The following is a 117651-nucleotide window of genomic DNA, read 5'->3' as shown; positions in this document are numbered from 1 at the left end:
GGAGATGATCTGCAGCCATATCCCCCCCCCCCTTAGGCACTCTCGAAATAACTACGATAGTTTAAACATTAAAACGAGGAATATTTTAGAAAGTTTGTTTTTATGAATAAAATTACATTAAATAGGTACATAGTTCTTCGATATTTTTAAATATTATTATATTGCTATTGTTCACTAACTAGATACGTAAACTATTATATAGCTATTTAATAATAATATCAGTTAATTATATAAAATAGGTATTTTATTATTTGTGAGACAGATTGCCACAGCGGCTGACGATAGAGCTGGCAATTCTCAAATGGCTGACCAGATCTTCATCAAACATAGCTAAGGATCATCGCGGTTAAACTTACTTGCTCTCCCCTTTTCAATTAAAGTAAATTATTAACTATGTTAAAATAAAAGTTAAAACATTTTTTTCTATTACCCATAAATATCAAAAACTTCGCACTTGCGCTTCATCCGTTTATTTTCCGATTTGATTTCCATATTCTAGACATAGTGATTACTAATTTGGTAGGTAGTTTCCGTAGAATTAAAAACAGGCCAGTAATTTTTCAGCAAAAATGGAAACCTAAAACCCTAACTATCAATCTTATCAACCGATAGACATCCACCGCTGGGCATAGGTCTTTTGTAGAGATTTCCCCGCGGTCTTGCACCGCCGCTATCCAGCGACTCGTTTGATGTCGTCTGTCCGCATATGGGGTCAACTTTATGACGCTGCACTTTCCGGTACAAGGTCGCCATTCTAGCACCTTAGGAACCAAACGTCTCGGTTTTTCGGACTATGTGCCCTGCCCATTACCAGTTCAGCTTTGCAACCCGTTGAACTATGTCAATTACTCTGATTCTCCTACCGATCCTCCTCATTTCTGGTTTGACCACGATACAACAAAAATATACACACTCACACATAATTCTTTAATACCAAACGCGTATCGTTTCTGTTCCGTGATAACAAATACCTAAATGTCCTAAGCAATCGCGATTCACAAAGCATCGTCACAATCTGGCGGCTGATTCGCCAATTTCGTCGCCATAGCGGTCAGTATATCAGTTAACCTTGCAAACCTTTGATTAGGACCTGTAAGAGCACCTCTTTCACCCCACAGGAAATTTATATGAAACTCTGTTTGGAACAACTCCAATAATATTGGATCCAGCATTGGTCCAAGCGATGACATCTCCTGGACGACCGTGCGCGCGTTTCTTTTGAACATTTCTATTTGTTGAGGAAAGTGTCTCGCCGCCTCGAGGTGAGCGGCTGTGGCGTTGAAGTCGAACTCTAAGCTGCTCATCAGACTGCTTGGAAACGTCTCGTCTGGCTGTAATAGGCCTCCACCTTCGCCATCTGTGAAATATCAAATACTTACTTCATCATTTCACATGCTCACTTCTGAGCACGGGTCTCAGAATGAGAAGGGTTTGGCCATAGTCCACATCGCTGCCCAAGAGTGGATTGCAGACCACACACCTGAGAGCACTCTCAGTGCTGTAGGTTTCCACGTATGATGTTTTCCTTCAACGTTAAAGTAAGTGGTATTTAATTGTTTTAAACGCACACAACTCCGAAAAGTTAAGAGGTTCCGGGATTGAATTTCCGATCCCTCGAACAGGAGGCCGACTAGGCTATCATCGTTCTTGATATATTGAGAGTGAGAACGTTGATTGCAATAAAACGATTACAATCACTGGGTTGATAGTTACTATTAGCGTAAATGTATTGTTGCAAGTTGCAACCAGAATACTATTGTAGGTTACACGCATATTTAAAAATAAATGTTCAAAAAAAAAATCTTCACTCAATATAGTCAAGACTTTTTGTTTATGTTGTAAGAAAAATAAAAACTAATTTTTACGAAGGAACTCGTGTCGTTTAATTATTTCATCATCAACGCACGGAGGATTCCTTATTGGGTCAATTCGCCATATCTGGAATAACCAGCGATGCCACAAAGTTCAATCACGTCGGGGTCACCAATACTATAAAGTCAGCCAATCACCACAATTTAGATTGCAGCGATGTGACAATCACAGCTTTCGTGATTTTTTCATGCTTATAGGATGATGAGGCTTCGTGTTCTTTAAACGATGGGAACTGCTGGAACGAAGAATGATTTGAAAAAGAACTCGACAAACAAACTGGCGGCTCTCGGGAGGAGTGGCCTGGTCTCCTAATTATTTGCTTTTGAAACATGGCCGTAGTTTATTCTAGAACATGTTCTGTTGACAATAGTAGCTCACCAAATAAATGGAAGCAGAGCACTGGTGGTATGACATATGGAGTGGTGGTGTTGGGAGGCAAAGGATTGGTCCCCTCATTCATGCTCTTGAAGCAAGGCCGTAGTTTGGCTTCAAACATGAACGCGTTGTCTGTGTACACGCGCCTTAAGATATTCCAAGCATTCTCCAAACACTCCACCTAGGAAGAGAGCAAAAAATATTATTTTTGAAAGGTTAGGCAAGTACAGGCGTCATTTTTAAATACTTTTCGAAGTGTACACGTGGTGTACCGTTAGGAAGTGTAACGATAAAGCCAGCGAGATTCCGGATGTTTGCAAGAATCCAGAGCGGCCAATTCATAAAAAAACAACATGATCACAATCATAATTCTTTAGCTGCGTTTTAATAGGGTTCCATGCCTCAAAAGGAAAATGGAACCCTTACAGGATTACTTTGTTGTCTGTCTGTTCATCTGTCCATCTGACGTGTCTGTCAAGAAAACCTATAGGGTGCTTCCCGTTGACCAAGAATCATCAGGTAGGTAGGTCTAATAGCACATTTGTGGTTCCTGTGGTAAGATAACTATACCAAGTGGGATATCATATGAAAGGGCTTTACATTCTAAAACAGGTTTTTAATTATTTTTATGCATAATAGTTTTCTCATCGTCAATACCTCAATGCCTGAAAACAAAAGTCTTTAACCAGTGTGTCCTTCCCGTCCTCACCTATGGTGCTGAAACGTGGACACTGACAAACGGCCTTGTCCACAAATTCAAAGTTGCTCAGCGAGCTATGGAGAGGGCTATGTTAGGAGTTTCCTTGAGGGATAAGATCCGAAATGAGGAGATCCGCAGGAGAACCAAGGTCACTGACATAGCCCAAACTATTATCAAGCTGAAGTCGCAGTGGGCAGGCCATGCCTGTCGTAGAGGCGATGGCCGTTGGAGCCGGAAAGTCCTTGAGTGGATACCGCGTTTAAGCAAACGTAGTGTGGGACGCCCTCCAGCACGATGGACCGATGATATTAAGCGGCTGGCGGGAAGTGGCTGGATGAGGAAGGCTGAGGACCGGGTGTGGTGGCGCTCTTTAGGGAAGGCCTATGTCCAGCAGTGGACGTCCACAGGCTGATGATGATGATAATAGTTTTTGATATATCATGCAAAATATTGTGGCCGGGGTTTTTTTAATTGCTCACTAATTCTACAGTATGATTTTACATTTTATACATTTCTTAGGAACATTTTGGTACTGTATAGAGTGCCTAGGAAATGTATAGATTGCATATTTCATACTTTGCCAAAACGAGCCTGGTATTTCAAGGAATGACTAGGTATTCTATAGAATCACTGAGTTGTATAACCGGTTAAATATATAAGAATAAGAAGATGGGTAGCGATAAGTATATAGATAAATCCAAGGCGAGGTACCTGAGGCATGCACAATCCAAACATGATTGCAGAAAATCCATAGAGGTTTCCCAGAGCTGTTTTGGTTTCGATGGCTAGGAGTATCCAATCGTTTATAGTATCGGCTCTCTGTCTGTCCGTTTGACATGTGAGGACAGTCACAGCTACCAGAAGACGAAATGTTTCCACCCTGCAAACGTTCAGCATCATTACCATCGCCGGACCACTACCGCCATGCTGGTCCAGTGTGGGTTGGTAGACTTCACACACCTTTGAGAACATCATGGACATGTCTCAGGCATGCAGGTTTGAACCCTTCAAAGTTAAGGCAAGCCATATTTAATTGCTTAAAACGCACATAACTCTGAAAAGCTAAAAGTGGAAGTCCGGGATCGATTCCCCAACCTCCAGATAGCAGGCGAATATCTTAATCACTAAGCTATCTATTATATAATATTAGGGATATATGATGACAACATCATTTTCAAAATCTAGCACCAAACTGTGATAGCAATCAATATACAAGTTCACTTGATAGCTGTTCAATAACTTAAGTGACTGCCAACTCCATTGAACTTATGATTGGCAAGGTCTTATATGTATTTGAAAAACTATGTAGAAAAAGCACAAATTCAAATTGTGATAACAACTAAGTTCCTACAATCCATACTTAATAATACTTAATATTACTTAATAATAATATTATAAATGCGAAAGTGTGTCTGTCTGTCTGTCTGCTACCTTTTCACGGCCCAGCAGTGTAAAAGATTCTGACAAAATTTGGTACAAAGTTAGCTTATATCCCGGGGACGGACATAGGCTACTTTTTATCCCGGAAAATCAAAGAGTTCCCACGGGATTCCTAAAGACCCATCCGCTTAACCGATTTGTATGAAATCTATGAAATTTGGTACTGAGTTAGTTTGCGTCCCTGTAACTGACATAGGCAACTTTTTATCCTGGAAACCCAAACGGTTCCCACGGGATCTTTAAACACCTAAACCCACGCGGACGAAGTCGCGGGCATCCTCTAGTTATTTATACCCATACAAATTGTCGTGGTATGCAGCTAAGCGCCAAATGTACAAGCATTTTATATGAAGACTAGCTTATGCCTGCAACTTCCTCTGCGTGGACTACAAACATTTTAATCTCCTATTTTACCCCTTTGAGGGTTGAATTAGCAAAAAATAAGAAATAATTATCACAAGTTAGGTGCTTTAAGAAGGTACCTCTCAATGACATCCAAACGTAACGAGCGTCCTTGGGGTAGAAAACACAATTCAATACCCGAAGCTGTTTTGTCCAGCCTCTCGATTTGTATGGAATCGTCGAACAGAAAATGGAGGTCTATTTTTGTAAGATGGTTCGCCAAGATACGGGGTCCTGAGGTGCGCAACAATAATTTGATAGTATGCAACGTCTCTGATTCCAACGGCTTGGTGAGAGACGCTGCTATGATTTGCGACTGGAACATTTCCAAATTGATCCTTGACTCCACAGTGTAGTCCAGATTTTCAAGTTGCAACAGCTTCGCTTCCGTCAGTTCATAATCGAATTGTTGTTTTATTGTCGGTGTGTTAATTAAATTGTAATCGGAGTCGTTTCTTGATTTATTTGGGTCACTGTGGGCAGAACTCTGAGTGGAATCTCCTGAACCGTTTCCTGAATCGGAGCCAGAGACGTGGTAAAGTCTGTGCAGTTCTAATCGCCTATCATCTGCTTTTGGTCCGTCATATCTCGCTGGTTTCGCGGGAGGGCTTGTCGGTAAATTCGCGTCCCAAGTATTGGAGCCCGAATTCGATTCACTGGAGAAGATCTTGGGGTGTTTGCTCGTTTGGCTTTGGATCACTCCGTCGGCGCTGGCGCTCTTCCCATGCGTCACATGCTGCGTCATATCTATGGGGGTGAGAGAGTGAGATCGTTGCTTTTTAAAAGGCACTCGTAGTTGAGCTCCAGGTTTCGCTACGAAGTGGCTGTACAAACTATACGCATTTCCATAATGACTCTCTCCGTTTGGGGACACCATAGTGCCCACTTCGTCACCTGATATGAAATTGGACAGAGGCACGGCTCGGTTCGCCGGGTACTGTATTCGGGCACCCGATGCGGCGGATATCGGTTTTCCCGAACCCACGTAGGAGGTGATGAGGTCTGCGACAGTATCGTAAGCCTCGTCCTCGAATTGATATTGGAATCTTTCGAAAACTGTTTCGGGATGCACGACTATCTAGAAGTACAAAAAATAGTTCAAACACTACCAATGGAATATTCTGTGAACTATGAATGGACTAAGAGCCAGCGCGTGGCAGATCTTCGTTATTTTATAAAAGCCTAAAGTTTACTGCGTGTTGTCCCCAGCACAGGGAGGAAACGATCAGCGACTATGAAGTTTGGATCATGGCGGTTTCGGGAGATAATAAAGGTATAAAAAAAATCTTACGTCACGCGCTGGCTCTCTTTCTAGAAGTGTTAAGGTCAACGCACTTGCAGACGGAGATTTTAAAGTAAATCCTTAAGTCCGTGTAAGTTTAAAATAACATAAAACATTGCGTAAAAATACGCAAATCTGCAAAACAACCGATACAGATAGTAAATATTTTCTAGAAAATTGTCCACAAAATTACATTTGGTTTGATTTGTTAGTATTCAATTGAGAAACCAAACTACGTTTGTATGGAGCGAGTGATGGAGAGTCCTCTGTTATTAGACTCATTACAACTGCGATTGTTTGCTGCTCACTACGAACACGTACAACACAAGACTTACCCTCTGTATAACGAAGTGCAGGTGCTGCCCATTGGACCGACAACTGAGAACGTAGTTATCGGGCTGCGACGAAGAGTCTCGCACGAGGAACTGTCTGTCCTGCTGCAGCAGACTTTCCGCAGCGCCTCTGCTCAGGGCCCCGTGGTACCAGCCGTGGGATATGATCTGTTCCGATGACAATGACAGCTCCCACTCCAGCAACCCAGATGTTGTCATGGTACTGGTCTCCTTTAAATGAATAAAACCAGTCAAATGCGAGTAGGACTTGTAGATGGAGGGTTCCGTACCAAAGTACGAGAATACTGAGTAGCTAAGAGTTTAAAAATTTTCATTCATGGCAGCCATTTTGAAATTCGCTGTCTTGATTTTCGGGGTTCCGTACCCGAAGAAAGCCAACGGGCCCTATTACTAAGTCTCCGCTGTCCGTTCGTCCGTCTGGCCGTCTGTCCGTCAGCGGGTGTAGGTAGGTACCTATCTAATGAATCGTAATAGGTGGAAAGTTGAATTTTTACAGAATATGTAATTCTGTTGTTACTCCACATTGGCACCGACTCCAAAAAATGTTATTATAGAACTACACTAACTCTTGTATACGTAATATATTGGTTTTGAATTAAATTATTTTTTTACTTTTTAGTGTTTGTGGTTATTGAAATCGGTTTTTTTTATCTTATTTTTTTTTCTATTGTTGGGGTCGTTAGATAGTTGTTTCAAAACTATTGCGGGTGTACAAAACTGTTATTGATTCAAGGATCCGTTTGCAAAATATTAAGCTTTAAAGTGGTACCTAATTCTAATTTTTGCTAGATACAAGTGTCGTACCGCCTGTCAGCTAAAATGATGGTTTTAGATATAGTAGTAGCTAATAGGTAATAGGTAATATAAGATCACAGAATAAAATCATCCCGAGTAAGCTTTACAAGTCAACGAGTACCTAATAGTCGACCACCTTACAAAATGTACTTGATCGAAGACTTGGAGTCATATAAATTGAAAATTCTTAGATAAGTAGTTAGTTATGTAAAACGGCTAGTATCCTGTGACGGGTGGCTACGGAACCCTGCCCTGGAAGTGGCCCGACACACACTTGACCGGTTTTATTTATTTAATCACTTTGTTTATTTATCAATCTATCTTATTCAAACAGTACCTACTACCTAAATAGCTTATATCATAACATAATAATATTGTCGTCCTATGCAGTCTTATTAGTCTTCCTTGTACTTACCATTGTCTTATCAAGGTATTTTCTGTTATTGTCTTCACTTAGTAATTTGTTAATATGGATTTCATTGAAATTGTTAGAGCACGTAACGCCGCCAAGCGAAGGGTAGGACCGATCGATATACACACCCTATTTTCTTATGTTGGTAATAAGGGATGAAGTTCGCGCTATGCTAGCACGCATGCGTGAATAACTCTGGCTAGAAAATTTGCCGAATGTCGAACTTCCGTAAAATTCGCCCGAACTCGAAACATTTTTATTTTTATTCATAACTAGCTGATGCCCGCGACTTCGCCCGCGTGGATTTAGGTTTTTTGAAATCCCGTGGGAACTCCTTGATTTTCCGGGACAAAAAGTAGTCTATGTGCTAATCCAGGGTATAATCTATCTTCATTCTAAATTTCAGCCCAATCCGTTCAGTAGTTTTTGCGTGAAGGAGTAACAAACATACACACACACACACACACACACACACACACACACACACACACACACACACACACATACAAACTTTCTCCTTTATAATATTAGTGTGATGTGACTAGATGATGCCCGTGACTCCGTCCGCGTGGATTTAAGTTTTTTTAAAACTCTTTGATTTTCCAGGATTAAAAGTTGCCGAAGTCAATTTCCGGGGCGTTAGCTAGGTACCTCTGTACCAACTACCAATTTCATATAGATCGGTTAAACGGATAGACCCTTAAGAATCCCGTAAGAACTCTTTAATTTTTAGATGGAAGCGGGCTAACCTGGAAGGGAAATTTCAGCCCTATCCGTTCAGATGTTCTAGCTGTGCGTTGATAGCTCATTAATTCAAACATTCACCTTTTTTCCTTTTATATATTTAGAATTTAGATGCGAAATTGTGTCAAGCGATTAGCGGACCCGAGAAAATCGAAAAACCCCGAAAAAAGGTAGGTTTAATAATACTGCCATGCCTATACCACGTTAGCCCGCTACCATCTCATACTGCATCATCATCACTTATAAAGGTGAGATCGCACCTGGTTAACTTGCACCTATAGGAATAAAAAAAAAACATTGATTACTATCTACAAAGTTGTTATTGTTACACATAGGCAGTTAAACAAGTAAGTACCTATAGATCAAACAAAATGAAACTACAATTCATGAAATATAATCCTTTATTGATGGTTCCTTCTATAAACATCCCCTTGTCATGTGAAACTTCCAATGTTCTGCCTCAGTTCGCTGCCGTGTGATCATTAGTGATAATATAGGTACTGAATGAATCATGAATGTCCGAGTGAAGGGAAAATTTTGGAGCATTACATTTTTTATAATATTCATAACAATTTTTGAAAATGAATGTTACGAAAAAAGTAATACAGAGGATTTTGTGAAAAGTTAGCTTACTGAAGTTCAATAGTTGGAGACGTCAATAATCTAACTTATTTTACAGCGTTGCGGAAAATTGTGCGCAACCAATCAAAAATGGTGCAAAGGCCGTTCAGTGAGTCTGGCAATGATTTTAAGAATCTGAAACTAAATAATAAGGTAATTTACCCAGGGTATGCGCAAAAAAAATCAACTGTTCATAAAATGCAGAGACTGAAAATGCCTACCATCTTAACTAATGAAATCGTGCATCCATTCGACCTTCGGACAGCACGGAATGCTATTAACTTGTTCCGGCGAAGAGAAGAGAGTTCCATTCTACCAGGAGCGATTTCGAATGAATTCCTTAATACAAGTAATGTGGCTATACCTACGTCAATTTTTTTCCCCCCGGCCGAGGAAAAGGTTCCGTCTAGCTCAGAACAAGACAGCTCGATGAAATATAACGTGGTAACTTCCGATAAATCTGCTATCAACGACAAGCTTCTGGCAAAAAGTGTTATTTCTAGTACAGAAACAACCAACGATGGAGAATTTGAAGCCAATGCAATTGAACTAAACTTGACATATTACGATACAGGTGTTAAAAAGGCTGATTTCTTTTCCAACAAAGGTTCAGCAAAAGTGACTATAAGCAATAATAAATCTTGGCATATACCATTTAGTTGCACAGAATTTCACGAATTTAAAGCAGATATTGACGCCCAAGAAAAATTTAACGAGTTTAACATTGAGGTAAGTTGAGTCATTAGTCAGCTGAAGTGGCAGTGGGCAGGCCACGTCTGCCGCAGAACTGATGGCCGCTGGGGCAGACGTATTCTGGAGTGGAGACCGCGTATCAGCAAGCGCAGTGTGCGACGACCTCCGACCCGCTGGACTGACAACCTTAAGAGGATAGCGGGAAGTGGGTGGATGAGGAAGGTGGAGGATCGTGTGTGGTGGCGCGCTCTCGGGGAGGCCTATGTCCAGCAGTGGACGCAAACAGGCTGATTGATTGATTGAACATTGAAGTAAGTACCATCCATTAGACATCCACAACAGGACATAGGCGAGTCTCTTGTAGGGTCTTCCACACACGGCTGACTTGCGCCGCTACCATCCAGTGGTTCTCTGTGACTCGTTCGGTCTAGGTCTTCCAACGCTGGAGTCCCAAGGTGCTAGATCTGATAGTTTATCGGTTTTTAGAGTTCCGGACCTCAAAAGGAAAAAGGAACCCGTATAATATGATCACTTCGTTGTCTGTCTGTTGTGTCTGTCAAGAAACCTATAGGGTACTTCCTGTGGACCATGAACCTATGGGTTTCCTCATTTCTGATTTGATCACGTATAGAAACTCCAAGCATAGTTTTCTCCATCATCGCCCTCTGAGTGGCTCTATGCATTCTTATGAAGCCCATAGTTAGCGACAACGCCTCGGATCCACGGATCTCGGATCGGTAAGTATGTGTGTTTAAGTTGTCAGATCATTTAGAGTTTTTGATAAAATAATTATTTATATCGAATTTTGTTTTTGTTTCAGCCATCATGGATTGGCAACAAACATTTTTGGAATCTTGTTTACGAAGGTCGCTATGAGGCTCTTATGAGGGACGCCCAGTGGCCTGCATTGAAAGTAATGCATTTTCCTTATCTTTACTTAATCTAGAATTAACAGATTCAAAAATTTGACCTACAAACTAACCCATATCCATAATAATGAGAAACTCTGCAAAAAAATGGGTAACCCACAAAACGCTTAAGGAATAAAAGATTTTCGCTGAATATAAGCATGATTTTTTAGAGTCTGCCTTTGCCTTGGTTTCCCTTATCTTATATCATTCAAACCTTCATTCAACCTTCTTATAACTAAAATTATCAAAATCTATTAATATATAGATTTTGATAATTTTAGTTGTTGTTAGAAGAGTGTTGAAACTCTCGACATATATGTCAAATGGGCTAGGGTCAAAACTTATTATTTCATTCATGAATAATTGGCATGAGTACTTGTGAGAAGAGGAGTCAAAATGAAGATGATTGTGATGATGCTGTAATGCTTTTTGCAGGTAATATTAGTGCCACGGTCGCACGTCGACACAATTTGGAAACAACCCTTTGAAAACCTCCATAAGAACGCAGCGCGTAAGATTATATCGAACATAGTGAAAAAGCTTCAATTTTACTCCAATCTAACGTTCTCTTGGAATGAGGTGTCGCATTTGAGTCAGTGGTGGCAAAATGCTCGACAAAAGAGTCGAACGGTAATCTATTTTATATGACTTAAACAGTTTTTTGTGGATTCAGAACTGTGGCTAAGTGAATCCCCGTAAGCAGTGCTATTGACTACATTTACTTTTGATTTGTTGGAAAAAGAGGTACATTTTTTTGGAAAAAAAAAAATATACACCAACTCGAATCTGTGAGAAACATTAGTAGTGGCCGAGCGTTACGTGACTATCATATTAACAGAGCGACGCGGCAGGGTACTACTACTGGTCCGCGAATTCTTCCAAACAATAATTTTTTTAAGACTTGGATCAATATTATAATATATAGTCCATACAAAATAAAAACTCACTTACCATGTCAAATCTATGTTATGTCAAAAGTACAGTATAGCACACTACATTGATATTTTTTGGAAAATAGCTACTGTAAATCAATGATAAAGTTTAAGTTTTGACGACCGAAGTCAATCTTTAAACTCCACTACTGGATTATACCTATAGGTCTCTATATAAGTCTCTACATATTCTTTTGAAATCCGCGCGAAGCCGGGGCGACCTGATGAATAATTTCCTAAAACAGATTATCATTTTTTAAGGCTCTGCGTAGACTAGTTGAGGAAGGACGACTAGAAATCACAACAGGTGGATGGGTACAAACTGATGAGGCCACATCACATTTATTCGGGATCCTACATCAATTAATTGAGGGTAACAATTACAAAATTACAAATCCAATTAAGTATTAAATGAACTTGGTTGGCAGATTAATTGAATAGGTTTTAATATTTTTACAGGTCACCAATGGTTATTGTATAATTTAAACTATTCGCCAGTGGTGGCTTGGCTGACCAACAGTGTGACACACAGCCCTACCCTGCCTTATATTCTATCAGCATCGGGAATCTCCAACCTAGTTTTAACAAATATGCATTTCTCCTGGCAACAATACCTCACCGAGTACCAGTACACTGACTTCGTATGGGTTCAAAATTGGGACACAGATAAAACTGCTCACACAAACCTCAACGAAGCTTTGAACAGGATTGGCAACGATCGTTATCCAAAGCATTCTGTTATCACCCACTATTTGCCATTCAATTCTGATGGATTTAAAGCTTGCGGTCCGGAAGGTGAACCAATATGTGACATGGAATTTAATTTTATCGATTCTTCTACCCAAGATTTAAATACATTTAACCTCAAAGTGAAGGCTGAGAAATTGTTAGAGCAGTATTCAAAAGCGGGCACGATATCGTCACACAATGTGATTATTTCGCCGTTAGGAGGTGACCATCATTACGAATCTCAAACGGAATTTGACTTTCAGTACAATAACTATCAAAAAATTGCGGATTACGTAAATCTTAATCATGATATTTATAAGGCTACGATCAAATTTGGGACGAGTAAAGATTATTTCAAAAACATACTGTCGAAGCAAAACAGTTTCCCCAGTTTGAAAGGCGACTTCCTAAATTTTGCTGACATCAGGGACGGCAGACCTGCATATTGGACAGGATATTTTTCTACGCGATCTTTGTTAAAAATTATCTTGAGACGTCTTCACTCAACGTTACGAAGTACCGAAATACTGTTTTCTTTCGCTCTCAATTTCAACGCTTTCAATTCATACAAAGTATCAACGTTATATGAACGTTTGCTGAACGCTCGTGAGTCTGTCGCTCGTCTTCAAGACCGAAATGTTGTAAGTGGCACATTGACGGTTAATGCACTTAGGTATGTCCAACAACAAGTGATTAAGACTTCTAGAGATTGCTGGTCCATTCAAGAGACTGCCGCTAGCTTAATCAGTTCGAAACCAGCTCAAAATGAGACGTATCTCGAAAAATATATTTACAGGGAAGGAGAATTTATAACTTCTTATAAATCAGTGACACCCGGTGACCAAATATATATATTTAATTCCCTAAATCATGAGAGAATCGAAATCGTGGAACTCCTAACCAGACACCCAAATGTAAGAATCATAGATCACATTGAAAATGAAGTGCAAATACAAATTAACCCTGTATGGAAATTTGGTTTGGAGAAAAGAGTTAGAATTTCGAGCCATTTTTTTAAGATGACTTTTATAGCCAAAGTCCCACCGCTAGCGTTCGTGTTGTTTAAAATAGAAAGGATTCTTCATGTCACACACAATGCTGCTACGATTTATTGTACGTCTTGCGTTGTCGATAGATTTGATGATGCATCTGACTTTGTTTTCAACGTGCGTCCTTTAGAAACAGGTGACATTCAACTGGAAAGTTACAGGTATCGAATTGTTATCGATGAACATACAGGATTTTTAAAAACTGTAACTCAAAAATTGTCTATTGAACAACCTGTTGTTGTAGATTTTGGAGCATTTACTAGTGCTAGTGTAAATTCTGGCATGTTTTTGTTTAATACGAATACCTCTAAACCTATGGAAGACATACTATCACCGTTCAGACAAAGCGTTGAATCGAGAGCTATTATAATTGTTTCGGGTCAAATTACTACTGAATTGACATCGCTTTACGGAAATGTTCTGCAACATACTGTTAAAATATTCAATGTAATGAAAAATCCTCTCGCTGATATTATAAAGCTGGAGACGAAAATAAATTACGACGTAGCACCTAACAGAGACACGGAAATGTTTCTATCTCTTCAAACGGTCATCGGGAACGGCAATCCTCCAGAAATCTTCATTGATAATAACGGCTTCCAATACACAGCACGAAACATTAACGTCAGTAGAAGCATAGAATCAAATGTGTATCCTTTTACAAGTATGGCTTACATACAGGACCAAAAAACTAGGTTGACAATCCTTAGTGACCACGCTCAAGCTGTGACAGCTTTACAAGAGGGTCAATTGGTGCTTATGCTGGATAGGAGGGTGCATTATGATGATAATCAAAGGCCAAATGAAGGAACCGCTGAAAACAGTATGACCACACACACTCACTACCTGCTACTAGAGAATTTCATTGAGAATAAGAATAGCTTCGACGAAGTCTTTTCTAAAACTGATTTAAAATTGCCCAGTCATACAGCGCTATACTTGGCGGACACTCTTAATTACAACTTAGATATTTACTTCATCGATGCAAATAGAACTCATTTATGCCACTACACGTATCTGCCTTTGATTAAAACATCTTTCCCATGCGACGTTGCCTTGATAAATTACAGGGCAGTTTTGAATAGGGGTACTCCAGAAAAATTTAAGCCGAATGCCGCTTTGATGACGCTACACAGGCAGAGATTCTGTTGTCGAATAGAGAGTGATGCTAGCATGCAGTGCAGCAGAGAGAGTTCTTTCAAATTGGACAATGTACTTCGTAAAATCAGAGCGGTTTATCTGACCAACTTAGTAGGTACGACTGAAGGCGTTCCTGTAACTGTGTTGAATAAAATTAATTTTCCATCCATGGAGCTGACGACGTTGCGTATATATTTTTAATAAGTGCCACTTTTGAGACAAACGATAATTAAAATATCTAACTACTATGTATACTAAATATTTTTAAATTATTCTGTTTAAAACCTATATCGGCTATCTTGGAATTCTCCTTTGTACAGATCCATTGCACTCCTTTATCTTAACTCCTTATCATTTTCATATTTTAATTATTTTTAGAGTCCTGTATCTCCAGAGAATAAGAAACCCTTATGAATAGTTAATTAAATGTAATAGCTCATTGTAAGATAAGTTATACCTGTAGAAAAATGATAGTAAGTAAATGTGTCTACTAAAAGTCATGTTTGAACTAACTAGTTATGTCTAAATGATTTGAACGATTTACGGGAACGGGTTTTTTGCGGGAACACGCAGGCAAGCGGCGAGCTTCCTACATCGATAAGCACCGAGGGGAGCTAGAGTTGTTCTAAGTGTGTAAAGCTATTCTTGATAAACAACAAAAGAAAAATAAAACCGACGTCAAAAACCACAAGCACTATTTAGCCTGCAAAATATCGAAAAAATACTCGAGTACGGAACCTTGGGTGCGCGAGTCTGACTCGCACTTGACTGGTTTTATAACGGAGGCGCGAAACAACGTTTCCACTGTGGTCTAGCAACATGGCGTACTAGCTCATAGGCACGGTAATATTATCTATTACATAATATTACATATAATTACCGTGTCATAGGCGTTCAAAGTAATCTGTTAATCATCTGTTGTAACTTGCATCGTTATTATAATTCTCAGTTTAAAAATAATGATGAAGTCTTCGCAAGCTTATATCATACAGCGCCACCTGTTGATGAGTAATGTCTGCTACGGCCTGTCGGAATTTTATAGAGAATGAGTAGCTACAGTACGCGACAGGTTGAAATGGCAACCGGGATGGTGCCCCGCGCTAACCCGATGCGAGTGAGCGCGGGTGACGTGCGGGTGTGCGGGGCATCTCCCCGCCTTATACCCCCGATTGCCAACTGTTGCCTACTACAGTTTATAAAGGAACTAATTGGCATTATGTTGAAGTCGGTTTTATTTTTCTTTTGAAAATTTTTTATTTCACAATTTTTAGTGGCTCCACTGTACTATAATATGCTATGCCCAGTTAAAACCCTACTGTTTACTAGGCTATTACCCTGACCGCGAGCAATTTGCTCTTATCCATTGAGGAGTTCTGTTCTCCATCTCCGAAGATATTCATCAGATCTTCACCTTTATATGGGACCACACTTGCACAGTATACCCTTTCAAACAAAAAAAAATTTCAAATCGGAATTCTGACGAATTGAGAACCTCCTCCTTTTTTGGAAGTCGGTTAAAAAGACACCGAAATGAGAGAACTTATTGCATGTTAGTTGGTGTACCTATAGCTGGACCAACTAATATGCACTAATACCTACCTATCGTCGTTTTTAAGGTTTCACATGAACTATTAATATAAAATACGAATACTACATATATTAATGTTTTTCAAAATAAAATTAACTATGACAATAATTTATATCGAGTATTTTAGTATCGATAATGCAAACCCTAAAACTCAGGTTCCGGCTCCATTTTGTTGATCCCGGGGGCTTCAAATCAAAGATGTTACAAGTCCCCTTACCTTTATACACGTCTGTGGGTTTTTATGCCTGACAATAAAAACTGGTATTATACTATAAGTGGTAACACTGGTTGTCACTCTGGGCTAATATTTAATATTCTGTGGTTGTCACCATGTTGTCACTGTGTGACAGGTCTGGATGTGACGTGTGTGAATATGACTAAATGATTATGATTAGAGTACAGTACATACATAGCTACTAAAATTATATGAAAATGAAAATCATTTTTTTACTTTTGTGAATCGGATAATATTTTGTTACAGTGGAGAGCATTAAATCGGCAATCTTGAAATTATCAGTGAAACTGAGTTAGTTTGATTTGAAAGTGCGCCACTGTACCTTTATCTTGACCCAGATCTCAACAGGTGTTCTGTCGAAAAGAAATGAATTTACGCGTAACATATTTTTTGATATTTCCTGTATAAAAAAGCTTCAGTGATAATGTTTGTGGGGAAAATATAGCCAAATATTGTAAATATCGTGATGAACTGGAAAAATAAACATATAGGGGGGATATTTTGACACTACGTATGACTACATTATTTTGTTGACGATGTGGTTTAATTAATCACTAATAAGTGACTAATATTATCTACAATGGGCCTGCTTATATCAAAAATTTGGAGCTTGTTCGGGAACGAAGGTAAGAAATCTTCTAGATATTACCTAATTGTTCATTTAGATCACAATATCTTTGATGTCGTAACATGCCAAGATAATGAGCTCATAACACTACAGCATGCAGTGTGAACTAAAGCGTTAAGACATGTAATATGTTCTTCACGATAGTAATTATACTGTTAGTTTCATGTAGAGAAGGTTTACATATATAAAAGGTTTATATATAAAATAATGGAAACTGTTTAGCCATATACACTATGCTGGCCAAACATAGAATGGCAAACTTCACACAGCTTGGAGATTATTCTGAAGAACTTTCAGGCATGCAGGCTTCCTCATAGTATTTTCTTTCTCTGTTAAAGCAACTGATATAATTAATTGCTTAAAAACACATAACTCCAAAAAGATTGAGACTCAGAGGTAAGCGCCCCAAGCAGCGATCAAAACTTGAACCCCCAAACATAAGGCAAAAGTCTTAGGTTGAAATCTATAGAGGTTGATTTGACTTTGCTTAGACTTAAGTTTCAGTTAAAACAAGACAGATTTATGCCAGCGGTATAACACTGTCTCGTTTTAGCAGAGTCTTAACATATAGGGCCTGAAAGAGTGTTTTAGTATTCAGTTAAGTAAACTCAGACCAAAGCCCATTTCGACTTTGGTACCCTCATAGCTTAAGTTTTAAGTTTACAAAGTTACTATCACCATTACATTAATTATGCCTTATTTAACCATCATTTAGTTACATTCTTTTTAACCCCCGACCCAAAAAGAGGGGTGTTATAAGTTTGACGTGTGTATCTGTGTATCTGTGTATCTGTGTATCTGTCTGTGGCATCGTAGCGCCTAAACGAATGAACCGATTTTAATTTAGTTTTTTTTATTTGAAAGGTGGCTTGATCGAGAGTGTTCTTAGCTATAATCTAAAAAAATTGGTTCAGCCGTTTAAGAGTTATCAGCTCTTTTCTAGTATTCTTGTAGAAAAGAAGGTTAGATAACCGTTAGGTTCATAATATTGTGTCAATTGACAAATGTCAAGCTGTCAAGATGGACGTTGCCTAAATACATAATTATTTATTTGAAAATGATGTTTTGGAAAACTCAGATACTTTGGATCGTCGGGGGTGTTATAAATTTTTAATTTACACTTGTTATCTCTCCTTTTTGAAAATTGTGTGTTATGTATCTGAGAAAAGGCAAGAGCACAACAATGCTAAAGGGGGGGTTAACAACGTGATGAAATTAGACCTTGAATCTTACAAATTCAACTATTTGTATCACAATTACAATCAAACAATGGTACCTGTATTGAATAAATAAGATTTTTACTTTGACAACTAATAATTGGTTAATTCCTTATTTCCTCAGAACACAAGCTGGTACTAGTGGGACTAGATAATGCTGGTAAAACCACAATTTTGTACCAACTGCTACTGGGTGAAGCTGTTCATACACGGCCAACCATTGGCTCCAACGTTGAGGAGGTTGTGTGGAGGAACCTCCGCTTTGTCATGTGGGACCTTGGGGGCCAACAGAGCTTGAGATCTGCGTGGAACACTTACTATACCAACAGTGAAGTAAATATCTTATTATCTACTAGCTATGCGCTATATAAATTAAATTTATTTAAAAAATCCAGACCTATTTGTAGTCTATATTATACCTCTATGCAAAATTTCAGATTTCGTCAACTGTTTTTTGCTTGCGATTGGATATTCAGTGTCAAACTAATTTTGACAACTTCATAGTACTTACATAGTTTTGTAATATAGCTGCATAATAGCTGTTCCAAAAGATTTTACACAAAGACCACAAAAATACACTTGCACAGATAAAAAAAATGTGGTTAAATTTCTAATTTAAGAGTGTAAGATATTATGCTGGATAATTAACTTATTAACTTGTTATAAATCTATATAAATAAAAATGAATAGCCAAAATGTATGTATCCGCATAACTTCCAAATGACTGCACCAAAGATAATTCTTAGTTCAGCAACTAGTTGTTAATAAATTGTAAATTATTATATTGAGCATTGCATAGTGGAATCTAAGCATCCATCTGTAATCTGTCAATAAGTTTGTTGTTTTTGAGAAATAACAACGTTGCTAACGTTGTTGAGTGTTGAAACAGGGTAATAGTATATTAGTATAGTATATATATCTTTGCAATTAGACATTGTGAGGTCTACATCTGAGGATGCTTCGGTGTCGGGGCAAAATGCGCGTCGAGTGGTGTTGGAATTTGTGTGGTGCTGCGTACCATACAGATTTCGTTGGTTTGGCGGATTATAGCAAATTAAGCTTTTATATCATCCTTGTATATGTATATATATATATATATATATATATATATATATATATATATATATATATATATATATATATATATAATAGTTTATACATCAACCCTTAGAAAGCAATTTTAGCTTTGTAGTGTTGTCTCTGACACTTACAGCTATGTACCGTTTTGTCGGGCTTAGCGACAGAGACAATGCTCTAAGAAACCACTATTGATTTATATTTTTCCAGAAACCTTCCAGTAAACTGTTCATAGCTTTAACTCAATCCAATGATTACAACACATAAATAATGAACAGACAGACAAGTAAACAATTTTTTTATTATAATTACTTATAATATTTAGCATAGGTACATAGTTATAGTTCATATTTATTGTTTGGAAATAGCTAATGCCTCAAATGCTTCTCGCGAACTACCTGATGTAATTTGACTACATTTGGTATGTCAGAAACCTCCTCGCATGTCCCAACAACAATTGTACAGAGTTTAAACTCAAGCGAAATAATATGCGTGCAAGGCTAACGAACAGGCTGATAAAAAAATTATTTTATGTATAAGAAAATATACTTTATTTATTTATTCAATAAATGTAGTGTTTAGTTGAAGTATAAAATATCTTTTGAATTAATTAATCTAATTATTCATTAATTTACAGTCACATACAACATGCAATGCAATATATTAATATATAAATTTTTCATACTATTGTGTACAATTAAGTGTATATGTATATAGTATATACATTATACATAGAATTAATGTCATTAAATTTAGTAAATAAAGGCGTATATTATTATTAAGTAGATATGTATATTTTTTAATTACTTATTATTTTACTATATATTTATATTATTACATTATAAAACACATTAATGTCTGTCTGTCTGTCAGTGGTTTGTATCTCGTATAGGAGTGAAATTTTCACAGTATGTATATATGGATTTCTATTGTCGCTATAACAACAAATAATAACAAATTCAAATGGCCGCCACGAAAAAAGTTAAAGGCTATTTCTTGAATGATGGCACAGAACCTTTAGTGTGCTAGTCCGACTTGCATTTGAGCGGTTTTTTACATGTTAATGCAGGGCGACAAGTAAAGGAAAGTTCTTATATTGGCGCGTGGCCAGTCTTGTCCGTCTGTCTGTTCGCTCGTTCGTCCATCCGTCAGTCTGTCGTCGAAATTTGGTAGGTAGGTGGGTCTTATAGCACAAGTAAAGGAGTAAATCCGAAAACTGAGAATTTGTGGTTAAGTCATAGTCATTGATATTTTCAACATATTCCCTAAACTTGAGTAGATTTTATTGCTGGCAGCCTTTGTTCTACAACTACGCCCCCTGTCAATGTCATTCAAGTGCCAAAAAAGATCCTTGTTGGACTGTATTGTATTATGTCAATAATTAAACGTCAAAATTATAATTGTAACTAGCCGATGCCCGCGACTTCGCCCGCGTGGATGTAGGTTTTTCGAAATCCCGTGGGAACTCTTTGATTTTCCGCGATAAAAAGTAGCCTATGTGCTAATCCAGGATATTATCTATCTGCATTCCGAATTTCAGCCAAATCCGTCCAGTAGTTTTTGCGTGAAGAAGTAACAAACACACACACATACACACAAACTTTCGCCTTTATAATATTAGTGTGATTTTAATTTGTTTTTGATTGCTGTGTTCCAGTTCGTCATAATGGTGATCGACTCCACCGACCGACAGAGGCTGGGCATCAGCCGGGAAGAGCTGCATCGGATGCTGACCCACGAAGAGCTGAGCAGGGCATGCCTCCTCGTGTTCGCTAACAAACAGGTCTCTATCTTCTTGTGGGGAAACAGTACAGAAGCACTAAAACTATCCATACTAATATTATATGTTATATAGTGGTAGATGCTTTTGACGATTCAAAAGACTAACTTGTAAAAGTCTAATTGAATAAAAATATTTTGAATTTTTATACAAATGCGAAAGTGTGTCTGTCTGTCTTTCTGTCTGCTACCTTTTCACGGCCCAACAGTTTAACCGATTCTGACGAAATTTGGTACAGGGTTAGCTTATATCACGGGGATGGACATAGGCTACTTTTTATCCCGGAAAATCAAAATTCCCAAGGGATCTTTAAAATCCTAAATCCACGCGGACGAAGTCGCCGGCATCCTCTAGTTTATTATAAATGTAGCTAAATAACGGATTGATTCGCCCGGCGGCCATCATACCGCTACACATTTCTTAATTTCTCAAAGGCTCTCAGTAGAATTTGCTTTCCGAATCGGCAGATGAATCTTGACATATGGCTGTGGTTTTATTGACACATAGGCCATATTAGTAGCTTTAAGTTTACGAAATTAATTATCACCACCACGTTGTATTGCAAATTCAGCAATTGATAATCAGAAAGCGTACAATTTTAATAAATGATTTGACTATGATTTCCCTATTTATTAAGAACCTGTTTCATCGTAGCGACGACTCGTTGGCGCATGGAACCATAGATAACGGAAATAATGTTATTATTATGCATGTCACCCTTTCCTACTAACTGCATCTCACCCCGAGGGAGGCCAGGTGAATGAATTTTGCTTGAGATTCAACATTTTTTAGTCAAAAGCGGTAACGTGATAAATTGCTAATCGACGTTTAGAATTACGCCTACTTTGGCAAAAGAAAACATTTTTTTTCCACAAACTAAAGACATTTGAAATTATTATGAAGTAAAGCGTGACATGAAGTTGTTAATTTTTCAATTTTCTAGTTTTTTTATATTGTTTATTTACGCACGAAGTTGTCTCAAAATTTGCCCTAAAAAGGAGATTTTTCAAGGGCGATAACTTTAAAAATAAATACTTTTTCACTATATTAATTGTTTTAAGGCACAGATAATTGAGAGATAAATCGATATATGGATTACTTATAGATATAAAACAACAAAGGATTTCGTCTGTGGTGGCGTTTGCTGGCGCGCGTGTTGTGCCTTTTTGGAGTGTTTTTTTGTTAGAAGTGGCCGGTTTTTGTGTTCTGCTGGTGTTTATTGGTGGTGGAACTGACTGGGAAGCGCTCGAAAGGGGCGTCGCGTGTATGTCGGCGGGCGCCGGCACAGACGAAGTCCATACTTATACATATAGTTTTCCTAACTTGTAAATACTATAAACTTGACATTGGCTAATCAGTGTAAAGCCAGACGAGAGAGAAAAAAAAACAACAAATAGAATAATAGGCGCAATACATTTGTATGGCGAAGCGCGTAAGAGGCGTACACTTAACAGTCGTTGTTCTCATTACAGGACGTGAAGGGGTCGATGACTGCTGCGGAGATATCGGAACAGCTGGACCTGACGTCTATCAAGCAACACCCGTGGCACATCCAGGCTTGCTGCGCGCTCACTGGCGAAGGGTGGGCAATATCTCTATTCTCTTTATACTAACACTATAGATCGTTTCAACGAATAGTTCCTATGGCGTTATATTGGCTCCCCTGAGAGTGTGTCCATAATATTAGTATTTTTATACGTCACTTTCTACAATTTTTAATGCTAATGTTTGTGAATGAAGTTTCACTCAAAAGCGTGAAATTAGTAATCGCCTTCCTCAAAAATTATTATTTGAATAATATTTTGTAATAAAATTAATATTTTATTTCCAATAATCTATTAAGAAGGGATTGATCTTTAATATTTTACATTTTTCTTTGTTATAATCGTTATATCTGATGCAATACGGTCTTCAATAATTCCTAAAAAATCGAAAATTGGGAAGACGGCCTCTTAAGTTGACATGGCCAGATAGTCAATTGTAAACGGTAATTATAATATTTATTAAAAATGTTAGAAATATATGTAATATATTATTTTTGTAATACTTACCGAAAAAAGGATATTCCATTCTTTTTTTAGTCACGTTTTTATCGGAATTAGAACACTTTTTTACAACACAACTCGGCATTTTGGCAATGCAAAGCAACATCTGCTCGCGTTTGAAGTCCAGACGTCACTGAGCTCGTCACGGTGCTCTATGGCCATCCTAGCTCCAGTCGAAGTCCAGTTCAGTCGAAGTTGAGTCCAGTTCCATACGAAGTAATATATATAATCTATGTGTCCATTGGATTTTCAATTGAGCAGCTGCTGAATTACTTGCTAGTTATTCTTACGTTAATTATTTCTATTCTATGTTTTGCAGATTACATTTGGGTCTGGAATGGATCGCGAGCCGGATTAAGAAGAAATGACACTGAACAAAACAGATCACTATACTGACCTTTTTACATAACAATGATGGAGTATATTTTCATAAGCAATTTAAAAATTACGTACAAGTGTGGCCAAAAGTATTGAACACCCGTTAGTATAACCAAGGACACTGAAACACTTTTAAAATTTATATTTATGTATTTTAAATCGGACTTTTGATCTCTGTGTTAAGCGGCATGACACGGGTCTGCCCGCGAAATTCAAATTTAATTTGGTTTTTCACAATTTGTAAACTAATACGACAAAGTAGGCTTATGGTATTCTAATTCCGCAAATGGCAGTATCATCTGCACAGGTTTACATAAAGATCTTTACTTGAAAGTGTTCAGTTTAAGAAATTAGTCAAAATAATCTATTTGACGTGAGTTACTCACAAATTAGTCGATGCTATAACTAATTTCATAAACTAAACACTTTCAAGTAAAGATTTTTATGTTAACCTGTTAAAGATTTTTATGTTACTGCCATTGGCGGAATTAGAATACCATAAGCCTACTTTGTTACAAAATCTGAAAAACCAAATTGAATTGTATTTCGCGGGCAGACCCGTGTCGTGCACCTTAACATTAATTTTATATTATTGACGAACGCAAGTTATACAGACATACAATTCAAAGATCATGCGCTACTCGTAAGCTCTCAATTAATATTATTACACAGAATCAAATCACATAATAATAATTAATCTCAATAATAAGCATACGACCCTAGCATAATTTTAACATATCCATGATATCAGTTGTTATTTATTTAATAATATTCACCTGAATATTAGTAATATTCACATTATTATAGAAATTAATCCAATAAATAAACCAAAAGTCGATGAAATGGGTTGTACACGACTACATAAACACATGAAACCTTTGTCTCTTTTGTTTGAGTTCATTATAATAGGAAGTTAAAACATTATTATCCCAGTATAGTACCTATCAATGAAAAGATAATATGTATGTTACAATAAAATGAACATTTGTAGCTTAGTATCAATAATATTGATATCACTATGATGGATTTTCAACATTGTTGCAGCCCTATTAATGTCACTCTCATATCTGTTAAAGGATTCAAGTTATATTTTCATAGTACACAATTTATGACGGCTCTGCTATCCAAGAAAACTTAAACTTGTAAGGTCAATGGTGATTTGAATTTTTTGTGTACAAATTGACCATGGTTCATGATTGGAGACACATTTTAAGCCCATCATTTGCTATCTTTATTTATTTAGGGACTTTAAGCCCATATTTTGAATGTTTATTCTTTTACCGTGCGGGAGCGGTGTCGTTTAAGTGAGTTATGACCTTATCTGAGTAGGTTCGGGAGGGGGGTGATGACGTAACGCGATCTCAGTGACGTCAACTTACCACCAACCGTCAACCAACCACTACCGCAGGAGCCTAGGTACTCAGTTAGGCGCTGTATCTATAGTTGGAATTGTTAGCGTTTTTAAATTCAGTATACTTAATAGGTGACATTTCAGTATCGCCTTGAATATTTCTACATGCATCATATATTGTGATGTTTTAATTAAATTATAAGGCGGTTCAAATGTGAAAACCATCACCAGATTTGACGTTTCTCCTCAATATTTCTGTTAGGTTGGTTTCAGAACTGAATTCAAGGTTTGCTACGAAATATTATTTTTGTACCTCTCAGTGATGCAGCAGTGTAGAACTAAACAATGTGGAATGAGGGTTGGCTTTGATTTAGTGGAGAAAAAAACTAATGAAAGTATTAGTTGCTGGTCAAGTTAAGAGCGTTGTTGCTGATAATATTCGCATTTGAAGCGCACTTTTTCTTTACTAGTGTTCAGTACTTGTGACCAATACAACACAACCTTATTCTTAGCAACTCTATCACCCGTATTCACAAACGTTACTATGAGGTCTAACAGTGCGATCGATCGCACAGTGTAGGTTCCACCAATCAGATGACTGTGTCACGTCAATTTACAATGATCTGATTGGTGGAACCTACACTATGCGTTCGAGCGCACTGTGACACCTCATAGTAATGATTGTGAGTACGGCCGCAAGTTTGATACGCACGATATCGGACCTGGTGACGTCACTACAATGTGGCATTTCCCCATGTAAAGGAGTATCCGCATCTTTTTCTTTTGATATCGTTAAAAAAGAACGGAAATGAATTTTAAATTAACAACTAAGGCCTCATTTATACGAGAGCTTTTTTTTTAACGTCTGTTAAAGAGCGTCCAAATACATCAAATGTAATGAGGCAATACTTGCCTCGATAGCTCAGCTCAACGGTTGAGGAGCGGACTGAATTCCGAAAGGTCGGCGGTTCAACCCCCACCCGTTGCACTATTGTCGTACCCACTCCTGGCACAAACTTTACGCTTAATTGGAGGGGAAAGGGGAGTATTAGTCATGATTAGCATGGCTAATATTCTTTTAATAAAAAAAGTATATGTTCATTGTTCACACGTGAACGCTTTTTTACGTGTGAACAGATACTTGGGAATAAATTTGTTCTATTTGGACGCTATTTTAACGGACGTTAAAAAAAGCTCTCGTGTAAATGAGGCCGTACAGTGCTACTTTTGCTCAAGACTTGCACCAAAAGTCACAGGGTTTGACAATTTAAATTTAAATAAGAAGTTTGCCTGTCCTGTTTTATTAAATATGAAGAAGATGCGAATACTCAAATGTCTAAAAAGTATAACAACGGCAGTGCAAAAATCAAGGAATAAATAATATTTTAGATTTTAACAACAGGGGCCTAGTCTCTTTTTATTGTGCTATTTTATTGTATTATGTGTTTTAAAATTCCATTCCAAATGGCTGACTGTTTTAACGTAATAAAACTATGTTCTTGTAATTTTATCAATCATTTTATTTTTAACTACACAGTTAATTCTCGAACAAAAAGTGTAACGCATTATTTTTTATTAAAATTAGTACAATTGATCTCGGTGACTTTCTTTTTACAAATTCTAAAGTAACAGTGATCATACAAAACTAATCTTAATTTTATTACATATAGTGCGTACATTTTGAGGTCTCACTCGCCATCTTAAGAGGGGTCTCTCCGTCAATCGCTTCATACAAACGTAGTTCCAATTTCATTTGAATATTAAGCATCTAAAGTCCATCAAATTTTACAGACATATTCTAGAATCTAATATCTATGTCTGTGGTTTTCCAGATTTCTGTTAAAATATTCGGTTTCAAAGTTACACGGTCTTAAAAATTTACATACAAATCTTTGAGCCCCTGTATTTTTAAAACTACATATTTTTAGAAAAATCTAAAACACCACAGACACAGATATTAGTTTCTAGAATTTCTAGAATATGTCTGCAAAATTTCATGGACTTTGGTTGCTTAATATTGAAATGAAATTGCAACTACGATTGTATGAAGCGAGTGACGGAGAGAGCCCCGTTACCATGTGTCAGCTACCTTAATTAAAAACTAAAACCGTACTTTTATCATGACAGTTGACACCAAGCTAAAATGGCGAGTGAGATCTCAAAATGTATGCATTATAATTCAATATATCAGCTTTTATTTATTTATACATAGTCTGAGGAAAATCTTAAATCGCATCCACCAGTAAATATTTTCGTTCTTTTCATCACGTTAGATAATATACGTTACATCCCGGTTAGCTGAGCTTAGAACTGAAGTGTAGATGTACCAAAAAAACAATCAGTGATACTCGTGGGAGATAAGAGTTAAAGAATTTGTCTAAAACTCCAATGTGACAACCCTGCAAGCTGCTGATCGCGGAAATGAACTCGTAGAAAACAACTGTAAACTCGAAGGACCGCGTATGAAATTTGTCAAATATAAGTAGTGGCAACGAAATAATCTATGGCACTATTTGGGTACTGCATATCTTATTTGTCATGTTATATGACACAGATTCTGGTAAGCATTGTTTAAGATTTCCCCAACTTGTTACAAATAAATAAAACACGTATACTATATTAGTAAAATTAATTTACAACAGCAAATTATCACAAATAGTCAACTTATAAATATAAATATATATTTAGTTCATTTATAAAAGGTACAAAACGAGTATGTACTTTGGTTGATTGTGTTTATTAGGTGAAAATACTAAAATGTACTAAAAAACACTACATTATGTAATATGTCTTCGACAAAAATACATTAATTTACACCAGTACGATAAGAATAGCGTAAATGATTTAGTATTGATCTTTATTTTATACGCAAAAGATTAAGATAAAATCAATGGTACTATGAAAAATATCGATCAAGTGTGATATGTATCGAAATAACCCTAAATTTTATAGTTCACGAAAAGGGTACAGCCCGCTGACAGACAGACGGAGGGACGAACAGCTAAAGCTTAGTGATAAGGTTCCGTTGGCACCTTTTTTTGTTTGGTGGGTGGCTTCGGCCATGACTATTTAGCACCCTACCGGCAAAGCGATTTAGCGTTTCGGAACGATGCCATGTTGAAACCAAAGGGGTATGGATTTAATGATTGCTATGGATTAAATATGGATTTAATTTATGTCATACCACTTCTAGGTTAGCCCGCTTCCATTTTAGACTTCATCATCGCTTACCACCAGGGGAGATTGCAGGATTGAAATGCCAGAACATTTCTGACAAATATCCCCATCATAGAATTATTGTTTCTATTTCAAATGTATGGTATCGTTCATCTACTCTATTCAATATTATCGTAGGGCATTATGTATTTTTTAAACAATTTTAATCCGAAATACGTTTTACATAAACAAGGAAATATTAGGTATCATTACCTACATAAATATAACCAATTTTGCACTAAGAAGGTATTAAATAAAAATGGATTCACAGGAATTAATAGAATCTGCTTAAAAATAATCACAAAATACAATAATGGCTAATTCTGTAGTACACAATCTATTGACAGTTCTAAATCTTATGCTATCCGTTTCCGCAGGGAGCAGTGTGAAAAGAATAGCAATAAAATTAGACCTGGCGTTAGTTACAAGAGAATTAGCCATAATGTCACATAAATAAAATAAATTAGGGCTATTTTAGAGTATATTATAATAATTTATTACACAACCAAAAATTTATTATTTATATGAATCGTAGACCTAGGACTGAGCGCAAAGAGCCGCGCACCACAATAACCGTTGGCTGGCGCATTTTTGCAGCAGCTGTGTTTTCGAAAGTCGCCGTATTTTATGAGTCGCTCTCTGCTATACAGTGTCACGATGGACTGCGAGGCCGAAATGTTGCTCGAACTACTAACTGCCACTGTTACGAAGCAGTGGACATAATCGTCGCCTCTATTGGGTACACCACGGCAGCAGCGCGTCTCAGCGAGTATCAGCGTGGTAGCGGCTTCAAATGGCGAGTCACGGACTGTAGCGCGTGACTACCACCAACCACACGTGCGGCGTGTCCTTACAAAATTGTATAAAAAACCGGCCAAGTGCGAGGCAGACTCGCGCACTGAGGGTTCCGTACTCGGGTATTTTTTCCAATATTTTGCACGATAAATCAAAAACCATTATGCATAAAAATCTGTTTTAGTATGTACATGTAAAGCCCTTTCATATGATACCCCACTTGGTATAATCTTACTTTGAAAATTGAAACACATTTTTTTTTTAATGATGTAACCACAAATTCGCGGTTTTCAGATTTATTCCTGTACTTGTGCCATAAGAGCTACCTACCTGCCAAATTTTATGATTCAAGATCAACGGGAAGTACCCTATAGGTTTCTTGACAGACAGACAGACAACAAAGTGATCCTATAAGGGTTCCGTTTTTCCTTTTGAGGTATGGAACCCTAAAAAGGGTGTGAACAGTTTGTCGCAGGCCACCGGTGACTGTGGTTCGTTTGCGCAGAGTCTAAAGGTAAACAAGGGCTGTACGCGCCTTACGCTGTTGTTTAAATTACTAGTTGACGCGCCCCGGCTTCACCCAGGCGGCATTTCTTATCTTTTGGCAATGGAAGTACATATATGTATTGTATAAGCGTATACTATAATCTCACATTGCTGAACTCCGTTGATATGTCTTGGACTTAGAAGTTCGGGATCGTTCGTGCGTGTTCGCACGAGTCAAATTCCTACGAAGACGCACCCAAAGTGCGATCAGCCTTACACTTTTTTTTACTGTAAATTAAAAGTGTTTAAATGCGTTCGGCGCGTACTGTTCGAAACTTAACCACTTATAAACTACGAAATAAACTTTAAACAAATGCTGAATATAATTGAGGGTGCAGTTATTAGGGTAGGTAAGTAAAATTTAGAAAAGTCAAAAGTGTAGTCTGATGTTATCTATACTTAATACTAGGTATATTTTATTACATACTAACAAATGCCCGTGTTTTAGTAGGATGAATTACTTAAACCAAAAAGGTTCTAGAATGTCACATTTCCAACCCCCTCATAATAAGGCTAAGGGACAAATCTAGTCGAGAAAAGGGGGCGTGATTTTTTCTCTGTAGTAAATTGTCAATATGCTATGTCTTAAAATTCTTCTTAAAGCTCCTTAGAGGATGTTTGTTAAGGTGTTCTATTCCTGTGTGTAAAGGCATCTACTAAATATTTTAATCACATATAGTATAGAGTATACTTCAGTTTTCCTTAGTTTGCTTAAAAGGTACACAAATCCAACCAAACTCTGCATTCGTACACTTAACAATGAATGAATTGAACAATTGAATTATTCTAATTTATTGATTATTCGATTCAGTCGATTGTTTTTTTTTTTTTTTTTTGCAACGATCGTCCATCACTAGTGTAGAGTTTGTATGTCTGTCTTATTACCAATTAATTTTCTACGAGAGATTCTTTTCTTTCTTTTCTGAGATTCAAATAGATTACCGGTATTGAAGAATTGTTTATTCATTAATATCAAAATTTGGTCCTGAGGTAGATTCAACTAAATAATTATGCTTTTTCATATAATTAAAACGTCTCACCTTCGCAGGCTTATTGAAGTATTGTACTCATATTATTATTAATATTATATTAAAAAATTGTAAATCGCATATAAAATGTTAAACTTAGTAATTCTTTTGGAGTTTTATGTTAGAGCAAATGATTAATGTTACAGTGGTACTGATTCTGTTGGCGACTAAATTTTAGAGTATTTGTATCCTCTTCTTACTGATGTAATATGAAAAGGACAGACCTTTAGACGTAGTTCGACAGTTTTAATAGTTAATTATTAACATAGTTAAACTATTAACATAGTTCGAGAAAGACAACAGAATCGGCTTCGCTATCGCACTATAAAGCATAAAACAAACTATGGGACGCGTCCGTTAGCCGCGACTGATAGGTCTGTACAGTCGAATGAAACGCGGCTTGCGAGATATCTCTCGGACGTCGAAGGTTACGTCCGCGACTTCCGTCTGGTAGTGTGCACAGTTCATGTATTATCCTGATACCTATACCTCAGTCGCGGATGACGGCCGCATCCAATAATAATTTGTTTCCGCCTTAACGCCTTTACCGCTCATACTCATTTTGCATGCGGGTTAATGTCAACCTTAACGTTAAAGTTATAATTTATAACGCTTAGCAGTTCAACGCACGTGGCGCGGCGTAGCGACACGATTAAGAGAAATGTCCCTAGCACGCCCGTTTAAAACATTCCATACCTAGTTAGGTTCTCATTTGAAATTGTCTACAAAAATTCACTGAGTTTGATTAATTAGTATTCAAATGAGAAGCAAACTATGTTTGTATGGAGCTCGCTACGAATAAACTCCTCTTAACGTTTTAATGTGCCTTTGATGCAAAACTAATAAACGGTGCAAGCTTTCCTGCATCTAGCCATATCATTATAGCTCGTGTAAATTGTTACATAGCATTGTTATATAGCTCTTTTGGCGAGGTTTAAAGCTGAAGTATGGTTCCTATTTAAATATAAAAGGGTAGCAAATAAAGTCAGGTCTAAGCGCGCGCTAATTTTAAAACTTCATGAGCCTTAACGCGATCAAATCGCACATATAAAATGTTTTATGGGGCACCAGTAAACCCAGTTACTGGCAAGCGGTTAGGGCATGTAGCCCTTAGGTACTAGTGGCGTCCTAGAGTATCACACAATGCGAACGTCCTTTAACTAAAAAACTGTTAACTGCAAAAAATACTTATCGCCAAAAATATGGGATTTTAGAACAACTGATTTTTTTAAAAATTAGCTACAAGTACTAAGTACCATTTTTAAAAATTCGCTTGCGCAGAAAAGCGAAACCTACTGCTGACTAAAACCTAATGTAGGTACATCAATGTAATACACATCTTATTGCTTGAGGTTAAGATTTTAAACACAAAAACAACAAAGACTCATGGTATATCCCTCACGATTCGCGCGTAGGCAACAACCAATAGCGGACGGACGCGCGCTATGATTGGCCGAGATATTTTTGCGCCAAAAATAAGATTTCTGCGCAGGTACATTGTATAATTGCACATACGATCAAACAAAAACGAACTTAAAACCATACTTTTACGTAGCATTACTTTTAAAAAATGTAAGTTTAAAAAAATTCTTACTTTTTGGCGATAATTTAAAGACTATTTTTTGCATTCAACGGCCTCTTAATTAACGGACGGCAGAGCGGGCGCGATGACGCCTTCACTAAGATGGTAAACCATCGAGCATACAACCATATGTAACATACAAATTGTCTACATTTATCCTAACAGTCTTCAAAACCGAATCCTATAGGTCTTCACCTCGAGGGGAGCCAGTTCGATGTCTTCCAAACTGGTGAGCGTTTTGTAGTGCTTGAGGCCCGTCAAGCTTACGGCCGTAATGTTGGTGACGCGTAGGCCGTTGAACGCGGTCTTTGGCGAGAAGCGAGTGTAGGAATGCTGCGAGGATTCACCCACGAAGCAGCTCGTGCCGGGCCGATGCAGCACTAAGAAAGCTTCGCGACTCGGGAACTGTTCGAGAGCTTCGTCAGTTATAGTACGCAAATTGAGCAAGTGGATGTCCGGTGGGAAATTGTGGAGGAAGGTCTGCTGCGACTTGACCGCTATCTCCCCGACCTCACTCGTGTCTACCAAGTAAACGTTTATAGGGTAGTTGAGGGATCGGCTGAGGTAGTCGGCGGTTCGCGATGGCAGCTCGTAGTTGGTGGAGACTTGATCCGGGATGAAGTGCCGCTCGTTGAAACTGGAGCTGTGTTCGCTCGTGTCTCTCTTGTCTCTCGCGCCGGGCTCGGGCGCTACGGGTTCGATCAGCAACCAGTTTTGGAATATAGTAGGCTTATTGTCGACCACCCCTTCCCCTACGCCGCGGTGGTCGTCGTACAACGTTCGTCGGTCCAACATCACCTCCAAACGGCCAGGCTCGAACGCCGATGCGCCTTGCGCGTGGTTCGTTATAAACGTCAGTCGCGTCTCCTCGTCCTGGAGCCAAGCCATCGTCGTGATAGGGTAGTAGTTCCCCTCTATTCCCAGTTTATTCACTTTAATTCTCTTCTGATACTGAAAACCGTTTTGGTCGGTGTAAAATTCTGGGACTTCCCCGTTTTGTATATTCGTCTGGATTCGCATGAACAATTCGGTCTCTCTGTTCTTGGGCGGATCCTCGAAGTCGACTATATTATCGATCTGCACTCCGTGTTCGAGCAGAGAATTTTTGACAGTGTAGATCCTGACCGTGTGGACCAGAAACGGCAGGTACATAGTGGTGATCTCGGTGGAGACGGGCCCCGCAACGATGACGATGTTGTCGTCCATATGCTGCATGGAATCCTGCCCGTTTCCATTCATGTAGTTATTGAGAATGTCTTTTCGTTCGGGATCGTCGTAGTCCGGCATGAACAAGTAGGCCCCCGAGTGGCGTTGCGCGCTCCGGTACGCTCCGAACTGTACTTCGACTACGCTTCTACGCCGCGTATTTTTTCTTTTCACCTGTCTCAAAAGTCCAGTATTCCTGTCGATCAGGAGTTTCAGTACTGAGTTCTCCAGCTGGATGTCGCCGGGCTTCATTTTCTTGATAGGAAAGTGTTCTGTTTTGTCTGAATCTGTTTGTTTTCCGCCGCAATTGTTGCAGTAGACCGTGCAATGGTGCGAGGTATTCGTGTGCTCTTCCAGATTGAACGTCACTGTGCTTAAGGCGGGGAGGGTAGCAACGAACGAGATGTCGAAATTGACATCGCTCAAAACGTATTTTCCGTTGTCGCGGATGTCAATATTCGGCGTGATCTGGTAGGGCACGTACTCTCGCTTGCGCGTGTCGTATATTCTGATGTTGGTCGCGTTCGACCTCAGGGTCACGACGTCCGTTCGTTCTTCGGCGAGAGAGTTGAACAAGATCACTTTCTTTTTGTCGACGAGTGATACTTGGAGTTGCCGCGGTTGTTTCCCGTAGGTCTCCCACTCCATTTGACTTTGCAAAATGTTCTGTGAAGCGTGCGCTTGGTCCGGTAGCATGAGAGTGGCGAGTGCAGTTTCCTGGAGACGAATGCAGTGGTAGATGCTCGTGATGAGCTTAGTCCCGTAGTCGTTCATCACGCTCGCTTTAGACGTGCCGGTTATGGCGTCGTGGTGTTGGAAGAGACCTAAATTTCTGCGAGCATTTATTAGTTGCTCGTAGAACTTTTCTAGCCTTTTATCGGAGGGAATCAACTGCCGGTTATTAGATTGCTTGATGTTATTCGAGACTAGTGTAAAAATAATCTCGGCTGTTCTGAGTTGGTGCTCGAATTGTCGCGCCAGAATTTTGAGGTAGGGACGGGTGGTGTAGTACCCGGACCAGTATGCCGGTTTGCCTTCACTGAAAATGTCGGAGTACACAAAGAAATCTCCCTTCAGCGTCGGTATGTTGGTATGCCTTTGTTTCATCGCATTGAAGTAGTCGAGGGGAGTGCCGAATGAAACGTCCGCGTTGAACAGTTCTCTGTGCTTGTTGATATAGGTGAACATTTTCATGTAGTTGGTGTACTGCGCGTCGAACTCGATGCCGTATTCGTAGCGGAAGTCGTCTCCGAGCGGTACGAGGATGACGTTGTGGGGAGTGAGGGAACCGATGCGGTCGTATTGCTCGAGCAAAGTCTTCGACTTGCTCGGAAGATTCTGGTCGGTGATCTCCTCGTATTTAGCCGTGTACTCGGAGTACTCGCCAGGGATTTTCCTGAAATCGAACCCCGTGCAGACGGAAGGGTGCGGCCCGCAGGTGGATTTGATGGAGTAGATGTCGAAGGGCATGTTGTGGACGACCATGGACGGCTTGTGTTTGGCCCAGCCGGTGATCCAGTAGAACTCTTCCATTTGTCGCTGAGCTAGCCACTGCTTCCACGCGTAATGGATCCTTTGGATGATGGTGCCTTCGAGACCGCTCTGCTCTAGCAGATACGGTACCGTAGGACCGTGCCCGAAGGGGTCGATAGACCACCCAGTCTTAGGAGCTATGCCTAGATTCGTTTTCACCCAGTTGTGGCCTGAAAGAAAAATAATCATGTAATACAGTTTGAGATTTTTTTAATGAAAACATCTTTAGGTTCGACTTAAGAGTAATTTTTGACGGTTTGAGTAGGTACAAGTAAAGGAAAAAATTTGTGGTAACATCACAAAATAATGATTAAAATGTGTTTCAATTTTTAAAGTAAGATAACTATACCAAGTGAGATATACATATGAAAAAACTTTATCTGTACATTCTAAAACAGATTTTTATTTATTTTTATGCGTAATAGTTTTTGATTTATTATGCAAAATGTCATAAAAGTACGAAACCCTCGGTGCACGAGTCTGACTCGCACTTGGCCAGTGTTTTTTTTAGTTATACGCACCTTCAATAAACTGATCGACGAGAGCATAGATGTGTGTGCAGGCTTCATCCGGCATGACCCACCCACCGGCCGTTATCTCAAGCCTTCCTTCTTTGATCAACTTTTTAAGAGCCTGAAAACCGATAAATCATTAGTTCCATAGATTAGGCTAAGGAGGCCCAAAGCAGGCACCGTAAGGTTAAGTAAGAGAAAAAAGTGTATTATTTGACTATGACAGCCTCTCTGGCGCTGTGGTCTTATTGGTAAGAAGTCCCGGGTTCGATTCCCGGCAGGGGTTTGGAATTTTTTTAATTTCTAAATTTCTAGTCTGGTATGGTGGGAGACTTCGGCCGTGACACCATACTGCAAAGAGATAGCGCTGCTTGTAAAATATATCGCTGGAGAAAATAGCTGAATTATAGGTATCTGAACGAACTGACGAAGATATGAACCAAATCAATATAACGAACGATTTGCGCCATCTGGTGTTAAATAGTTAAAAATTATGGATTAGAGAAAAAAAAAATTACTTTATTTAATTTAATTACAGATTTATATTATATAAGTAAAGATACGCATGTATCTTTACTTATATAATATAAATCTGTACAGATTTATATTATATAAGTAAAGATACGCATGTATCTTTACTTATATAATATAAATCTGAACATGTACTATTTCTGTACAGATCTGTTTGTTGTAGTAGTGTCAGCAGGTAGTAATTATTTTTTTTTTTTCAAAAATCGCAAACATTTGAAATGAAGGCCAAAAAAATTGACCTTGAGTTTGAAAAGTTTTTTAAAAATCATTATGAGATTTCTTTAGCAGTTTCTCGAAAATATTAATGTTAAATTAAAATTATAAATTGGTCAAGTGCGGGACGGCTCCCATCCAAGTTTTCCGTAGTCCGTACCATCGTACAAGAAATAATACTTTCATTATTTTTTAATTTTTTCGGTACCGTTTTGAAATTTTTATTATATTTTGTTATTGTTATAGTATATATGTTAAGTAAATAAAAATAGACATTCTGTGACAATTCCAACTCTCTATTACGGTTCCCGAGATAGAGCCCACTGACGGACCGACAGCGGAGGCTTACGGGTCCCTTACTCCCTTTGGCGCCCTTCTGGTACGGAACTCTAAAGTTTTCAGCAAATAGATTTTTACCTGACTGCGGCAAAGCCAAAAGGAAGGGATATGATTTTAGCAGTCTATGTAGGTATGTATGTATGTATGTTTGTATCCAGATTCTGTGTGTTCCACCGTAGCACCTAAACTACTGGGCCTAATTTGATGAATGAGGTGTCAATTGATTCGTTTTGAAGGCCCGGGTGGCGTGAGCTATACTTTATAAAAAAACCGGCCAAGTGCGAGTCAGACTCGCGCACTGAGGGTTCCGTACTCGGGTATTTTTTCCAACATTTTGCACGATAAATCAAAAACTAATACACAAAAATAAATAAAAACCTGTATTAGGAGGTACAGGTAAAGCCCTTCCATATGATACCCCACTTGTTATACTTATGTTATTTTGTAAATTGAAACACATTTTTTTTTAAATGATGTAACCACAAATTCATGGTTTTCAAATTAATTTCTGTACTTGTGCTATAAGACCTACCTACCTACCGAATTCCATGAATAGGTCAACGGGAAATACCCGTGACAGACGGACAGACAGACAGGCAACAAAGTGATTCTAAAAGGGTTCCGTTTTTCCTTTTGAGGTACGGAACTCTAAAAATTGACCTAACGGATCTTACATTAAAACAAGTGGGGGGTCCCCAAAAATTACTTTTTGCTATTGTATCGAGTGTGATGTGAAAGAATAGAAAATTTTGAGTTCATAAGTATAAATGTACAACAACCATTTTACTCTAATATTTCAGCGTTTATTGAGACGATCGCAGTCGGGTTTTAGTTTTCAACTTTATCTTGTTTGTATAAAAATGTCGAAATAAGATTTTTCCACATAGCATTGTACCGTTACGCTAAATGGGTTGGTGGCACGGTTTTGCCGGCAGTGGTAAACTAGCCACGAACCAAGCCTCCCACTAGAAAGCTTTACCTTTTGTTTGACGGGATGCGTACGCTCCCACCAGGCATTGAGGAAAGATATCTCCGTCCAGATGAAGGTCATGTTGGGATGCTGGTTTAGCTTTTGCACGATGTTGTTGATAATGTTCTTGGTTTTCAGCTCGAAGTACTGTTCGAACGTCTTAAGCCAGCCGGGATCATTGTGTGAGTGCGGGACCACGATTACCTGCAAGTTTGGACCATAAATAAAATTTATTTATGAAATACTAGCTGATGCCCGCGAGTTCGTTCGCGTGGATGTAGGTTTTTTAAAATTCCCGTGGGAACTCTTTGATTTTCCGGGATAAAAAGTAGCCTATGTGCTAATCCAAGGTATAATCTATCTCCATTCTAAATTTCAGCCCAATCCGTCCAGTAGTTTTCGCGTGAAGGAGTAACAAACATACACACACACACATAAATACAAACTTTCTCCTTTATAATATCAGTGTGATCATGATCATCAAGACTCAAGAGATACAATAACATGGCTCTTTCACGAAACTGAGCCGATCGCCATAAAAAAACTTGAGTTAATTTCATTTATTTTCATGGACAACTCACCTTTGACCAAAAAATTGACTACCTATGCCAAAATTATTTTCCCAAAAAAAAAGGCCTGAAGATTTCTAAGCTAGTTTCATATCTTCTATGGTTATGGATTTCCCCATACTGTTAAATTAATAAAATTAACAAAAGGACTCACGAACCTCAGTAATACGAATAGCTACCCAGGAATACGACTACAAAGACGAACATCGACTGACCTTGAGCCTCGGTCGTCTGGAGTCGTTCTTGAGCTTCTCGTAGCGATCCTCGAATGATTTGTCCCAAAACTCTTTTGTCCGCAACCAGCTCGGCTGTAAACAAAGTCAAAGTCATTATTGTTCACACATTAATCATCTAAAATACATAATGTACACTTTTTGATTTAAAAGGAACCAAAAGCTCAATTACGTCACACTAATAATAATATTAGTGTGATAACAGACAAAGACCCCCAGTTCCCGGCAGCCCTGCTATTCCCGACTACGGTAGCGGTCGCGGCCACGGCAGGGCAGGGGTCTAACAATCACCGGGCTACGGATGGCTACCATACCAAACGACTATATTTGGCAACATACAACACCAGGACACTGAGATCGGATGAAAGCCTAGCCGAACTTGAGGTAAAGTTGTTTGTTCATCAAGTGGCATGTTCTAGGATTGTCAGAAGTCCGTAGAGAGGGCGAGAATACTCTGACATTAAAATCGGGTTACGTACTCTGTTAACAAGAAGGCGAGCAGACATCCTAAGGTGGAGTAGCATTTCTGATCAAAGTTCTCGCAAATAACATCGTGGAGATTAGTGGTGTGTCGACGAGGGTAGCATATGTTATATTTAAATTAAACCACCGATATTACCTCAAAATATTGCAGGTCTATGCGCCCACATCGACATACTCCGATGAAGAAGTAGAGGCCGTATACGAAGACATCGTTGAGGCTATGGATAAGACTACCAGATCCTACTTCACGGTTGTTATGGGGGACTTCAACGCAAAGGTGGGAGTACAAGAATGCAACGAATCGAGGATCGAACCTCATGGAGTTGGTGACAGGAGTTACACGGGGCAAATGCTGGTCAACTTCCTAGAAAGGAAAGGCCTGTTCTTAATGAACTCATTTTTCAAGAAAATGCCCATAGGAAATGGACTTGGCAGAGCCCCGATAACATGATCAACAACGAGATTGACTTCATCATGACGGATCGTAGGGATATATTCAGAGATGTCTCCGTGATCAACAGATTTAATACTGAAAGTGATCACCGACTCAGAGACGACGTCTGATGGGGTCAACTCTTCGCCCGAGACCACGCCAACCCATAATTACAACAGAAAAGTTTCAATTAGAACTTAGGAACCGATTCTAATTGCTGGAAACCACCGACGAGGTTGATCAGAAATATGGCGATCTTGTGGATGTCGTTCGGGAAGTGGGTAATTGCCGAAAAGAAGGCAAAACCTTTTCATCCAAGATCTCTAGCGAGACCCTGGATTTGATGCAGCAAAGACGGGAAATGTCCTCAACTTCGTCAGAGAGGCGGTTTCTAAACAAGCTCATTAAAAAGCGATTTCGGAGAAGGGTGAAGAGCACGCTTAAGGTATTGAAGATAGGTGGGGGGCACTCGAGCGAATGTCAATCAAAACGTCATCCGATTGGCAGAGAGTTGAAAAAAAATTCAAAATGGCGAAAAAAGATGGCCATACAAATTTTGTCGGTGTCTATATCGGAGAGTATAAACGATGGAAGAGTGGTTTCTTAGCAAAAGATGATCAGGTTCCAAAGTTCTACTCGATAAATAGAAAAAAAGTCTTTTTCTTCACCACATGTAGGGGGCTCGCTCATGGGCTCTTGGAAGGCCTGCAGACGCCCAAGTCCGACGCGTTCAAATTCGGCTTTTGCCGCGTTGAATTTGTCGGGTCGGGTGCGAGCATAAAGTGGAGGTCCCGTTGTCTCAATGTGGTGGACTACGTCGTGCTTCGCTGGCTGCTTCAGCGACATTGGGCGTAGGACATCCGGATACTTCTTTAAGATGTCGTGGTACTGTAGGTCTGAGCTGACGATGCGGATGGATTCGGCAGTTGTTGTAACTTCAATCGCGTCGATAGTGAGTTTCGTGACGTCATCAATCAGCAGACGGGCCTGTCCGCGAAATTCAAATTTAATTTGGTTTTTCGCAATTTGTAAACTAATACGACAACGTTTACCAAAAAAAAAAATGGCTTTGCAATGCCATAAGTGCCGGTCGTTTCTCCCGTCATGCTTCCCTGAACGGAGTCATACGTAGGTCTCTTGTCACGGCTAAAGATTCAGCCACTGCTTCAGGTCAGGTGAAGAAGACGGCAAAGACACCTCCTGTTCTTAAAACTGCGGCGGTCACTATCACTTTGACTGAAGCTGAAGCAGTCAACTACGCTACCGCCATGGGAACTGCCAAGCAGCGGGTAAGTTTAGTGGAGTGCGGAATATTGCAGGTCCGTCAAAAAAATGCTATTGCAGGGGGTCTTAATCTCGAAATTCCCGGGCCCGACAGTACCAAATGGCTGACGCTCTAGAGTCTGGCAGAACAACTTCTTACGGCTCTCGCGGACATGGGTGTTGGAATGGCACGGCCAGTCGAAACGGGAAAGATAAGGGCAATGGGCATGGACGAATCCATCGCAAAACAGGACGTTGCCTCTGGAAGGCCTATGTCTAGCAGTGGACGCATACAGGCTGATGGAATGGAAAAAAATATCTCTCACCTGAAAGTCAAAGGAGGGGTATATGGTCTTGGTGTCGATGTCCGCACCGTTCTCTCGAATCACTGGACATTGCTCGACGTGATCCTGTGGGCGAAATATTTTATTCTATACTATTATTCCCACTTTGTACTCGCTTTGGTCACGCAGGTTTGGATGATGCTTTAGATTATAATAATATCTCACTTTCTCTTGCCGTGGAGACATGCGGTAGTATTGGGTCTTGACCTCATCAACTTCTCTCATTATATTACCTGCAACAGAAAAGAGCATTTAGAGAATCATTATCCTCAATAGCCTATATCAGTCCACTGCTGGGCCCTCCCGTTTGCAGAAGCCTTTTAGTCCAGCAGTTTTGCCCATAATCACCACGCTGGGCAGACGGATTGGTGGTCGCTGTAGATGGTAGTAGTAGCACGGAGGACGCTGCTGCCCGTTCTTCGTTATTATTCCCTTAGTCACCTCGTACGACACCCGCGGCAAGAGGAGGGACGGTGAGGTTATAATATTATTATGGACTGAACACTTGAAAAGAGCAACCGCCGAGATTCTTGCTGGTTCTTGTCGGTACCACTGAAAATTTCGGGAATCAAGGAAGTGACACAACATTACTATTTAAAAATGTATTTATTGTGGCCACCATTTTTTTTGCAACACTTCGTGAACGAACAATTTTTGTTGGCTTTAACTCATTTTCGAACACCCAAACTCGTGACTGGTTTTTGTTTCGGGTTCGTACGCGTATATCCAGGATTCGTCACCTGATACGATGTTGTATACAGCATTTGAGGATCCTGCGTGGAATCTTTCGAGAGTTCTGATGCACCAAGTAACGCGAGCCGCTTTTTGCTCTTCACAGAGCAAATGCGGTATCCATCGGGAAAACAACTTTTTTACACCTAATTGTTCATGCAAGAATATTTGTATTTGACTCATGCCAATGTCTAAAGTTGCCTGAATTTCGCGGTATGTCACATGTCGATCTTCCTCAATCAGCTTCTTACGCACAGCATCAACGTTTTCTTGGGTGACTGCAGTTTTTGGACGACCTTTACGGGGATCAGCACTGAGCTTGACACGTCCACGTTGAAATTCAGCAAACCAGCGATAAATTGTGGTTTTGGATGGGGCTTCATCACCAAATGCAGAAATCATCCGGTCAACACACTATTTTTGTGTTAAACCACTTCGAAAGTCATAATAAATCATCGCTCTAGAATTTTCTCGAGTCAATTCCATTTTCTCAATGACTAAACAAGTTTGACAAGACATTGTGAAAAGGCCGAGAATCTTTTTTAAAATAAATAAATGGTATTCGATTTTTAAAACCAAGGAGTTTTCAATTAAAAAGATTTTAATATGACAGGGACAGTGGAAATATTCCATTCCCGATACTTTTAGTGCAGCCTATGTAGGAACGGCATTTCGAACCAGTGCTAAATTTGTTTGATGATTCCAAAGCACTTTCTATTGTTTTTTTTTTCATTCAGATACAATTGCTTGATCGCAATCTCACCTGGTGGTAAGTGGTGATGCAGTCTAAGATGGAAGCGGGCTGACCTGGAAGGGGTATGGCAGTTTTCATGATACTCCTTTGGTTTCTACACGGCATCGTACCGGAATGCTAAACCGCTGGGCGGTACGGTTTTGCCGGTAGGGTGGTATCTGACGAAGGCTCCCATTAAACCACACCAGTTTAACTATTCTCACAAATTAGTCGATACTAGAATTAATTTCTTAAACCGGACCCTTTCAAGTAAAGATTTTTTATATGAACCTGTGAGGATGACACTGCCATTGTCACATATAAAATTCCATAAGCCTACGTTCTCGTATTAGTTTACAAATTGTGAAAAACCAAATTAAATTTGAATTTCGCGGGCAGGCCCGTCTCGTGCCCCTTAAGTTAGGTTATTATTTGGAATGGAGGCGCCACTGTAAATATCAACTCCGTAAAAATAATTAAGAAAACACAGTAAAAGTGCATTTTGATTAATATGTTTTATATTAGGCAAGACTAAGTGCTCCGACAAGTGTAAATTAAAAATTTATAACACCCCCAACGATCCAAAGTATCTGAGTTTTCAAAACATCATTTTCAAATAAATAATTATGTATTTAGGCAACGTCCATCTTGACAGCTTGACATTTGTCTATTGACATAATATTATGAACCTAACGGTTATCTAACCTTCTTTTCTACAAGAAAACTAGAAAAGAGCTGATAACTCTTAAACGGCTGAACCAATTTTTTTAGATTATAGCTAAGAACACTCTCGATCAAGCCACCTTTCAAACAAAAAAAACTAAATTAAAATCGGTTCATTCGTTTAGGCGCTACGATGCCACAGACAGATACACAGATACACAGAAACACAGATATACAGACACACAGATACACACGTCAAACTTATAACACCCCTCTTTTTGGGTTCGGGGGTTAAAAATTAGTGTTAATATAAAACAGTGAAAAACAAACGTCAAAACCTGTAAAACTAGTTTTGTACAAATGCAAATCACCTACCAACTTTACGAACCGGTGGAATCCTCACGCTTTTTCAGGATGTAAAATTCAAAATAAATAAAAAGAACAAAGTACAACACTCTGATACACCAGTCAAAAGGTCAAACAGCATCTCCAAGGGAGTTGTAAAACCGGGCATTTCCTTGTCAATCGAAATATGACTAATACAACACTACCAGTACCTAGTCAAGACAAGAAAACATAGTACCTAACTCAGACCCTCCTCCAACACAAATCCAAAAAACAAACTGAACCAAAAAAAGAAAAAAACACAAAATCTTCCAACCCGGCTGGTCACCGTGGAAGATTATGACCATAACCCTCTGAAGAAAAATTACTACATAATATTGCAACATAAAATGACAAATCTGTATTAAAGTTATTACATGAATCAATAAAAGAACACAAGACATGTCACTTAAGACACACCTCAGTAAAATGGACATCTTCAGAGGAGGCCTTTACCCAACTTGGGGTTCTTACATAAATAATAATAACTAATAATAATTACTTAACAATTAAGGCAGTGGTTCTTGAGATGGCACGCATTGTGAGGAGGTTCCTCACTCTGGAGCCCTGACCACTGGCGTCTTGGGTCCAACCCACCCTGTTGCCAGTGGGATCCATTTTATCATATTTTTATTCAATGTTTTTTTTTTCCGTTACTTTAGTTTTTTGTTGTTTATGTTATTTTATTTCTCTTTTGTTTCTGTTATTTATTGATTTTGTTGTTGATGTTATTTTATTTTTTGTTGTTTCTGTTATTTTTTCTGCGTTTCTGTTATTTTTTCTATGTTTCTGTTATTTTTTCTGTGTTTCTGTTATTTTTTCTGTTGTTTCTGTTATTTTTTCTGTGTTTCTGTTATTTTTTCTGTTGTTTCTGTTATTTTTTCTGTGTTTCTGTTATTTTTCTGTTGTTTTTGTTATTTTATTATTTGTTGTTTAAAAATAGGATAAAACGGGAAAAATAAATAAATGAGAGAAACTTAACAACTAATTTATAAGTTGAACTAGCTCATTAGATGACTAATAATTAACTAACAATATTAACAACTAAATTATAAGTTTAACTAGTATATTTAAATATACTATTATGTTTAAATAATAAATCATCTCACTGAACTTAACATCTTTTATTTTACTTATTAGTTACACACATTACAAGAAAATCTATACTTCGCAGCCATCACTCATTCTTTCCTTAAAAACTAGCACAGACTAAAAACCGTAGACAGAATCACCACAGACAATGCATAGTGAAGGTTGCCATTTAACACAGACCCGTGTAATGCACCTTGCATTCAGTATATAAGTATACCTAACGCTGATGTGTTGAAAAACGTTTATACATACTATTTGTTGGACTTTTTGATCGAGTTTCTGTGTACTGTGCACATTTGTCTTTATTTTCAATTAATTTCTGCAGATAATCATTTTCTATTTTTAATTTCATGACATCATTTTTTACCTAATGTTCAACTATCTAGTTAATTGGCTTTTCAAATACCTTATATCCTCACTAGCCGTTGCCCACGACTTCGCCCGCGTGGATTTAGGTTTTTTGAAATCCCATGGGGAACTCTTTGATTTTCCGGGATAAAAAGTAGCCTATGTGCTAATCCAGGATATTATCTATCTCCATTCTTAATTTCAGCCAAATCCGTCTAGTAGTTTTTGCGTGAAGGAGTAACAAACATACACACACACACACACACACACACACACACACACACACATACAAACTTTCGCCTTTATAATATTAGTGTGATTACAAGAGAAAGACACCTCTGGTGTTTTGTTTAAGATTGTTGGTTCATGTAAACCATCTTGAGATGACATAGAAGCAAATGATAATTCTGACTCTGACTCGTACTGTTTCTGATTTTTCGCACAGTCACATTATCCATTGTGATTATAGTTTATTTCATCCGATGATTAATAAACATAGGTTATTATATTTAAATATGAGAGAGCCAAAACGTTAAAAACAATTAACAAAGTTCCTCAGTAGGTATTGACTTCAAAATTCGAATGCTATGCGGCAAAATTACGATAGCGCTATGTCCACACAAGATAAAGTTGAAAACTAAAACCCGACTGCGATCGTCTTAATAAGCGCTGAAATCTATACTAATATTATAAAGAGGAAACCTTTGTATTTTTGTATGTTTGTATTGAATAGGCTCAAAAACTACTGGACCGATTTCAAAATTTCTTTTACCATTACTTAGAGGGATTCTTCCGAATCCGTATAGGCTATATTTTATCCCGGAAAATAGGAAAATTAAAAAATAAATGTCCACCCGTGCGAAGCCGGGGCGGGTCGCTAGTATTATACTAAAATTGTTTCTCTGTTTCTTGGTATATTTTAATGTTGTAGTACATTTATATTTACGAACTCAGAATTTTATCCTCTTTCATTTGACACCCAACTCGATACAATAGCAACAAAAAAAATTTTGGAGACCACCACTTATTTTCATGTAACATCCGTTAGGTCAATTTTTTTCATATAAAGTGTAGCCTATGTCACCCGTACCTTTACAACGAATCGATTGACACCTTATTCATCAAAATCGGCCCAGTAGTTTAGGCGATACGGTGGAACATACATACATACATACATAGACTGCTAAAATCATAACCCTTCCTTTTGGCTTTGCCGCAGTTGGGTAAAAATACGCCGAGTAAGTAGGTTGTCGTATCGTTGCATTTAGTCGAGTTACCCCGGTTACTTTTTATCCCGGAAAATCAAAGAGTTCCCACAGGATTCTTAAAGGCTCATCCGTTTATCCAATTTACGAGTATATGGGTACAGAGGTAGTTTGCGACCCGGAAATTGACAAGGGCAACTTTAAAAAAAAATCTATTCACTTTTCTTTATTTCTTTCTATTCGAAGATAGGCCTGCGTTTTTGGCGCGATGCAGGATCATCGGGGGTTTTTGATTGCTCCTACGATACTCAAAGTAGGTGGCGGCGCGCGGGGGTCGCGCCCTCGATATATCCCCCTCGACTCGGCCGAAGCGCGTGTCATATTAAGATAATTTTATGATGCTAGAGTCTATATTTATTATGCTAAAATTGACCCAATCATAAACTTGGATTCTGAATTAATATTTTAAACGGAAACATTATTATTCCGCGACAGTTTTACTGCCAATGTGCTGCCATCTAACAGGAGTATGATATTGTTATAATGTCTTTTATTATTCATCATAGTTTAATTTGGTATCTAGGAATATGACAATATGTAAAATATTAAGATGCAAATTACCAATACATATCCCTAGTTAATTTATTGTAAAATAAATACTGTCAATATACTAAGATTGACATGATACTACTGGATTTAACATTTATCATACAGTAGTCAATAGTTATTATGAAAAATAAGGAATAAGAGAATATCTAAAATATTATGATGTTAATTATCGATACATGTCACTAATTATTAATTGTAAATTAAATATTGTCACTATACAGGGTTGACATGATACCGCTGGATTTAATATACAGTTGTCAATAGTTATTATGTGAAATAATATGTAAACCATCAATTTATTATGTAATTAATTATTATTGTCAAATTAACAATATGTAAACCATAAATATGTGTTACTAATAATATTATTATGTTAAATTAAATATTGTGTTAGGTTGGTACATTGTACCAACCTTCAAATAAATATTAAGATGGACGTCACAATGGATTCCCGCCTTGTTTGCGATGGCAGAGTTTATAAAAGTACCCTTACCTCGACGGAGGGGGTCATTCTTGTGTAGTAATTCAGTCTACGACATTCTTGTGTAATAATTCAGTCTACGTCATTCTTGTGTTATAATTCAAATAGTAAAGTCAGTCTGGTTCAAACGGTGAAGTTCTTGACGCCAGAGCAAACAAGGGCGGCAGGCTATACCAAAGTTAAGTATTCTTATATTTTATTATAATTAATATAATTAACAAATATCTACTATTTATTGTATGTTGTAATGGTTTTTAAAGGACGTGTGTCGTGGAGTTTCTTTGCCCTTTCTTCTCCACGACTAAACACCTTTGCGAAACGGGCGGTAGAGTCATCTTTAAATAAATAGATCTATGCTGAACAATACAATAAAATACAGATAGATCTATAAAGATTAAAGTGAGAAAGATATCTGAATAAACGACTAATTATTATTATTCAGCTTGGTTTGTTTTACTTATGTGTTTACTACCTACCCTCTCTTGGTAGTTAATTAACTTTATCTATTGTAGTGAAAGTATTGATTAGGTTTTTAACTTATTTAATTTTAGAAAACAGTTTAGGATTCTTACTTTTACTAAATAATACAGTAGTTGCTTTGCTTGATTTTAATTGTTAAATGATTTAACATTTAGGCTTTACCTGACAAAATCATAGCTACCTACAAGTTTAAATATAAAATAGATGATAACTTTTACTAATCATCATCATTTAAGCCCACTCTATAACCTAAAATCTAACACGCGCTCCTTGCTGTACCGCTGCCAAGGTGGCAAGGTCCTGCCACCGCCCGCCTGCGTACCTACGCCGCCCGCAGACGATGTAAGTGTGAACTTATTTCTATCGAACAAGACGTGCTACGGCTGCAACATGGGGCGGCCGCCGCAGCACGTCACCGTAGCACGCCGGACGATCGCTTCAATGGCATAATATAATGGTGTTCTTGTCAATCGTGAAGCGCGAATCATGGCTGTGAAGCGCGGCGGGACACCTAAACGACTCCTAAAAGAGAGGCCCCCCCAAGAGGAGGCGCAAGCCCCCCCCCCCCCCCCACCCATCACAACAGAACGCTCGCAACTTAACCGAGATACGCATCTTCCACAAGGTATCACTTTCCTCGGTTCTCAAAACTATCAATTTCAGCTGAATCATTGTTCTTTAGACCCTAAAATCCCCCACGAATGCCTGACAGTAACTGACAGTATTCTGAGTATAAAGTTACACTAAGGTACTCCTCTTACTACTTATAAATCGGTTAGACCTTCTGTCAATAATAATTATTCGAGAGTGTTTCTTAAGCAAATAAATGTCACTTGCGTGAAGGAAAACATCGCGAGCGGTCTTGCACGTTTGACACTTTTCTGTAATGGTCTTAAAGGTGTGCGAAGTCTTTCAATCTGCACTTGGCCACCGTGGCTCACTATGGCTTCTCTTTCTGAGAAGAGACCTGCTCAGTAGGGGGCCGGCGATGGGATGAGATGACGAGAATGCTTTTATCTGTTGTCGGCAGCTCAAAAACAATGAAATCACTAAAAAGTTCTCAAAGATTAACACATAACACCAATTTCCTTTTATTCTATTTCCAGGTATTGACTGAAAGGGATACGGAACGGAGTAGGAAACGCAGAAAAGGGGATAAGGCTGAAAATGCGAAGAAAGACGCGGCCACAGCCCGCGTCTCGCTCCAGGAGGAAGCAAAAGAAGGAGGTGCAAAATTTATATAATTTAGGATAGCTGGAATGGATATACTACTTAATGCGGATGGAAATATATTATAATTTAGGATAGTTTGGTCAAAAATAAGCGTTCGTTATTTGACAGTTTTGTTTCGTTACACAAGTGTGCAACTCGATGGAGTGTTATTAGATCTGTTGGAAGCCAGAGCCTAAAGTGAACGCACCTTGTCTACGACAACCTTGTTTATTGTGGATCTATCAATGTCAATCTATACTCAAATGTCTTATGTCATCTTAAAAATTGTATTTTGCGTTGTGAATACACTCCAAGTTTATTTTTAATCTAAAGTCTTTTTTATTTACTAAATTCACAAAATAATAAGTAAATTTAATTCCAACATGGTAGCAGAGCGTATATATATTTTATTTTCAGCACGAAGTGTAAAGATTACAAAGATTCAAAAAGATAAAAATTTTTGCCAACGTGATTTTGTACACGGCACAAAGTAATTATTTTTCGAAATGTCGTTGATAAGTAATCCGTATACACCAGAGCAAAATGGGAGAGCAGAACGAATGAATAGAACACTTATAGAAAGGGCTAAATGTATGTTGTTTAACGCATGTTTACAGAAGGAGTACTGGGCAGAAGCAATCTTAACTGCAGCATACCTAACAAATCGCTCTCCGTCTCGTGCACTTGCAGGCATAACTCCCTATGAAAAATGGACAGGATTTAAGCCAGATATTAGCCATTTACGGGTCTTTGGTTGCAAGGCAATGGTACATATACCGAAGGAGCGCAGGTTGAAATGGGATTCAAAATCCAGTGAAATGATCTTTGTCGGCTACAGCAATACAACTAAAGGTTACAGGTTATATAATCCTAAAGCTAAGCGTGTGATAATGAGTAGAGATGTTGTGTTTATTGAAAGCTTGGCTAAGGTATCTGAGAGTGTAAAACCTATTGAAAAGAATTATAATAAGGTTGATATCATACTTACATCTGAATCTCCAAACTTACCGTCCACTTCAACTGCCTCAGAAGCTGCAGAGCCCAACTTATCCACTAGCTATGATGACTCCAAAGATGATGAGTACAACCCTGACTTTACTGACTGTACGTCTGATAGTAGCATATCACCCATCCCATCCATGAGTCGTGTAACAGTCCGGACTCGCAGGCAAAAGCAGAATGATGACAGCCCCTTATCACTTATGTGTTTTAATAATGAAATGGCTATGAGTGTTTTAGATAGTGACCCACAAAGTTCTGAAGAAGCATTGCAGAGCAACCAGGCTGCACAATGGAAGAATGCCATGGACGTTGAATATGAATCTTTAATAAAGAATAATACATGGGTACTTGCGGACGTTCCAGTGGGAAAGAAAGCCATACCATGTAAGTGGATTTTTAAAACTAAAACTAATGAAAATGGGGAAATAACAAGATATAAAGCAAGGCTTGTTATAAAAGGCTATAAACAGAGGAAAAACATAGATTATCAAGAAGTATTTGCTCCAGTTATTCGCTATTCCTCCCTCCGATATTTAATGAGCATGGCTGTTAAATATGAGCTAAAAATTCATCAAATGGATGCTGTTACAGCCTTTTTGCAAGGTGATGTAGAAGAGGAAATTTATATGTGTCAGCCACCTCTGTATGAACAAGAAGGTAACAAAGTATGTCATTTAATTAAATCAATCTATGGACTCAAGCAAGCCAGCATGCAATGGAACAAAAAATTGAATAACGTGTTGATTGATATTGGACTTTTAAGAAGCAAAGTGGATCCTTGCATTTATTATTTGGTAAAAAGAGATAATGATATATTTTACATAGCAGTGTATGTAGATGACCTGCTATGTTTTTATAATTGTGAAGAAACTCTACATTTTATAAGAAGTAAATTAACTGAAACGTTCAGCATGAAGGATATAGGTGAGGCTAAACATTGCATTGGTTTAAGGATTCATAGAGATAAACAAAAATTACAATTAGATCAGTCCTTATACATTGAAAAAATGTTACAAAGATTTTGCATGTCGGACTGCAAACCAGTGAATACCCCATGTGATACAAGCTCAAAATTGATACCTGCAAAGGATGACAGTGAAATACTCACTAATATACCTTATCATGAAGCAGTGGGGTGCTTATTGTATTTATCTCAAGGTACAAGACCAGATATAAGTTATGCTGTGAACACACTGAGTCGTTTCAATAATAAGCCTACTAAAGAACACTGGATAGCACTTAAAAGAGTGATGCGATATTTGAAAGGCTCTATAAACATGAAGTTAAATTAGGTTTAGGTTTAAAGAGTTTATTTCTCAGAAGAACAATGTTCACTTATATGAGAATAATTCTAAATATAAATATAGATAAAAACATAATTTTTAAAGGTACGGTGACTTTATACATTGTATAAAGTCATACAATAATAATATTTCAAAACATGCTATATCCTAAGTTAACAAACTAAAATATATATCTATCTATCTATCAATCTATTGTCTGACAGTACTTTTTTAACTCGGTTTTAATTTTTGGAAAAGATTTTTCCTCCAATATGTGTTTTGGCAAGTCATTATATAGTAGCGCTCCCTCAAACTGTATAGTTTTGGTACCGTAATTAGCCCGAGCTTTAGTTAATTGTAGCTTGTGCTTGTTACGTGTATACCATATTTATGAGATTATGTTTTAAAAGTGATTTGTGTATGTACGGAGTCCAAAAGTATTTTTCTAACTAGTAAACATATTTTGTATTTGTATAATTGACTTATAGATAGTTCATCAGTTTTCTTATATAATTCTTTAGTCGGGAAGCGATAGTCTAGATGAAACAGAACTTTTAACAATTTGTTTTGAGATATTTGAAGATCCTTTAAATTAGTTTTATATGCACATCCCCAAATCTCTATTAAGTATTCCAGTAAAGGCTTGGCTAATGAGTTATAAATGATACTTCGGACTTTATGCGGTATACAGCGTGCAGATTTACGCAACGCTCCAGTCAATGATGTAATTTTTGTCTGCAGGTAATCTAAATGAGCTCGCCATGTTAATTTAGAATCCAGTACAAGACCAAGATATTTTTCTGCTTCTGACTGTTTCAGTTCTTGTCTAAATTACATTAAATCAAACGAAGATTATATCACAGGGTACTGTGATGCAGACTGGGCATCGAACCCAGAAGACAGAAGATCTTGTACCGGCTATGTCTTCTTATTTCAGGGTTCAGCGGTTACTTGGAACTCAAAAAGACAACTAACCGTTGCATTGTCATCGACAGAGGCTGAATACATGTCATTGACCTCAGCCATTCAAGAGGGCCTATGGCTCAAACAGTTGGATGCTGAATTGCGGTCCTTCATAGCAATTCAACCTCTTATAATTTATTGTGATAATCAAAGCACCATTAGAATTTCAGGTAATGACGTTTATCACTCCAGGAGCAAGCATATTGATGTGAGGTACCACTTCATAAGGGAAAAGGTGTCCAGTGGCGAGGTTACCATCAACTACAAGGGCACTGATGCAATGCTCGCTGATGTACTAACCAAAGGGCTGCCTCGCACCAAGCATACCTTCTGCTCCTCAGCTATGGGTGTGCGTTCAGGACAGGATGTTGGAAGCCAGAGCCTAAAGTGAACGCACCTTGTCTACGACAACCTTGTTTATTGTGGATCTATCAATGTCAATCTATTGTGTCAAATGTCATCTTAAAAATTGTATTTTTCATTGTGAATACACTCCAAGTTTAAAGTCTTTTTTATTTACTAAATTCACAAAATAATAAGTAAATTTAATTCCTACAAGATCGTTGATTCGGAACCGGAAGGTTATCGTTCTAAAAGCAGTATGTTCGTGTCCAGGACGCGAGCGTGCGTCGCGTCAAGGCGCGTCGTGCCTGGTGAGCGTCCCTTTGTCACGCCTGCGGCCGGACACGCTGCGCCGACTGCGACGCCACGGCAAGGAGGCCGTGTCATCCTTCGCCACTGCGCCTACACCACCCCCCGACCGGGTAAGTGTGTCACTGACTTCTGATTTTGATTTGAATTTTTGAGAATGCTTTTATCTGCTGTAGGCAGCTCAAAAACAACGAAATCACTAAAAAGTTCTCAAATTTAAAGATTAACCCATAACACCAATCTCCTTTTATTCTATTTCCAGGTATTGTCTGAAAGGGATACGGAACAGAGTAGGAAACGCGGAAAAGGGGATAAAGCTAAAAATGCGAAGAAAGACGCGGCCACAGCCCACGTCTCGCTCCAGGAGGAAGCAAAAGAAGGAGGTGCAAAATTTATATAATTTAGGATAGCTGGAATGGATATACTACTTAATGCGGATGGAAATATATTATAATTTAGGATAGTTTGGTCAAAAATAAGCGTTCGTTATTTGACAGTTTTGTTTCGTTACACAAGTGTGCAAATCGATGGAGTGTTATTAGATCGTTGATTCGGAACCGGAAGGTTATCGTTCTAAAAGCAGTATGTTCGTGTCCAGGACACGAGCGTGCGTCGCGTCAAGGCGCGTCGTGCCTGGTGAGCGTCCCTTTGTCACGCCTGCGGCCGGACACGCTGCGCCGACTGCGACGCCACGGCAAGGAGGCCGTGTCATCCTTCGCCACTGCGTCTACACCACCCCCCGACCGGGTAAGTGTGTCACTGACTTCTGATTTTGATTTGAATTTTTGAGAATGCTTTTATCTGCTGTAGGCAGCTCAAAAACAACGAAATCACTAAAAAGTTCTCAAAGATTAACCCATAACACCAATCTCCTTTTATTCTATTTCCAGGTATTGTCTGAAAGGGATACGGAACAGAGTAGGAAACGCGGAAAAGGGGATAAAGCTAAAAATGCGAAGAAAGACGCGGCCACAGCCCACGTCTCGCTCCAGGAGGAAGCAAAAGAAGGAGGTGCAAAATTTATATAATTTAGGATAGCTGGAATGGATATACTACTTAATGCGGATGGAAATATATTATAATTTAGGATAGTTTGGTCAAAAATAAGCGTTCGTTATTTGACAGTTTTGTTTCGTTACACAAGTGTGCAAATCGATGGAGTGTTATTAGATCGTTGATTCGGAACCGGAAGGTTATCGTTCTAAAAGCAGTATGTTCGTGTCCAGGACACGAGCGTGCGTCGCGTCAAGGCGCGTCGTGCCTGGTGAGCGTCCCTTTGTCACGCCTGCGGCCGGACACGCTGCGCCGACTGCGACGCCACGGCAAGGAGGCCGTGTCATCCTTCGCCACTGCGCCTACACCACCCCCCGACCGGGTAAGTGTGTCACTGACTTCTGATTTTGATTTGAATTTTTGAGAATGCTTTTATCTGTTGTCGGCAGCTCAAAAACAACGAAATCACTAAAAAGTTCTCAAAGATTAACCCATAACACCAATCTCCTTTTATTCTATTTCCAGGTATTGTCTGAAAGGGATACGGAACAGAGTAGGAAACGCGGAAAAGGGGATAAAGCTAAAAATGCGAAGAAAGACGCGGCCACAGCCCACGTCTCGCTCCAGGAGGAAGCAAAAGAAGGAGGTGCAAAATTTATATAATTTAGGATAGCTGGAATGGATATACTACTTAATGCGGATGGAAATATATTATAATTTAGGATAGTTTGGTCAAAAATAAGCGTTCGTTATTTGACAGTTTTGTTTCGTTACACAAGTGTGCAAATCGATGGAGTGTTATTAGATCGTTGATTCGGAACCGGAAGGTTATCGTTCTAAAAGCAGTATGTTCGTGTCCAGGACGCGAGCGTGCGTCGCGTCAAGGCGCGTCGTGCCTGGTGAGCGTCCCTTTGTCACGCCTGCGGCCGGACACGCTGCGCCGACTGCGACGCCACGGCAAGGAGGCCGTGTCATCCTTCGCCACTGCGTCTACACCACCCCCCGACCGGGTAAGTGTGTCACTGACTTCTGATTTTGATTTGAATTTTTGAGAATGCTTTTATCTGTTGTCGGCAGCTCAAAAACAACGAAATCACTAAAAAGTTCTCAAAGATTAACCCATAACACCAATCTCCTTTTATTCTATTTCCAGGTATTGTCTGAAAGGGATACGGAACAGAGTAGGAAACGCGGAAAAGGGGATAAAGCTAAAAATGCGAAGAAAGACGCGGCCACAGCCCACGTCTCGCTCCAGGAGGAAGCAAAAGAAGGAGGTGCAAAATTTATATAATTTAGGATAGCTGGAATGGATATACTACTTAATGCGGATGGAAATATATTATAATTTAGGATAGTTTGGTCAAAAATAAGCGTTCGTTATTTGACAGTTTTGTTTCGTTACACAAGTGTGCAAATCGATGGAGTGTTATTAGATCGTTGATTCGGAACCGGAAGGTTATCGTTCTAAAAGCAGTATGTTCGTGTCCAGGACACGAGCGTGCGTCGCGTCAAGGCGCGTCGTGCCTGGTGAGCGTCCCTTTGTCACGCCTGCGGCCGGACACGCTGCGCCGACTGCGACGCCACGGCAAGGAGGCCGTGTCATCCTTCGCCACTGCGCCTACACCACCCCCCGACCGGGTAAGTGTGTCACTGACTTCTGATTTTGATTTGAATTTTTGAGAATGCTTTTATCTGTTGTCGGCAGCTCAAAAACAACGAAATCACTAAAAAGTTCTCAAAGATTAACCCATAACACCAATCTCCTTTTATTCTATTTCCAGGTATTGTCTGAAAGGGATACGGAACAGAGTAGGAAACGCGGAAAAGGGGATAAAGCTAAAAATGCGAAGAAAGACGCGGCCACAGCCCACGTCTCGCTCCAGGAGGAAGCAAAAGAAGGAGGTGCAAAATTTATATAATTTAGGATAGCTGGAATGGATATACTACTTAATGCGGATGGAAATATATTATAATTTAGGATAGTTTGGTCAAAAATAAGCGTTCGTTATTTGACAGTTTTGTTTCGTTACACAAGTGTGCAAATCGATGGAGTGTTATTAGATCGTTGATTCGGAACCGGAAGGTTATCGTTCTAAAAGCAGTATGTTCGTGTCCAGGACGCGAGCGTGCGTCGCGTCAAGGCGCGTCGTGCCTGGTGAGCGTCCCTTTGTCACGCCTGCGGCCGGACACGCTGCGCCGACTGCGACGCCACGGCAAGGAGGCCGTGTCATCCTTCGCCACTGCGTCTACACCACCCCCCGACCGGGTAAGTGTGTCACTGACTTCTGATTTTGATTTGAATTTTTGAGAATGCTTTTATCTGTTGTCGGCAGCTCAAAAACAACGAAATCACTAAAAAGTTCTCAAAGATTAACCCATAACACCAATCTCCTTTTATTCTATTTCCAGGTATTGTCTGAAAGGGATACGGAACAGAGTAGGAAACGCGGAAAAGGGGATAAAGCTAAAAATGCGAAGAAAGACGCGGCCACAGCCCACGTCTCGCTCCAGGAGGAAGCAAAAGAAGGAGGTGCAAAATTTATATAATTTAGGATAGCTGGAATGGATATACTACTTAATGCGGATGGAAATATATTATAATTTAGGATAGTTTGGTCAAAAATAAGCGTTCGTTATTTGACAGTTTTGTTTCGTTACACAAGTGTGCAAATCGATGGAGTGTTATTAGATCGTTGATTCGGAACCGGAAGGTTATCGTTCTAAAAGCAGTATGTTCGTGTCCAGGACACGAGCGTGCGTCGCGTCAAGGCGCGTCGTGCCTGGTGAGCGTCCCTTTGTCACGCCTGCGGCCGGACACGCTGCGCCGACTGCGACGCCACGGCAAGGAGGCCGTGTCATCCTTCGCCACTGCGCCTACACCACCCCCCGACCGGGTAAGTGTGTCACTGACTTCTGTTGGGAAACAACGGTCTGCTGCAGCTACGTGGGATGGCTGCCGCAACCAAAGCGCTCCCAGTAAGTTATTACTAAGGCCGCTTACTGATTAGTCGGCACAGCAGCGGTGCGACATCAGCACGCTCGGATGTCGAGAGCATACCGCGCCGCCCCCGCTTTCGCACATGCCTGCAAAAAGCTGTGCAGAGGCGCTTGTGCCGTCGTGAAATAATGACGTCTTCGAGTTCGAGTGTGTCATGTTGGTAACACCATCGCTTAGAGACGCAGCTGTCTGTCTCCTTCCCACCTACTGCGCAACGGGTGCGCTGTCGCATGTGTAATCCCGAGTCGGCAAGCAGTCGGAGCAGGAAGTTTAGCAAATTAAAGAAATGTGAAGGTATAGTTGCTCCACGTTTTCCATGTTGGTTTATATCTTGCCCCTGGTGCGAAGGTATGCTCGCCCAGGTGGGGGTTCGATTTTTCGACCCCTCTTCAACATCCTGCTTGGCTCACCATAAATCAAAAACACAAACGGGTCTTAGAAAGCACGCGTCTTAGAAAACTTAGTAACAATCCATACTAGTAGTATTATAAATGCGAAAGTGTGTCTGTCTGTCTGCTAACTTTTCGCGGCCCAGCAGTTAAACTGATTCTGACGAAAGGTACAGATTTGGCTTATATCCCGGGGACGGACATAGGCTATTTTTTATCCCGGAAAATTAAAGATTTCCCACAGGCTTCTATTTCTCCTATTCTAACGACCAATCTGCTTAAATCGATTTATATGAGTACCGAGGTAGCTTCCGTCGCTGTTGACTTGACACAGGGAACTTTTTAACCCGGAAAATCAAACAGTTCCCACAGTATCTTTGAAAACCTAAATCCACGCGGACATTACATTAGTACTAGTAAGTAATAAATAAACCCTAAAATCATTCTACTCCTGTTTTCCTGCATACTCTGCAAGTTTCTGAAGGCTTCACATACCGCGTGTGAGCTACATACAGATTTTATATTATTTTATTTTTATCTATTGTTTCAGGTACTTTTTGGAACGAACCCTACAGACAACCAACTGAATAAAGATTAGATTTTTTCATGAATTTGTTTTATTCAGGTAAAACTCCGTCTATCTTATAGGCATCAAAATTGAATTTAGGGGATGATTGGCCTCTTGGATCGCTCTATCTTCTTGTAAAAGGTTTTAAAATAGTAATTGTCTGGTAGACATATATAAAAATGGAGCATCAGAATTTACGTGAAGTTAAGTAATTATTATTTTGGGAGCTTTAAAGCGTCTGCAAGGCAATACGGCAGGCGGAAATTGTCTGGGAGAATTGGCGACTTATTTTTAAGGATATTGCTTAAGATATACGTAAAAATCATGATGGAGAATTTACGTGAGGTAAGTAATATTTTTTAACCCCCGACCCAAAAAGAGGGGTGTTATAAGTTTGACGTGTGTATCTGTGTGTCTGTGTATCTGTGTATCTGTCTGTGGCATCGTAGCGCCTAAACGAATGAACCGATTTTAATTTAGTTTTTTTTGTTTGAAAGGTGGCTTGATCGAGAGTGTTCTTAGCTATAATCTAAAAAAATTGGTTCAGCCGTTTAAGAGTTATCAGCTCTTTTCTAGTTTTCTTGTAGAAAAGAAGGTTAGATAACGGTTAGGTTCATAATATTATGTCAATAGACAAATGTCAGGCTGTCAAGATGGACGTTGCCTAAATACATAATTATTTATTTGAAAATGATGTTTTGGAAAACTCAAATACTTTGGATCGTCGGGGGTGTTATAAATTTTTAATTTACACTTGTATGTACCTTGATTACCTGATACGTTTGTGTTAAGCATGTATCCAAACGGAAATGCAAAATGGACGTAATTGTACAGACACACATGCTCATTTCTAGCACGAAGGCATGCTTTTTTCGACCAAATGCTAGGAGGTACCTAGTAGCATGTGTGTGTACATGCCTTACTAAAAATAAGCATGCTGTAATTACTCTCATTTATTTATTTTTCACATTTTACTCTATTTTTAAAAAATGTTCAAAAGTCAAAGAAATAACAAAAAATTAAATAACAGAAACAACTAACAATAAAATAACAAAAACAACAGAAAAAATAACAGAAACACAGAAAGAACAAAAAATAAAATAACAGCAAAAAACAAGACTGGTTGCTTAATATTCAAATGAAATTGAAAGAAAGAAAGAAAATTAGTTTATTCATCTTGTGTGTGCATCAACAAGTATAGACAAACTTAGGTTAGTAATGGGTTAGGAGTAGATTTTAATAAGTACTTAATAATAACTAATTCTACTGAAATTGGACGTTTGTATGAAGCGAGTGACGGAGAGACCTCTCTTAATAAATTGTTAAAGTTAATAAAGTGCTGTAAAATTACCGTACTTATACTTCGGAAAACAACAATTCATAAAGTAGTTTGTAAGCTGTGACCAAAACATAATAATGTGTACGGAACTCTAAAGAACGAGGTTCGACTCGCACTTGGCGCAGACACAATATTCAGCGCAAGTTTTACTTTAGATAAACACTTCTTTCATCAGCGTTTTTCCTGCTGGGTTTTGCCTTTCGCATTCGCTTGCTGACAAAACAAACAGGGGTCACGGCTAAACGATAAGATAGTCCAGTGTTTTTAGTACGAGTAGCACATCTCGACAAAGTTGATATATTTCGACGATCGAAACAGAATTCGTCAGCGGGTCTTCTTCGATTGGTCGGAACGGCCAAGCGGAGGTGCGGGCCTCGAGGCATGGCCTCCTCACCCGGTGCAGGGCTACTCGGTGCCATGGTGTTTTTCTTCTAGCTGGGGTTCCACCGGCTAGAACATGTCATTATGTCAGTATGTCGTCTGTTTGTGAGCGCTGCGGACACCGATTCAGCCGCGCGGACATGTTTTCAGTCCGTGGTTGGTATCCGGGCGATTGCGCACTAGGTTCGCTGTTCATATCCAACGTCCATTTTAGTTTAACGCTGAATTGCTCCAAAACTCAAAAACTCAAAATCATTTATTCAAAGTAGGTAGGTACTATAATACCTATACCTTTTGATAGTCAGATTTGTTAGATTTGTAAGATGATATAGTGGTGATAAATAATATAATTAATTACGTAAACTTAAACCTAAAGCTGCGAGGGTTCCAAACGCGCCCAGGTCTAACTCTCCAGGCCCGACGCGCGAATTCTATCAACGCTGGTGACACGTAAAATCTCATACTAAGCTCACAGGAGATAACGTGCGTCTTATGTACCTACCTACTAATAATAATATAATATCGGGATTTACAAAAATGTAAACTGTGGCCACGTTACGAAGCAAAACAAATTATTTGCCGTTCATAGCTCGGCCATATTTTAAGAAATTAGGCATAACCAACCCTACCCAGCTTACTCATTTTAAATGTGGCCAACTTACGAGTATGTGTCGAAGAGTCTTTCTATAGCTGTAATGAATTTCTACTTGGGAAGATCCAAATTGTTTATTAAAGTATTTTATTTTATTTTATATTTTTAAAATAAAAGTAAAAAAATTCACGGAACCCTAAAAAGTATATTGAATTGGAAAAGTTCTACATCGCAATAGTAAATTTTTTCTTAAAACTTCCGAGATTGATATCGCGGCATCCGTGTCTAGGTATTTCGTTGAAACATGCCAGCTGCACGATGTTAGGGTTTATTTCTAAGAAAACTATAGGTAAAGTTACCAAACTAACGGAAGTTCCCCGCCGCACGGCAGTAGACAATTTGACGCCTTTTTGATCTTTTTTAGCTCACTGTGCAACGCATAGGTGCTAGTCTGTCCTGGATTTATTATCTAAATGTATGAAAGGAAAAGGTAACTGACTGACTGATCGAGCAACATTGATCTGATCAGGCTTTTGGTATGCAAATGGCTATTATGACGTAAAAATCTGCTAAGGAAGGATTTTTGAAAACCTCTAAGGAGAGAACCTCTAAACGTTCTCAAAGGTGTGTGAAGTCTGCCAATCCGCATTTGGGCAGCGTGGCGGACTATGACCTGAATCCTTCTTACTCTGAGAGGAGACCCGTGCTCAGTAGTGGGCCGGCGGCGATGGTTTGATCATAATGATGACGGTAGATCGTAGAGAGCTCTCCACTCGAAATTGTAGACGAATATGCACTAGGAATACCTACCTATCCAGCTATGTAAGTCCAATGTCGAGAAACAGGTCAGCCGCCCAATTCGATTCGGCTGGGCAGCGTTCTGGAAATTTTGAGAAGTCTTCTCTTCCTTGAAGACCAAAGTGCCAAAGACCAACGAAGAAAATTGCGTCTTATCAGTGATGACATTGAATATGAGGCATGGTGGCTAGCTATGGACCCCATAAGAAAGCTTAGACTTAAGATGACGCTAATCTTTTTGTCAGCGGACGAAGGAGAGAGCTATATGTGGAGTTTCTCTTTGCGATCAAGTGAGGAATGTGGAGATCCGTAGGTGAACCAAAGTAAGAAGCTGAAGTGACAATGACACATAATTCGAAAATACAATAAATGTTAGAGACGTAATTAAGAGGATCATTGTCAACAATCCCCCGTCGATTTCCTACGTATGATATTATTGTTCTCATCTCTATCTGCCCTGGTTCGTGTATTCTCGGTTCCTAGATCGGTGCATTTGTGATAACCAATTCTAATTGCTGTGATTGGCTGAATTTACCATGTTCTTGCTGCGACAGTGAGTTTGAGCCACTAGCGGAACAATGTTAGCCGGTCAGAAATGATTGCAATTAGTCAACCTGTATGACGTCCGTGTTCTGTTTTTGATTACAAAAAAGAAAAAATTGTTGTTGCAATCATCAATTTTAGCAAATAGTGAAAGAGAGTCGACCAATCAGAGGTCACAACTACCGTCACACTTTCTGTGAAACTATGGCAGTAGGCTTACCGAGTAATGAAAACAATTTTTCATTCTGTAATGTCATGTGGCAAGTAGGGTTGCCACCTGCCTCTTTTTGATTTACAGGCTACCACCATCAAAAATACGGGGTTTAGATTTGAAGAAATTTAAAAATTTGAAGTATTTGAAGAAATAGGCGGTGGTTCTCTCTGAAATGCATGGAAAGCCTATTTAGATATTTCAGTTTATTTGTAAGTTTTGTATTTTTTCTCTGTATGTTGCCGTGTCTTGATTGGTGAACTGTGTTTGCAATGTGATTTTAAATAAAAGATTTATTTATTTAAATAGCTTTTAAAAACTCTAGTTTTGTAAAGCAAAATGTTATACATTTCATGCATACAATCTTTGCATTTTAACTTAAATTTACATTTAACTTGTGATTCCACCTTCACAGTATCAATACTATGGCCGTAGCCAGGAATCGATTTCGGGAGAGGTTTTATCAGGGCCGGAACTGAATCCTGTCATGAGGAAAATAACATTCGCTCAACTTTATGGGCTAATTACCTGGTTAGTGGAATTTCGCCTTTCAATTTGACAGTGAGATAAAATACAACAATAAAAAAGCGCGAGCGCAGTGAGCGTAAGTGTTTTTGGTTCAATTACAGAAAGAATTAAAGTGAAAGGGAAACGAGTTTAGCCATAGCAAGATTTTATTTTTAAAGCTCCCTATCCATACTAATATTACAAATACGACAGTATATCTATTTGCCTATCTATTTGTTACCCTTTCACGGCCCATCTTCTTTACCAAAATTTTGGTACTTACTATTCAGAGGTAACTTGCATCCCAGACATAAACTTTTTAGCCCGGAAAATCCCCCACGGAATTTTTAAAACTCTAAATTCATGCAAACGAAATTGCGGGGCTTACACCAAGTAATACAAATTCAAAGCGCGAAATGTTTGATATATTTCCAAAAAAAAATTGGTAAGCAAATGCAAGAAATAGTGTAAGTATTATTTTAGGCTTAGGTTTTTGACGGCTTCCCAGGCGCAGTCGCCATTTCTAAATTTCTGGTCTGGTGGGAGGCTTCGGTCATGGCTAGTTATATGGTTAGTATGGCCCTAACGGCCAAGAAATTAGACTGCATCATCACTTACCACTAGAAAAGATTAAAGTCACGGGCTAACTTGTATAAAAAAAGGCTAACATCCTCAAACCAAGCCCCGCCGCCTTGGCTACGACCATGATCAATATCGAGTGGGTTTCGGCTACGCATTGCCGCAAAAGGAAAATATTCTTTCTACTGGACATAACGTCAGTGTTCGGTTTCGCCAGCCAAGTGCGAGTCAGACTCACGCACCGAGGGTTCCGATTCGGGTATTTTTTTCGACATTTTACACGAGAAATCAAAAACTGTTATGCATTAAAAAAAATATGCCTAAAAATAAATAAAAATCTGTTTTAGAATGAACAGGTAAAGCCCTTTCATATGATAACCCACTTGATATATGTAGTTATCTTACTTTGAAAATTGAAAATACTAATATTTGTTCATGAACACATGACAGACGGATAGAAGGACAGATGGACAGACGGACAGACGGAAAGACAGACAGACTGATAGACAACGAAGTGATCCTATAAGAGTTCTTTTTGCTTTTGAGTTACGGAACCCTAAAAATATTTAGTTTTATTTGCCCCGTATTTTATTTTCATAATTACCGGTTTCTCTATCCTGACATACGGGGTAACCAGTAAAATACGGGGCCTCTGGCAACCCTATTCGGAAAACACTGTCACATTCAAGTTAATGTCAAATATTTTGTTTTCAATTACAGAAAGCTGCATCAATCATTATTACAATATTTTCTTTGTTGTGATTGGCTGAATTTTTGAGTTTCAGCCAATAAACAGACTGTTTTCCAATTAAACGTCATAACAATATAAATGCCAGAAAGTTTAACCAAATAAAACAAACTTAATGAGAATCTAGTGAGAATGCAAACGGCACACAATTTATAATACATATTATGTTAGTCGTATATAATAGATATTATAGTAGTCGTTCACTTTGGTAATAGTCAGATTGTCATCAGTAAAATTGATATTGGTCGATGTATCGTAAATTATTGTTTCGGTGACAAATATTTTTATTATCTATTTATCTTTGAACAGAATGGAATAGAATGAAATGGAATGGAATACAATGATAAATTTTTATTCCTGTAAACTTTTAGGTAAACTTCAAAGTGTTTTTGGATGGTCAGAAAAATTTACCACTGGTTCGGAATGCCGTTCCTACGTTTTCTAGGGTTTCGTACCTCAAAATGAAAAACGGAACTCTTATAGGATCACTTTGTTGTCTATCTCTCTGTCTGTCGTGTGTGTCAAGAAAACCTCTAGGGTACTTCCCGTTGACTCAAAACCATGAAATTTGGCAGGTAACCTAACTGCGTAATTTTGGGTAGTTTTTTTAATCGTTAAAGAAAGTTTGCGACATTGTTCAATAAAAAATTTGGATTCCAACTCCTCAATCCTGATGTTGCAGGGGACCTGACTACTAAAGCTAATGGGATTTAAAAAGTGTCGATTATTAATTGATATTGAAGGTATCTATACCAAGTAAACACTTTGTCGTTGACCTCAACCCTGATGCTGTAAGAAATTGCATTCCTAAATCCTGGTGATCCCTCGGGATTTGAAAAGGATAATCCGTTTAAATATTCTTACGTGATACAGAAACAAGTTGCATCCCGGGGACGGGCTATTACGGAGAGGCAACTTTTGTTCTGGGAAATGAAAGGATCGGGATTTTTAAAAACCTAAATCCACGCGAGCGAAGCTGCGGGCATTAGCTAGTTGTAAATATATTTAGAAGCTACTATAAGATAATAGATAAGGTACTTATTTCCTTATATTTTTATTGTATGGCAGCGCGCGGTTTTAAATTATAAATTGCACGTCCTGTCCTTTTCTGTAATACATTTTTTTCTCAATATCTACCGCTTTATCTCATAGCAAGAGTCCGTAAGACATAATACAGTGAAAATAGGCAAAATATACAATTTTTGCAGTTTCCACGTCAGTACCTGTCGAATTTTTCTAACAGTGTAAGCAGCAGAGCTGAGTTTACCATCAAGTGTTGATATGTGGGTGTTCCATAGAAGCTTTGCATCTAACATTATACCGAGAAACACGGGGTTCTCCTTTACTTTCAACATATGATTATTTATCAATGAATTTATGTCATTTAAGGTCCTGGTATTGGGCAGTGTGAATTCAACACACTTAGATTTCTTTGCATTTGGAAGTAAATTGTTAGCAATAAATCAGAGAGTGACCTGTGATATGGCATTACATATAGTATACATTGTCAAAAATTATAATATTAAAGCTGTGCGTATTGCGTGAGGAATAGGTTGCAAGAGAGTTGCAACTTGCAGGGTTTGATGCATACGCTATTGCCAGCAAACATGAGACATATTTTTATCTACAGGCAACGTCTGAGTAGGTAACGCATACGTCTAACGCAAGTTGAAATGTATTTAGTTAGACCTATCGACAAGTTTGGAGTCGGGTGCAGTCTAAATGTGGCCCGTGTGTTTAGACTGTCCGTTTCTGTCAGTTTCACGTGTCGTCCCCCGCACTTCACCACCCCGCTTGCACAAATCGAGACAGCACGAAATTTTCAAGATTTCTGGGTGTAATTTCTGGTTTTCGTAGTTCCCACATAATTATAACAATATAAAATATATAACGATAATTTTTTTACTACATAATATTCATTAAATTTTCTAGGTCTGTGGTTTTTCCAAATTTCATTAAATTGCTTCGTTGTCTAGAAAAACGAGCACAAAGTTGGGCCTTTTTTTAAAGAAAAATACAAATCTTTGAGCCCCTGTAATTTTAAAACTACATATTTTTAGAAAAATCTAAAACACCACAGACACAGATATTAGTTTCTAGACTATGTCTGCAAAATTTCATGGACTTTGGTTGCTTAATATTCAAATGAAATGGGAACTACGATTGTATGGAGTAAGTGACGGAGAGAGCTCTGTTAAGTTACGATAGACGTAAGAGACGTAATAGATTTTGGGGCCCCCAAGCATAGAAGAAGGATTGGCAGTAGCAGAATATGCAGATAATAGCAGGAACCTTGCAAAACGGCAGCTACGTCGCTGCTTCATACAAGATTTACTGTGCGCCGCCATAAAAATACACCGTGGGGAAAATGCACTAGGTAGCTACTAATTCTATTGTACTATGTCTTGCAGTATGTCCGATTTCAATGGTGCATGTAATCCACTGTTGAAAAACTATAAGTATAGGTAAGACGTACATGAAATTATTGTTGTTTTTAGTATTTGTTGTTTAAATACAGTATATGATACATAATATACCTAAATTTCAAATTCCTAACTAGTTTAGTTTTTGAGATAGCCCGCGTCACAAAAATGGTCTAAACTGACAACATTGACGGCCCCCCATTTCATTGTATATTTTGATATGATACCCCACTTGGTATAGTTAGTTATCTTACTCGTACTTTGAAAATTGAAAATACGAATTGTTTGCTCATGAACACAATGTAATTTTTTTTTGTAATAATAATAATAATAATAATCATTTATTTGCTCAAATGTAGGTTAGCATAGATTTTACAATTTATTTTAGTGTCACTAATATAATCATAAATTCACGTTTATCGGATTTTTTCCTTTACTTGTGCTATAAGACCAACCTGCCTGCCAAAAATCATGATTCTAGGTCAACAGGAAGTACCCCATAGGTTTTCTTGACAGACACGACAGACGGGTTAACGGATAGACGGACAGACAGACAACAAAGTGTTCCTATAAGGGTTCCGTGTTTCCGTTTGAGGTACGGAACCCTAAAAATACGAGTAGATACCAGTAACGTAGCTATAGATAGGTAGATAAATATCACACTTCACACTAATATTATAAAGGAGAAAATTTGCATGTGTGTATGTGTGTGTATGTTTGTTACTCCTTCACGCAAAAACTACTGGACGGAATGGGCTGAAATTTAGAATGGAGATAGATTATACCCTGGATTAGCACATAGGCTACTTTTTATCCCGGAAAATCAAAGAGTTCCCACGGGAATTTTAAAAACCTACATCCATGCGAACGAAGTCGCGGGCATCAGCTAGTATAATAATATGCCGGATAGCGAAGTTGCGAGGGGATCGCGAAAGTGGGAAGTGGGGGAGGGAGAGACAATCCTATGGCTGCGAGTCGCGACCAGAAGTCGACCGAGTTATAAAAATTATATTAAAAACTATTATGCATGTAAATAAATAAAAACCTGTTTTAGAATGTAGGTACAGGTAAGCCCTTCCATAATGTTACCCCACAATTGGTATAAGTAGTTAATTATCTTACTTTGAAAATTGAAAATACTAATTACTAAGGGATGCCCGCGGCTTCGCCCGCGCGGATTTCGATTTTTTTAAATCCCTTAGGAACTCTTTGATTTTCCGGGAAAAAAGTAGCCTATGTCCTTCCCCGGGATGTATCCCAAGTCTGTACCAAATTTCATTAAAATCGGTTCAGCGGTTGGGCCGTGAAAACGTAGCAGAGAGACAGATAGACACACTTTCGCATTTATAATATTAGTATGGATTATTTTATTCGTGAACACAAGTTAAGATTTTTTGGGTTATAATTACAAATTCACGGTTTTCGGATTTTTTCCTTTACTTGTGCGAAAAGACTTATCTGCCTGTCAAATTTCATGATTCTGGGTCAACGGGAAGTACCTTTGTAGGTTTTCTTAACAGACACGATAGATAGACAGACAAACAACAAAGTGATTCTATAATGTGTTCCGTTTTTTCTTTTGAGGCACGGAGCCCTAAAAAAGTATAAAATAATAAATAAATAAATTTAAGATTAAATTTAATTACGTAAATTTTCCAAGAAAGTGTTACAATTATGTTTGACCCTGTGTACATTATAAAGATTAGCTAACAGGTTATGGCTTCTGAGTGTAGATAATGATATTAGGGTCATGAAGTTTCTAGAAAATGGCCGTTGGAATCGAAAAGATATACCATACCTAGTGTCTTTTATATATTACAATAATTCATGAGTATAATGTACATAATAGATTACTTGGAAAGACCTATGTCCAGCGGTAGACGCATACAGGCTGATGGAATGGGATGGAATATTAGATTATGCCAATGACTTCATCCGCGCGGATATAGGATATGTAAATATGTAACATGAAAATACTCAGAATTATTCAGAATTATTAATACTCCATTGGAGAGAGCTATGCGTGGAAGTTTTCTGCGTGATAAAATCAGAAATGAGATCCGTAAGAGAACCAGAGTAACCGACAATCAACATAGCTCAACGGGATGCGAAACTGGAATGACAATGCACAGGGCTCATAGTTCGAAAAACCGATAGATTTTGGGGTCCCAAGGTGCTAGTACGGCGACCCTGCATTAGAAAGTGCAGAAACCCCTACTAGATGGACAGACGACATCAAATGAGCAGCAGGGAGCCGCTGGATTAAGGCGGCGCAAGATCGTGGCGTGTGGAAGTTACTAAAAGAGAAATATGGCCGGTAGTGGACGTCTATCGGTTGATAATGATTATGATTACGGTAAATATGCTAATACCGTGGAAACTCTTTGATTTTCTGAAATAAAAAGTAGCCTATAGGAGTATATCCCCGTCCACAGAATGCACTAAATTTTGCATAGCATTTTCTTGGTCTTCCTTAGCATAAGTCTAGTAGGAGGGAGGGATAGTTAAAATCAGTCTCGTAGATAACCAGGGGAACATGTAAATAGAACATTGTAGGGTAAAAAAAAGATTCCGACGAATTGAGAACCTCCTCCTTTTTTCGAAGTCGGTTAAAAAGATCAAAATATGCAAATTGCGGCAGAGGCGAATCGGGAGCCACATACATAGTTTCGATTAATTATATTATTAAGAAGTAAGATTTTAATTTTAGAAAAAAAAAATTATAATGTGTTTCAATTTTCAATGTAAGATATAAGTATACCAAGTGGGGTATCATATAAAAGGGCTTTACCTGTACATTCTAAAACAGATTTTGATTTATTTTTATGCATAATAGTTTTGATTTAGCGTGCAAAATGTCGAAAAAAAACCCGAGTGCGGAACCCTCGGTGCGCGAGTCTTAGTCGCACTTGGCCGGTTTTTTGTAAATCGAGTGTATAATCTTCTACCTACTGCAGTTAGCGTTATTACATAATTAGATAAGCGTGTAGTAGATAGAGTCAAGGGCGAGGTCAAAACGGTCAGGCGTCCAGTCGACCGAATGCTATACCTACACGTAGGTCTTCCAAACTTAATAAACTGCCTCGTTGGTCCGCTTTGGTTGTCTCCTTTCTTGAAGGGAATCGCGTGGTTTTAAATCATAAATTGCACGTAATGCCCTTTTTAACCGACTTCCAAACAAGTGTAAATTAAAAAATTTCAACACCCCCGACAAATCATTTTCAAATAAATAATTATGTATAAGTAACTAGGCAACGTCCAACTTGACAGCTTGACATTTGTCAATTGACACTTGAATATTATGAACCTAAGGGTTATCTAACCTTCTTTTCTACAAGAAAACTAGAAAATAGCTGATAACTTTTAAATGGCTGAACCAATTTTTTTGAATTATAGCTAAGAACACTCTCGATCAAGCCACCTTTCAAACAAAAAAAAGTAAATTAAAATCGGTTCATTCGTTTAGGCGCTACGATGCCACAGACAGATACACAGATACACAGATACACACGTCAAACTTATAACACCCCTCTTTTTGGGTCGGGGGTTAAAAAGGAGGAGGATTTTTTTTTTATGTATGTTCCCCGCTTACTCAAAGACCCCTGGACCGATTTGGAATTTTTTTTTTTGTTTGAAAGGGTATACTGTGCAGGTGGTCCCATATGAATTTGGTGAAGATCTGATGAATATCTTCGGAAATGGAGAACAGAACTCCTCAATGGATAAGAGCAAATTGCTCGCGATCAGTGTAATAGCTTAGTAAACAGTGGGGTTTTAACTGGGCATAGCATATTATAGTTCAGTGGGGCCACTAAAAAGTGTGAAATAAAATAAATTCAAAACATGTATGTTATAATTGTGTGCCAAGAAATTATTGAGTAAAAAATATAGTAATCATTTTTATGTAAGTTTGTCGGTATGTTGTTCCAGTCGGTCGGTTATGTTGGTTATGGCACATGCATAATTTTTAAAAACCAATTGCGTCTAAAGCATATTACGATTGACAGGAGTGTGGAAAACGATGATAATTAGAACATGTCCTTACTATGAAGTGCCACGTTTAAAGGAACATTTATGTTATAACTTGAGTGCCAAGAAATTATTGAGTAAAAAATATAGTAATCATTTTTATGTAAATTTGTCGGTATGTAGTTCCAGTCGGTGGGTTCCAGTGGTGAAAATAAAAGGCAGTTAGTAACAAAATGTTGTGTTTAATTCACCATTTCAAATAATGAATTAGTTACTTAATATCGAATATAAATTAAACAGTGAAATTTAACAGAGTGATCTAACAGCTTCATTTATCTCATCCCTTAATGATAATAGCTTTCTCCATACGTCTGGTGTCAGACTGATTCCTTTCTTGCTCGGAAACATTTCACCATTTTTTTCATAGAACTCTCTTATGTCTATATATACTTTTTTCTTAAATTCTTGGATCTTGACTAACTTCTTCCCTTGTAGAACCCATGTGGGTTCTTTACGTTTGGTTTTTGATTCCATTTTAGCCTTTTTTTCCGGAGGTTTGTTACGCTAATGAAACAAAAAGATGAATTTTAATGCATTAGATTGCTACGGAGATGATGCTTTGCACTGAGCACGGCGATGGGATGATCATGATGATGATGAGGTTGCAAAGAAATCTAAGTCAAGCTTTATTCAAAACGAGATAGATGATGCTGAGACTTTGTCTAAGTGGTTTTTTTTTAAATCTCAGATTTTCTGGGATAAAAGTAGCTATGTCCTTCCCTGGGATGTAAGGCTATCTCTATCGCTCAATCTATTTCGTCAAACGAATGGGCCGTGAAAAGCTAGCGGGCAGACAGTCAGACACTTTTGCACATAAAGTAGTCATCAACATAGATATCTTGTGGACTTCCACATGTGGTCTTGCACCGCCTGGATCGGTTATGTCGATTACTCTATTTCTCTTACGGAGATTTTTAAAAGAGATTTTATTAGTAATATTATTGATAAAAGAACAACACCTGCATAACCTTTCTATGCACATGCAAATTAATTAATAACTTACATCAACAGAACCTTCACTACTTTCCTTTTTATTGTTTGGCATGATTAACCAGGCAGGCGAAGCTACGAAATTTCTTTTGTTTGTACAAAATAGATCAGGTATCCGCAGGGTGGTTGGATTCAGATCCTAAAAAAATACTGTGCATGGAAATAATAGTCACTGTCAAAATATATACCACGTTTGACAATTGACGCATTGGTTCACAAATTAATAAAACATTGTTATAGCACAGGATACCTACCAAGGATATGCATTGACTGATATAGGTCGGGACTTCGTCTGTGTTGGTGTTAGCTGGCGGGCGTGCTCTGCCTTTTTGGAGTGTTTTGTTTTAACTAACTGGAAAGCGCTCTAACGGCCCGTTCACACATGGGAGTCCGTTTTACTGGTACGTTTTTAACGGATGCGTCATAAATTTATGCTGTGTTCACACATAGGCACCGTATAACGTTCAACGGATCCGTCATTACTGGATGCGATGTGTGAACAGAAAACTCGCAGTATACCGCCGCTATTCTACAAGGATGGATCTATCCGTTAAAATTCTACGTATCCGTATATTTCCCTTCCGTTCGTCCAGTATTCGATGACAAAACGGAATGTAATTTTTTTACGGAACGATATTTTTTACTGTAAGTATACAGAATACTGTGCCATGTGTGAAGTCGCTCATACAACTACATACGCCATCAACGAAAAAAAAACGTACACGATAAAACGGAACAGTAAAACGGAGACATGTGTGAACCGGCCGTAAGTGGGTGCCGTGCGTGTGTCGGCGAGCGCCGGCACAGACGAAGTCCATACTTTTTTTTTTTTTCTTTAAATCTGGCTTTACTCTGATTAGCCAATGTCAAGTTTGCGATATTTTCAAGTTATTGAATTTATACTAAGTATGGACTCCGTCTGCGCCGGCGCCCGCCGACATACGCGTGGCGCCCCTTTAGAGCGTTTCCCAGTCTGATCCACCACCAAAAAACACCAACTAACACAAAAACCAGCCACTCTTAACAAAAAAAAAACGCTCCAAACAAGCACAGCACGCGCGCCAGCAAACGCCATCACAGACGAAGTCAAGTCCATACTTATATAGTTTCCCTAACTTATTACAAATAACTACAAACTTGACATTGGCTAATCTTTTTTTTTTTTTCTTTAATTTGGCTTTACTCTGATTAGCCAATGTAGTTTGTGATATTTTCAAGTTATTGAATTTATACAAGTATGGACTCCGTCTGCGCCGGCGCTCGCCGACATACGCGCGGCGCCCCTTTAGAGCGCTTCCCAGTCAGTTCCACCACCAAAAAACACCAACTAACACAAAAACCAGCCACTCTTAACAAAAAAAAAAAACACTCCAAACAAGCACAGCACGCGCGCCAGCAAACGCCATCGCAGACGAAGTCCTTGGCTAATCTTTGTAAAGCCAGACGAGAGAGAAAAACAAAAAGATATAGGTAGGTCGTGGGTACATAATCAAAGGTTCGGTCTAAGTCAGGTAATTACATGGACCTATTATACTATGGACAGATAGTAAACTAAAAATGCGTGTCAATTATATTTTTTGTGTGCGTAAGTCATTTTGTCACTATGTGCACCATCTAGGGCTGGGACGGCGAATTTGGGTATATCGATATCACATCAAAATTAATTTTCTATGTTACTACGACGGACTACGTGCAATAAAGTGTATCTCAGTCTGTCTGTTAGCTTTTCACGGCCCAGCAGATTAACCGATTTTAATGAAATTTGGTACAGAGTTACCTTACATCTTGGGAGTGGATATAAGCTACTTTTATCCCGAAAAAATCAAAGAGATTCCACGGGATTCTTAAGGGCCCATCTGTTGTACTGATTTATATGAAATTTGATACAGAGGTAGCTTACGTCTTGAAAATTGACTTTTTGACTGGAAAGGCAACTTTTTACCCCGGAAAATTAAAGAGTTCACACGGGATTTTTAAATACCTAAATCGACACGGCCGAAGTCACGGGCATCATCTAGTATTATATTATCATATTATATATTTTATATATTTAGCAAAAACAAGAGTGAAATGAATCACTTTTCAAATAATTCAAATTAATTTACTACTTATTATTAGTATATTATAGTAGGCATACTTATTTTATATATTGTTTTTTTGCGATGGAAAGTGTCTGGCAGAATTGAATATTAATATTATTAAAAATCTTCTCTGGAAACATACTTACATAAAAATTTACACGCAGACTTTAAGAAAAGTGAGAAATAGTAGATTGTATCATAAGGGAGCAAAATAATATTTTTACGGCGAGGGTGCTTTTTTGAATCCGCAACGTAGCGAGGGATTCTAAGTACGTCGCCCGAGCCAAAATATCCTTTTGCGCCCGAGTGATACACTCTACTTTTCATCCTATTTCATTATCTCTATGAGGAAATAAAAGGCGCCTCATATTTTATTGTAATATTATTATTAGTACTAAAGTTATTTAATATTCCTCGTGATTATAAATGGCTATTATAATGCACCGATGTGCACTTGAACTCTGTTTAATATTCTACTATAGTTATTAAAACGATAAATGACAAATTTGATTTTATCGATAAAGTATGTACACATCACTACAAATGAAGCCCAAAATAATGTATAAATTACTTTTACTTTACGCTACGAACCGTGATTTTTGTCAAGATAACACGAGATAATTACACTTTTAACATGTAAATCTTTAATTTGCAGCAATTTTCGGAATAAAAATTGCGGTTAGTAACGATGAAATACTAATTAAAGACTTAGTTACCTATGAAAAGACAATTCAGGTGCTTTTACGCCTCCTTTCGTAGATCTGGAGGCACAAAACACAGCCTCACACATTTGGTTTTTTGATTTTATTTTTATTTTAACCCAGATTTATGTGATATTTAAAATTTTATAAAAACACTAAATCAAATTCCAATGTTTTGCCTTCCGATGGTGTCAACTACTGTCACCAGTTACACATATAGTGCGTTGTTGCCAGACTTATATGAGCTATCGCTTTCACCCGAACGGGGGTTCCCTGAAATAGACGGAGATAACAATACCTAGTTGACACATGGATGTACAAGAGCAGATACAACCTATCAGGGCCTCTAGTCTTATAATATCTTTATGGGCAATTACCTACCGTGTTGTACTGGTATTCTACGGCTTTCAGGCCACAAAATAAAATACATTGTCTACGGCTCTAACCCTGGTGCTGTCGTAGCCATAGTAAATTCTATGATGTAGAATACGATGTTAATCGATAAAAATTAGAAATCCAAGAGTGAAGCTCGCCCGACTTCATGCCTAGGTACATTACACATGTAGCTAAACAAAAATTATTTTCTACTTTTTAGTGTTTTTGGTTTTTTAAGTCGGTTTTATTTTTCTTTTGAATTTTTTTTCTTTCAAAGCCTTCAAATGGTAAACGGTGGTTTGAATTATTCCGTACCAATTACGTATAATCACTAATCACGTTTAAATAATAGATACCTAGACATTACCTAGATAACCGAATCGATTTAAATATTTAGAGATAGCTGGTAAAATCAGGGATAAGATTTTGGGGTTCCGTATCCAAAAGACGCCAATGGGCCCCTATTTTACGCCAGAGGGTACCTATTCACTCTTCTTTTGAAGGTACCAATATTATAGCTAGTGGCAGAAACGGAAGCCGGAAGGGCATTCCTATTCTTGCAGTGCGTATTAGAAACGAGGAAGCAAATCGCTTCGTACGAGTCCGTGGGATTTCGACTATCAAGGAATGCAGACCTTGGCTACGTCGCCTGCGTCTCAGCAGAGCGCTAACCTCACTCACCACTTGGCTACATCGCACATCTCTGATGGAAAATCAGCCTTGAGTGTAGGGGGTGTAAGACTATGCTAGCACTCACCCGGCTTGGGGTAGGCGGCCGGCGACACGTTGTAGTAGAAGCAGTACACGAGGAAGGCTAGCAGGATGAGCAGCAGCGCCAGGAGCCGCGCGGAGTACGGCCGGCACCGCAGCAGCCGTAACGCGCGCATTGTCACCTGCTACAACACAACTCATTACATACAACCATTTTTTCAATCACTTGCTATATTAGCCTGTGTATGCTAAAAGCTGGGCAGTTGAGTATCATATGATTAACATCAGCCTCCTCACATTCACAATAATAGCATTTTTAGGGTTCCGTCCCTCAAACGGAAAAACAGAACCCTTATAAGATCACTTTGTTGTCTGTCTGTCTGTCCGTCCGTCGTATCTGTCAAGAAACCTATAGGGTACTTCCCGTCGACCTAGAATCATTAAATTTGGCAGGTAGGTAGGTCTTACAGCACAAGTAAAGGAATATATCCAAAAACCGTGAATTTGTGGTTATATCACAAAAAAAATTAAAATGTGTTTTAATTTTCAAAGTAATATAACTATACCAAGTGGGGTATCACATTAAAGGGCTTTACCTATACATTCTAAAACAGATTTTTATTTATTTTTATGCATAATAGTTTTGACTTATCATGCAAAATGTTGGAAAAATACCCGAGTACCTACGGAACCTTCAGTGCAAGAGTCTGACTCGCACTTGAAAATATATTTTTATATCCTCCTGTGAAGCAGCAATGTAGAATCAACCGACCTCGATCACCCCTAGAGAGTGACATAGCCTACGTCTTGCTCCGGAAAATCAAAGACTTTCCATGGAACTTTAGAACCTAAATCCACGCCGATTTTTAGACACTACGGTGGAACACACACAATCTGGATACAAACATACATAGTTACATACATAGACTGCCAAAATCATAACCCTTCCTTTTGGCTTTGCCACAGTCGGGTAAAAACTATGTTTATCGCTGAATATGATACTTCTTTTTAACCATCGAGCAGCACAGCTTTTAAATAGGTTGGCACTTCTTTTGATAAGACTGCAATGCAAACGCATAAACGCATATATAATTCTCGAGGAAGAAACTAATGCAAAGACAAACAAAAAAGCGCAGCAAACAGGCATTGCAAAATAACAATTTATTAAGCGTAAGATTTTTCCGTTTTCCTTATTAAATATAAACATTTTGTCTGTTTTAACTAACTACTTGAAAAATATATAAATACTTACCTCGCATAACGATAAATAATTTGATTTATTTTACCCACATTTTCATAACACGATAGGTTTAATATTAATTATATCGATATAACCCAAAACATCGAAAAACTGTCGATATGTGGCCCATCCCTACTTTTCACGGATCAAGGTCACTGGCCAAAGAAATAATTACGAATGGTATAGATAGGTTGGTAGCACTGCTTTTTTTAAGCGATTGGCTAAAAATTGTTGGTATATGTTTTCAGTTCCGCCTCTATTCTTTGTCCATTTTAACCGACTTCCAAAAAAGAAGGCACATAGGAGTGCAACTTCAGAACATTAAAAAATCGCAAATTAAAAATCGCTTGTGGTGCCATCTATATGAGAGCACGGCTTAAGGTGGAAGCGACGGGCCTGCCCGCGAAATTAAATTTTAATTTTATGGCATTTTCAATTGCGACAATGGCAGTATCATCCTCACAGGTTTATATAAAAAAAATCTTTACTTGAAAGGGTCCAGTTTAAGAAATTAGCTCTAGTATCGACTAATGTGTCAGAATCAAATAGCTTGAGCTGTGCATGGATAGATCAGTCAGTGGGTCAGTCACCTTTTTAACCCCCGACCCAAAAAGAGGGGTGTTATAAGTTTGACGTGTGTATCTGTGTGTCTGTGGCACCGTAGCACCTAAACTAATGAACCAATTTTAATTTAGTTTTTTTTGTTTGAAAGGTGGCTTTGATCGAGAGTGTTTTTAGCTATAATCCAAGAAAATCGGTTCAGCCGTTTGAAAGTTATCAGCTCTTTTCTAGTTACTGTAACCGTGTCGGGGGTGTTATAAATTTTTAATTTACACTTGTTCTTTTATAAATACATATAAAGATGTTTAAATAAATAAATTGTTTGCAAAGGCAGCTGTATTGCTCAAAGTAATCTCCACCAGGAAATCTATACCTACTTAATTATGTACTATAGTTAGCACTTAGGCTTCATGCAGGTACCTACACGTAGCCGCAGCCGCGCCGGCGCCGGACCGCAAAGAAAGTCTTTCTTGATATAGCGCTAATAGAAATACACTGACAATTTTCTGTGAAAATTCAAGATTCTACCTATTATGGTTCACGAGATACAGCCCGCTGATAGACAGATGGACGTATAGACAGCGTGTCTTAGTAATAGGGTCCCGTTGGCACCCATCGGTACGGTATATGGAGCCCTAAAAATCAGCGTGGCGCCACGTCGTTGTGGCCCCGGCGCCGTTTCCGTGCAAAATGTCGGAAAAAATACCCGAGTACCTACGGAACCCTTGGTGCGCGAGTCTGACTCGCACTTGGCCGGCACCTTTTTTTTTTAGTGATAGGTAAATTTATAGTCACTAAGACCAGGACTTCCAGGTTTGGGTCTAACAAAATAACAGCATTACATTGTACAGGAATACCTAATGATCCATAACTTGTAATAAAATAAAATCAAAACAAAAAAAGGACTTCAAAAACGTCGAAACAAAAATGTCGAAAAGTTGCATAAAACACCGACCGATTCAAAAATAATTATGTGAAAATTTGTCTGTGCCTACATCACACAAATATTACTTAACAGATTCTAATTTTGTTTCAAAATTTGTATTTTACTTTATTTGGAGCTATATTTAGTTTTTACTTCATCGAAATCAGTGCACTTTTTAGGAAGATACGAATTTTTAAGTTTTCTCGAAAGGGGTCAATCTTAACTGGTCTTAAATAAAATTAAAGTAGGTAAGTACGAGTATAATACGTTCATGCCTATAACGCAGTCTTATGACGTCATACAATAGAACACTATATTCTTCAGTTGAAGTGCTATATAATTATTATTTCTTATTTTAGGTGATTGTTTGAAATTGGTTATTTGGATTTATTTTAAGGCTTAACTAATTAGGATTTATTTGTGGAAATTTCATTTGAAAGGCCTATAAATCACTTGTTTTATAAAAGTACCAAAGTTTTATTCCGCTAACTATAATCTTTTTACTGGAATAATTAAGTATTATCCTCTGCGTACCTATTGTTGTAAAATAATAGATAGACTATGCCTGCTACATTGTCCGCGTGGATTTAGGTTGTTAGAAATCCCGAGGGATTTCTTAATTTTCTAGGATAAAAATTGATAAAATAGAGACAGTTAGTTATTCATCATCACCATGATCAACCCATCGCCGGCCCACTACTGAACAAAGGTCTCCTCTCAGAATTGTATGCTTATTTTTAGCGACGCATGTACACACATGCTACTAGTTAGCATTTTCTCGAAAAAAGCATGCTTTCCTGCTAGTAATATGTAGGTATTTGTACCGTTATGAATTCGTTATCGTCAAGTTGGTACACCAAAAAAAGCCAATAGTTGTCCTTGACTTTGACATTTATGATATTCTGTGATAAAATTTTAAATTGACTTCGTCTGTGATGGCGTTTGCTGGCGCGCGTGCTGTGCTTGTTTGGAGTGTTTTTTTTGTTAAGAGTGGCTGGTTTTTGTGTTAGTTGGTGTTTTTTGGTGGTGGAACTGACTGGGAAGCGCTCTAAAGGGGCGCCGCGCGTATGTCGGCGGGCGCCGGCGCAGACGGAGTCCATACTTGTATAAATTCAATAACTTGAAAATATCACAAACTTGACATTGGCTAATCAGAGTAAAGCCAGATTTAAAGAAAGAAAAAAAAATTTTTAAATTAAAACTGATAATTTCAATCGCCCAATCAGTGCAAAATTAAATTGAATGGTTTTAATGATCCCAAGAATGGCCAGTAAATCTGTGTGTGGTATGTAACAGAAGATCTTCTGTCCCTAATTTGTTTCTTGCCGCCGCACTACTCTCAGACCCTGTGAGGTAAGTTTTACAAATACTAAATATTTCTATTAAGTACACATATTAACTCACCAACACTTGAACAATGTCTATCTATCTATTGAATCGTCAAAATAATCTACCACTGGTTCGGAATGCCGTTCCTACCGAGAAGAACCAGCAAGAAAATCGGCGGTTGCTCTTTTCAAGCATTCAATTTACAATAATATGCCATACTGTATACAAGCAATTGCAGTGCCGTGTATTGCTGGAGCGAGTCAAATCCTAGCTTTTTTGTCATTTACATAATCTTCGATTGTCTAATAAGCTTTTTTTAGGAGCATACTTTTAAAATACATTCAGATAAAGAGTGCGCTCTATAATATTAAACTTTGGAAATTAAATACCATTATGGTGCATGCGACGAGTCTGCCCGCGAAATTCAAATTTAATTTGCTTTTTCGCAATTTGTAAATTAATACGACAAAGTAGGCTTATGGCATTCTAATTCCGATAATGGCAGTATCATCTTCACAGGATTAGATAAAAACCTTTACTTGAAAGTGTTCAGTTTAAGAAATTAGTCAAAATAATGAGTTTGACATGAGTTACTCACAAATTAGTCGATACTATAGCTAATTTCTTAAACTGAACACTTTCAAGTAAAGATTTTTATCTAATCCTGTGAAGATGATACTGTCTCATGCACCATAAGAAAAGCTTCATCAAAATTAATGATAAAAAATTCCTACTTTTCAATTCTTTGAAACTTGTTATTTCAAATTTGGATAGACGCCTGCAAAGACGATGTTTAGGCCATATATTTAGTAAAGAAGGTGTACAAGTTGATAAGTCTAGAGTAAAAGCTATTTGTAACATGCCAAGTCCTAAAAATATAACAGATCTTCAAAGATTCCTGGGTATGGTCAAATTATCTTATATAGTAAATTATCTTAAATTATCTTATCGCAAATAAGTCATTTGCGAGCACTTTTATCAGAAAATACTGAATGGTATTGGTCAGAGCACCATGAGTCTCAATTTAATAATATTAAAAAAGTTATTTGTTCAACACCTGTCTTAACATACTATGACCCTAAAAAGGAAATAATTTTATCTGTAGACGCATCGAAGGATACCATGGGTGCAGTGTTATCCCATGACAAGCAACCCATTGCGTATTCGTCTGCTTCTCTAAGTAAAATACAACAGTCCTACTCGCAGATCGAGAAAGAACTACTAGCTGTCCTCTTTGGTTGTACTAAGTACCACCATACCATATATGGTCATAACATAACAGTGGAGACAGACCACAAACCTCTCATAACTCTTTTCAAAAAGCTCTATATGACATTCCCCCAAGATTGCAAAGAATCATGCTTAGATTGCAGCCGTATGATTTAACTGTTGTATACAAGCCTGGTCGCTACTTATATATTGCAGATACTTTGTCTAGAGCAGCATTAAGTGAAACTTGTTTGTCAGAAGTTGATCAAGATATAGATTTACATGTCAATATAATAATGTCTAAGTCAGTCAGTCCAGAGAAATTAAAAGAAATTCAAGAGTCTACAGTCCAAGATCAAACATTAAGTCAAATAATTCAATATTGTCACAACGGATGGCCTGAACATAAGCGTTCAGTTAGTCAGTCAGTCAAATCTTATTATAGTCTCAAAGACCAAATATATGTCATTGATAACGTTGTCTTCAAATCTAACTGCATTATAATCCCAGAGTCAATGAGAGAGTATATATTAAAACTAATTCATTCTGCCCATCAAGGTATAAACAGCTCAATCCGTCTAGCAAAAACTACAGTCTTTTGGCCAAATATGCAAAATGACATAGAAAAATATATAGGTCAATGTAACATTTGTCTATCTTACCGTCAAAATAATAGTAAAGAACCAATTATGCAACATGAGTATGAAAACATACCATGGTACAAAATTGGTATAGATATTTTTGAATTTGAACGAACTAAATACTTAATGGTAGTTGACTATTATTCAAAGTATATAGAACTTGCCAAGTTAACATCAGGCTATTCAGCTAGCCAAGTAATTACACATTTAAAGTCAATATTGGCCCGTCATGGAATTTGCAGGATTGCAATAACAGACAATGGCCCCCCGTTTAATAGCAAAGAGTTTAAGTTATTCACTCAAGAATGGGACATAGAACACATAACTTCTAGTCCATACTTAAGTAGGTCAAATGGTTTAGTTGAAAGGACTATTGGAACTATAAAAAATATGTTAATTAAGTGTAAAACTGACAAATCTGATATGTATTTAGCATTACTTTTGTACAGAAATACCCCTAAACAAAGTCAATATTCACCAGCAGAGCTGTGTATGTCTAGACAACTGCGTACAGTAGCTCCTACTGGAAAAGAAAACTTGGTGATATGAATAAAATAAAGAAATTAAATGAAAAACAAAAGTCATACACAAAATTTTATTATAATAAACATACAAAAATGCTTAAACCATTGCATGTAGGTGATAAAATCTTATTTAAACACAAACCTGAACATAAAAAATGGGTTCCTAGAGTTATTATCCAGATAGGTCCTGAACCTAGAAGTTATCTAATAAATAGTGAACTAGGACAGTTTAGGAGAAACCGTCAGTTTATCATTAAACAGGCAGTACACACATAATATCATTTACCACAGCACACAACACAGTCAGTATATACTTACCTATAAAGATGTAAACAAAATGAAATTGTTATTTGTTAGTAAGTTTGTTAGTATTTCAATTATTTAAAGATGTAAACAAAATGTTAGTTAGTATTTCAATTATTTTTCAGGAAAGATAAAGGTTCAAAAAACATGTCAATTTTAGTAGTAGTCTGTCAATGTATCAGGAAAGGCAAAGGTTGTAAACCATGCAGCCTGGACAGTCATAAGTTATTTTCTTGTGGTGTTAAAAAATATAAACTATGTTGTACTTTTACTATGTATATACTTGTGTTTATAAAATGTAAAAAATCTGTCGTCATAATAATAAAATTGTTAAAAATAAGTAACTGGTGTTTAAAAAAAAAGGGGAGATGTTACATAAGGTATTGTATTAGTCTGTGCATATTGTCTATAGTAATATTCTAATGTCAACGTCTTGTCATCTGTCACTTGTCGCTGTCTTGTCGTAATGTCTGTGTTGTGTGAATTGGGAATAAAGTCGAATCCAAAAGCATCCATCTTTTATTACATCTATACCAATGAAAGAAAAATATTTGTGGTATTTTTAAAAATCCGATGCCAAATTAAAACTTAGTTGGTGGGCAAAAGAACCAAGACATTTTGAGTCTGATAATAATTAAGGACATTATACAATGCATAAAGGGCAAAATCCCATTTTTTTTAAAAAGCTTTTTTTTCTCGTGTCACTTAAAATAGTTTAATTTTGAACTGATTTGGAACTCAAGATACTAATTAATATTAATATTATTTGTAAAGTACTTAATTAAACTTATTTATTAAAAGCTAGAGGATGCCCGCAGCTTCGACCGCGTGGATTTCGTTTTTTTAAAATCCCATAGGAACTCTTTGATTTTCCAGGATAAAAAGTAGCCTATGTCCTTCCCCGGGATGTGTCCCATGTCTGTACCAAATTTCATTAAAATCTGTTCAGCGGTTGGGGCGTGAAAACGTAGCAGACAGACAGACAGACACACTTTCGCATTTATAATATTATACTAGCTATTACCCGCGGCTTCGCTCGCGTGACTCAAGGTTTTAATAATAATTGAGGTTTGTTACAGTATTTTTTGGTGCAATGCCTAAGTTATTTTATCATGTGTTTTAGCATGCTATCCTGCGGGAACCATTTGTTTTTGGAAAGAAAAAGTAGTCTATATTACTTTTTTCCTCGACTATGTCTATGCAAAAAATGACGTCAATTCATAAGTCTGTTGTGGCGTTATTAAATGACAAATGCGTGAAAAATAGTATGCTATCCCGCGGGAAGTGTTCATATTTTTTGAGAGAAAAAGTTGAGTACGCTATCCCGCGGGAACCATAAGTTTTTTTTTTTAAAGTAGCCTTTATCAATTGCTAGGTCTTCAATTATGTCTATGCAAAAAATGCCGTCAATCCGTAGCTCTGTTGCGGCGTTATTGAACGACAAATGCATGAAAGATAGCGTGCTATCCCGCGGGAACTGTTTGTTTTTCCGGGATTAAAAGTAGCCTATGTCCTTCCCCGGAAAATAACCTAAGTCAGTACCAAATTTCATTCAAATCGGTTCAGCGGTTGAGCCGTGAAAGCGTAGCAGACATACAGACAGACAGAACAGACAGACAGAAAGACACACTTTCGCATTTATAATATTAGTATGGATTAGGTCCTCAGCTATGTCTATGCAAAAAATAGCGTCAATCCATAGCTCTGTTGCGGCGTTATTGAACGACAAATGCGTGAAATATAGCGTGCTATCCCGCGGGAACTGTTTGTTTTTCCGGGATTAAAAGTAGCCTATGTCCTTCCCCGGAAAATAACCTAAGTCGGTACCAAATTTCATTAAAATCGGTTCAGCGGTTGAGCCGTGAAAGCGTAGCAGACAGACAGACAGACACACTTTCGCATTTATAATATTAGTATGGATAGTATGGATTAAGAACATTTTGAGATCTCATTTGCCATTTTAGCTCTGTGTCAACTGTCATGTTTTCATTATGATTTTAGCCATTAAATCTATTGACATGACAGTTTGCATAGCAGAATGTATGCAATAAGAACTCACTCGCTATATTATTTGTAAAGAACGAATAAAAGTACAGTTTTAGTCCTTAATTTAAGGGTGAACTGTACTTTTGACATTGCAGAGCAATATGGCGAGTGATTTTTCAAAATGTATGCACAAAACACTAGGGTCCTACGGTTAATAAGAAATAAAACAACATACTTAATGCATTATATAACATTACTAATGAGTGTATTAAGTAGTAATTAAAGGTCATAATTTCTCGGTTTTTTCAGCTAAGTAATTACCCACGCTAAGGAATAGGCCTCACGTGATTGGTGATTTTATAAGGAAAAATGTTACGCTGTATTAGAATTTCAATAAATAAAACTTAAAATTATTTTAATAGATTCATTTTAGTTTCTTAAAAAAAATAAGAATAATAAATAATTATTACCAAATATAACACAAGAAAGTCAGCGCAAGCAATTCTAAACACGTAGAGTAAGTAAATAGAGTTCAACTTCGCAGCGACAAAACTTATTTTTTTAAATTAACACAAAAACAAAGACAACGCAACTGAGTTAAAAAATCTTAGTACATACTACACGCGTCGTATTCTAATATTCTCTCTTCCTCGTGTGGTATGGCCATTTGTAAACATACAAAAATAATTGGCGAACATGATGGTAAAATTTGTTTGTACTTACCTTCATTACTTTGTTCCAATAAAACTAACACTGCACTTCATTTTACGATTAAATAAAGTCTTAAAACATTACTAAATAAACGCGTTTTAAATAACTACTTGATTTACAGGCACGCTCACAAATGCTAGCACATAGTACGACCGACTCATGGCCGGTAAAAGAGACTCTACCCTAGCGGCTTCGCCTACCTGATAGCCCCATACCCGATTATAGACGCTCACGATCCACGTCATGTAAAGCTTGCCAAAGCCGTTTAGTCTGTAGAGTTGCCACATCAATTTCAAAAGCTACCAATTTTTATCTACTCAAAAAATACAAAATATGTTGGTTTATATTATGCAAAAAAAATACAAAAGTACAGAATAATCAATATAATAAAAATAATAGCTGATGCCCGCAGCTTCGCCCGCGGGGATTGGTCAGATCCCCTGCAGCATCAGGATTGAGGAGTTGGAATCCAAATTTTTTGTGAAAAAATGTCGCAAAGTTCCTCTATCGATTAAAAAAGAAATGACGCAAATCGGTTCAGAAATCTCGGAGATTTCGGTGTACATAGGTAGAAAAACACAACTCCCTTTTTGAAAGTCGGTTAAAAAATAGCCTATGTTACTGCCTGATCAATTCTCTACTTGTCTGTGAAAATCCCATCAAAATCGGTTCAGCCGTTCCGAAGATTAGCCTTTTCAAACAGACAGACATACAGACAGACAAAAATTTTAAAAACGTGTGATTCAGTTATAGTATCGTTCAAATAACCATATGACCTTAATATGCGGTAGTTATTTCGAAATTACAGACAGACACTCCAATTTTATTTATTTTACTAGCTGATGCCCGCAGCTTCGCCCGCGTGGATTTAGGGTCTGAAATCCCGTGGGAACTTTTGATTTCCCAGGACAAAAGTAGCCTATCCGTAATAGCCCGTCCCCGGGATGCAACGTGTTTCTGTACCACGTAAAAACATTTAAACGGATGATCCTTAAAAATTCCTGAGGGATCACCAGGATTTAGGAATGCAATTCCTTACAGCATCAGGGTTGAGGAGTTGGGTCCTCGAGGTCAACGACAAAGTCGTCACTTGGTACAGACACCTTCAATATCAATCACTTTATAACCGACAATTTGTAAATCCCATCAGTATTGATGGTGAGGTCCCCTGCAGCATCAGGATTGAGGAGTTGGAATTTTTTTATGAAACAATGTCACAAAGTTCCTCTATCGATTAAAAAAAAATTACGCAAATCGGTTCAGAAATCTCGGAGATTTCGGTGTACATAGGTAGAAAAACACAACTCCCTTTTTGAAAGTCGGTTAAAAAAGTAGCCTATGTTACTCCCTGGTCAATCCTCTACTTGTCTGTGAAAATCCCGTGAAAATCGGTTCAGCCGTTCCGAAGATTACCCTTTTCAAACAAACAGACAGACAGACAGACAGACAGACAAAAATTTTAAAAACGTGCGATTCGGTGTTGGTATCGTTCAAATAACCATATGAGCTTAATATGAGGTAGTTATTTCGAAATTACAGACAGACACTCCAATTTTATTTATTAAGTAATATAGATATTATAGATATAGATTATTAGTAGTATAGATAATAAAAAATAGTATAGATAGATGCGAAAAAATTTCCGTCTATTATCTTTTCAGGTCCCATCCGCTTAACCGATTTTGATGAAGTTTGTTTCAGAAATAGCTTACACCACGAAGAGGGACACCAACTACTTTTTAAACAAAAAATTTAAAAAAAAGTAATGAATAGTGGTGATTTTTAAGGATTTCGACGAGCTCTTTGCAATTTCTTTCCGACTAATTTTTCGATGAAAATGGTTATGTAATAAATTAGAGACATATTCCTACAAATCATAAAAATTATATAGAAAAAATAGAAACAACAGAATAATAAAATAACAGAAACAACAGAAAACTAAAGCGACGGAAAAAAAGAATAATTAAAAATATGGTAAAATGGGTCCCACTAGCAGCGAGGTGGGTAGAACCCAAGCTCTCAGTGGTCAGGGCTCCAGAGTGAGGAACCTCCTCGCAATGCGTGCCGTCTCAAGAACCACTGCCTTCTGTATCTTACCCTTAATCTAACAGTTAAGCGACAGTTTCTTAAGATGTTGGTCGAAACTATCCGTAATAAGACCATGGACCGCATAACTCTTTCTCATAAAACTTTGGTCACCCTATTATATTATACATACTCAAAGACTAGAATCAATACAAAAACAATTTCTTAAGTACCTGGCTTTTAAAGAATTCAAAAAATTTAGAAGTTATAAAGAAGCCTGTTCACATTACAAAATTGACTCCCTGGACCAAAGTGACATGCTGTTGCTATAAGCTATATTGACTGAACAAATAGACTGTCCTAGCCTGCTGTCAGTTTTCTCACTCAAAATCCAATACAATCTACGCTCAAAATACCGTACTTTTACGCCTGGCGCGATCCAGCAGAAAAATCACCAAAAATCAGATTTTGACCTTTTCCACCTATCCAAAATGCAATTAAATAATAATAATAGATAACTAATAATAACTATGTTAATGTCTATAATAGTACGTAAATAAATACATCATTACGCATACACACATACTCACGCACACGCTCACTGGCTCTCACATCACACACACACACACACACACACACACACACACACACACACACACACACACACACACACATACAAAGTAACAAAATATAAATATGAAACTGGTGTAGTTTCGGCCGTATAACAGCCATCTTAGGAAGTCCTCAGAAACGGAGCAAACTCTTTACAAAAAATTGTTCCTATCGATCAATCGACCTATCCCGTGGCCGTCTTTATGATCAGCCTTGATTAGACTACATTTTAATAGTAAACTGTTACCTCTAAACAAAGAAAAAATGATTTTTTTTTAAATATAAGTGTTAAGAAAATTCTTCCTTGTGTTATTATTTTATAGTTTCTTTAGCTAATTTTCAACTTATTAGTGAGTTTTGTATGTTATTACATAGCTAAAAATGTGTCGAAGCTTTAAAGATAATCTGCAGGCCAAAAGTTTCTGTAAGTTTAAAAAAATACCATTTTTGGCAAAGCAACCAAATAGAAATTATGAAACTGCTACAGTTTCGGAACCCTAACTGGAGAACGTATGAGGATTATTTTTATTTTAGTACTCACAATTGTTAATTGAGATGACTGCCACTTAGAAACTAAATAAAAAGGTGGCAATATGCCTTACTTTTCTTTGAATTAATTTTAAATGAAACAAATACGTGTTTTTTTAATTTTCCCGTAAGTGTTCAGATGTCATATTTTGATAGATAGAATTTGATCTTCTCTACAACCTCTAAAAGAGAAGGTAACGTTTTACTGGACATCACGTATATTGAATAAATATCATTCATATTATGGATTAAAATCTATTAAAAATTATTTTTCCGCTTGAAAACGTAATATTATAAAAAAAAATCAAAGTCGGAGCTGTGCAATAGCCAAGCAATGAATACAAGCTTCATTGACTCCACCATAATAGTTTTTGTGAAAATTCCGCAAGATCACGGCTAGGGAGATATTTAAGGGGAAAAAGGGGGGTAGCCGAAATCCTAGGGGTGGGGACTTTTGAGGAGAAATGTCTAAGGGCACAAAAAACACAAACACATGTGCCAAAAATCTCTCTGTCAAAAATCTCAAAAGGGCTCTGCCTGAAAATCAGCGCTGCAGTAGTCAAATACTGCAGCATCTTGCTGAGGCAGAGCCCTTTTAGCTCACAGACACAGCAATAGGATAATGGTGTTTTCTAGTTTTGAGTTTGATTTATATTCGAGTTTGATTTTATCTTTGTTGTTATTCTTGTTCTTTTTTTTGTTTTTGTGTGTGATTCTGTATATGAGAGCTGAATAAACCTTTATTTATTTATTTATTTATTTATTTAAAAATCAAAACTACGTTATTTATTTCAAGGTTTCATTCAAATTTTGCATAAATTGCCTGGGCTATAGCTATAATCTAAAAGATTTTTTATTCTGGACCAAAAGATAAATATTATAAGCTATATTTTTGTAAACTACGAGAATAGTAGGCTCTCGTTTAACTGGAAACATAAATAGCGCCATACGTTCCGATTCACGATTGTAGAGCTCAAAGAATAAACGTTGACCTCGACAGATGTTGAGTCATGTAGAGTCGAATGGTCGAAGCAAAATATTTTATAAGCTACGAGTATTGTACTCTTTTTATTAGCAACAAAAAATAGCGCTATATGACCCGATTCACGCTTGCAGACTTCAAGGAATGAATGCCGAGTTATGTTAAGACTTAAAATCGATGCAAATATTTCGTACTTAAATAATTAAGAGACTAGTAAGGTTATCTTTTTTAATGGCAGCACAAAATGGCGCCTTTCATTCCTATATAAGATTGCAGAGCTCAAGAAATGAATGCGAGCGATATTGATTCAAGGGAGAGTCGACGCAAACATTTTATAGTCTGCCTGATGAAAGCTGATAATATTGATTTTTAGAAACCTGCAACAGTGAAAAAAAATGTAACTTGTTACTTTTTAACTAACTATATACCTACTTATTAATATAATGCTTAATGCTTAGTGAGATTCTTTTATTCATTTTTTACTAAGCCTAGTCTCTCTGTTCTCTCATGTCACGGATAATATTGTAAACGTGTCAAACATTGTAAATAATGGCATAAAAATTATAAAAAAAGCAATCGGCTGTAATAATTATTATTATCAAAAAACTCTTCCAAATGTAATACTCGCTACTATGACAATTTTACCCAGTTAATTAATTCAACATCTGCCTGCCCCACATAAGTCTTAACTGTTGTTATAACTGTCGTGAACTGTGACATTGGTTTAACAAATGCCACTACACCCCTTCCAACATGTTAGACTGGATCATCATAATACTATCAGGTGAGATCACAGTTAAGGGTTAACTTGGAATAAATAAAATCGCCACATATCATCTGGCAACGCTGACGATATCAATACTGTTATCAGTGGTCGGCCAGTCATCGAGGCGGCAAGTCGCGACGCATTCTGTCATTTACTTTCAAACTTTGTATAAAGTATAAATTTAGCAGTATGCGGTACAACCGGCTAGGTAATACGGTCATGAACGTATCCCATATCAGTCTGGGTGGAGCGTCCTTTAGCAACATTTACGGGTAAGAGTACTCTTTTATGAATAGGTATACAACTTGCATTGGACTTGTACTTTGTACTAAACAGTAAATACACGGCTTGAATAAATACACTTACCTCTACCTACACATACTACGGTCCTCTGACCGGTTATTCAGCGTGTTTGATAAATCATATAACATGACAAAATGAAGTATGCAGTGCCAAATATTCTTTCGCAGGCTTACCTACCTACTTTTATATTGGAGTTTTGAACAAATTCTTTGAATCGTCATAGTATCTCGTTTATCGCGCTGTGAGGCTCATTATTTTTAGGGTTTTGTACCTGAAGTCCCGTTCATAATCCCGTTGGGTCACAATCCCTTTACTGAGCCCTCGCTGTCCGTCCGTCCGTCAGCGGGCTGTTGAAATTTTAATAGATTTTGTATTTCTATTGCCACTATTAGCAACAAATAATAATTAAAAACCAGTCAAACAAAAATCAAATCAGAAAAAGAAAAGGTGTACAATACCTATTTTGAATAAATGACTTTGACTTAGACTTTGACTGTGAAAGAAAAACCCAAAAAATGTTCGTTTATTTTTGTAACAGCTTACAAACTTTTTTATAAATCGTTGTTTTCAGTATTTGTTGTCTAAATACAGTATATGATAGGTACATAATATACCGAAGTTTCATTTCCCAACTAGTTTAGTTTTTGAGATAAAAATATAAAATGGTCTAAAACTGACAACTTTGACGGCCTCCCATTTCTTTATTTTTTAAGATAAAAATATATGAACCTACTCTACTTAATGAGCTCTAAACAATGGAGCTCTAAAAACTTGTAACTTTAAAAAAATAGCATTTTCGGCAAAGTAACCAAATAGAAATTATGAAATGGGTACAGTTTCGGAACCCTAAATGGAGAACCTATGAGGATTATTTTTACTTTAGTACTCACAACCTCTCCAAGAGAAGGTAACGTTTTACTGGACGTCATGTATAATTAATATCATACAATAAGTATATGGATTAAAAAAATAATTCCCAGTTTCAAAACGTTTTAAATAATATTAAAAAAAACGAAAATTAAAAATAAACATCAAAATCGGAGCTGTTTCTGAGGACTCCCTAAGATTGGCTATTTTACGGCTTCATTGACTCCACTAAAATTAATTAATTGACAATCAAATAATGAATAATGGTACCCAATTCCAATATAGACTCTCCCACTTTACTATCTCTCAGATAAACCGTAATGTTAGATATATAAGTCGTAGACAAAACACTTTTGCCCTAGAAATAACACTTCATTTTACAATCCTATCATAAGAATGTATTTTTCTTATAATGAAATAACGGATATAGACATAGATATTTTTGATTATAGATTTAATAACTTATTTAGAACAAGTGTAAATTAAAAATTTATAACACCCCCGACAAGTGAAGGTTACAGTAACCGATTTTCTTGGACTATTCCGCGCCTACGATCCAAACATGATCCAAAGTATCTGAGTTTTCCAAACCATCATTTTCAAATAAATAATTATGTACCTAGGCAACGTCCATCTTGACATTGTCAATTGACCTAATATTATGAACCTAACGGTTATCTAACCTTCTTTTCTACAAGAAAACTAGAAAAGAGCTGATAACTTTTAAACTGCTGAACAAATTTTTTTGGATTATAGCTAAGAACACTCTCGATCAAGCTACCTTTCAAACAAAAAAAAGTAAATTAAAATCGATTCATTCGTTTAGGAGCTACGATGCCACAGACAGATACACAAACACACAGATACACACGTCGAACCACCCCTCTTTTTGGGTCGGGGTTTAATCCATACTAATATTATAAATGCGAAAGTGTGTCTGGCTGTCTGTCTGTCTGTCTATCTGTCTGCTACCTTTTCACGGCCCAACAGTGTAACCGATTCTGACGAAATTTGGTACAGGGTTAGCTTATATTCCGGGGACGGTCAAAGGCTACTTTTTATCCCGGAAAATTAAACAGAGACGAATTTTTTTTTTTGTTTGGTGGCCATATTTTTTTCACCGGTTCACCCAATGGCCCAAGGTTTTGAACATTTTTTGCTTCGAGACGGTACCTCTCCGATGGATAGTTTTCGAGATCCCTTGGGGTGCCCCAGTCAGTTTTCCACGTCCAGCTCTCTCTATAATTTTAATGACCTAGAATTTTTGACTTTTACGCGCTCGGAAAGTATGATGAGAAAGTCCCATACAAAATTGTTCAGGAGGACCGATCAGTCCGTAACCCCAAGTAGCTTTATATATACATACATATAAATAATGTAAAATCTTATGCGATGGTATGGAACTCTTTGTGCGTGAGACCGATTTTTTTTTGGTTCATTTACGCATCTGCCCTAACCTCAGCTCGCCGAGATGTTACGTATATTTCATCTTACACCTTGCATAAACTCAACGTGTATTCTGTGTTGAAACTCCTCTCCTAAAAAACGCTCTGAACCAATATCAAGAATACAGTAAAAACTTATACCTATGCTATTAATTTAAATTTTACGCAATTAAATAAATGCCTTGCATTAACATCGTGAGGAAAGCTGAATGTTCCCTGGTCCCGAATTTGTTACAATAGTTTCTAAATTAAATAAAGAAAAAACCGGCCAAGTGCGAGCCAGACTACCGCGCCGAGGGTTCCGTACTCGGAACCTTCGGTGAACTTCTTTGAAAATTGAAACACATTTTAATTTTTGTTTTTAATGATGCAACCACAAATTAACAGTTTTCAGATTTTTTCCTTTACTTGTGCTATAAGACCTACCTACCTGCCAAATTTCACGATTCTAGGTCGACGGGAAGTACCCTATAGGTTTTCTTGACAGACACGACAGACGAACAGACAGACAAAAAAGTATTCCAATAAGGGTTCCGATTTTCCTTTTGAGGAACGGAACCCTAAAAATAAACCTTTCTCATTCTGAACGGAGACCCATTCTCAGTGGTGGGCCGGTGATGAGATGACAACGAAATGATGATTGTTCAAGGTCGTTCGACGAACAGAGGAGCTTGGATTTCATCACGGAGGCTCTCAACCGCGGCATTAACTACATTGAGACTGGACCGTGGTACGGGCAGGGGTCTTCCGAGAGGACCATTGGGAAGGTAAGTGATATCAGGGGTTTTGGATTTCATAGGTTTCTATTATACACGGTGAAATTCCAATAAATAATTGTTCCAATAATTTTAAAAATAAAATAAAATGTGTTTCAATTTTCAAAATAAGATAACTATACCAAGTGGGGTATCATATGAAAGGGTACACCTGTACAATGTACATCCTAAAACAGACTTTTATTTATTTTTATGTACAGCAGTTTTTAATTTATCGTGCAAAATCTTGGAAAAAATACCTGAGTACGGAACCCTCAGTGCGCGAATCTGACTCGCACTTGGCCGGTTTTTTTTTTGTTTCATTTAAACTAGGTGCGGGAGATTGATCACTACAAAGTAAATAAAATAGTTTTTGCAAAATGTTACATTAACTGTCAATACGAAAGATTGATTAATTTTAAACGTGTATTCAATTATGCAGAAGTCTTTCCTAGGATGGTAAATTTGGAGCTTGAAATCTTACATTTTTTGGTTTTAGTGTAAGCGCGCCCTTAAGCTTTGCAGCTCTTTCTTTGCTATCGGGAGCTGCGTGAGTTTGGTTGCCGGTGTTGAATGTAATATGATCACGTAATGACTTATATCCTAGTACTCACCCAACCCAGCAAATTGTTCGGAAGCGAGCTCGTGGTCTTTTCATGGTTGATGGTTCCGCATAGATCCACCGGTTCATTCCATGTCCACTATATATTTAACTAAAGATTAAACTATGGACCGAGCAAGCACCGCGCTCTAATAATAACCACATAATATTTTTCCCCCAATCGATGACCGCAATAAATTACATCCAATTTTTTCCTATTTTATTATTTTGAGTGACAAGACGTGTAATGTCATTTGTATCTAGTGTGCCTGTATGTATGTGCCAGTAACATTTGGCCGCACAGGTTTTATATAAATACTAAACAGTAATAGTGAATAGGATTTAGGATGTTTTAAAAAAAAAAAATAACATGCAGATACAAGTTAGGCCCTTGACTGCAATCTCACCTGGTGGTAAGTGATAATGCAGGCTATTCACCTTGATGGAAGCGGACTAACCTGGTTATGGCAGTTTTCATTCAACACATACTCCTTTGGTTTCTACATGGTTTCTACACAGCATCGTACCGGAACACTAAATCGCTTGGCGGCACGGCTTTGCCGGTAGGGTGGTAACTAGCCACGGCCGAAGCCTCCCACCATACACAAAGACCTATAAGAATAACCTCGTAATTACTTTTTATAAGACGTGATTGTCAAGCACAAATCTTTTTAGCTATCGTTTCAGTAAAAGAAATCAGCTTTTAATCTAAATGAATACTTACTCTGATTTATCATCATTATTAACCGATACACGTCCACTGCTGGACATAGGTATCTTTTGGAAACCCCCACGCGCCACTATGGTTGTGCCTCCTGAATCCAGCGTGCTATATCGGTCACTCATGGTTCTCCAGGTCTCCTCACTTCTGATATGATCACATAGAGAAACTATAAGCATTTAGCTCTCTACATCGCCATTGCCACTTCAGCCTTGCCACCCGTTGAGCTGCAAGTGACTCTGGTAGTAAGAGGGCTCTCTCCGTCACTCGTTTCATACCATTTCATACAATCGTAGTTCCAATTTCATTTGAATACTAAGCAACCAAAGTCCATGAAATTTTGCAGACATATTCTAGAAACTAATATCTATGTCTGTGGTTCTCCAGATTTCTGTTAAAGTATTCGGTTTCAAAGTTACGCGGTCTTAAAATTTTCATACAAATCTTTGAGCCCCTGTAATTTTAAAACTACATATTTTTAGAAAAATCTAAAACACCACAGACACAGATATTAGTTTCTAGAATATGTCTGCAAAATTTCATGGACGTTGGTTGCTTAATATTTAAATGAAATTGGAACTACGATTGTATGAAATGGTATAAAACGAGTGACGGAGAGAGCCCTGTTAATATGACCTAAGGCTTTCAATCATCATTTAAAAATATTCATATTGTGATATTGTCATTCCAATATCTGTCTGTCACATAATGGTCACATACAATATTTATTGTCTCGTTAATCTAAGTTTATTTTTGAATAAAACCAATATTCTGTTGGTTCTATCTTTGTTATGTATGTGTACCTACTCATGAGGTAATTTTTTTACTTAACACATCTTCTTTATTTTACTATTTTTTATCCTACTTTATTATTAAATTACTACACCAACCCTATCTACTAACCACATTCTTTGTACTTACTTATATTTTATCATCGATGTATATGGATTAGCCTTTCCCATACAATTCCGTCCGCAAAAATACGCTTGAATCTTACGTCATCGTCATTGACAAAGTCAAGAGACTTTTGCAAATTCTCTTGACTTTTTGAGCGCGTTTTTTATCTTCGAAGGGCCCATCCATATATTTTATCTTATCTTTTCAAAACTTTTGGCTCTATGGAAGACCAGCGCTGTGCCTGCGTTCCCGACACAGCCACAGAACTCCAAATGTACTAAGAAGACGCAGTAAATGCTGAGTGGAGTCCATTTTGGTACTACACACAACGCATCTTATTTCGAGCAATAAAATTAGTATATTATTATTTTATCTGTACTTTCTGTGGTACCAAATACACATTTTTTCTTTTTTCTTTCTATCTAACAGGCTCTTAAAGGAAAACCCAGGGAATCCTACTACATCGCAAGTAAAGTAGGTCGATACGAAAAGGACCCGGCGAAAATGTTCGATTTTTCTGTCGAAAAGACGTTAGCAGCTGTCGACAATACGTTGCTACTCCTCGGAGTGGAATACGTCGATCTGATACAGGTAGGGCACAGGAATCCGAATAAGTATAAATAACTAAGGGAAGATTGTTACCACGCTGCTCAATACAAAGCAATGAGTTCCCATCAGGTTCCCATGGGATTCTTAAAATCCCGTCCGTTTAAACGATCTTTATGAATTTTGGTATCACTGACATCCTGGAGAATAAATAGCTAAGGGAAGATTGTTACCACGCTGCTCAATACAAAGCAATGAGTTCCCATCAGGTTCCCATGGGATTCTTAAAATCCCGTCCGTCTTTATGAATTTTGGTATCACTGATATCCTGGAGACTGACACAGGCTACTTTTCTTTTACGATAGATAGCGATAGATATAATAAATTGTTTTTCAGTCGCTCGGTGTATCTTAACATTGTACTACATATATTTCTCTATTTTTCCGATTTTTTTTCTCTTCCATTTGATTTACTAGCAAAAAAAAATTTTGGTGACCCCCCACTTTTTGGATTAAACATCCTTCAGGTCGATTTATTTCGTATAAAATGTATGCCTATGTCACCCGGACCATAATAACAAATCGATTGGCACCTCATAATCAAAATCGGCTCAGTAGTTTAGGCGCTACTGTGGAACACACATAAATACATAAATATAGGTTACATACTTACATAGACATAAAATCATAACCCTTCCTTTTGGCTTTGCTGTAGTCGGATAAAAAAAGCTTATAGCTCATCTCCACGACGTAACTTTCGGCGATGTCGATGTGACACACGTGCTCAGTAGTGAACTGGCGATGGTTTGATCATGATGATGATGATGACAAATAAAGTTTATAGCTCAGATTTCCAACAGGTCCACGATGTAACTTTCGGCGATGTCGATGTGATTCTCAACGATACTCTACCAGCTTTGGAGCAAGTGGTGAAAGACGGCAAAGCACGCTACATCGGCATCGCGGACTACGACCTTGACCTGATGAAGGCGATCGTCAACGAATCGGAGATCCCGATCTCGACCGTCCTGTCATACGCCAAGTCGACGCTGATAGACAACCGTGTACAGGATTACACCAGATACTTCAAGGTACATTTGTTTCTACTAATTTCCTACTAACTATTCGAAGAAATCGAAATCGACGATCGTCGATGAATCCGAGGTCCCGATCTCTACCTCCTGTCTCCTGTCGTACACCGTTGTTCAGTCTTGGCAAGGAGTGAGGGCATTTATAACACGAGGTCGGAAAGGTAATCCCATTCAAGGCATGTACCTGTAGTGCTTTTCTAAAAATGAAACAAGTAAATTATTTAAAAAAATACATGAGTTCCAGTGGATATAGGTTTTTAGAAATCCCGTGGGAACTCCGTGGATAGAGTATACCTATGCGTAAGTAACTTCATAAAAGTCATTGTTTTGTTGTAGAGACGTGGCGTGGGCGTGATCAACGCTGCGGCGACCGGCATGGGCTTGCTGTGCAACGGGGGCCCGCAGTCCTGGCACCCCGCTGGCGACGACACCAAGGCCATATGCCGCGACGCTGCTCAAATGTGCATGGTAAGATCTCAAGCCATACGCTGAAAATGAAATTATCCATTTACCCGACTACGGCAAAACCAAATAGAAGGGTTATAATTTTATAGCGTGTATGTATTTAAGTGTGTTTAGTGGGGTGCACAGTGGGTTCCGTACTCGGGTATTATTTTTTGACATTTTCCACGGTAAATCTAAATCTATTACATGTACATATAGAAATCTGTTTTAGTCCAGACTCACTCCAAACTGGTAGGGTTAGTACGAAATAAGAGGCAAGGAAAACAAAAAAACCTAAAAAAAACTGTGCACTCAACCGCTTAGCCAGTTGCAAGACTCGTAATACCTATTTGATTTTAAATAAATGCTCGAGTTACCTTATCACATATTTTTTTTGGTGATTATCGTAACAGTGGTAATAATAATAGTAAATAATATCTTTTATTCAGCCAAATTTACAAACACAGGCAGGTAGGGCGCCAAAGTCCCTGGGGAATTGTTCCTTTGCGAATATTGAAGTAACCAGTTTGTCTAAGTACTTTTTGTAAACACACAGCGCCTAAACAGAGTACACGTAAATAAGCTTCCATTTTCTAAATAAGTTAAAGGTTCTACGAATAAACTTTTACATAAACTTTTAAAATAACAAAACTAACTGAATTTTATTTACTTGACGTAATCATACCCGCACAAACTATTTTTTCACAAAAAAAAATCAAAACACTGCACATCGAATGATTAGAAACCAAAACAATATGGAGAAGGTAAAAGTAGTGGGGTTCTAATTTTATATCAAAAATCGTCTTAAAATTTGAAATATTAACAAAAGCTTTTATTTATTTTGCAAGAAATAGTATTTAAATTTTAAAAAAACTATTGTAATTATCCTATAAAAGACATATGGCTTTAAATCTTTTAAATCGGACGAGTTTTGGTTTGTTTAACTGAAATTACGTTCGAAAACGATACACTGCCTATTTTCAAATTTATAATTTCTTAGAATCTAAAACGTGCTTTTTATGGAAAAATAATATCAATAAATTAAGTAAATTGAAAAAGTATTGAATTATATTAAATGTAGCTACTTATTTTGATTGTAATAGATAAAACACTCAAACGTTTACGTGAATTTAAATCGCGCGCGGTTTTGAAAACATGACAGATACAAATTGCTCTCTTGTGATTGGACAAATTACTGTATTATTTGACTTGTCATCAAGGGGCCATTCGCATACACGCATACATTAACAAATTCTACGAGAAATGTGCCACACTTCTGTCTTCTTGTGTAAACAATATTACTATACACGTAATATTACTATTCGTGTAAGCATGGATGTAGTACTGCATTGAATTTCGTTTCTGATGACGCGCGTCTTGTTATCATGGTTAGTAGTACCGATAGATGGCGTTCACTCACGATTCATCACTAAACTTACACCAACTGTGGTTCTTGGTATATTTGTATATATTGCGAGGTAATGTAATATAAGTTATTGCATATATTACGAGGCGCGGCGTGCTGTTTGAATAATTCAAATTACTTTGAATGCACTAATCATCACACTAATATTATAAAGGCGAAAGTTTGTATGTGTGTGTGTGTGCGTGTGTGTGTGTGTATGTTTGTTACTCCTTCACGCAAAAACTACTGGACGGATTCGGCTGAAATTTGGAATGAAGATAGATAATATCCTGGATTAGCACATAGGCTACTTTTTATCCCGGAAAATCAAAGAGTTCCCACGGGATTTCGAAAAACCTAAATCCACGCGGGCGAAGTCGCGGGCATCGGCTAGTTTTTAAATAAGGTTCCAATTTTTTTGTAAATTCAAAATGCCAGGGTATGCATAGGTACATATTATATACTTAGAAGCATTTATATGCCTCTATAACAAAAAACGCCACCAGTCCCATTACCCGTTATTAGTATATTATCTATGAGTCCCACCGTAGCGCCTAAACTACTGGACCGATTTTGATAAATGAGGCGTCAATCGATTCGTTATTTATAGTCCGGATGATATAGGATACATTTAATGCGAAAAATCTTTCGGAATCATATTATATCTAGTTTATAGGATATACTTACTTCACAATGTTGTACTTATTTCGTCGTTCTGCTACACGAAAAGCCGTGAACGCTGGCACCCTTATCGACATCCAATCCACTCGTACGAAGCGTTTTTACTCAACGTTTCTGATATGAACCGCTAAGGTGTGGTATGCCCTTCCGGCATGCGTGTTTCTGCCAAGTATAACTTGAATACCTTCAAGGCACACAAACTTTTGCCTTTGTAATAGTAGTGTGAAGTGTGATTATGAATGTTTATTGTTGCAGGAAAAGGACGTCGAGTTGGCCCGATTAGCGAGCTGGTTCAGTTTAAATCAGCCCGACATCGACACGCATATATGCGGGTTCCGTACCGTCGATCAGTTGGACGACACGATAAACGTGCTGGAGCAAGGCCTCTCGCAGCAGGAGACCATGATTCTACAGGAGCTTCAGAAAAGGTAACCTTTTTGGAGTCCCATTTTTTTAATTTATAGGATATAGTTAGTTCATCATGATCAACCAATCGCTGGCTCACTTGGTCTGCTTTCATGAAAAGGCCGCATTAGTCCGCCACGCTAGCCCAGAGCGGATTAACAGACTTCACACACCTTTAAGAACATTGTGGAGCATGCAAGTCTCCTCTCTATATTTTCCTTCACCATTTCAAAACGCACATAAGTAACTTCGAAAAGTTAGAGATGCGTGCCCAGGATCGAACCCCCGATCCCCCGAATAGAAGGCGGGCTAATTAACCACTAGGCTATTTCGGCTCTGTATAACTTGGCTTAAGATGCTTGGCTGCAATTAGACCTGCTGGCAAGTGATGATGCAGCCTAAGATGGAAATGTTGGAGTCTTTTCGTCCAAAATACCTCAGTGCTGAAGAACAAAGTGTGTGATCTTAGTGATGACGATATGTCCAAGCTCTTTAAAGCTGTTTCCATCTCTCCATCGCTCGCTGAGTGATAGACCTGAGCTTTCTTATAAGGCCCGTAGCTAGCGACTATGAAGTTAGTCAAAACCCCTTCGACTAGGTGGACAGACATAAATTTCGCATTTATAATATTTGTATGGATGCGATCCAAGCTACAGTTGTAAGGAGCGTACTGCGAATAAATTCCTAATTTCAAACAAAATTACTAATTTTTACAGATTCCACGGCCGAATACCACTTCACTGGGACAAAGTGGAATTACAAACTTACAAAGCACAAATGGCTGAATTGGCGAAACCAAAATAATCAGTCAAAATAAAGAGTGAGGAAGAATAGGAAACGTACGCTAAGTTGATCAAACACATAATGAAAACGTGCAAAGATGACGAATGGGAGAGACAAAGACCCTAAAAACAGCTACCTTCGTGTAATACCGGGAAGGCGTGAGAGACATTGAAGAGTGGAGGAGGTCTTTAGTGCGTAGGTCACTGCGCAACACCTGCAGTGGAGTCGGGCATGCCAGACGGTATCCATGAGGATTTTCCTCCTTCACATGGAACCCGGGAGACGCAGGTCTGAATCCTGCTGGTTCCTCAATTTTTGATATGTATCAAGAAATTTACTTGCCGTGGCCGCGCGACCAGACCCGCGACCGCGCGCTCGCTGGAGAGACCACAATGGAGCAAGATGGAGGAGGCCTACACCTAAAGATGGGTACCCAAAATATAAATACAACAACTCTTGTTATACAATTCTTGTTATTTTTTTGTTGTTTAAAAATTAATGTAAAAGTTTGAATATTTTGTTATTAATAATAGTTATGAAATATAAATTGAACTTAAAGATGACAATAAAATTATATAAATCCTACGAGAAGGTAAAATAATAGAATAAGGTCATATTTTTTGTTAGTTTAGTTGCTCGTTTTTTCTTTTCTTATTATTTTGATAATATATGTGTTTGAATATTTTGTTGGATAATAATGAAAAATAATTTAAGAATGACATAATATATAATAATATACATATCATATGAAACTAGACTGTGTAATAATGTAAAAAAGACCTATACTTAGAAAATAATTGTGATAATTTGGGAAAATAAATGACTATTAATTTAATTATATTATTATTATTATTTAAAAATTTCCTTGATGTGTAAGTAAAGGCACTATCATAACAAGTTTAAATTAAAAAATTTTAACACCCCCGACAAGTGAAGGTTACAGTAACTAGAAAAGAGCCGATAACTTTCAAACGGCTGAACCGATTATAGCTAAGAACACTCATCAAGCCACCTTTCAAATAAAAAAAAAACTAAATTAAAATCGGTTCATTAGTTTAGGAGCTACGATGCCACAGACAAATACACACGTCAAACTTATAACACCCCTCTTTTTAGGTCTGGGGTAAAAATTATCATAATACAGTCAATTTAGTTTAGGAATTGTGGACTGTCAAATAAAAACCATTACACCAGGAAATATGTCGTAACAATTTATTTATTCAAGTTAATATCAGATCACTTAGTCAGATCGTAACATAACTTCATTAACTTAAGTCAATAATAATAAGGCTGAACGTATGGCTATAATTATGCTAAGGCCGATTCACACCAATTGCGTATGTAGCACGTACACGTGACACGTGCGTAGTGACGCGCGTGAACCCATAAACTGGTACCTACACACATTACGTCTACGTGAACGTTTACGCCACGCAAGCGGTATGCCATGTTTCATACAGTTCCATACATTACAACGCAATGGTACGCGCTACGTCTACGCTTACGCAGCCTGTGTGAATGAGCTTTAAATGACACGTAGGCGACAGCACAGCAAAGTGCTGATTTTGCAGGGCAGGGAGTTGAGGCATATATGGGCCACGAACGTATACTGTGACACAGACTCGTTTTAGTGAGCTGATGCGCACGCGTCGCGCAGAAATCTATGCCGGCATAAGAGAATATGTCTGCGCCGTAGCGTACGCAGCTCTCAGTACATTCATGCATTACAAAATCTGCTCTGCCCTGCACTGCTCTGAGCTACGTCGCCTGCGTGTCAGCACACGCTTAGCCTTAAGGTGGATGCGACGGTTCTGCCCGCGAAATTCAAATTTAATTTGGTTTTTCGCAATTTGTAAACTAATACGACAACGTAGGCTTATGGCATTTTAATTGCGCCAATGGCAGTATCATCCTCACAGGTTTATATAAAAATCTTTACTTGAAAGGGTCCAGTTTAAGAAATTAGCTCTACGATCAACTAATTTGTGAGTTATAGTCGATACTAGAGCTAATTTCTTAAACTGGACCCTTTCAAGTAAAGATTTTTATATAAACCTGTGTGTGAGGATGATACTGCCATTGGCGCAATTAAAGTACCATAAGCCTATTTGTCGTATTAGTTTACAAATTGCGAAAAACCAAATTGAATTTGAATTTCGCGGGCAGACCTGTCATGCCCCTTAAGTGCCCGCCCAGACGAGGGATTTTTATCCGCAGAGGACAAAAGTCGCCGAAGCTTAGATTAAGGTTGGAATCTATAGAGTGCACTTTGACTTTACTTAGACATAAGTTTCAGTTAAAACGATACGATTAAACTAAAAATAACCATTAACCTCTCTTTTTTAATATATTTATAATATTGTATAATTCGACTGCGTAATTTGAATTTGTACTATTTGACCTTATATTTAATTAGTAACTTAAGTTTTTGATTTTGATTATAAATGGTCAATCTAAATAATTGGACACTGTCGGTGATAGTCGATTGTGTAAGGGATTGTACTGATTTATTGTTAACTTGTTATGTATCCACAATTTGGCAAATAAAATATTTTTATATTTATTTATTTTATTAAACCTTTTACACTTATGACCTTTTCTATATACACGCCACAGCCGAGCCACGCGATTATGACTATTGAGGTGTTAAACGATTTACGGCGTTCGACTGTACATCAATGCGCCTTGGAACGTTAATTTTTTCTAGGATTCCCCCGTACATTTTTACGGCCTAGTCTGTCGATGTCCTCGGCTGCTTGGGGTACTTTTAGCCCCTCGTGTGCGTTTCGTCGATGTAGTTGTAAGCGATCTATTGTGGCGGACCTAAAGTACCCCGAGGACTGTCCCTCGTCTGTGCAGGCCTTAATAGTAATATTAAAATTACAGGTCTCTAGTAATTGTGAGCTTTTTAAATATTATAGACTTATTTTTTTTACGTGTCTAAAGATTTTAAGTGATATAAACGACATTTCACAAATTTAAATACTGCAAAAAAGCAGACAACCATGATGAAAATAATATCACTACACAATAATAATTACTTACAGACTTCTTAGGGTCTTCGTACATTACACAGACTCGACGCTACCTTCACAGTAAATCATGGAAATATTTAATCGAAAGAAGATTGAGACGCGTGGTCCACGTGTCAATTACACACTTTAATGTTGAAGATTCTACTGTAAAAACACGCGTGGAGTCCGTGTAGTGTGCGAAGACATTTAAAATCATATAACATGTAGGTATATTGCACGGTAAGAAACAACAATAAATAATATTAAATTTAAATTAATCTATGATAAATAACTATTATTTTTATGATCACAAATAGTAAAGAATTTATTGCGATGACAAATATAAATTTTAATATCAATACAATCACAGCGCAAACTTAAGAGTGTTGCCGTAAGTCTACGGCACAACTTTTAAGTTAATAATACACTTTAATTAGGGTCAAAAAAATCGAAAAAAATGTATTTTAGTATTTATATACAAGGTGTCAGAAAGCATATGTAACATCCCGGCAAGCTGAGGTTAGGACCGATGTGTAGATGTACCAAAAAAATAATGAGCCTCGTAGCGTGATACCCATGGGATATTATATGAGAACTTAAAGATTTTGTTTAAACTCCAATGTGACAACCCTGTAAACAGCTGATCGCGGTAATGTACTCGTTAAAACTTCTGTAAACTCGAAGAACCGTTCGAACGTTTGTCAAGTAGCAGATACAACGAAATAATCTATGGCAATAACTATTTGGTACGTTTACCTTATTTGTCACTTATTAACCCTCGACCCAAAGAGGGGTGTTATAAGTTTAACGTGTGTATCTGTGTATCTGTCTGTGGCATCGTAGCTCCTAAACTAATGAACTGATTTTAATTTAATTTTTTTTTTGAAAGGTGGCTTTATCGAGAGTGTCTAATAACACTCGATCAAGCCACAAGATACACAGATACACACGTTAAACTTATAACACACCTCTTTTTGGGTCTGGGGTTAAAAATATTTTTCTATTCTATTTCTACAATATTTTTATGTTCTAATTCTCTTATTACATGTATACATGTAATTATAATTTAGAAAAAGAATTTCAGTACAGAGTACATTTCCAATGTTTTACCAATTCAGTAGATACACGAATAACCCATATTCATGCAAAATTCGGCATTGGCCTTTTAAATAATAAGTTTTACGAATCAAATAAGTAATCATCAATCTGTAATAGAAGACGACAAAGCACAAATAACAAAAAAAACCGGCCAAGTGCGAGTCAGACTGGCGCACCGAGGGTTCCGTACTTGGGTAATTTTTCCGACATTTTTACGATAAATCAAAAACTATTCTGCATAAAAATAAATAAAAATCTGTTTTAGAATATAAAGGTAAAGCCCTTTCATACGATGCCCCACTTGGTAAAGTTATCTTACTTTGAAAATTCAAACACATTTTAATTTTTTTTTAAGAGGGCTCTCTCCGTCACTCGTTTCATACAATCGTAGTTCCAATTTCATTTGAATACTAAGCAACAGACATATTCTAGAAACTAATATCTATGTCTGTGGTTTTCCAGATTTCTGTTAAAATATTCGGTTTCAAAGCAACGCGGTCTTAAAAATTTACATACAAATCTTTGAGTCCCTGTAATTTCAAAACTACATATTTTTAGAAAAATCTAAAACACCACAGACACAGATATTACTTTCTAGAATATGTCTGCAAAATTTCATGGACTTTCGTTGCTTAATATTCAAATGAAATTGGAACTACGATTGTATGAAACGAGTGACGGAGAGAGCCCTGTTAATGATGTAACCGCAAATTCATGATTTTCGCATTTATATATCTAAATTAAAGTCGGTTCATTAGTTTAGGAGCTACGATGCAACAGACAGATACACAGATACACACGTCAAACTTATAACACCCCTCTTTTTGGGTCGGGGACACAAAAAGACACAAATATTATATGCGCCCACCTCGGTATAGATTTAGTTAGGCCGTTATGGGGAATAGGTAATATTTCCATGCTTTGTCGTTCAATGATATGTAATTAGGTAATTAAATTTTAATTCCAAGCTGGTTCAACAGCGAACGAGATTGCAAAACAGAACTACGCGCTTTTTCAAATGCTTCTCAAGCTGCTTCTGTAGTCGCGGTGTACATTCCACTTGTACAAACGCTTGAGAAAGAAGATTTGTTTGCTGATGAGGTAAAGAAGTTAAACACAAAAGGGCGTCTAACAAAAGGGAGTTTACTCTACACCTTCATTCCTTTTGTGATCGAAATGGGATTGTAAGAGTTGATGGAGACTGAACATGACAGTACATGTTTTAATGAGAGACACCTTATAATTATGCCGACTAAGAGTCGTCTTACTCAGTAGTTAGTTGCTGATACTCATATCAAAACTATGCATAGTAGCTCACAAATCATGCTTAGTTATCTACGCACAAAATATTGGTTTGTATTGTAATACATGCCATACACTTAGAAGCAGTTACACAAAGTGTGTCTATTGCCGCTATAAGAACAAATGCTTAGTAGACCTCCTGCATAATGACCTCCTTGAAAATATAAAAAAGTGTTATTTCTTTACGATGGTACAGAATCCTTCGAGTGCGAATCCAGCTCGCACTTGACCGATTATTTGTTACCATTTACGATGTTAATGGAGATCGAGTGGATTCTGGTTTACTGGTCTGTGAACCAAACCGACACTTACAGAGAAGAACATTGTACCTATATTATTGTCAATTTTGGATTTCGAATTTAAATATAATCGAAATTCTAAACCACCAAAAACAGAGATACAATGTTCTTTATTGTAGGTTTCAATCCAATTTGTTACAAATAACAAAGTTGCTAAGTAACTTATCGCCCAATTATAGATAGATTGATGATTATTTTTATATATGACTGGCATCTAGACTTGTAAGGTTTGATAGTTAGCTAAAATATGTTTAATCAATACCCATATTATAAATGCGAAAGTGTGTTTGTGTGTTGGTTTGTCTCCGCCGCAACGGAGCAATGGATCTATGTGATTTTTTGCATGGATATATGATTAAAGACCTGAAGAGCGACATAGGCTACATTTTATTACAGAAAATCAAACAATTTCCACGGAATTTAAAAAATCTAAACCCACGCAGACGAAATCTCAGGCATGTGCTACAACTGTATAATTTATAATATAGGGTGTAACCAGAACGCTCACAAAAACTTAGCGTTATTATTGTACTACCTTAGCACAATACAATGCCAATAACCACTTGCCTTATCTTACAGTTTTAGTGAGTTTTAGTATTTTTCAAACCCGCATTGTATAGCGTGTCAATGCCCCACATACGACGCGGCATTGACTCGGAGTGGGTTGACTTCTAGCGTCAGTCAGATATTTTATTTGCAATATATTGTGAACTATAAAAATACAGGATTTTTAATTTTTTTTGTGGTATATTATCAGTAATCATCAGTAGTATCACCTGTCTTCATTTTTGTTAGCGTTCTGGTTAGCGGTATGGTTGGCATCAGCATCAATATCAACCACGTAAACATTGGGATGCAAATTAACATAAAAGTTAAAGCGTTAAACTATCTTGAGTGATTTCCATTACAGATATAGATACTCTCCGTCGACTTACCACGTGAGTACAGCCGGGAGCATCTATATGTATAAAAGTTAAAGCCAATAATTTCACATATTCGAGAGGAACTATAATAATTTTATATATCTGACACGGTTTCATATGTCTTTCTGTTTCTCGTTATGAAAGATTTGATGCCATTTTCTGAATCCAAGTCGGCGAGACCTAATGTCGAGATTTCTCTTAACAAATTGGCGAAATTGTGATACTTCGCCACGGAGCCTAGTTTGTTGATATTGATTTTGAGTGTGGCCTTTTTCTGCTTGACCGTTTTCGTGTGCCAGACTAATATTTTCGTGCAGTTCGACGCGAGAGGCTCGATATCGTCTATGTCTAAATCTAAGCTTACGAGGAACTTGTCCTCTTCGTGTCCGGCTATGAAGGGCATGTTCGCCGAATCCTTGAGGAAGTCTAAATTGACCGCAAAGCCGGCCATGTCCACGGGAAATGTTCTAGAAGCTGGCCACGAGTCGAAGAATCCCAGCACCTGGAATTTTCAAAATGACACTTCTTCACTATCACACTAATATTATAAAGGAGAAAGTTTGTATGTGTGTGTGTGTGTGTGTGTGTGTGTGTATGTTTGTTACTCCTTCACGCAAAAACTACTGGATGGATTGGGCTGAAATTTAGAATGGAGATGGATTATACCCTGGATTAGCACATAGGCTACTTTTTATCCCGGAAAATCAAAGAGTTCCCACGGGAATTTTAAAAACCTACATCCACGCGAACGAAGTCGCGGGTATCAGCTAGTAATGTCCATAAAACATGAATAAATTAAAAAAAAGTGACTGTAAATACTAGAAATAAAAATAAACTTGTAATGCCCGCCTCTAGGCGAAGCAAAGTTAACAAGTGGTGTACATTTTTATAATAAGCTTCCGGAAGACATATTGGAGATGTCTCTCAACAAGTTCAAAATTTTCATAAAACGTAAACTGATTGAGAAATCCTACTACAATATAAAGGATTATTCAAATGATAAGAAAGCTTGGGAACGAGTTGCCAAACAGCTTTGATAGTTCTAATAAGTATACCTATAGCCCAGTAATTTGGGCGTCAAAAAGGGGCTTATCTGGAAAGTTTTCAGAATGTTATACAAATTGGTGGTTTTATAGATTTCAATGTGCTCTTTCCGAATTTTTATTTTGCCCCCTCGTACCTTTGCCGCTCGCGCCGCCATCTTGGAAAAATGGCGCCCAAAAACAGTTTTTTCACGATAACTTCTTTCCCACTCATTTTACGATAAAGATGGCTATGTAACAATTAAACTAGAGATAATTTCCTACAATTTGTGTAGTTACCTTTTTTGTAGACTCAATAGTTTCAGCGTACGAGCGCCACAAAGCCCACTCCAACACTCGTTTTGGCTAAATAACTCATTTCCACACCACCATGTGGTAGAGTGAGTGGCGTGATTTTTTTTATGGTATCTCCAGGAGACGGTAGTCACCTTCAATTTAAGCCATCACTTCATTCAGAGAATACTAACACTCTTCAGAATTCTGCTCGAGATAAGAGTAAATATACTGCAACGCAGTTTCAATCTCATGTGAATATGGACCTTTTTTTTGGGTTTCGAACCCAAAGGATGCCAACGGGACTTTATTACTAAGTCTCCGCTGTCATCCGTTTGTCCGTCCGTTCGTCCGTTTGTCTGTCAGCGGGCTGTATCTCGTGAACCGTAATAGGTAGAAAGTTGAAATTTTCACAGAATGTGTATTTTTATTGCCGTTATAATAACAAATAATAAAAATTTCAAAATGGATGACATGAAAAAAAAACAAAAAAGTAATGTTATTTCTTGTTTGATGGTACGGAACCCTTCGTGTGCGAGTTGGGCTTGCACTTGACCCATTTTTTTATTTTTTTAGTTTGTAGTGCGAGGTAAAATTTTTCATGCACGAATTGCGATATTGCGTATTGAATGCGACCACATTATAAACATGCTCGAGACGCCGAAAAATCGGTCAAGTGTGAGTCCAACTCACATAGGAAGGGTTCCGTATCATAATACAAGAAATAATGCTCTTTTTAATTTTTTTTTCATGACGGCCATTTTGAAATTTTTATTATTTGTTATTATAACGGCAATAAAAATACACATTCTGTGAAAATTTCAACTTTCTACCTATTACAGTTCATGAGATACAGCACGCTGACAGACAGACGGACAGACAGACAAGCAAACGGATGACAGCGGAGGCTTAGTAATAAGGTCCCATGGGCATCTTTTGGGTTTAAAACCCAAAAAAAAGGCTCATATGCACGTGAAATCGAAACTGCGATGCAGTATATTTACTCTTATCTCGAGCAGAATTCTGAAGAGTGTTAGTATTCTCTGGTCGAACTGATGGCTTAAATTGAAGGTGACTACCGGCTCCTGGTATATACCATATATGGTATCTACCATTAAAAAAAAATCACGTCACTCACTCTACCACATGGTGGTGTGGAAATGAGTTATTTAGCCAAAACGAGTGTTGGAGTAGGCTTTGTGGCGCTCGTACGCTGAAACTATTGAGTCTACAAAAAAAGGTGACTACACAAATTGTAGGAAATTGTCTCTAGTTTAATTGTTACATAGCCATTTTTATCGTAAAATGCGTGGGAAAGAAGTTATCGTGAAAAAACTGTTTTTGGGCGCCATTTTTCCAAGATGGCGGCGCGAGCGGCAAAGGTACGAGGTGGCAAAATAAAAATTCGGAAAGAGCACATTGAAATCTATAAAACCACCAATTTGCACAACATTCTGAAAACTTTCCATCTCATATTACAGAATTACTGGACTACTAAGTGATTTTGTAAAGTGGTGTTAGTTAAAAAAAAAGAATAGCCAGCTGAGTTTGTTATTGGCTCTTCTCAGACTTGGGCGCATTTGGAACCTTCGTAGCTTTAGTGTTCACGCTTTATTTACCTTTAATTTTATTTTTAACAAATGGTTTTTTGAAACACTTCTTTGTTACTAGACATACTACGTTTATTTTTTTTAATTGAATTTTTGATTTTTCGATAATAGGATTATTTACACTGACTAACGAACTTTTTTACCATTGAGTATAATATTCACTACGTTTTCTTTTCACTCATACAATAAAATGTCACTCATTGTCAATGTCAAGTGGGAAGCGTCAGTCTATGGCGTGAACATTTAGTTTTAAGTTAACGTAATTAATTATTACCACTACATTATTGTTTGACAAACAATAGAAAGTGTACGATAGTACCCAATTTACATAAATGACTTTGACTTTGATCTAAACCTACAGGCATAAAGCGTAACTGAGTAGGTTCCTGCGGTAGTGGAGCGGCGCGGGAGTGTGTGTGGCGTGACGCGAGAGCTCACAATGGTTCGTCAACTTGTCACCCGCTCCGCTCAACTCCCTCAGGACTCCACTCAGTTTTTGTATCTATGTATATTAAAAATGAAGACCACGTTGGAAAAACAAGGAATGTCAGTTAAAATCATAAATTGAGTCAGCAATGCCATCTAATAGCAATTGAGAACTTTCATCCTGTTGTCGTCGCTTTATCAACAACCCTCGCTTTCAGTGGGTATATACGCTTTTATTTATACAGGGTGGTCAAAAAGTCGTAGATCAAACGCAATAGGGAGATAGAGGAGGTCATTTCTAGCAAAAAAAAAATCTACAGCATGGCCGTATTTAAATTGCCCTAAGAGTTATGAATATTTTTGGGTTTTTTAACAAAATACCAGATTCTCTTACAATTAGACTAATTAAAAAAATATTAGATAAAAAACAATAAAACAAACGATGCTGTGTCATTACTAGATAATGTATCAGCACTACAAACCTTCTATTGAGGCTCTGGCTACCAAATTACAAGAGCAATTTTTTTTTTTCCAAAACTTTAAAAGCGCACTGTGAAAAAAAAAATGTACTACGGAAAAGTGACCCTCTATCAGAAGAACTTGCTGATTTAATGCCAATTTAAATGAGGTATAACACATCACTCTTTGTTTCGTAATTCTGGTATTATAATCGTTTTTTCATATCAAGGTGCAAATTTCAGTAGATTAGTTTAATTCAAAATAATTTTGAAGATTTGAACGCATTTATTATACTTAATAATAATATTAATATATATAATATAAAATTATAGATGACTGTGTATGTGTGTCTCTGTGTGTGTGCACTTGTGTTTGTTTGTGTGGGCGTGTGTGTGTGTGTGTGTGTGTGTGTGTGTGTGTGTGTGTGTGTATGTGTGTGTGTGTGTGTGTGTGTGTGTGTGTGTGTGTGTGTGTGTGTGTGTGTGTGTGTGTGTGTGTGTGTGTGTGTGTGTGTGGGTGTGTGGTGTGTATGCTCGCGCGCTATTTCTTGACTTTTAAAATATTGTAGATTATCATGCTGCTAGTTAAACTGCTAGTTTTTTGTACGTTGGAATGCTTGAAACATCACTGTGCTTGTCACACTTAAAATTTGTGAAAAGAACAGAAACTCTTCACTACCACCACGTGCCAGAACTACCCAGAACGCCCTACTTGCAAGTAGTTCATCTTTTCTAGGAAACAAACGGATAAAGAAACTATGCCTCTCGTTCACACTAATCATCCTTTCTATTTGCATTGTTGGAATAAGGAAGGATGTGAAAGAGATGCATAGTTTTTTCATCCTTTTGTTTCCTAGACAAAAGGGTGGCTACTTTTTATCCCGGAGATAAAAAGTAGCCTATGTGCTAATGCAGGATATTATCTATCTCCATTCTAAATTTCAGCCAAATCCATTCAGTAGTTATTGCGTGAAAGAGTAACACACACACACACGCACGCGCACGGACGCACGCACGCACGCACGCACGCACGCACGCACGCACGCACGCACGCACACACACACACACACACACACACACACACACAAACACACGCGCACACACACAGATACACACACACACACACACAGATACAAACTTTTGCCTTTGTCATATTTAGTGTGATTTTGAGAAGAAATACACTCACAAAGGGTTCTGTGCTAGCGTACAAGAAATCTCAAAGTATTGGATTTTATTTTGTCTATGGTCGCTTGTCAGTAACTATTATTATTATGTAACTTCTTTGATGTGCTTATGTCAAATGTGAAATAAATGCTTGTAAAGAGATTAGTAACCTACCGGACTAATAAGCCAAAATATGATTATTAAGAAGAAAAAAGAGTACCTTTCCATCTTTAACAATAGGTGTGGACACGCCATAGTTCCCAATCAATCCCACTGGGAACATTGACACTTTCTTCGTGGTCCTGTTTAGGATAAAATAGAAAAATATTTTATTTATATTCATTTTTTATAACATAGCATAACATTTTTAATAGATTTAAAAAAACTTTGTGACACACATCTGCTACTCATATTATGCATGTATGAACCACTTAATATCAATATTCTTTATTCAAAAAAATTAAGTGTCTCTTTTAGTTGTAACCCAACCATTATTGGAACAGGTCCCACCCTCCAGCAATGAGCAATATGATACGTAGAGTGAGCGAACCATGCACTTGTATAGTATTATTAGTATATTATTGTATTGTATAGTAACTCTAAATCAAAGTAAGACTTTGATTTAGAGTTCAAACCTACCTGATCTCATCGAATAGCTGTAAATCCACAGCATTATCATCATCTCCAAAGTAAAGGATCCCATTTGACACATTTTCATGGAGCCACTCCAAAGCCGCGCGCCTGTTCGCCACGCCTCGGGGAAAGTTACTGGTTTTGTATATAAACGGTTTTGGACTAGATATATGAGTGAAGGGAAGGCCTGTTTGTCTGAAAAATAGTGTTTTGCATATTGAAAAAAATTGTAACAGAAATTTTAAATCGCAAGTCTGATTAGAAAACGCAAATTGATTTAATGAGTGACAGAAATAGACATATATAGACATTTAACATATGTGCTAATCTCATCAACTTGTGTGATTGTTCAATTCTCCAGAATGCAAGTGAATGAGCAATAAGCTATGGATCTGTCGCTTATTGACATAATTATTTGAATACATAGCTAAGAAATTTCAACTCCTGATTAGGACATACAGCCTGATCACCAGCAATCATCTAATGCAGTCTAGGTCCATGCATCAACATGATTTGGGTGCCAATGTTCAACTTGGGCGCACGTTCAAAACTCGAGTACCCCTCACTGAGTGAGTGAGAAATATAGAATTTTAGCTCATAAACTTTGAATACATACCTAAGAATTTTCAACACACGATCAGAACATACCGCCTGATCATCGGCAACAATCCAATGCAGTCGAGGAACATGCATCAACGTGTGTGCTAATCTCATTAGCTCAGGCACTTGTTCAGGTCTTGGATATGTCGGTGTGACATAGTATATCATCTTGAGATTCTCGCTATTATTCACATGCGGTCTGTCATCATTATAATTTACGTAGCATACTGTATTTTTAACAGCCAATGGAATGCTTATTTGGTTGAATGAGTGTAAACTGAAATGTGATAAAAAATTATAATTGTTGAGTAGAAATAACTATTATGGAAACCTGCATGCCTGAGAGACGAGAGTTGTTCTCAAAGGTATGTAAAGGCTGCCAACTCTAACTAAAAACTGTCGGTTATAAATTGATATTGAAGGTATCTATGCCAAGTATATTCCTAAATCCTGGTGATCCCACGGGATCATCCGTTTAAATGTTTTACGTGATACAGAAACGCGTTGCATCCCGGGCATGGGCTATTACGAAGAGGCTACTTTTGTCCTGGGAAACCAAAAGTTTCCACGGGATTTTTAAAAAACGGGTTTGTGTTATGTGCACAATGCAGATAAGCAGATAATAATAAATTATTATTATTTACCACTCACCTAAATATTCCAGCATTACTCCAAGTTAATAACATCCATACTGCACCAAAAAATATGGCCATACCGAATATATTTTTGACTAGTCTAAAAGGTTTAATCATTTTAAATTAAAAATGCATTTTCTATTCAAGTCAATTCTTGGTTTTGTCTTAGTGTACTGACTGGGTACATCAAAAATAATATTATGTACAATTTGCTTCACTAAATAGCGCAGAAATTAGGTAATAACACTTCGGAAAATTATTTCAAGGAACCTCCGTTCGCGTAAAAGCGATACATTCACATAGCACATACATAGCTCATATAATATATAATCAAAGAGTATGTAAATTGTAATCACTACGTTTTTATAATGTACTCTATTAACTCTATGCACAGACTCTTTTTTTTTTTTTTTTTCTTTAAATCTGGCTTTACTCTGATTAGCCAATGTCAAGTTTGTGATATTTTCAAGTTATTGAATTTATACAAGTATGGACTCCATCTGCGCCGGCGCCCGCCGACATACGCGCGGCGCCCCTTTAGAGCGCTTCCCAGTCAGTTCCACCACCAAAAAACACCAACTAACACAAAAACCAGCCACTCTTAACAAAAATAAAAACACTCCAAACAAGCACAGCACGCGCGCCAGCAAACGCCATCACAGACGAAGTCTCATGCACAGACTCTGTGTAGGTACCTATGCTGTGTACTAATCTATGGTAACAACTTTTTTTTTATTTAACTCGTTTTACGGCTCTGGGTTCTAGCCTTTTGTATAATAATAATAATAGTTTTTATTGTCAGGCATAAAGAAACTCTACAACTAAAAGTTACAATGGAATATACATTACATTAAAAAGCATACACTTAAGACATTAGGTTAACTTAAGACTAATAATTGAAATGGTTAAAAAACTCATTTCAGATGTCACAGGTCACAGGTATTAATATTTTCTGTTCTTATCCTGGTGTACAGACAGCCATTAATTAAAAATAAGGCTGGGCGTCCCTTCACAAACAACCTTGAGTATTGCATTGTTAGAGCTCCGAAGTCTTTCCCAAAAGGATGGCACACGAGCTCTAACAATACAATAGAAGTCGGGCACTCTCGCTTCGGCAAACATAGGTAGTAGAAGCACTGCAATACCTCGGCAAACCCATGAGTAACTAGAGTAACTATTCGGAATGCGTCGTTATATTGTACTCGTATTGCAGTGAACGACTTTTTAAGAAAGTTAGTCCTTAGCTGGAACGCATAAAAGCATTGGCACTAGGCGTTAAGGGACATGAGACGGGCCTGCCCGCGAAATAATTTAATTTGGTTTTTTGCAATTTGTAAAATAATACGACAACGTAGGCTTATGATATTTTAATTGCGATAATGGCAATAATATCATCCTCACAGGCTTATATAAAAATCTTTACAACACATTAGAGGTGGTTCCATTTTAGTTTGGCAAAGATCTGATGAACATCTTCGTAGATAGAGAACAGAACTCTTCAATGGATAAGAGTAAATTGTTCGCGATCAATGTAATAATAGCCTAGTAAACAGTAGGTTTTTAACAAGGTATAGCATATTTTACTACAGTGGTCACAAAAAATTGTGTTTTTTTTTTAAATAAAATAAAAACCGACTTCAATAATCACAAACAATAAAAAGTAAAAATTAATTTCATTAATAAATATTTATATAATGATAAACTTGAATCTTTTTCTAATTAAGCATCCATCCACACAACAATTCTGGTAGGTAGCAATATTTTTTGGTCTTTTTGCCATTATCAATAAATCATAGATATGTGCAATAAATCAATAATTATATAATTCACTAGGTACCATATGTCTATAACAGATTTTATTCTACAAATAGACACACTAAACCATAGACTTACAATTTTTTCGCTACGCTCACTAAACTAACTCTTTCAACAAATATTTACAAAAAACTATTTATGAAAACCGAAAACGATGTTAAAATCACTAGCACGTCGTTCGTCTAGAACGCGCCAGCCATAGAGTAGGATTATATGGCGCCAGCCCTGACTAATTCATGTCGAAGCTTTGTAGTTACTTTACGCGCTCGTACGCATTAGCGGTCAGCCGCCCAGGCGGTCTGTCTTAGCGGCTAGCCGCCTGACGCGGTTGAAACAGCGTCTGACCGCCACGGGCGGCGAGCCGCTGTTCAACCGCGTCAGGCGGTTGAGCCGCTAGTCGGAGAATTAATTTCAGTCTATCATAATCGAAATGGACGCTATCGAGGTAGCTTGTGTTATCTATTTGTACTATCGAAAACGAGATATTTAAAAGTTTTTTAGGAGATAGCGCGCCTCGTTCCGGGTGCCGTGTTCCGAAATGCATTTCGTAGTAGTGCAAGTTTGGTGCAAGCCCCACATGACGGAGGGGTATGCGTCAGGCATTTCCTGTGTACAAAAAAAGACCTATATTTCGGATCCATATTTCATCACTGACAATATGCACTAGGTATTCAAAGACTGGTCTTCAAGCATTGAGGAATTTTGGACGAGAGACATCTCGAAGGTTCCCGAATGCTGCCTGAGTTAGATTTGTCGGCTAGCTAGCTTTTTTCGAAATTGGACTTACTTAGCTGGATTGTATGTTAGAGCTTTCTTATGAGATATTATATGTACATAATATAACCATGGGTCTCATAAGAAAGCTCAGATTCATGCTGCGGGCAATGGGGAGAGCCTAAAGGTTGGAACGCCATTTCGGCGGCCGTGTTTCCTGCCATATATACCTTAGATACCTGCAAGCCAAGAGTGAATAGGCATCTTCTAGGTAAGCGTGCTCCAACTTGGACCTCATCATTGCTTTCTTTAAAGCATGATTGTCGTCAAGCGCAAGCGCAAAGATTCAGGCGGCGCAAACCCGTAGCATGTGGAAGACCCTATTAAGACCTATGTTCACTGTGGACGTCTGTCGGTTGATGTTGATGATTATGTCTTTAGTGCAAGTAGTTCAGTAGTTTCAGAGTTTATCGATAACAAACAAACAAACCTTTCCTCTTCATAATATATGTACTTAGTAGCGCAAACTTGGAAAAAATCTCGTGGAAACTCTTTGATTTTCCGAGATAAATGTCATTTTACCTGGCAGCCCTAATCAATTTTATCACTGATAATAATAACTAATTCATAACCGTTAAACCTAAGAGTCAAAATCTCGTTTTTCTAGTCGAGTTCCGAAGGCTATTTGAACCCACCGCATTATTATCCCAAGAAAACCTACCATTAGATGTAGGAATAATGGAAAGAGGTCACAACTGTTATATAAAATAGGGCTCAAAACAGAACCTTGTGGCAAACCCCTCCACACTGTTCTATAAATAAATTCATCTTCGGCCGAATCTAGCGAATACTTTATATATCTTTCGTACAACATATTTACAATAAAATTAATTAATAAGTTAGGAATATTCAGGGCAAGCAATTTATGTTTTAGAATTGAAATATTTACCATTTACATTATCGTAGGCGGCATTTATGTCCAGGAAGGCAGCAACCAATGACTCATTTTTAGGGAAGCTTAGTCTTATGTCTGTGGTATATTTTATTTCTACGTTACGCCATTTTTGGTTTGTCAACGGTGTTGTCGACATTTGATTTTATTTCCCCCAAATTCAGATTTTTAATCGTACCTATTGAAATGAGAAATCCAAATGATGGACATTGAACATTTTTATATTTTGTATGTTAGCTACTCTGTTTTATATTACTTTATTCAAAAAATGGTCATCATGTTATATCACTGTAATTTCAAACCTAAATACTACTTACTTATTTTCCTTAAAATTGCTTTATGATTCTTGTGAGATAGAAGACATGTACTTGCAATGTACCTAAGCACATTTGAAATACCATAGGATAGCCGGCACTGCCCCGGGGACCAAAATGACGTTTTACGTGTTGCCTGCAGGCAGTGTTGCCATCAAATTTGATAGAGTTGCCGTAATTGATACTTCAACTTCAGATTGCCGTATTTATGACTAAAAATCATGAAATTGCCGTATAGCTTATTTTTATTGATTAAAAAATACATGTTATAAAAATATAAGTCATATTATTTATATATTACTCATGTTTATATTTGCATAATATATATATATATATATATATATATATATATATATATATATATATATATATGTATATATATATGTATATACAATAAATGATAATATATATATATAATATCTTTTCTACCCTACTAATAATTCTTTTTTCTTTTTTGGTTGCTTTTTATATCTGTGATTAAATCTAATATGCACTGTTTCGTTGTCAGGTCGTGACACCAGGGCTCTGCCTGAAAATCAGCGCTGCAGTAGTCAAATACTGCAGCATCTTGCTGAGGCAGAGCCCTTTTAGCTCACAGACACAGCAATAGGATAATGGTGTTTTCTAGTTTTGAGTTTGATTTATATTCGAGTTTGATTTTATCTTTGTTGTTATTCTTGTTCTTTTTTTTGTTTTTGTGTGTGATTCTGTATATGAGAGCTGAATAAACCTTTATTTATTTATTTATTTATTT

General features: G+C 37.6%; 6 protein-coding genes and 2 long non-coding RNA genes across 12 annotated transcripts; 4 read left to right on the top strand and 4 right to left on the bottom strand.

Moving 5' to 3' along the window:
• Window positions 1-265: 265 nt before the first annotated feature.
• LOC123880023 (breast cancer anti-estrogen resistance protein 3 homolog) lies at window positions 266-7735 on the bottom strand. The gene is made up of 6 exons (XM_045927905.1): window positions 7635-7735; window positions 6407-6634; window positions 4870-5867; window positions 3659-3827; window positions 2251-2428; window positions 266-1357 (listed from the first exon to the last, which is right to left on the bottom strand). Exons 1-6 carry the CDS (start codon window positions 7635-7637, stop codon window positions 996-998), a joined length of 1938 nt encoding a protein of 645 aa, XP_045783861.1. The 5' UTR covers window positions 7638-7735; the 3' UTR covers window positions 266-995.
• A 393-nt stretch (window positions 7736-8128) lies between these two features.
• LOC123880041 lies at window positions 8129-25791 on the bottom strand. Its single transcript, XR_006799146.1, has 3 exons — window positions 24605-25791; window positions 21707-21711; window positions 8129-8141 (listed from the first exon to the last, which is right to left on the bottom strand). It is a non-coding gene; the product is annotated as an uncharacterized LOC123880041 (long non-coding RNA).
• LOC123880017 (alpha-mannosidase 2-like) lies at window positions 8868-14678 on the top strand. The gene is made up of 6 exons (XM_045927882.1): window positions 8868-8974; window positions 9055-9725; window positions 10510-10602; window positions 11036-11230; window positions 11794-11905; window positions 11992-14678. The coding sequence occupies exons 1-6, from the start codon at window positions 8887-8889 to the stop codon at window positions 14649-14651; spliced, it is 3819 nt and encodes a 1272-aa protein (XP_045783838.1). The 5' UTR covers window positions 8868-8886; the 3' UTR covers window positions 14652-14678.
• On the top strand, window positions 16392-23647 carry LOC123880034 (ADP-ribosylation factor-like protein 5B). The gene is made up of 5 exons (XM_045927927.1): window positions 16392-16899; window positions 18243-18451; window positions 20853-20978; window positions 22448-22557; window positions 23340-23647. The coding sequence occupies exons 1-5, from the start codon at window positions 16854-16856 to the stop codon at window positions 23386-23388; spliced, it is 540 nt and encodes a 179-aa protein (XP_045783883.1). The 5' UTR covers window positions 16392-16853; the 3' UTR covers window positions 23389-23647.
• A 3300-nt stretch (window positions 25792-29091) lies between the features above and the next one.
• On the bottom strand, window positions 29092-92875 carry LOC123880019 (alpha-mannosidase 2). 5 transcript variants are annotated; one of them, XM_045927888.1, is made up of 8 exons: window positions 92666-92875; window positions 74386-74524; window positions 40711-40778; window positions 40528-40632; window positions 38005-38097; window positions 37230-37424; window positions 35177-35288; window positions 29092-34825 (listed from the first exon to the last, which is right to left on the bottom strand). In XM_045927888.1, exons 2-8 carry the CDS (start codon window positions 74513-74515, stop codon window positions 32085-32087), a joined length of 3444 nt encoding a protein of 1147 aa, XP_045783844.1. In that variant the 5' UTR covers window positions 74516-74524; window positions 92666-92875; the 3' UTR covers window positions 29092-32084. The 5 variants fall into 5 exon arrangements, with proteins under 5 accessions (XP_045783844.1, XP_045783845.1, XP_045783841.1 ...); XM_045927889.1 differs by having other exon boundaries at window positions 74386-74521; XM_045927885.1 differs by lacking the exon at window positions 92666-92875 and adding an exon at window positions 83781-84003.
• On the top strand, window positions 42265-73116 carry LOC123880043. The gene is made up of 4 exons (XR_006799148.1): window positions 42265-42429; window positions 42598-42604; window positions 62249-62254; window positions 73102-73116. It is a non-coding gene; the product is annotated as an uncharacterized LOC123880043 (long non-coding RNA).
• Window positions 88799-99895, top strand: LOC123880031 (L-galactose dehydrogenase-like). The gene is made up of 7 exons (XM_045927917.1): window positions 88799-88953; window positions 91946-92063; window positions 94700-94861; window positions 95676-95906; window positions 96243-96374; window positions 98692-98864; window positions 99558-99895. Exons 1-7 carry the CDS (start codon window positions 88871-88873, stop codon window positions 99643-99645), a joined length of 987 nt encoding a protein of 328 aa, XP_045783873.1. The 5' UTR covers window positions 88799-88870; the 3' UTR covers window positions 99646-99895.
• Window positions 99896-106049: 6154 nt separating this feature from the next.
• On the bottom strand, window positions 106050-113421 carry LOC123880029 (galactosylgalactosylxylosylprotein 3-beta-glucuronosyltransferase S-like). Its single transcript, XM_045927915.1, has 5 exons — window positions 113119-113421; window positions 112484-112744; window positions 111874-112062; window positions 111455-111536; window positions 106050-106762 (listed from the first exon to the last, which is right to left on the bottom strand). Exons 1-5 carry the CDS (start codon window positions 113217-113219, stop codon window positions 106355-106357), a joined length of 1041 nt encoding a protein of 346 aa, XP_045783871.1. The 5' UTR covers window positions 113220-113421; the 3' UTR covers window positions 106050-106354.
• Between the last annotated feature and the right edge of the window lie 4230 nt (window positions 113422-117651).

Source organism: Maniola jurtina, chromosome Z (assembly GCF_905333055.1).
Source record: "Maniola jurtina chromosome Z, ilManJurt1.1, whole genome shotgun sequence".
Classification (NCBI taxonomy): Eukaryota; Metazoa; Arthropoda; class Insecta; order Lepidoptera; family Nymphalidae; genus Maniola; species Maniola jurtina.
Note: the sequence above shows the minus strand (reverse complement) of the source record. Positions and strands in the feature narration are given on the sequence as shown.

What these genes read in the sequence shown, in the direction of transcription:
- LOC123880017 (XM_045927882.1), top strand. Translation starts at nt 8,887, where the DNA reads ATGAATGTCCGAGTGAAGGGAAAATTTTGGAGCATTACATTTTTTATA. An exon ending in AAATGAATGTTACGAAAAAA is followed by an intron (nt 8,975 to 9,054) that starts GTAATACAGAGG and finishes CTTATTTTACAG; the next exon opens with CGTTGCGGAAAATTGTGCGC. An exon ending in CTCGACAAAAGAGTCGAACG is followed by an intron (nt 11,231 to 11,793) that starts GTAATCTATTTT and finishes TCATTTTTTAAG; the next exon opens with GCTCTGCGTAGACTAGTTGA.
- LOC123880034 (XM_045927927.1), top strand. Translation starts at nt 16,854, where the DNA reads ATGGGCCTGCTTATATCAAAAATTTGGAGCTTGTTCGGGAACGAAG. An exon ending in CTTACTATACCAACAGTGAA is followed by an intron (nt 18,452 to 20,852) that starts GTAAATATCTTA and finishes GCTGTGTTCCAG; the next exon opens with TTCGTCATAATGGTGATCGA. An exon ending in TGCGCGCTCACTGGCGAAGG is followed by an intron (nt 22,558 to 23,339) that starts GTGGGCAATATC and finishes TATGTTTTGCAG; the next exon opens with ATTACATTTGGGTCTGGAAT.
- LOC123880031 (XM_045927917.1), top strand. Translation starts at nt 88,871, where the DNA reads ATGCGGTACAACCGGCTAGGTAATACGGTCATGAACGTATCCCATATC. An exon ending in AATACGTCGATCTGATACAG is followed by an intron (nt 94,862 to 95,675) that starts GTAGGGCACAGG and finishes GATTTCCAACAG; the next exon opens with GTCCACGATGTAACTTTCGG. An exon ending in ACGCTGCTCAAATGTGCATG is followed by an intron (nt 96,375 to 98,691) that starts GTAAGATCTCAA and finishes TTATTGTTGCAG; the next exon opens with GAAAAGGACGTCGAGTTGGC.
- LOC123880023 (XM_045927905.1), bottom strand. An exon ending in TGCACTTCGTTATACAGAGG is followed by an intron (nt 5,868 to 6,406) that starts GTAAGTCTTGTG and finishes TTGTACTTCTAG; the next exon opens with ATAGTCGTGCATCCCGAAAC. An exon ending in TTGGATTGTGCATGCCTCAG is followed by an intron (nt 2,429 to 3,658) that starts GTACCTCGCCTT and finishes CTCTCTTCCTAG; the next exon opens with GTGGAGTGTTTGGAGAATGC.
- LOC123880029 (XM_045927915.1), bottom strand. Translation starts at nt 113,219, where the DNA reads ATGATTAAACCTTTTAGACTAGTCAAAAATATATTCGGTATGGCCATA. An exon ending in CGTGTGTTGAAAATTCTTAG is followed by an intron (nt 112,063 to 112,483) that starts GTATGTATTCAA and finishes ACTATTTTTCAG; the next exon opens with ACAAACAGGCCTTCCCTTCA. An exon ending in CAGCTATTCGATGAGATCAG is followed by an intron (nt 111,537 to 111,873) that starts GTAGGTTTGAAC and finishes TATCCTAAACAG; the next exon opens with GACCACGAAGAAAGTGTCAA.
- LOC123880019 (XM_045927885.1), bottom strand. An exon ending in TGTCTCCACGGCAAGAGAAA is followed by an intron (nt 40,633 to 40,710) that starts GTGAGATATTAT and finishes ATAATAGTATAG; the next exon opens with AATAAAATATTTCGCCCACA. An exon ending in CGTCGATCAGTTTATTGAAG is followed by an intron (nt 34,826 to 35,176) that starts GTGCGTATAACT and finishes TTTTTCTTTCAG; the next exon opens with GCCACAACTGGGTGAAAACG.